This window comes from Balaenoptera acutorostrata, chromosome 19, assembly GCF_949987535.1.
Source record: "Balaenoptera acutorostrata chromosome 19, mBalAcu1.1, whole genome shotgun sequence".
Lineage (NCBI taxonomy): Eukaryota > Metazoa > Chordata > Mammalia > Artiodactyla > Balaenopteridae > Balaenoptera > Balaenoptera acutorostrata.
Window position 1 is genome coordinate 2,357,735 of NC_080082.1, and position 144,179 is coordinate 2,501,913.

General features: G+C 47.3%; 1 protein-coding gene across 1 annotated transcript; it reads left to right on the plus strand.

The window, feature by feature from the left end:
* Positions 1 to 2,822: 2,822 nt before the first annotated feature.
* On the plus strand, positions 2,823 to 111,449 carry C19H16orf95 (chromosome 19 C16orf95 homolog). Its single transcript, XM_057534455.1, has 6 exons — positions 2,823 to 2,882; positions 4,062 to 4,116; positions 4,874 to 5,012; positions 89,085 to 89,164; positions 110,091 to 110,178; positions 111,388 to 111,449. Exons 3-6 carry the CDS (start codon positions 4,874 to 4,876, stop codon positions 111,447 to 111,449), a joined length of 369 nt encoding a protein of 122 aa, XP_057390438.1. The 5' UTR covers positions 2,823 to 2,882; positions 4,062 to 4,116.
* The last annotated feature ends 32,730 nt before the right edge of the window (positions 111,450 to 144,179 follow it).

Genomic DNA, 144,179 nt, shown 5'->3' on the forward strand with positions numbered 1-144,179 from the left:
TAGTCACACGTTTAGGCTTTGTTAATACTGCCCAACAGTTTGCCTGTATGGTTGTATCCATTTTGTGAGTAATGTATGAGGGTTCCAGCTGCCACATCCTTGGTACTGTCAGTCCTTTTAACTATTTTTGGTGGGGATGGGGACGGTGATGAGTCACTCTTGACATGAGATGGCAAGTCCCAGGGGTGAGGGCCATTGTTTCTAGGGGGGCACAAACCTGTCTTCTATGCTACCACGATGTTCCAGTGGGCTCAGGAGGAGAATGGAGAGTGCAAGGAAGCCAAGGGCCCTCCAAGGCTGGCAGAGACAAGACAGCCATAAATAAAATGCTAGGCTAATGGTGAGATTCCTGGATAATTTTGTCATTAGCTATTAAGAGACCAGTGGTGACATTATTTATAGACACACATGCGGTGGGAGGGTGGTGGTGTCTGAAATAATTAGCAGCTAATATGGTGGGGTGCTGCCCGGAGAGCCTGCGTGGGGGTACTGGCTGGAAGCTCAGACCTGTTTACACGTCATGAACTTATCAGTTTAATAAAGGAGCCAAGAATCCTGAGCAGTGCCTGGGAACTCCTGTTTGTCCATGGCTAGAACGCAGCACGCGGAGATGTGCCCCCCCCCCAAAAAAGCAAAACAAACACTAAGAAGTCTGTTTCCAAAAAATACTTTTTTTGTGTGTGTGTGTGCCCCACGGTGTGGCTTGCAGGATCTCAGTTCCCCGATCAGGGATTGAAGCCGGGCCAAGGCATTGAAAGCTCGGAATCCTAACCACTAGGTCAGCAGGGAACTCCCATGCTTCCAAGAAATACAAATCTGATCTTGTGATAAAGATCACAGAGAGGCAGAAAACATTTAATTTTACGAAAATGTGAAGACAATCATCGTGTCTTCATTTCGGAAACTGCCCAGAGCGCACACGTTGCGAGGCGGAGGAAGGAGAGACCAACGGGCAGAGAAACGGGCAGAGCGTTCAAAACGACACGGCATCTCTGGATGTCAGTTGTTTTGAATTCCACGGCCTTCGAACCCCCAGGTTGCTTAAGAAACACACATTCTCTAAAGTCACAATTTGAGCCCGATTCAGCCAGTGACATGAGGGGCGCCCGGTTAAATCTGAACGTCAGAAAAACAACGACTTCAACTACAAGTACGTACCGGGTCCTGCGTGGGACACACTCCTACCGAGATGCTCCCCGGTACGCGGAATCGGCCCTGGGCCGGCACCGCGCCCCTGCGGCCTCGGGGGGCGGGTTCCACCTCTTTCTCTCCTTCCAGAGGACAGAGACCCCGGCTGGTGCGCCCCGCGGCCCCGCAGGCCCGTCCATCGGAAATGGTGAGTGGGCATTCCCGGGAGTGGGTGGGTGGGTCTTCCGGGGCCGACGCCCATCCAGGCCAGGCAGGGGCCACAACCGAAACGCGGCCACCCGCGCCCGGCCCAAACTCCGCTCCGTCCCCGGGCCCCGCCGGGCCCCAACCCGCTTCACCCCGCTCCACCCCGCTCCACCCCGCTCCACCCCGCTCCACCCCGCTGACCCCGAGGCTCCTGGCGCCAGGGCCCAATCAGCTGCCAGGTAAGTGCCTAGAAGGCAGCGTCTGACTGGCTGAACGAGGGCCAGTCAGCGGCGTGCGCAGAGGGCCGTCGCCGGAAGAGCCTGGCCTCTGGGGCGGGGAGGCGGAAGAGGAGGGGCCTTGGGGGTCGGAGGAGGCCCCCGGGAGGGGCTGGGCGCAATGAGGAGGACGGTTTGTGGGAGGAGTGACACGCGTGGGCCTGTCCCCGCTTTCGTCACCGCGGTCGTCATGAGCTTCGTCACCCCCCTCACCACGACTTAGAGTCGCGGCGGGCACTTCCGGGAGCCCTCGGGTGTCCATTCGGTCTGTCAGCGCGCACTCATCCCGAGCGCGTCATGACAGGCAAGTGCCCCCTCAGTCCTAAACTTTGGGCCACCACGCCACACCTGGGGGCCCGGCACCCGAGTCGCCTGAGGGAACCCGGACCCCGAGTCACCTGGGGAAGCCGGACCCCGAGTCACCTGAGGGAACCCGGACCCCGAGTCACCTGGGGAAGCCGGACCCCGAATCACCTGAGGGAACCCGGACCCCGAGTCACCTGAGGGAACCCGGACCCGGAGTCACCTGAGGGAACCCGGACCCCGAGTCACTTGAGGGAACCCGGACCCCGAGTCCCCTGGGGAAGCCGGACCCCGAGTCACTTGAGGGAACCCGGACCCCGAGTCCACTGGGGAAGCCGGACCCCGAGTCCCCTGGGGAAGCCGGACCCCGAGTCACTTGAGGGAACCCGGACCCCGAGTCCACTGGGGAAGCCGGACCCCGAGTCAGCTGAGGGAAGCCGGACCCCGAGTCACCTGGGGAAGCCGGACCCCGAGTCACCTGAGGGAACCCGGACCCCGAGTCACCTGAGGGAAGCCGGACCCCGAGTCAGCTGAGGGAACCCGGACCCCGAGTCCCCTGGGGAAGCCGGACCCCGAGTCACTTGAGGGAACCCGGACCCCGAGTCCACTGGGGAAGCCGGACCCCGAGTCACCTGGGGAAGCCGGACCCCGAGTCACCTGAGGGAACCCGGACCCCGAGTCACCTGAGGGAACCCGGACCCCGAGTCCACTGGGGAAGCCGGACCCCGAGTCACCTGGGGAAGCCGGACCCCGAGTCACCTGAGGGAACCCGGACCCCGAGTCAGCTGAGGGAACCCGGACCCCGAGTCAGCTGAGGGAACCCGGACCCCGAGTCACCTGAGGGAACCCGGACCCCGAGTCACTTGAGGGAACCCGGACCCCGAGTTCCCTGGGGAAGCCGGACCCCGAGTCACCTGAGGGAAGCCCCAGAACCCCCAAATCACCCTGTCCCATAGAAGCTTGTACCAGGTAGGCAGGACAGATACCATACCTACATCATGTAAGCCCAAAAGGGCAATTCGTTGTTTCACCTGAGGATGTCAGGAGTAAGTCGTCAGGAATGGATGTACCCAGATGCTCAAGGATGGTGGTCAAGGACTGTTTGTCTCCACCTTCGGCTTTGCTTTCTTCCCCTCCTGGAGGCAAAATGACCACCAAGATCTCTGGATTGCCCACCAAGATCTCTGGAGGCTTACAGCCTCAACAGAAAAGGACATTCCCTTTCCCAGTAATTTTAACACAAAGTCCCAGAATGGGTTTCATTGGGTTGACTTGGGTTATAATACCATTCTGAGCCAGCCTCTGAAACGAGCCGGCTTCACCTTCTTGGCTGGGGTTGTGGCCCCCCACAAGGAAACAGCAGTGCTGTCATGAGCGTTGGGGGCTTGGGTGCTGTGCAGCGCAGCATCCCACATCCTGTGTTGTCGAGGATCAGCCGGGGGAGTTGAGCTCAGTGACCTGAAGCTATTGCTGTAATGGGATAGCAATAATAGTGATTATTATGATGATATCACTTTTACCATTTCCATGTTACACATCGCTCTCAGGGAAGCTGGTCTTTGTGTTGGTTTTATGCCCACTGGACACTCTCCATACAGTGGCCAACATTCTAGCAACTTGTTTTGGGGAGAATGGGAAGAGTAACAGAGGCTATGCAACCCCAAATGCTTTGTCATCCCAGAGACAAAGCACTCAGGTTTTTATACTGCAAGGAATTTCATTAGATGTAGAGCTTTGATGATATTTTCCTTCAGAATTCCAAGTATGCTCAGGGTGTCTGTTAAAGCCTCATATATGTTGTGGTTGGCAGCTCCACGTCTTGGAAAATTCCCACCAGGTTGGAATGTTGCTGTCTCTCCCAAAGGGCCTAGCACGGGTTTAGCTATAGTGTGCCTGAAGCACGTAGGTTTGGGGATGCAGGATTCCACAATAGCTTGACATCTGGGAACCCCCAGACCTTAGCATGTGAGTGTGCACATACCTGCTTCTATTGTCACCCTCTGCCCCCTCTTAGGCTCAGAATGATAACCCCTTCCACTCTTGGGGTTTAATGGTATGAGCCAAGCTGGCCCAGGCCCTCACCCTAGTACTCCTGCTCCCAATTTACACGAAGCCCAGAACTTTCTAAGCCTTCCTGTTCTTTTCTAGGGAAAGAAGCACATTTCAAACTTTTGGGGAAGAAGTGTGTCCCATAGATCATTCGGTAAGGAAAGCAAATCTCAACTACTTTGCCCCAACCCTGACACGCCTCTGTGGGGCGGGGAGAGCAGAGAATGTGGGTCCAGAAGTAACATCTCACGAGAGGGTGTGTCAGAAAGGGCAGTCCGTGGTTTCAGGGACCATGCAAGCCCCCAAATCTCTATGTAGGGTCACCCACTGCCTCCCCCACCCCTCAGTTTTTCATGACAGGGATTCAGGAGGCCTGGGAGAACAAGTGTTGCCCCTTAAAGTGTCTGCTCTGGGCATCAGCTCCATCTGCCCCTGGAGAGGACGACTTTTCCTCTCCGCCTGCCTGTGGGTGTGGTGGGATCACATGGGATGGTTGTGGAAGCCTTTGCAAACATAAAGCGCTGTATGCAGATTGACATGGATTGCCACAAAAAGAGCAATCATTCTCCCCAACCCCTGCTAGAGTTGGTTGTACTTCCCCATTTTTAGGGGGGAAATCCAAGACTTGCTCATGGTAATGTGGCTGTAAGTGGTCGCACATCCCAGCATACCTGGTCTGCAGGCTCTGGTGGTCCCCCTCTAAGTGACTTTGGAGGGCCTCAGGGCAGGCCGAGATAGCCTGCCTCTTTGTGAGCTTCGGGAGCTGAGGCTCCTGTCCCTGCACCTGCCCCTGGATGCCCTGTCTTAACCTTGCTCCCTCTGAGCATGGATTTACTATTTCAGAGAGTACCTTGACTCACATCACTAATGCAGCATCACATTTGATTCTCTTTTTTCTGCCTCTGGTTCAGATGTGCCCTGCCCCCAGCTCTGTTCACCGAGAGCCCATCTGCTGTGAGTGCCAGGCCAAATTTGGGGGTCGCCTGCCGGTGCGCAGGGCTGAGGCAGTGCTGCCTTACTGGGTCCCTCTGTCCTTGACCCCAAAAGCAGGTAGGTGACTTGAATCAGGGGTTGATTTATGGAGATACGATTGGCATATGATAAACGGCACATATGTAAAATGTAGTGTTTGATAAATCTTGACATATGCACACACCCGTGAAACCACCACTACAATTGTGACAATGTACAGTCATCTCTAGGTATTCAAGGGGGATAGGTTCCAGGACCCCTGTGGATATCAAAATCCAGGGTGCTCAAGTCCCTTGTATAAAATGGAGTAGTGCGGTACATGTACGCAACCCTAAAAGGTTTCCTTGTGCCCTTTTGAAATTCCACTCAACCCCCTCTGCCCTGCGGTCCTCAGGCGACTGTGGATCTGTTTCTGTCACTATAGATTCATTTGCATTTCCTTGAATGTTATATAAATGGAAGGCAGCTATGCTCACCACTGTCCACCAATTCACACTATATAAATGGAATCATCTAGTATGTACTCTTTTTGTCTGGCTTCTTTTACTCAGCATGATCATTTTTCAGATTCATCCACGTGGTTGTGTGCATTGATAGTTCATTCCTTTTTACTGCTGAGTAGCGTATCGTTATACGGATAGACCATAGTTTATCCATTCATCCAGTGAAGGATGTGTGGATCATTTCCAGCTTTTTCTATTCTGTCCAACAAATAAAGCTGCTGTGAACATTTGTGTACAAGTCTTTGTGTGAACATGCCTTCATTTTTCTTGGGCAAGTACCTAGGAAAGGCATTGCTGCATCATATGGTAGGTATCTGTTTAACTTTTTAAGAAACTGTCAACTGTTTTCCAAAGTGGTTGTACCATTTCACAATCTCTCCAACAATGTATAAAGTTCCAGTTCCTTCACATCTTCACTGACACTTGGTTTGGTCAGTCTTTTAAATTTTGGCCATCTTAATAGGTGTGTATCTCATTGTGTGTGGTTTTTTTTTTTTTTTGGCTGCACAGCTTGCGGGGTCTCAGTTCCCCAAGCAGGGATTGAACCCATATCCTTGGCAGTGAAAACGTGGAGTCCCAACCACTGGACCACCAGGGAATTCCCTCTCATTGAGGTTTTAACTTGTATTTCCACAATGACTAATGATGTTGAGCATCTCGTCATATATTTTTGCCATCTGCATATCTTACTTGATTTGTGTCTTTTTTGCCCCTTAAAAAAAATTGGGTTGCTTTTTTTAGATTAGTGAGTTTTGAGAGTTTTTTATATATCTGAATACAAGTTCTTTACCAGATATTTAATTTGCAAGTGTTTTTTCCACGTCTTTGGCTTGTCTTTTAATTCTCTTATCACTATCTTTCAAAGGGCAGAAGTTTTAAATTTTGATGAAGTCCAGTTTATCAATTTAATCTTTTCTGGATCTTGTTTAGGCGTGCCTGTCCCCAGCACAACAATGGATCATGCTTTCTATGCATTTCTAAGAAACCTTTGCCAACCCAAGGGCAGAAAGGTTTCTTCTATGTTTTCTTCTGGAATTTTTATAGCTTACTGTTTATATTTAGGTCTGTGGTCCATTTTAAGTCAGTTTTTGTATGTGGCATGAGGTATGGACTGAAGTTTATTTTTTGCACATGGATGTCCAGTTGTTCTAATACCACATATTATAAACCTCATCCTTTCTCCACTGACTTGCCTTTACACCTTTGTCAAAAACCAATTGTCCATATACACGTGGGTCTATTTCTGTTGCGGTATTCTGTTCGCTGACCTGATTGTCAATCCTTGTACCAGTACTACAATAACTGGATTACTGTGGCTTTATAATTATAAAAAGTCTGGAAATCAGGTAGTGTTAGCTCTCCAACATTGTTTTTCTTTTTCAAAGTTGGTTATTGTAGGCTCTTGGCATTTCCACGTGAATTTTAGAATCAGTTTGTCAATTTTTTACAAAAATGTCCTACTGGGATTTTGATTGGGATTGTGTGTAGATCAATTTGAAGAAATTGTCTTCTTAGCCATATTGAGTCTTCTGATCCATGAACATGGTAATTTCTATATTTATTTAGGTTTCTTTACTATTTCTCAGCAGTATTCTGCAGTTCTCAGTGTACAGGTCTTGCACATCTTTTGTCAGTTTTATTTGTAAGTATTTCATATTTTTGATGACATTGTTCTTAAAAGTCAGTTTATGTTTGCTCATTGCTAATGTTTAGAAATACCATTTATTTTTGTATTTTGATCTTGTGTCCCACAGTATTGTTAAACTCATTCTGGTAGCTGTTTTTGTAGATTCCATCAGAATTTCTGCATGGATGATTATGTTATCTCCAGATTGAGATGGTTTTATTTCTTCCTTTCCAATCTGTGTGCTTTTATTTATTTTTCTTGTCTGATACATGGATAGAACTTCTAGTAAACTATTGAAGTGGAGTGGGGAAGACAGACATCCTTTTCTTCCCCTGATCTTAGAGGATACGTTTGAGTTTTCACCATTAAGTATGATGTTAGCTGTAAGTTTGGATGCCCTTTATCAGGCTGAGGAAGTTCCCTTCTATCGCTAGTTTGCTGAGAGCTTTTATCAGAAATGAACGTTGGATTTTGCCTGTGTCTATTGAAATCATTTTATAGTTTGTCTTTTATGGTTTATTAATGTGATGAATTATATTGATTGGTTTTCAAAAGTTAAACCAACCTTTCAAACACATTTAATTATGATGTATTAATCCTGGCATCGTAGAATCAGTTGGGAAGTATTCTTTCATTTTCAGGAAGACTTTGTGTAGAATTGGTATTATTTCTTCATTGAGTGTTTGGTAGAATTTGCTGGTGAAGCCATGTGGGCCTATAGCTTCCTTTGTGGGAAGGTTTTCAACTACAAATGTAATTTCTTTCATAGATACAGAGCTATTTAGTTTATCTGTTTCTTCATGAGTGAGCTTTAGTAGTTTATACCTTTCAAGGACTTTGTCCATTATATCAGTGTTGTTGAATTTATTGGCATAATGTTGTTCATAATATTTCCTTATTGCCCTTTTAATATCAGTAGACTCTGTAGTGATTGTAGAATGTGGAATCTCTCGTTTCTTGTTTTTTAATAGACTCTCAAAGGGGTCAGTGTATCAGGATGACTAAGTCATATTGTTCTAGGCAGAGGTGATAGCCTCAGTCCCTCCTGTTGGTCATTGTATCATTTGAAAGTTGGGCAGAGTAAGTATTATCATCTCCCTTTGGCAGATGGGCAAACTGAGGTCCAGAGAGGGACGGGGGCTTGTCCAAGATCACACAGTCAGTCCATAGCAGATCAGGGTTTAGAATCTAGGTCTCTGGCTCTGATTCCAGCACTCTCCCCACTGAATTTTGTTGCTGGGTGTCAGGGGTAAGGGTGGAAGGAATATAGAAGTCAAGGTGCCCAGCACATCTCACCAGGGTGACTGCCCAGCCTCCCAGCTGGTCTCCTTGCCTACATCCTTTCTAACTCTGACTGTCCATTTTCTGATCTGTAGCTGGTGAGCTTTTAAAACCATATATCTGGTCCTGTCACTCCCCCGTGGAGACCCATTTCCCTCAGAATATGGACCAAACTCCCTGACACAACTCTTGGGGTCCTTCTTGACCTTGCCCCTGCCTGGATATCCAGTCCCCTTTCCACTTGCTCCTCAGGCTCCTGTTCCATCAGAAGGGAAGTGTTGGGTGCAAGAAACAGAAAACTGACCCACAGTGGGTTCAACCAGGGTCTTTGGTAGAGAGAGGATTCTTCTAGGATTGGTTTTTTGGCTTTATGATGTCTGCAGGGACCCAGATTCTCTTCATCCTTCCACTCAGAGTGTTTGTGCTGTCACTTCTAGTGTTTTTAGATGGTGGCCACGGGTCTCTGTTTTACACCATGTTACACATGGCAGAAAGTGAGTCTTTCGGAGTCTTCCAAAGGCTTAGTCTACCACTCTCTTTCTTCTCAGGTATAAAACATTCTCAGAAGCCCCAGCTGACTTCCCCCCTACCCCCCAGCCAAGACTCTTTACTGGCAAAGTGGGACTGGCTGATCCCTGGGGCCTGGCCGCTTTGCCCCATGAGCAAAATTGGTTTCTTTTTAATTTATTTATATTTTATTCATTTATTTTTGGCTGTGTTGGGTCTTTGTTGCTGTGCACGGGCTTTCTCTAGTTGCGGCGAGCAGGGACTACTCTTTGTTGCGGTGCGTGGGCTTCTCATTGCGGTGGCTTCTCTTGTTGCGGAGCACGGGCTCTAGGCGCATGGGCTTCAGTAGTTGTGGCACGTGGGCTTTGGTAGTTGTGGCTCGCGGGCTCTAGAGCGCAGGCTCGGTAGTTGTGGCGCACGGGCTTAGTTGCTCCGTGGCATGTGGGATCTTCCCGGACCGGGGCTCAAACCCGTGTCCCTGCATTGGCAGGCGGATTCTCAACCACTGCGCCACCAGGGAAGCCCCGCCCCCCCGCCCCACCACCTTTTAAAAAAAAACGTAAATGGTAGCATACAGTGCTGCATTTCCCACTTAATATTGTGTCTCTGTGCTCATTCTGTATCAGGACAGACAGGTCTGCCTCATTCTTTCCAAAGGCCACCCATTCCCTCTGTTCCCACGTCCATTATTTATTGTCCCTTATTATAGGCATTCAGGCTATTTGGTCACTACAGCCAGTGCTGTACTGAGTGTTTTTTTTTTTTTTTAATTATTTATTTATTTATTTATTTATTTTGGCTGTGTTGGTACTTCATTTCTATGCGAGGGCTTTCTCTAGTTGTGGCAAGCGGGGGCCACTCTTCATCGCCGTGCGCGGGCCTCTCACTACCGCGGCCTCTCTTGTTGCGGAGCACAGGCTCCAGACGCGCAGGCTCAGCAATTGTGGCTCACGGGCCCAGCTGCTCCGCGGCATGTGGGATCTTCCCAGACCAGGACTCGAACCCGTGACCCCTGCATTGTCAGGCAGACTCTCAACCACTGCGCCACCAGGGAAGCCCTGTACTGAGTGTTCTTGAGCAAATGCACGTGTCCTCCTGGGATACAGTCCCAGGAGTGCAATTGCTGGACCAAAGACTATCCATTTTAGACTCTGACCAATGTTGTCAAGATTCTGGCAGAGCGCTCTCTCTAGCCGAGAGTGCTGAGGCTCAGAGAGGCTAAACATTGTGCCCAAGGGTTGTTCCTGGAGGCCGCCAGGCTCAGGACAGAGCCAGGCCTCCCGACTCCCACCCATGTGTCCCGCCACAGTACCACGCAGATGCCCCACTGCAGAGGTGCAGGTGGTGGGTGGTGAGGGTGCCGGCCACTCCTGGGAATATCATGGAGTGGGGACCTGCTCCCTCAGCTGGGCTGTTGGGGTGTGCTGTGGGCAGGGCATAGGAGAGGCACTCTCCAGGGCCCTGTCCCCGAGGCTGAGGTTGTCTGGGGCATGGCTCCACCCCGCTTTGGACCTTCTCTTCCCTTCCTCTGTTAGATCCAAAAGATGGTCCGGTTTTATGTCCCCAAAACCACCAAGGCGTGCCCCTGCCCATGCCACCACTTTGGGGGCCGCCTCCCGATGTCTAGGGATCAGGCCATGATGCCCTACTGGGTGCCCCAGGTCCTGAGGTCTCACAAGAAGGTAAGAGGGAGGCTCGCATGGCAGCGAGGCCTGAGAGTGAGGGGCAGGCTAAGGAGGGACCCAGAGATGAGGGGAAAGGGTGCTGGGTTCTTTCCCCACAGTGGCCTCCATTGATGTCTGGGGGCCTTCTGGAAGCCATGGCTCAGGGCAGCAGAGTGCAGGAGGCAAGTGGTACTCAGGGCAGGCCCAGGTCAGGTGTCCTGGTGGTGTTGGGAAGGGTGGGGTGCACTGCTTTCTGATGAGGGTGCCCACCGCTGCTGTCACCTTTCCGGCCATCTCTTCTGTCCCCTTCTCCTCTCCTGCCTTCTCCTCCCTCTTCCCTCTTCTTCTCCACCTCCCTCACCTCCCTCCCTCTTCCTTCCCACCCCTCTTCCCTCTCCTTGCCTCCTCTCCCCCTCAGCTCTCTCCGCCTGTCTGAGCATTCTGCACTTGTAGCCCCAGCCTGGCAGGCCTGGAGGGAGGGTGCTGGGGAAGGACCACTGCTCGAGTGTCTGTCCTTGCTCTTTGGCTCTGTCTGGTACCTCCACAGCTCTGGGTTCCAGGTCAGCAACTGTGGTGGGAGATGGTCAGCCAGGTCCAGCCCAACTCAGCTCCAGGGCCACTTCTCTCCCTTGCTTTCTGAGTGTCCTGGAGTTAGAGGCTTCCTTCTGCCTTCACCCACATTCCAGCTGCTGGTTTTCTGTCATCAAGTAGCATACTGCCCCCAGAATTAAGACCCAGAGGCTTTTTAAAAGGAGAACACACCTTGCATTCTGAGCTGGCCATGGACCCCTTCCAGGGGGTTTCCAGGCCAAATCACTGGGACCCCTTCTTGGTGGACCACTGGGGCTGACACGCTTGCCCACATCCTTATCTTTTATCTTAGGTGGTGAAAAGGCTGCAGAGTTTTAAAGGCATCCCAGGTAACTCAGTGCTCACGTGTCTCATCCCTTCCCTGTCCCCAAGGAAGGCGGGGGTCTCGTGAACATCATGATGGGGTGGGGGAGACTCCTGTCATCCCCAGATGGGTGAAACACAAAGAAGACCACAGACTGGCGCACACACCACTTCTCCCACCCCAGCCCTCACCAGGCATCACTAATCATCTCCCATGTTTTCCCAATGAACCCAGAGAAGACTCAGGCTCTACCAGTTATCAACATTGGCTCTCAGGATGAAACCAATTTGCAACCTGGGGTTAGGTGGTATCTGAAGTGTTTTTTAAGCTCTAATCTTCTATAATTCATGATATGGTATGTGTATGTATGTGTTGTATATAAATACGTATTTATGACATAGTATATATGTTTGTAGATGTATTCCTACTTTCATATATTCATGACACGTTATATGTTCATGGCACCACATTTATGGATATATTCATCATACAGTATATTCATACATTCATATGTTCATGACAGGCATAGCACATACTCGCATGTTCATATGTTCACAGTGCAGTGCGTAGTCATGACAAGGTGTGTTCACATATCCATATATCTGTGGCCTGATGTATGCCTGTACTCACGTGCTCAGTCATGGTGCACCAGGAGGTGGTGTCTCCACCCGCACCTTTACTTTCTTTGTCTCTAAAATGAGTGGAGGTGCTTTCCCTTGCAGATGGCCAACACGTCTGCTTTCTCTGCATTGCATGTGAGCAAAGGAGTGGACGTTTTGTCGGCTCAGATCACACCCTCCCCTTTTCGTGCTGGGGCCAGAGGGCATAGTGAGTCCCCTTGATGGACTCTGTGAAGGAGGGACTGGACAGGTACTGAGAGGTTGGATGTCTGACATGGGGTTCCTGTGATGTGCAGGTGATTTGAGAGGCCTGCCCAGGGGCACTCAGCTAAGGGGGAGAGCTCTTGGGAAACAAGCAGCCACTACCCCACACGCCTACCTCTTCATGCAGAAGATACCTAACTTTTTCCTGATTTTAAAAGTAGCACAGGAGGAGCACGAATTGTCACAGCCTTTGGCGGGAGGTTTGGAGGTATCTATCAAATTTTATAACGTGCACAATCTTTAATCCAACAAGCCCACATCTGGGTAATACATGTAGACACTCCACGCACGTCTGTCTGCAGCAGTGATTTCCTTGGCAAAAAACTGGAAGCAACTTAAGTGTCTCTCAGTGGGAGGATGGACATGAATGGGGGTGCATTTGAAATGTGGTACCAGCTGCCTAGGGTTCGCAACTGTTAGGGACGATGAAATGAACTCCCACACACATTGCAGTGTAGGAAAAGAAGTCATTGTAGCCCAGGCAATAGGACTCCATTAATGTCAGTTTTAAAAATGAAAGCTCTGTTTGTGCGTAGGTGAAGGTTGGTGTCATTTGTCTCAGCTGACAGTCACAGGTAATAACCCCTGTGGGTGGGGAAGGGGGCAGGTCAGGCCCAGCAAAGAGAGGCTCTTGGTGGGTGCATGATGAGCAAAACAGGTAGCAATACGTTGCCTCAAGCTTCAGGTGGAAGAGCCAGAAATCACTTCATCAAAAACAAAAAACAAAAAACAAAAATAAAACAAAAACGAAAAAACAAAAAACAAGCAGTAGAATGAGAACCACCTGAGAAACTACTCTTCTCACCCTATAATCACCGATCTATGGGCTTATTCTTATTGGTTGTTTTTGGCTTTGAACACTCTGAATCTTTAAGAAAGTCTAAAAGCTCAGTCAGTTTATTGTTGAATAATGCATCCACTGATACGTTGTTAAAAACCAGTATTAATTTTTACTCCAGCCATTGTTTTATAGTTCAGGTGATTTATGTTAATGTTTCAAGCCTCAAACCCATTCAAGCCAGAAGGTGTTCACAGGACAGGAGTGAGAGTGCGAGTCTCACTGCTGCCAGGAGGATAAGGATCCTTCTCTCCTTGAGCTGAGCTTTGTACAGAGTGACTTAAAAATATGGGATGGTTCCCTTGGCCTCAAATCCAGCTGATTTCCATTTTAAAGAGAAAATCTGTGTTTCTGATCTTGTATTTTCCTTGTAAATAGAGGGCTCATGTGCTTTTCTTCTTTATGCTTTTGTGGTAGAATTTTTTATAAGGAAAATATACTTTATATTGAGGGCATTTTATATTAGTATAATTAGAGTGTACATTTCATAGTAGTAGCATATTAATAGTGTAATAAGGAAATAAGAGATATAACATCAAGAGGGTCACATGTGACAAAAGCAGGTCTTGAAAAAGCTAAAGAGCATCAAGGAGATGGAGATGTTTGAATTCTGTTTGTGGATGTGGTGGTTGTTAACTTCTTATTATGGGAAATTTCAAATACTCCACTAAAGCCCAAGTTCCCGTCACTCATCTATAGCCCTGACCAGCTCCTGGTAGATCTGGTTTCATATGTGCTTCACCCACTCCATCCCCACCTCCAAAAGAAAAAAATGAAAAAGAAAAAGATTAATGTGGAGCATATCCCAGCTAACTACCATATCATTTCATTCATAAATATTTCAGTAGGCAGCTCTAAAAGATAAAGACTCAGAAAACACAGCCACGAGGCCCCACAATCACCCTAGAAACAAACAAACAGCAGTGCTCTCTTCACCTCAGTGGGCGTCGGGTCAGCGCCCACACCCCTGGGCTGTGACCTGCCTTGTTGGGACACCTGGTTTCCTTGCCCTGGGTTCCAGAGGGCTGTCTCATGGGTGCAGACTTGAGAGCATCCTGTCCCCACACCCCGCCGAGGCCTGACTTGCTTTCTCTGCCTAGAAGTCCCCCTGGACGTGCGCTCTGGGTACAACCGCTGGCGAATCTGTGATGGCGAAGGGCGCTGTCTCCTCAAGTGGCAGCAGCTCCAGGTCCTTCACCAGGCTGAGCCGGTGGCCCCGGGGCAGCTAGCAAGCCTCCCGGCCTCCCTCCTGCCCCTCAGCCTCAGCCTCAGCCTCCTGACCCTCCTCCAGGCCCTACTGAGTGTCATCGTGGCCATCCTGTGAGCAGGTGCTGGTGGGGCAGTGGTGGCCTTGGGCTCATCTCACTCCCAGGGTTTAGTTGAGTTGAGGATGTGGGAGAACTTGGTTGTTGCTCAGCAGAGGGTGAGAGATGAGCACGGCCATGATTACTGTTATGTTGTTACCATTGTCTGGACTCTTGCTCACACCTGACACAGGTATCTTCTTCCAGAAAATGCAAGGGAAGAGCAATCCAGATACGCCAGGGCCAGGGCCGATGGTGGGGAGGTGGGGCATCTTGGGACCACCCACCTTTCTTTCCTCACCTCGTCCCTGTTCCCAATTTCCCAAATTCCCCTGCCCCCAAAGGGCCATTGGTTCCAGTTTCTGTAAATTTCTGTTGTGTTGGGGTTGGAAGTGGATTTTAAGCCAGCTTGACCAGCCAGCCTTCTGAGGTCTGAGCGCACCGCACCCTCGGGGGACCTGCTGCCTCTCCCCCAGACCAGCCCCAACCATCAAGGCTCCATATTGAAAAGCCCTTTCTCCGGCCTCGGACCCACTGGCCTTGCCCAGGCCTGTGTTTCTCACCTGGAACCCCACTCAGTCCCCCACCACCACCCAGGAAACCTCCAGGGCGACTTCAGTTTCAAGACAGGGTGTCCCCTTACCTGGTTGTTTGCTTTAGTTTTCTTGGAAAAAGCTCTCCTCCTCCTTCTCCTCTAAACGCCGCTGCCCCAGTTTACCCATCTCCCCAACCATTACCCCCATCCACCCCCTTCTTCCTGTTTCTTTCATCACACCTATATGTAAATACGTGCAAACATACACACACAAATATGTAAATATGCAAATACATATCAACATGTAATTGTGCACAATTAGAATTTACATATATTGACTTGTTTGCTTTTTGTCTGTCTCCTCCACACAGTTGTAAGGGGAATGTTCTAGAAAATGTCCAGTATCTGAAAACAGCTTCAGATGTCTTCTGCCCATTTTTCTAGTTGTTCAGACAGGAAGGTAGCCCTGTCTTTGTCCCACCATCTTGTCTGGAAGTGGAAGTTCCTCTCCTGGCATCCTGCTTGTCCACTCTCCTAGTATTGGGCACTCCCTGTGGTCACATATGATGCTGTGATGCACATCTGCATACAAGTGCCTATATGGACCTGGGTTGCAGCTTCTCTAGGGCGAGTGCCCCCAGGAAGGGGCTGGGCGGGGGTCTGTCAGCTTTGCGTGATCTGTGAACCTTAGTGGGGAAGCACTGGAGATTTCCTTCTTCTTCTTTTTTTTTTTTTTTTTAAGTTTCATCTTTCTGTCTGTGTTTGCCATCTCGATGTCAAATTTAATTGGACTCCCTGGTTCCCACTCTGGGAAGAGCAAAGAAAGAAACTTGTCTGTAGATGGTCTGTGTTAAGTAGTTGGTCCAGGTGGGCCAAAGGAAAATTGCTAATGCTTTTATTTTATTTATTTTTTTTTTTAAAGTTTTTTTTTTTTACTTGATTTTATTTATTTATTTATTTATTTATTTATTTTTGGCTGTGTTGGGTCTTCGGTTCGTGCGAGGGCCCTCTCCAGTTGCGGCAAGCGGGGGCCACTCTTCATCGCGGTGCGGGGACCGCTCTTCATCGCAGTGCGCGGGCCTTTCTCTATCGCGGCCCCTCCCGTCGCAGGGCACAGGCTCCAGACGCGCAGGCTCAGCAATTGTGGCTCACGGGCCCAGCTGCTCCGTGGCATGTGGGATCTTCCCAGACCAGGGCTCGAACCCGTGTCCCCTGCATTAGCAGGCAGATTCTCAACCACTGCGCCACCAGGGAAGCCCCGCTAATGCTTTTATAAGAGGTGTTTGCTTCTGAGCCAGGATCTTAGGGCAGAGGTCAGGCACCAATCACCTGTTCAGGAGAAATATCTTACCTACCTGAGGTGTATGTGGGGTGCCCTGTGAGATCCCCCAAAGCACACGCCCAGCTTATCTCAGGAGAAGCTGCTGGCCCATCTGCTGGCCTGGCAGAGACTTGCTAGAACTTCAGAGGCCTCAGGAGATCAAGTGAGCTCTGAACTGCCCGACAGGGAGCCCTGAAGAGTAGTGATGAGTCAAGCACTTGCCTTCTTGGCTGGACTTGCCATACGTAGCCTTCGTTTTATTTGATTCCTTCCACAGTTCTGCAAAGCTGGGATTCTCCTCGGAGTTCCAGAATGGGAGAGTGGGCTCGGGGGGTTGAGTGCGTCGCCTCAGGTCCCACAGCTGGAAAGTGAGCCAGCCAAGGCTGCACCCTGTTTTCTGCCTGGGCTCCTCAGGGACCAAGTGTACATCCTGCTCTGTGGTGGGGTTTCCTTCACCCTCCACCCCTCGGAGGTTCCCCGAACAGGCCCTGCAAGGGCAGTGTGGTTTCAGTTTGGGGGGCAGTTCCTAGTAATTGCCTTTCTCTTTGCTTTCTAGCCAGTTTTTTTGGGTTTGAAGTTGGAATCAGCAGCTACTGTCAAGAACATCAACACAAATGTCAGTCATATTCAAGGTCTTTAACGAAAGCCATCACATCAGGAAGAGTCTGTAATAGCCACTGTTTTCTCAGATCATATAATTCACACCCAAGAGTCAATCCGAATTATTTATCATCAGGTGATTCTTAGTTGTAGTGGAGTTGTGTGAATGCGGGTGGGATTCCATTATGAATACGGTCAATAAATGTTATTTGTGAAACTCTTAAAGTGGCTACTTTTAAAATGATAACTGATTTTCCTTTGTGAAGGTGGGACTTGTTCTTCACCTCTGTGTCCCTGTGGGAGGGGGGCCATCTCTGAGTCTCTCTTCCCTTTGCAAGGACAGCAGATCCTCTGGACGAGGATCCTGAAATGGTTTTAGCACCTGTTTCATGTGGGTCTCACTTTAAATAACATAAAATTGCATGTAATTTGAATTTTTAAAAACTGAAATATCATTCACATACCATAAAATGCACCTTTTTACTGTGTATGATTTAGTGGGTTTTGCTATATTTACAAGGTTGTGCAATCATCACTGCTATCTAATTCCAGACCTTTTTCGCCCCCAAAAGAAACCCTATGCCTATTAAGCACTCACTCCCCCTTCCCTTCTCTCCCCACCCCTGGAAACCACTAACCTACTTTCTCACTTTTCCAACTCTGGACATTTCATATAAATGGAATCATATAATATGTGTCCTTTGTGTCTGGCTTCTTTTTGTTTGGCATAATGTTTTCAAGGCTCACCCACATTGTAGCATGTGTCAGTGCTTCATCATTCCTTTTTGTTTTTGGCTGCGTTGCAGCATGTGGGATCTCAGTTTCCCGACCAGGGATTGAACCAAGGCCCCCTGCAGTGGAAGCACAGAGGTTTAACCACTGGACCACCCAGGAAGTCTGCTTCATTCCTTTTTATGGCTGAATAATATTGTATTGTAGGGACATGCCACATCTTGTTTATCCATTCATCAGTTGGTGGACATTGTTTTGTTTCTACTTTTTTGGCTGTTATGAATAATGCTGCTGTGAACATTTGTTTACAAATTTTTGTGTCAACATGTTTTCATTTCTCTCGGGTATGTACCTAGGAGTGCTGAGCCATAGGTAACTCTCTTTAATGTTTTGAAGAGCTGCCTCAATTTTCCACGGTGGAAAACTGTACACCATTTTGTATTTCATATTCCCACCAGCAAGGTATGAACTTTCTGATTTCTCTGTGTCTTTGCACACTCACAATTGTTATTATACGTTGTTTTGATTTTAGCCATCCTTGTGGGTGTGAAATGGTATCTCATTGTGATTTTGATTTGCATTTCCCTAATGACTAATGACACTGAACATATTTTCATGTGCTTATTGGCCATTTGTATAGCTTCTTTGGAGAAATGTCTGTTCAAACCAATTGCATATATTTTGATTGGTTATATATTTCTTTGTGTCACTGTTGAGTTTGTGTTCTGTATATATTTTGGATAGTAGATCTTTATCAGATAGATCTTCTGCAAATATTTTCTCCTCTTCTGCTGGTTGCCTTTTCACTTGCTTGATGATATCCTTTGAAGTACAAAAGGTTTTAATTTTGGTGAAATACAATTTTCAATTATTTCTTAGGTTGCTTGTGCTTTAAGATATATGGTCATATCTAAGAAATCATTGCCTAATCCAAGGTCACAAAGATTTACTCATGTTTTCTCCCTAAAGATTTATAGTTTAGCTCTGACATTTAGGTCTTTGACGTATTTTGAGTTAATTTTTATATATGGTGTGAGGTAGGGGTTGGGGTTCATTCTTTTGCATGTGGATATCCAGTTGTCCCATGTAACATTCCTGAAGTGATAAAATTATAGAAATAGAGAACAGATTAGTGGTTACCAGGGATTCAGGAGAGGGTGAGGTGGGAGGGACGTGGGTGTGACTATACAAGAGCAACATGAAGCATCCTCAAGGTGAAAGAAATATCCTCTATCTTGACTTTATTAATGTTCTGCTGTGAAATTGTATTATAGTTTTGCAAGGCTATAATTGGGGCAAACTGGAAAGGGTAACATGGGATCTCTCTTTCATGTAAATCTACAAATATCTTAAAAGTTTAATTTAAAAAGCAGTACAGTTTGCTTTGGAAAATTTTGAGAATAGAGAAACGTGTGATATACAGATTTTAAAAGTACTAAATTATGTACTTTTATTTCTGGGACCTCATTTAATTCTTAAAATTCTCACATTTAATTCTTGGAAGCTGAGATAATTATTGTTATCCTGTTTTTGAAAAAGGGGAAACTGTTGCCCCAGAGAGGGTCTTTTATGGCTGCACAGGACCACACATGGCCACATGGGGTCACATGGGACTACAAGGGACCACACAAGACCACACAGAACCAGGATCTATCCCATAACCCTGTTTCTTTTAAATGCTGATACCTTCCTAGCCTGTATCTCAACTTTACTATTGCTGGAAGTTTTGCAGATAGCAATTCTTTCCCAAATGCATTCCATGGAACATTCACTATGTTTGGTGCTCTTAGAGGGTTCCATTGTCAAATACGTTTGGGAGTGTGTACTGTAGACGTGTGTCTGAAGAGACCTGTGCACACAGGGCATTGCCATGAGTGCTGGTTGTACGGTGACTCCTGTCTGCTATTTCTGTGACACAGGTGTATTGATGTTTCTCAGAGTGCCTCTATGATGCAACCCTACCACACAGCAGTAAAAGGGCCTCCCTTCCCCATACCTGCACCGGGCATTCCTCCTCCTTTGAATCTCTGCCAGCCTGAGAGGTAAAACATGCTGTTGCTGTGTCATTTTTTTTTTTTTTTTTAAAGGATTTTCTTATTTATTTATTTATTTATTTATTTATTTTTGGCTGTGTTGGGTCTTCGGTTCGTGCGAGGGCTTTTCTCCAGTTGCGGCAAGCGGGGGCCACTCTTCATCGCGGTGCGGGGACCGCCCTTCATCGCGGTGCGCGGGCCTTTCTCTATCGCGGCCCCTCCCGTCGCGGGGCACAGGCTCCAGACGCGCAGGCTCAGCAATTGTGGCTCACGGGCCCAGCTGCTCCGTGGCATGTGGGATCTTCCCAGACCAGGGCTCGAACCCGTGTCCCCTGCATTAGCAGGCAGATTCTCAACCACTGCGCCACCAGGGAAGCCCTGCTGTGTCATTTTAATTGGCATTGTTTAATTGAGGCATGAGCAGCTCCTCACAAGTTTGCTGGTGTTTGCCCTGCCTCTGCTGGAAGTGGTCTGTCCACAGCCTTCGTCATCCCATGTGGTTCCAGCTGAGGACAGCTGACAATGCCAGTCAACATACTAAAAACAAAACAAAACAAGACAAAAGAGTGAGGCATCTTTAACTGGAATGTCCTTGGACTTTCAGCAGTAATGGGGGCTGAGGTCATGGCCAAGGGCGTGTGTGAAGCATGGAAAGTTAGCCAGGCATAAAACTCAGCACATGCTGACTTGTGTGGGTCCTTGAGTCACTAACATTTATGAGCTGGGACGGCAGTGCCCAAACCCTCATGGGCCTCCAGTTGTCATCAGTGGACAAAATTGGGGACCGAGATGTGCCATTTCATAGACATCGCTTTCTTCTCAAGCAGGTCTGACTCTACAGAAAGTGAAAGACTATAAAATATATGTAAGCAAAGCGATGGTCAGGTGGTGACGGTGCTAGGAAGAAAGGCGAAGCAGAAAAAGGATGGGTGGTGATTGGGTTGGGGGCCTCTCTGAAGAGAAGACCCTGGGCAGAGGATTGAATGGGGCGAGTGCGGGGACAGAGTGCCAGACAGAGGGGTGGCAGGTGCGAAGGCTCTGAGGGTGGACATGCAGGGAGTGTGAAGAAGCTCAGGAGCCCAGTGTGGCTAGAGTGGAGAATGAAGTGGACTGTGGTCAGGAGTGGAGGTCTGGAGGTCAGCTCAGGTCCAGTCCCGAGGCCTTGGCATCACGGGAGGGACTTAAGGTTGATTCTGACTTGGGAAAACCCTTTGGAAGCTCCTGGACTGAGTGGCCCCAGGCTGGATTCTGACTCGCTCTCTCTGGTGGCCATGCTGAGAACTGGCTGAGGAGAGGTGGCCTTGCGACCTGGGATGGTGGGAATGAGCCTGAGATACTGGTGGATTGGCTGGGGTGGGAGAGCAGGGGGGAAGGAGTGGGAGTGGTGGGCACTGCAGAGGAGCCACGTGGAGGTGCTGGCGTGGCTGTTAGAACCGAGTCTGCGTGGAAGGGTGAGGTCTGGGCTAGAGGTGTAAATCCGAGTTACCAGCTGGCTTGTTTTGGAGCCCTGGGGCTGGATGCAATCACCTGGGGAGTGGGTGTGGGTGTGGGTGTGGGTGGGGAGGATGGAGACTGAAGCAGAAGGGGGGCTGGCTGCAGTGGGTCCTGCCACCTACATGTTCCAGGTCATCCAGGGCACCAGCAAATGGGACATTCTCTACCACTGGGATTTTTGGATGGCAGAAAGTTGAGAATACACACCATGCAGAAAGACTGTGATCTGGTCACTAAAATGATACTTAAGTATTCCTACATGATTGAACATGTGCTATAGCAATAAAAATGGGTTCTGGTGTCATTACCACCACCCCCCACCTAGCCACCACCTCCTCCCTCTTCTCCTCTCCCATTTCCTCATTTCCTCTCCTTCCTTCTCCTGTCCCCCTCTTACCCACCTTTCTCCTCCCCCCTCCCCCCAGTCTTGTCTCCGGATCATCTTTCTGCCATCAGTGATCATGTACTAGAGGCTCTCTACAGCCTAGGAGGGCCAGCTCCGGGATCCCACAGTCTGTGTTCTTCTGGTGCAGAACCTTGGAGGACCTCCTCCCCGCCACTCCCACCACTGAGGAGTTGTCAGGGTGCTCTGTGGCTCCATAGTCTAAACATACTAAATTCAAACCCCGCCTTTATCTCTCACTAATAGTGTGGCCCTGGGCAAGTTTCCTAGGAGTCTGTACCTCAGTTTCCCAGGGGTAAGATGGGTTTACAAATATCTACATCATACGATTTGGGGAAGGATTAGGTAATGTGGTAAGTATATAAAGTGTCTGTGATATGATAAATATTCAACCTGCTGACCTCTCTTCTGCTTCCTAGTCATTTCAAACATGGACTCTGAGCTGAGTGGTCTGGTTTGAATCCTGTTTCTACAGCTTACTCTGTGTTTGGTCTCTGCCTTGGTTTCCTCATCTATAAAATGGAGATAACAATAGTTCCTACCTCATAAGGTTGCTGTGGCCATTAAATGAATTAATAATTATAAAGCAGTTTCAACAGTTCCTGACAGATAAGTGCCAAGGAATTATTTGTTAAATAAAAACAACTGTCACGATAAACATGCTCAACAAATGAGGAATAGAAGGAAACTATCTCAACGTAGTAAAATCCATATATAAAAAGCCCACAGCTAACACCATACTCAGTGGTGAAAGATTAAAAGCTTTTTCTCTAAGATCAGGAGCAAGGCAAGGATGCCCGCTTTCACCACTTTATTCAACATTGTACTGGAAGTGGTAGCCAGAGCAACTAGGCAAGAAAGAGAAATAAAAGCCATTCAAATTGGAAAGGAAGAATTAAAATGATCTCTCTTCACAGATGATATGATCTTATATGTAGGAAATCCTAAAGATTTCACAAAATTGTTAGAATTAATAAATGATTTCAGCAAAGTAGCAGGATGCAAAGTCAGTACACAAAAATCACTTGCATTTCTGTACCCTAACTATGAGCAATCCCCAAAGGAAAGTAATAAAACAATTCCATTTACAGTACCATCAAAAAATAAAATATTTAGGAATAAAGCTAACCAAGGAGGTGAAAGACATGTATACTGAAAACTAAAGCCATTGGTGAAAGAAGTTAAAGAAGACACAAGTAATTGGAAAGATATCCCATGTTCATGGATTGGAAGGCTTCATATTCTTTAGATGTCGGTACTACCCAAAGTGATCTACAGATTCAACATAACCCCTATCAAAATGCCAATGATGTCTTTTGCAGAAATGGAAAAACACATCCTAAATTTCATATGGAATCTCAAGGGTCCTCAAATAGTTTCAGCTGGTGAAGTTGATAGTGTTCTTGATACAGATGGTGGTGATATCACATTACGCATGTATTTAATACCACTGAAGTATACACTTAAAGGTGGTAAAGGTGGTAAATTTTGTTTGTGCATTTTACCACAATAAAAAAATAAATGAAAACAAAACCTGAATCATTGGTATTTATCATTGGTGTAGATCATTTGCTTTTTGTGCTCACAGCTGTTCTTAACTCTTGAGTGCTGTGGTTTGTGTCTCATGCAGCCTTGGGGACCTGTGGGCTGGGATCCAAGACAGAGCATGTTGGTGGAATCAGCTAATCTCCAGGGCAGGGGGATCCTGTTGACTTGCTCTATATGTTTTACAAGGTGCCTACTATGTGCTGGGGGATGTGCCAGCCACTCGTGTGGTTCCAGCGCCTAGTGTGAGGCCTCTTAATTGGCTTCAAATGTAGCTTGCGGTGTTCCTGAGCCGCTTAACGACCTTGGGTAATGAGGTGTCTCAGGCTCAATATTTGTTTAATGCTTTATTCATGGGCTCAAAACAGTAGTAACATTAACTTCAGGGGAACTTTAATGATGTATGTGTTTGGGTGAAGTCCCCAGCTCCTGACCCTTAAGGTGCTAGATCTGTTTGGGGCCACGTAAAATGTTTTGCCTCACTTACAAGAAAGAGAAAAGAGGTGCTGTTTTTCCTCGGGAAAAGATGAAGTATTTCACGGCCAAACCTTGTTCTCCTGTGGAACATTTTCAAAGACTGCAGAAAGCAAACACATGGAAATTTCCAGTACTTCTAAGGGAAGGAGTTGGACTTGTCACAACCAGTACAGTGGGCCTATTCCTCCATTTGCTAATCCGTTCATCAATCCACCCATCCACCCATCTACCCACCTATCACAGGCTGAGGCCTGCTCTATTCCACCAGTCCTGGGGTCAGTGTGTGCGTCCAGCCAGCCAGTGGGTGAGGCCAGTGATTTCACCTTTCTGAGTTCCCTTTTCTTCACTTGCCAAGTGAGGCTGTGTTGGTGACAGGTTTAGCCTAATGCCTGGCCTAGAGCAAGCAAGCCTTCAATACATGTAGCCAAGTTACAGCCATGATCAATAATAATAATAATATACTCTGAAATAGACAATTTTCACCCCATTTTACATAGGAGGAAACTGAGGTAGAGTGCTCTGGTTCTGTTCCCTCTCAGAGCACAAATGTGAAATGTGCAGGAGCCTCACCAGGCTGGACCCCTGGAACTGCTCCTTGCTACTTGCGTGGCTGTGACTTCTAGATCCCTGGGTGTCCCTGAGGGCCTGGGTTCCAAGGGCTCGCCTGAGAGGAAGCCAAAGGTTGTAATTTCCTACCTCTGGACACAGTGAAAAGATTAAAAACAAAAAGATTATCACTTCATTTATTTTCCTATTAAAATAGCTGCTTTCCTTCCCACTCTCCTCAAAGCACTCCAAACAAAGTTTGCTTGGGGTTTTCAAGCTTCTCTCTGGTTTCTGTACTCCCAGGTGAGAGAGAAGCTGATTACGACCTGGTCGGTCGGGCACAGGTGGCCACTGTTTATGCAATCCCAAATTCTTCCTTCTTAAATAAAATTTAAGACCATCTGAAAACGAGCTGCAGGGGTGACCTCTTGGCTTTGATTCTTGGTTGAGTTTCTGAAATGCATATGAGGCCGAGCCTGCTAATGTGCTGAAATAATTACCCTCCGCTCGAGGGAGGTGTTAATTCCTGAGGTATACGCCTGCCAGTTGTGTTGCAGCTAGTGAGAAGCAGTGTTAACCTCTCCCATTTACTGTCAAGTCGCAGCCTTCTCATCCTTTTCAGGATTGCTGTCGGTCCTAATTGATGGCAGCCACTTGACCATGCCCCGGAGGATGACGTAGGCACCCCCATCTGTGCTCCCAGACGGTGTCCTTGGGAACAAGCCTCAGGTCGTGACAGCCAGCCTCCATGATGCCCAGTGGTTCCACCTCCTGGAATTCACATCCTTGTGAATCCCCCCCGCCGCCCTTCTTCCTCCGTCTCTCTGTCTCTTTGTCTCTCTGTCTTTCTGTCTGTCTCTCTCCCTGCCCTCTCCCCTTCTCTCTTGGATCCTTTCCTTTGTGGAAGCTGGCGGCCATGTCCTGAGCACCCCTATGGAGAGGCCACATGGTAAGGAACCTCAACCTCAAAAGCCACTTGAGTGAACCTGGCTGAAGATCCTTCTGCTCCTGTAGAGCCTTCATGACTGCAGCCTTGGCCATCTACTTGGCTGATTCTTCCTGCAGGAAAGTATCTTGGATCTCGTAAGAGTTGGAGATGTTCACTCAGTTAATACCCACCTATCAGGAGGGAAGATGATCATGAATGTGCTCAGGAATGTACGATGTGAGAAGATGCTTCTATGAAATGAGCTAGACAGCCTTCTTTGCTGCAATTACTAATGATTACATTAGAACGTTTTGCTTTTCTGTGATGGGAAAGGGGAAGGGAAGTGAACTGATGTTTTTTGAGTGCCAACAATGGTGATAGCTACTATTCACTGTTTCCCACCTCTACCTGCTCCACAGACTTTTTACATGCATGGTCTTAATTCATCCTTCCTTTAACAGGTGAGGTAATGAAGGCGCTCAGAGAGGTATAGTGATTTGCCCAAGGTCACACACCTAGTCACTGAGTGAGTGTGGGTTCAACCCAGAGATGTCTCCTTCCAAAGGGGTGAGTAGTGAATGGAATAGATGTGAAGGGACAGAGCCTCAGAGCTTGAAGGCACTGAGGTTCTATAGACTGTGATCATGTTATCAAAAAAAGAAAAATTGAGACCTACAGAGTGACAAAATTTTTTTTCTCAGATGTATGAATTTATGAGAAAAAAAATCTTAAAAGATAGTCAAATAAATTGTTTGTTTTGAAGAGTATTCCATGAAGGGAAACCAAAAATTATACAGGAAAGTTTATACCTATCAATGTTAGTATCATATCTGAATATTGGAAATTGGGAAGATCCTAGAAAATTGGGCACTTACGGTTGTCATGCTTACATGACATGGTTATTCCAGGTTAGCTCTGGGGATTGAAGCTTTGGTCACCTTGTCTTCCAGGTGAAGCAGCTAGCGGGGTTTCAGGTCCTGGCTATTCCTGTGTCAGTCAGACTAATTTTTAAGTAAAGTTTTTTTTTTTTTTTTTTTAAGACACTTTTTTTTTTTTTTTAAATAGCTACTTTATTTATTTATTTATGGCTGTGTTGGGTCTTCGGTTCGTGCGAGGGCTTTCTCTAGTTGCGGCAAGTGGGGGCCACTCTTCATCGCGGTGCGGGGACCGCTCTTCATCGCGGTGCGCGGGCCTTTCACTATCGCGGCCCCTCCCGTTGCGGGGCACAGGCTCCAGACGCGCAGGCTCAGTAGTTGTGGCTCACGGGCCCAGCTGCTCCGTGGCATGTGGGATCTTCCCAGACCAGGGCTCGAACCCGTGTCCCCTGCATTAGCAGGCAGATTCTCAACCACTGCGCCACCAGGGAAGCCCTAAGTAAAGTTTTAATTTTGTAATAACTTTAGATTTGCCAAAACTAAGGAACATTGCTCTTAAGTAAACTGTAGATGGTATTCAAATTTCACCAACTTTCCCATTAATGTCCTGGGACTCAATTCAGGATACCTTACTGCATTTCTCACACTTTTTGAGTGAACCTGAATTTGCTTTTAAAACCTTGGACCCTGAGCTAAAGTTCTGCTGGCTAGTCAGGAATCCATTCAGCCTGTCCCTTAACAGATGGCAGCCCAATTACTTCTTGCAATTTAAGCCCATTGCCTGTAGTGGCATGGAGGTCTCAGTGTGTAGATATAGTTCATCTCCTGGGCCAATTCTGATCTGTTGGTGGGTCTGAGTGGTGTGTCAAGAATGAGGATGAGACTGCATCTGAGCTCTGTGATCAACTAGCAATGTCTTTTGCAGGCATGGGAGTAGAGAGGGGTGATGCATGCTGAGTATCTGCCTTCAGTCCCAGAATGTTTCACATTTGAGCATTCTACCCCCATGTCTAGGAGGGGAACCTGTATTTGAATGTTGGATTATGGAATGGGGTGTTGCTACCATCTAGGCACACTTAGCTATAGGGTGGTGATGGTGGTGATGGTGATGATGATGATGTAAACATAGCTAGGTACCATTTATTGAATGCTTCATATGTCTCAGGCAGTATATTAACTGTGCCACATGAATATTGCACTTATTCCTTAGAACAGCTCTGAGGTAGGTCACAATTGTCATTCCCATTTTACAGGTGACAAAACTAAGATAAGTTAAGGGAATTTTTCTTGCTCCTGCAGCTGTAAGTTTCCTTTTTTTTAAAAAAAATTGATTATTTATTTTTGGCTGCGTTGGGTCTTCGTTGCTGTGCACGGGCTTTCTCTAGTTGCAGCAAGCGGGGGCTACTCTTTGTTGCAGTGCGCGGGCTTCTCATTGCAGTGGCTTCTCTTGTTGTGGAGCACGGGCTCTAGGCACACGGGCTTCAGTAGTTGTGGCATGCAGGCTCAGTAGTTGTGGCTCACAGGCTCTAGAGCACAGGCTCAGTAGTTGTGGTGCATGGGCTTAGTTGCTCCGCAGCATGTGGGATCTTCCCGGACCAGGGCTTGAACTCTCCCCTGCATTGGCAGGCAGATTCTTAACCACTGTGCCACCAGGGAAGTGTCTGTAAGTTTCCTTTTAGAGGAGTCATTGTTTTTCAGCAAGGCAGGGGTTTGCCAAGTGCTCTCCACTCAGAGGTTCACTGTCTCATGCCACACGTCACACCCTTCTCCTAATGTGTTGGTCTTCACCAGATCAAGTAATCCGTATTGGGTTCTGGCAACCACAGCATTCTGTGAGATTTATTCAAAGACGTTTGGGGCTAGAGCAGGATTGAGTGCAATTTCACAGAGGTGACAAATAGGGAGGGCCAAGAGCTACATGCCAGGAGAATTTCTGCAGGATTCAGGAGTTCAGAAACTATTTCCTTAAATGGGTAATGTATATCCGTGCCAGTGATGCAAATTAAAATTTGGAGTTTCAAAGGAAAAATTTCCATCCCCCTAAAGGAATTCTTTCATTGATTGCAAGAATAGATTTTTTTTCTATTGGTAGGTAAAGTCCTCAGTCATCTGAGCCCTACGACCTGTGAAACCCCATCTGCCACAGGCTTTTCCGCCCCCCCCCCCCAAGCCAGGCTGGTCCCCTAGTTTTTATTTCCAGCTTCCTTTACTTTGTTCCTCTCACTCTCTCTGCCAGGAGAGCCCTCCCTACCTGCGCTTCTCCCTTTCAGAGTCCCTTTCTTGTGGATGCTGCTCCTCTTCCCTGTGCCCCTCTCCCTGCTGTGTCCCAGCTGGAAGCCTCTGGAGGGCAGTATTGTATGTGATGTCCTCAGTGCTTGGCCCAGGGCTTGGGGAAGAGGTGGTGCAGGAAGGTTCGTACGCGAATCAGTGTCTCTTATAAAGTGACCACATCTGTAGCCAAGAGGAATCTTCATTCTTCCAGCTACGTCTTCAGAATTGCAGGAGCTCCTTAGGCAATATTTGTGGCCAGAGCAATGATTAAAGCATCCCATGTTTATCATACTCTTGCTGCACCGTGGGCTGAACACATGCCGTCTTATCTCACCCTCACTGAAGTCCTCTGGTTGGGGGGGGAGAGTTTCCCCCTTTTATCGAGGAGGTTAAGGAAACTGAAGTTATTTGCCCAAGGCCCCACAGCTGCCAGGAATTGTTGCTGATACTTAAACCCAGCAGCCGCCCAGAGCCAGGCTCCCAACCTGGAAGGATCGTTAGGGTTGAGGAAGATGGTGGGGCCAGGATGCAGGGTTTGGGGCAGCCTCCTCCCCACCACCTCACTCTGTCTTCTACTGCCCGCCTGGGGTCATCAACCCAGGCTGTTCTGTGTGCTCATCTCCTGGTTACCTTCTCCCTCTTGCTGGAGAGTTGCAGCCACATGTTCCTTAAAATGCTATCATGAAGACAAAATAAAAATTAGCTACCTAAAGCTTTGCAGAATCTTCAAAATGTATTAACACTGTTCCACCCAATACAAATCACTTTAAATGTTATAAAGAAATAAACAAAATTTTGGTAAATTGTTAAATTTGGTAAATTCTGAAAGTTAAGTTGCTCATTGAGCAAACCGATTCTTTGGGGGAAGAGGCGTGCGGCGGTCTGAGCCCGGTCAGGGCTGCTGCTAACCCATGCAGTGGGCGATTGGGCTTGATTCTGTCGGGGATTTCCAAGGAAGTATGTAGAATGAGCCTAGAGATTGTCCACTGAGCCCGAAGGGGTGAGTGGTTACCCACTGGCTCTGATCTCTCGTTGGTGGAGGGCAGTCCCACAGGGTGGTACGTCTTTGGCTCTTCCATGACAGGACGGGCTTCTGGAGGCAGTAGGCAGAGAAGCTGGGCAGAAAGCAAGGCATGCACAGTGCAGTGAAGCGTGCTGCTGCTGGACTGCATCTGTGCACAGCTGGCTGCTGCAGAAAAATGGTGCAGAATGGTGGGCTGGGAAGATAGCCTACGGGGCATGAAACATCCAATATGCCAGCCTCAAAGATATGCTGGCTCCACCCAGACATGCCCTGGGCTTTCACATCACCTCCTTTCCTCAAACAGTTCCCCCTTCTAAGTTGAGTCACGTTTCTCCCATGCAAAATGGAAAATGGGTAATTCCTTTGACCAACATCCCATTTAGAGATCATTCTGTAGGCTTTATTTGCTGCTCTTAGCCTAGGATTTGGACACAAAACCTAATGGAAATTGTTATTCCATTAGGGATTTATTAGATTGACCGCAGTATTATCTAATATTAGATTCATAGTAATATTTACATGTCAAGGGCAGATTGGAGAATGTTTTGGCTGGTTTGCTGTAGAGTTTGTGTGTGGTTTATACATTCATCTTCAAACCAGCCAGACTTCTTAGGGTCTTCCCAAGGTCAGACACAGAAGTGCCGATGCCCATCACAAGGTAAATGTGCGTTACAGATGTCGGGGGGATTACAGAATTCCTTTTCTCAGCATGAGCTGTTTGTGGTTCTCTCTGTCCCTTTCTCTAGGTAAGTTTATTTTTCCTGACTGCCATTACTGACTAAACTCTGTCTGCCTCACTTACAAGCTCCTGGGAGGTGGGGAGACTGAGTTTCTGGAGGTGGAATTGATTATAGATTATATTACAGACCAGGACTTGAAGACACAGAGCTGGTTGGCAGTTAACCCACTTCCTTGTGAGCCCCAAATAGGAAGTCTACATTCAGCTTTTTGGGGGTCTCTGCTTTGGCAGAAATCCTGACTCTGTCGTGTAATGAATGGGATGTATGCTACTGAACATTCACTCATTCATTCAACACTTACTACATGTCAGGGCTGGGCTCCATGCTGCACACATGTGATCTCATTAAGTTCTCTTCATAACCCTGTGAGGTGGGCAGTGTCCTCATTTTACAGATGTGGTTGGTTTGGTCAAAGAGATGTGAGTAAAAATTTCCTGCAACCCCAACCGTGGTGTTATTTTTCTCATACATTTTATTCTACAGATGTTATGAACTCTACAATACATTGTTATTATATCATTAAACAGTTAATGATATTTTATTGGCTGTCCTAGGGTTTAGAGTATACGTCTTTAATTTTTCACAGTCTACTTTCAAATAATATATCACTTCATGTCTAGTGTGAGAACTTTGTAACAGTTTACTCCCAATTTCTCCCATCTTTTGTGCTATTCTTATCACCTATTACTTTTACATAGGCTATAAGTCCACAATCCTTTACTTCTATTTTTGCTTTAAACAATCTTAAAAAGTTACTTAAAAGGTCTTTTATATTTACCTTCATTTATACAGTTTCCAGAGCTCTTCATTTCTCTCTGTAGATCTATGTTTCTGTCTTGTTTCATATTCCTTCCACCTGAAAAACTGAACTTTAATATCTTGTAGCACAAGTCTGCTGATAATTCATTATCTCAGATTTTGTTTTTCTGAAAAAATTTTAAATTTTGCTTTCAATTATGAAAGGTATTTTTTCCTGGGGGTAGAATTCTGTGTTGACAGTTTTTTTTTTTTCTCAGCACTTTTATGATGCCACTTCACTGTTCTCTGTGTTGTATAGTTTCTGATGAGAAGTTTGCTGTCTTTCTTACATTTCCTTAATTCCTTAATTTCTCTGGCCTGCCTTTAAGATTTTCTCTTTGTCTTTCAGTATTTTGAATACCATGTGTCTATTTTTATTTATTTATTTTTAATAATCCTGCTTGGAGTCCTGTGATCTTTTTGGATTTGTGACGATATATTTTATTACTTTTGTAAAATTCTCAGCCATTACTTCTTCAGATATATCTTCTACACCATCATGTCTCTCTTTCTCCCTCTGGGATTTCAGTTACATGTATATTAGATTACTTACCTTGTCCCAAGTGTATTTAAAGCCCCTCATTGTCATCACCCTCTTCCTCCCTCTCGTTTTCTTTCTCCTTTTCTCCCCCTTCTCTTCCTGCTCCTTTTTCTCCTTCCTCTTTGTTTTACAGTTTGGATAATTTCTATTGACCTAGCTTCAGGGATTCTTTCCTCAGCTGTATTGCATCTACTGATGGTCTCAGTGAGGGCATTCTCTGTCTCTGTTACCATGTGTATTCTCTCATGAGACTCACCTCTGTTTCCACTCTCCCAGGCATGACTCTCTTGAAATGAGATTGCTTGCATATTTCTTCTTTTCTGTGTGTAAGGTAGGAGGATAAATCTGGTGCTTATTACTCTTATCATTGCCAGAACCATCCTTTTACTTCAAATATGTCCATGTCTTTATATTTAAAGTTTATTTCTTGTAGACAGCATGTCACTAGTTTCCTGCTTACTTGGATCAGCAGATAGAGTGTGGTTTTTCTGAATCTAGGCCAACACTGAGAATAATATCAGGTATAGTCTGTGTCCATGTAGTCACAGAGATGAGGACTTGATGTCCTCGTGTCTAGGGGGTGATATATGGGTAGTACCCTCACTGTAGACTTTGGGATCATACACACCTGGCTTCACATCCCAGTTGGCCAGATTCCTTAGCCTCTCTGAGCCCTGGTTTCCTCATGTATAAAGAGGAATAACAGATGATTGTACTAAGGACTAAGTGCAATGACTCTGTCTCTCTCTCTGTCCCCTTTACCACAAGGCCTGGTACGCAGTAGATGCTTATTAAATGCTTTTGAATGAATGAGTGCTTTCTTGAGTTCTGCTGGCTCATTAAAATAAATAAATAAATAGCTGCAAACCCTTCATTCCATTCCTTAAGATCCTATATCTGGAAAATGATTCTTGCCCTGACCACCAATTTCACTGCCTCCCCTCATTCAATACAATGTTTGCTTTCTCCAAGAAGATTTTCCAAATTAATTGGAATACATTGATTTATGCAGTTGCCATCCCACAAAATGCCATTTGTACTTTGATTTTTCTCTCAATATAAACATTCAATTTAAGAGACCTATTAGGAGCTTGATTTAGGAGTCAGGAACACAAACATTTCTTGCCAGCTTGGTTGCCATATGACCTTGGACAAACCCTTTAACCTTTTCTGAGCCTTAGTTTCCTTGTATGTTAAAGAGGGATAAGTGGCTGAAGATAAGTGTGAGAACCAGACATAGAATTGGTCTCAGATATTAAGTATCCTCCATTTTCTCTCTTACCTTTTACTCCCCCATCACCTGTTCCCTCCTGTGACTTCACTAGATGTAGGCAGGGGCTCCAGCCGACTTTAAAGGGTACCCAGTGAGGACAGGTAGGGGGATGTGAAGGATTCTTTTTCTGGTCCTCACTTGGTACTAGCTGTTGCTTTTGGTCTCCTCCTTCATGCCCAGCTAAACCTTTAAGTCAGTTGTTCTGTTTGCCCTGAATCCTGAAAAGAGTAGAATATTAGCTTTGGAATACACAAGAATTGCAAAATTTTGCCTCTCCATAAGACAGTCTCTTTTTAGAGACGAGCTCTTGGGGTGGGGAAAGGACTTTGCCAGTGGTCCATGGGCCCCTCCTCTGCCCCATCTCCAAGTTCTAGATCAAGTGGACAAACCCCATCTACCTGGCACTGCCTTCAGAGGGAGGCAGCCCTTCCCAAGGCCCTGGGCAGTGCGGGGAAGGGAGTGGCAGAGGAGAGGAGGACTTCTTGTCCGTTTCTTGATACAGTGAACAGGTCTTCTGTTACCTTGTGACTCAAAGTGTGGTCCATGGACCAGAGCAGTGGCATCTCTGGTGCTTCTTAGAAACACAGAAACAACCTCACCCCGACCCATGGAATCAGAATCTGCAACTTAACAGACCCAGGTGATTCACATGCACGTTAACGTTTGAGAGGCACTGTCTACATGATCAATGAGGAAAAGTCGGGGCAGCAGAAGCATCAGGTGTGTGCAGTAAGCAGCATTTGGTGCAGACGATGGGGCTGTCAGATGGAAAGGGCGGGAGGTTCATGGGAGCCTGTGGAGAGGCGGCTTGAGCTGGGGATGCCTCCATACCCAGCAGGGCTTCAGTCCAGAAGAGGGACACCTCCTATTGCTCCCCTAGGTATGGGGTTGTCTCTTCACTTTTTGATAGTGTATTTTGAAACTTTAAAATTTTGATCAAGTCCAGTTTATCTAATTTTTTTCTTTTATTGCTTGTGCTTTTGGTGTCACATCTAAGAACCCATTGGAAATTCCAATGTCATGAAGATTTAGCCCTATGTTTTCTTTTAAGAGCTTAAAGTTTAGCTCTTACATTGAGCTTCTTGATCCATTTGAGTTAATTTTTGTGTGTGGTGTGAGGTAGGGGTCCAGCTTCATTCTTTTGCATGTGAACAGGCTTTGATTTCCTTGTTCAAAGGATCTCTCTAACTACTGTGTGGAGAAAAGCTGGGGGCAAGAAAGAATCAGGGAGACTAATTTCCCACTGGTACGTGGTAATCTGTCTCTGAGAAAAGGTATACTGCAGTGCCAACCAATAAAGTTAGAGGAAATGGTTAGAAACTCACCACTGGACAGCCATCATAGCCATAATTGATTCAGGCAAGAATCATTACTGGATGCTAATGTAAGGTTTTCTTGAGTAACAGTATCTATGTGGTCTCAAAGAACCTCCCCATGAGAAACTTATCACAAAGGGCAAAGAATGAACTTCATAGTGAAGAAGCCTGGCAGACACCATCTTAATTAATCCGTGGCCCGGGGGTTGGGAACCCCTGCCTTATGCAGCCTTTCTTTCTGAACTACTCATACAAACAGCCACTTCTCTAGGGTGTGTCCTGGGTGCCAGGTATTCTTAAATCTTCACATCAGCCCTACTCTTATTTCCATTTTACAGATGAGGAAACTGAGGTTCAGAAAGAGGAAATCAGAGCCAAGTTTGAAAGTGGGTCTGTTCAGCTCTGCTTGAGCAGTTTGCCCCCCACGGCCCCCTGCATCTCATTCTCTTGTTCGCTTGTTTATCATCTGTCTTCCCAGGCTCAGCTCCTTGAAGGGCACTTGTTCTCTTCTGCTCACTGATGTATCCTGAGGAACTGGCTCAATGCCTGCCCCATGACAGGAACTCAGTAAATATCTCCTGAATGAAGGACCATCGTGGGGCTTAGCACACTTAATACTTGGGCATTGGGCTTGAACTTCAGCTCATATCTGCTACTGAGAAGCTGTGTGATCTTGGATAAATTAATTAACTTCTCTGGAACACACTTTCTGAATCTATGAAATACAGATTCTGCTCCTGCCTCACAGGGGTTGTGGTGAAGATCTAATGCACCAAAGTGCTTATTGCAGTACTTGGCATTGTGTAGATGCTCAGTCCATATTTACTGAACGAACGAATGAATGAAAGTTTCAAGTGGCCTCTGTCTCTGGGGGACCCGTCTCCTCCTATAACAGTGTTTATTGGGAGCAATATGGAGGGCCTTACCTGGAGACTTTAACGTACTGTAACAAACCACGTGGGACTGTTATCTATGTATTTATTTGTGTGTTTCCAGGGTCTCCTTCTACCGTGTGTGTGCTGGACTGGCGGGGACCCTGTCTGCCTTGTTCAGGCTGTACCCCTTGTTCAGGCTGTACCCCCAGCATGCCCACAGCTGTGGCTCAGGGCAGGCAGGCCTGCTTGCTGATTGACTCAGCTCGTTTTGCTTCCTGACATATTTACTGGGGCTCCCCCTCCCTGTTCCAGGTCCTGTACTGGGCACTAAGCACTTGCCTTCCTGCCCTTGATTTGTTCCCTGGGGCCCCCAACCTGGCTCATGGTCGGGGCTCGCTCGGCCCGGTTGCCTTCCCCCAAAGCCTGCCTTTGGCTGCTCTCCCAGTCCCGGGAAGCCCTGTGTCCTCTGGCTTATGTGCCCGTTTGGTACTTGACCTTTGAAATAGGCTGCTGGGCAGTCCTGGAAGCTCCTGTGTTATCGCAGCTCCTGCAGCAGATAAGCGAATGCACGGAGGCCAATCCAACCTCCTTCCCACACCTCGTGTCCATGTTTATTTCCTCTCCTGATTGGGACTGAAGAGGCTAAACTGCTCAGGAGATCACAAGGACGGCCAGCTCGCTGGACACCTCTCGGCTGGACGCCTGCTGTCCTGTACCCGCTGGCCAGCAGGTGGCGCTGTCCCACATTTTATAGGTTGGGAGGTGAAGGAGAGCAGAGAAATCCCCGTTTTTGTCCCCCAAGTGAGACTTTAAGATCAAGGGAAAATCATGGGCATTTGGACTAGTTTTCTGGAAGAAAAAAAAATTCCGAAAATAAAATGATGAGTTAAGGCTTCCATTCAGGTTCTGTGTCTGAGTTTTGAGTTCTGCTCACAGGAGGACCCATCTTAAGTCAGAAGAGATTTTTTTTAGCTCTGCCTAGAAATGCTGCAGGAAGGGCTGGTGGGGCTGAGAACCCAATTTTGTTTTTCTAAGTGCTGGAGAAGGCGGGCTCTGGGCTGTGGCCCTTTCTCTGTGTCCCTGGGCAAGTTGCAAGAGAGAAGTGGAGATGAAAGTCCCGATGTCCGTGGGTGGTTGTGGTTGTGAGTTGGTGACTATAAAGTGCTTGCCCTGTGCCCACTGTGTAGAAAGCAGCACTGTGGCTGGTCTGGTGGGTCTTGGTGCTGAAGTTAAGATGGTGGGCGCCTCTGACACGCTGCCTTGACCGAGGGGCTTTGTTGGGGAATGCAGCCCTCCGTGTTGTTGCAGGAGGTGGAGCCGGCACTTCAGAGCACCGTCTGTGCACAGGGAGCCGGGGGGACACAGATGAGAACCCCCAACCCCGCCTCTCGGGCCTCAGAGGGGAAAGTGTGTGATAGTCTTTCTGAAGATTCTGACCAAGGTGCTCGGGGGACAGGGACGGAGAGGGACCTGGTCTGCCCGGGCGAGTTGGTGTAGGGCATCACAGAGGAGGTGACAGTGGGATTTCTTCGGGAGAGGACATATGGGAAGGGTGTTTTGAGCAGAGGGCACAGTCCAGGCAAAGGCATGGTGATGGAAAAGCTTCAGGCGTGGCGGAGGGCGGGCTAGGGGTGCAAGGTGGACCCACGTGGGTGTGGACTTCACTCCCACAGGCCCATGGGTTCTGGGTGGGGCCTTCGGAGGTGACTTTTAAATCACCGTCTGCTTTCCTGAAACGTGGTGAGACGTGCACCGTGGAGCTGCCCAATGGCTTTCCTCAGAGCCCAAATTTCAGCCTTAAGCTGTATAAAAGGGAGAGTGACGGATTCACGGTTCTCCTGTCTCCTGCTCCTTACCTGACGGCTCCCTTCCTTCTCAAGGCCGGGCGCCTCCTCGACACGCTCGCTGTCCAGCTGCTCACTTGGGCAGAGGCCTTGCCGTGCCTGCCTTCGCATTTTATCTCCAGGACGCAGAGCTCACAGAGCTGGGTCCTGATGCCTCACTTCCAGCCTCCCGGGCTCCCACCCATCAAGGTTACGTTTGAGTGTCCAAGGGTTTTATCTGGAGGACCATTCAACTGAAGTTTCAAAGACTGTTGGCTGAACTCAATAAACAAATTCAGGGACTCTAGTTCCTCTGCCATTTCTCCCCAGAGCGTGAGCGCCTGCAGTGCCCGCCATCCTCAGGGGCTCTTTCACTGGAACCAGCACACGGTCCAGCCTGGAGCCCCTCCTGGTTGATCCTTTGTGCTGCATTTGGCTTTCTGTGGAGGGGGCCGCTTGGGCTGAGGCCACATTGGATCTGCTGTGGCAGGGACGGTGCCAGGGGAGTTGGGCTCAAGACCGGGGATGTCACAGCTGCCTGTCTGTGTCCAGAAGGGGATAGGGGGATCCCACTGGTGGAAGCACCCTTGTATTTCAGTGTTTTGAGGTGAAGAACAGGCCAGATGCCTCTGCCCCAGCCACGGAACCGTGTCGCTGGAGCTGGGGGCAGGGTAGGGGCCCAGTGTTGGGCCGCAGAACAACATTTTCGTTTTCACCTTTCGCACTGAACAGCCGTTAAATGGAAAGGGGGCCTATGTCCCTCCCTCAGCAGCCACGCTGGCCGCCATCCTGGCACCTCACAGAGCAGCTTTTGTTTGGGGTCCGGAGTGTAAAATTGGAGTGGCAGGTTGTCGGTGCGCACATTTTGAATTTCCTGGCTTTTATCAGCTGCGCCACTCAAAACGACAATATTTAATCCCAAATGTTTCCTTCCCTTCCCCTCCCCCTCCTGTTTCATAAACAAGGGGGCTTCCCCCCGTTTTTGCACAGTAGACTTTGCTGCCATTTCTTCAATCACAGTGAAATGTATATTTGTGATTCTTCTCTCATGTATTTGCAATTACACATACCAGGGGGCTTTAGGAGAACCTGACTTCCTGGGACCTGGTTTAATGTAACCTTCTTGCTGAGTCCTCCAACCCCACCAGCCATCTCATGAGGGAGAGTCGAACACATTTTACTTCCAGGGGTCAGATGGTGTAGCAACAACTCCATGCCATTTTATCCTCCTGGGTGTGGCTGGGGTCACGTCGCCCATTGGTTTTTCCGTTATAGGGATTTTTCATGGTAGTCATTTTATTAAATAATTCTCCTAGGTGGGAGAATTAGCCCCCTGAAATTTAAAACTTGAAGTTTCTTTTTGTTGCTTAGTAACTTTGAGAAGCAATTGCTGAGCAAGACAGCTCTTGTGAGACAACCAAAAGATTCTGGCAACATCCTGTCTGGATTTTCTACGTGGGTACATACCTACGTGTGTGTAAAGTCACTGTTTGCATCTTGCATGGTGCGCTAGAGTATCCCAAATCATGTTTCATGTAGAGAAGCAGCATGCTGTCCTAAGATGAAGCGTTTTGGAGTGAGAAGGAGCAGGTGTGACACCTGCTTGTGTCTCAACTATGGCTTCTTGGCGTGTGCAGGCATGGGCGGGTCTGAGGTCTCGGTGGGGTCTGACACCTGAGCAGGATCTGCCGCCTGGCTGAGACCCCCATGGGCCATGGGTTGGTCAGTTTTGTGTGTAGACGTGGTCAGGCTGTAGGACCCAATTATTTGATCAAATGCTAATCTACGGGTTGCCGAGAAGGCTTTTGGTAGCTGTGACCAATCAGTAGGCTGTGTGAATCAGTAGGAGAATCTGGGTGGGCCTCATCCAATCCCGTGAAAGGCTTATTAGCAAAAGCCGAGTTTTCTCTGCGATGAAGAATTCTGCCTCAGGACGGCAGCATCAGATCCCGCCCGACTTTTCAGCCTGCAGCTGCCCTTACGGATTCTGGGCTTGCCCTGCCCCACAGCCACAAGAGCCACTTCCTTAAGATGAGTCTCATCATATACACACATCTCCTGTTGGTTCTCTTTCTCAGGGGGGCCCTGACTGATAACTGGCTGAGCTACGTAAGAGAACAGCAGTCCCAGGCTGCCGGCCGAGGGTCTATGAAATCAGAAACGAGCTTCTCTGTGCCTCTCTAGGACCTTCTAGGAATCTCGAGTTGTTTTCCAACGAGCGTGTGTGTCGTGGCAGGGGTGCGCAGTGATGTGAACACGCAGGACACGCATCACTGTATGTGTGCTCTGCCGGCAGGTGTGCCCACTTCACTGGGAATCAACCACCACAGCTGAATTCATGGCCACGGGCAGAGGGTTCTGGGAGAGGGTGCTGCAGGTGGTGAACTTCTGGGGTGGACCACGGAACTTATGGGCAAGGGGTGAATAAATATTGATGACGTATACCAGGAGGTATAGTAGAGGCATGTGGCATCATGTCATGCAAAGAAACGCAGAAGTCATTCAGGTGGATTGTGCCATCCTGTTGCCCACCCCAGCTCATCCACCAGCTGGCAGTGGAGCAAGCAGGTTAGCCCTTCTGGGCTACAGGTGTAAAAGGGTGTCAACTTAGAAAAAAAAAAAAAAAAAAAAAAAAGGGTGTCAACTTAGTCCCTGCCTTTAGGGTTCTGAGGCACAGATGTGTTGATGGCAGGTGAGGCCTTCAGAAAAGTTTCCCCACTTTGGGACACTAGGTAAGGACAGATACTTTCATTATTAAGATAAGCTCCTGCTCTGTGGCCATTTGGCATTGAGCCCAAGCCCCAGTGCTGCCGCACACAAGCTCTGCGGCTTTAGGTAAGTTCCTTAACCTCTCTGAGCCTGGTGTGTAGAGGAAGGGAGGAGCTGAGCTGTCTCAGGCTTGCTGTTGTGATTAACTTAAAGGTATAAAGCTCTCTGTGGTATGCTGCCCAGCCTCAAACACCAGGAAGCCCTGGAACATCAGCCTGCCCACTGTGCTGGCTGCATGATTTATGTCCTGTCAGGACTGGATCAGGTGAGGGGAGTGAGGCCCAGCGTGCAAAGTTTAAGGTGGTGCCCACCCAACCCTGCATGTATACCTCCCTGAGAGTGACCACCGCCTTGAATTATGCACCCTGGGCACCTTGCTCCCCTCGCCCGAATCCTAGCTCTCATTTTGTCATACAAATGCCATGCCAGCTTTGCCAGGTAAGGGGATGGGCCCATGTCGCAGAGCAGGACAGAGGCCTTGCCCCAGCCCCCCTGGGCTATGTGAGCTCTTGGAAGGCAGTGGCTGCCCCTTGTTCGTCTCATGTGCTGGCATACAGCACCTGGCACACAGTAGGTGCCACATAAATGCTTACAATGGTTTGAAGGAAGGAGAAGACGGAGGATTCAAACTCTGACAGGGTTTCCCATGATCAAGGCCGTCCACTCCAGCTGCGGTGAGCAAGCGGTTCATTGTGAGGATAGGACTGAGAGTCATTTTTATCGTCCTCCCATGGAGCGCTTAGTCAGAAGGAAGGAAGCCATCTCCCACTGAGGGTGAGTGCTGCTTCAGGACCGCCCTAAAGCCAGATTTGGACAAAAGGTCCCATGTTGTATGAGTCCATTTATATGGAATGTCCAGAGTAGATAAGCCTATGGAGACAGAAAGCCAGGGGTTTCCAGGGCCTGGGAGGAAAGGGGATGGGGAGTGACTGCTGATGGGTACAGGGTTTCCTTTTGGGGTGATGAAAGCACCTTGGAACTAGACAGAGGTGGTAGCTGTAGAGTCCTGTGAATGTACTAAATGCTGCTCAGTTGTACGCTTTAAAAATTGTCATAGTGGTAAATTTTATGTCATGTGTATTTTAACACACACACACACACACACAAGCTGATTTTGGCAGGACTCTTTGGGTGTATATGACAGACAAGATTCAGGTGAAAGGTCAGTTACTGCTCATGGGATGGAGTGGAGGTTGGTTGGCGTGTGGCTGGACACCAGGTCTGCACTGTCTCTTGGAGTAAAGGTTGCTCAGTCACGCCACAGCTCTCCATGGGCTCTCCGTCTGTGTCTTCTTCAGGCTCATGTAGAGTAACTCCCCTTTCCTCCCCGCCAAGGCCTCTTGGGTGCATATGGAAGCCTGGACCAGAGCCCCGACATGCGTGTTTGGGGAGGGAGGAGGCAGACAGGGAGCGGCACACCTGGGAAAGCTGTCATGATGGCAAATTTGGGAAGGGGTCGTTGGGGTGCTTCTGAGATTAAGGCCGAACAAGGCGATGGAGTAGGTCCCACGGGACAGCCTCCACCACCCAGTGGGTTCCCCGGAGAACTGGGCAATTAACGGGTATCTCGGTGCCACGTAGACTTGCAGTTCGGACCACCTGAGTCAACGTGACACCACAAGTGCGGGCATGAGTGTCGGGATGCATGTTCTGTGGGTTTGCAAGTTTGTAAGCCATGACTAAATAATGGGTCTTGGTGGCTGGTTCTGTAGTTGATGGAACATCTGTTCAGCTTTTGACTAAAAGCCAGTGGGAGATCTCTTTGTCTGATCCCCAAAGATAGTTTCACCTACTGTTCAGGAAAGAGACTGTGATAGCTCTAAAACAAATAAACAAAACCCAGCTTCAAACATGATTGGTGTCCTGGGGGCGTTTCCTTTCCTAACCTTAATTTTGGGATTAATTTGTTTTAGAAGTTCCTTGGCTGCTTATGTGTGTACACGTGTGTGCATGCGTGTATGTAAGAAAAGAAACACTAAGAAGAAAACGTGTCATGTTCCTCTGAAACCTCCTCCGGCTGGGTTCCCTCTCTGTACCTTGAGGATAGCCTGGCCTGGGGCCTCTCTCATGTCCACGGTCTTCTTTGAATCTGGCTTTGAAAGAATAAAAGGAAATCGGGCCACCCCGAGCCTTGCTCCCATAGTAGCTCCATGCCAGGACTGTCCTCACCTGTGTATTTTGAGTGTTTTATTATTAACACAAAGTGATCTTGGTTAATAAAAATACAGAGGCAAAAGCTGGGTGCTCTCTGGTTTCCAGCTTTGGTCCTTTATCATGCTCATTAAGGTAAAATAGCTCGCTACTTTGACCCCCACCCCCACCCCCACCCCCGTTCCTGCTCCTGGAGGTTGGGGTCAGTGCTGTGCAACTCTCTCCCCTGAGCTTATGGATTTGAATTTCAAATTATGGGGCTCCAAAGACTCGTTCTGTAATGGTTCCTGAATTCTTGTCATTCAGTAGGAGGTATTAGTTATAAATGAGTTTCGTTTTTGTTTTTCTTTATTACTTTATAGAGTATCCAAGCTATGCAAGAGTATATTTTCAGGGTTAAATATTCAAATGATTCTGAAGTTCAGGGCAAAAGGTGCTGCCCCTTCCCTCCCCAGGGAATCACCCTCCATTTAACAGAGTATCTAGGTTTCAGAGCCTCCTTCCAGGTTCCTTCCCAGGCACTTATATATGTGTATAGATAGTAACAGTTTTGTCATTTAATGCCACATTCAATGGTAGCCAATATTCAATGTATAGAATAATTCTATACGTATTTATTGGTTCAGCTAATATTTCTGAGCACCTGCAATGTGCCAGGTATGATGCTGGGAGCTTCAGATTCAATAGTGAGCCATCACACAGCTCACAGGCTGCAGGCATGTTGTGCTGGGACTTAGTTTCCCTTCCATTTAACAGAGTATCTAGGCGTTCTCTCCATGGTCATCCTTATATGTCTGTCCTGTACTCTTCAATGTTGAGAGAGAACACTGAATTTTGATGGACAGCAAATTGAGTTCCAAATGATTTTCCATTATAAAAAAGGAAGCAGTGAAGATCTCGTTGAGCACCTGGGTGTTTTATAAGATTTAAAGATTGTAGGACGTCCCTGGCAATCCAGTGGTTGAGACTTCGCTTTCCGATGCAGGGAGTGTGAGTTCGATCCCTGGTCGGGGAGCTAAGATCCCAAATGCCTCCCGGCCAAAAAACCAAAATGTAAAACAGAAGCAATATTGTAACAAATTCAATAAAGACTTTAAAAATGGTCCACATCAAAAAAATTAAAAAAAAAAAGATTCTTAGGGCAGCAAGACAGACACAACACACCAAGCCTCTTCTAGAGGAGACTCCTTCCCGTTTGCATACCATAGTATTGCAAATTACAGTTTTCAAAACAGAGTCTTCAAGTACCAGTTCTCACTGAGTCTTCACTACCAGCCTGGGAAGCAGATACTGATAGTTCTACAGTTATACAGATGAGGAAACTGAGGCTCAGAGAAGTCACAAAACTGGCCCAGGGTTCCAGAAGCGGCAGAGCCTTGAGTTCAGACTTTGTGATGCTTACCCAAGAACTTTCCATTTCAACTCCATCTGGAGTCTGGCTGCTATGCTCAGGGTTTGATCTCTGCCCATGTGAGTGTCTCTAGGAGTTGTCACAAATCTGAAGAGGAAGCACATAGCCATCTCCAACCTCTGACAGAAAGCCAGGCCTTTTCTCTTCCATATGATGGTCCATTTCATACCTGGAACAAGGAGATTTTCCTATTCCAGGGGTGCTAAGCCATGACTCCCTTGGAACATTATAATATCAGAGTATGAACAATTCCCAAACGTCGCTTGTCAACGTCTCCCACAGCCCTGACACCTGGAGAATGGAAGACCATTCCAGAGGAAGACAGAGATGCCCTTTGAATCATTTTTTCAGGTACATGTCACTCTGCTTGAATTATTTTTCTTGAAGGAGAACACTTTTCAATAGTCCAAAGCAGGGACCAGTCATTTGTGAGAGCTCTTTGACGTGTTGCTGTTTTAAAAATTAAGTATGTGGAGTTTGCAGAATGGACACGGCCTTTCAGTTTTTTAATTTAAGGTTTAAAAAGTGCTTTCACGCTATAATCCTTGGGGGACAGGAAAGGCTGTTTGTTCTGTCCCAGGCCTCCAGGAAATCTGGCCCAGACCACCTACGGGAAATTAGCTTGAGACCTCAGCCTAGCTGGGAGGTGACAGCAGCGCTTCTCGGCACTGTGGCTATAGTTCTCACTACATAATCTAATCTTTCAAGGATATTTTCATCTGGAGAGGCAGTGAGCTGAATAACTAAACAGACACAATGCTGCTAATCCCTCTTCCTGAGGCTGAAGGGTTTAACTCCTTGCCTTCTGTTTTAAGGCAGTGAGCTCAAAGTGGGCTGTTGGGATCAACATCAGAATTTCATAAAAAGCATTTGGTTTTGTATTCTGTGCTGACTGTATGCAGTGCCCCTGGTTCTACTATGTGTCTGGCACTGCTCTAAGGGCTTCAAATAGAGTAACTTGGTTACTCCTACCGTAGGAAGTGGGTACTGTTATTACGCACAGAGATGTTAAGTAATTTGCTCAAGGTCACATAGTAAGGAGGGGGTGTGGGTTGGGATTCAAACCCAGACCAGCTGCTTCGGAATCCATGCTCTTGACGCCTGTGCTCCTTGTTAAAGAGGAAGGCTCTGAACGACTCTGAAATGTCTGCCTAGTCAATTTTCATTCATTCAGTCATTTGTTCATTCATTCATACACTTCTTCATTTGCATTCAGCACCTGTGCTGTGTGAATGCCAAGGTGATTTAGATAGAGGCACTAATAGGCCCCCCATGAGTTGGCAGCCAGACATGGAAATGAATAAACCTAGAAGTAATTATGATGCAGAGAGTAGAGGGCAGCAATAGCTGTGCAGGGACCAGAGTGGCCAACGGAGTGAGGGAAACATTGAACTCAGAAGCAGGAGAAAGTCAGGAAGGCTTCTCCAGTGGGTCAGGAGGAGGAGGGTGGGGCATTTGGCATGAAGAGGTGATGATGCAATGCCTTTTGGGAAACTCCTGGGGCATGTGGGCAGCGTGGAGGGCTGTGAGAGGGAGCAGAGTAGAGGCAGAGAGGAGCCTGGACTTGGTTAGCTTGGCCTAGGCAGGGTTTTAATGAGAATCTTATGAAAAAGCAGGCAGGTGAATAATTCCATTAGACCTGGTCATTCAGCAGCTTAGCAACCAGCATTTCCAGGTGGCATATGGGGTGCGAGGGCACGGTCCTTGCTGAAACCAACAGGATGTAGGACTTTATTTCTGCAAAACCAGAGTCTCTCACCTGGTCATCAGAATATCCACAGAATACCACTGACAATGGCCTCTCAACGGCTCAGGAACTGTTGCCATGTGGCTCAGCCAGCTTCAGCCCCCTTCCCCCAGAAGACCCAGGAGCTCTAAGCAAAGTCCAGCCCCCCAGGACACAGGTCAGGGGCAGGTTCTTGACCCTCATCCATCACAGCGTGACTACCGTCTGGTGCAGGATGTGAGTGGGTTCCAGCTGGTTCCATCCCAGTGGCGGCAGACAAACCATCCTTGCATTTTTGCTCTGCAGCCCCAGCCCTAGGGCAGCACACAGACCCCAGCAGAATGCCCCTCTCTCCAAGCCCAGCTTGGCAGAGCCGATGCTGAAAGTGATGCTCAGTCAGCCGGCTTCAGAGTGGCTTTGCAGTGGGGAATGTTGCAAAGATATTTGGAGCTGGAAATTGCCCTTCGCTCTTTTGAAAGGTGCAAAATGATTCAGTAATTACTTCAAACGTGGGGGCCTCCTTCCTCGCCTCACCTGAACTCCCTGTCAGCTTCTGCCTGTCAGACTTGTGTTGGTTTGAGCTGGGTGTTCCTTTCCCCATCTTCCCCCCACCTCCCCGTTTCCTCTGCCCTTTGCAGCCCTCCTCTGCCCGCCTCCCCGCCCCCCCCCCCAATCTGGAGCTTGGAGTGAGTTCTAAGGGCGCCTCATTAACGACTTAGATTTCTTGTGACTGCTTCTTTCTTCGTTTGTTTGTTTTCAAGCTTTCTCTTAAATAACCTCATAGAGAGGGGCCCCGTTTATTTTTCTTGCTTAGTGTATCCCTGCCAATCAGTTCTTCACCAAACAAAGGTCGCCAGGACTAAAGAGAAGTGGGGAGCTTTTCACTGAGGGAGAGGATTCCAGCAGACACACCTGCCCCCGGGAAAGTGGCCCACTTGGAAGGGCTGTTTGCCAGGTGATGCACATTAAAACAGCTCACCTTTATGTGCCAGAATGACGGCCATTTCATAGATTAGGAACCTGGCACAGTTAGTTGCTCAGGGTCACACAGTACATTATGCAAATGAACTTCACATTCATGGTCTGTCTAAACCAGCGCCATCCAGTGGAAATATAAATAAACTCATGTATAATTCTAAATTTTCTGATAGGCCCATTATAAAGAGTGAAAGTGAAATTAATTTTAATAATATACCTTATTTAACTCAATATATCAAAAATATTATCAACATTATAAATATCAGTGAGTGTTTGGGCAGAATGTTTGTGTCCCCCCAAATCCAGTGCAGTGATACTTGGAGGTGGTGGCTCTGGGAGGGTTAGGGTTAGATGAGGTCGTGAAGGTGGGCCCCCCAAGATGGAATCAGTGTCCTTAGAAGAAGAGGAAGAGGCCAGAGCTCTCTCCTCAACGTGAGGGTACAGCGGGCAGTCGACAAACGCCCCTGTACAGGGCTCCCTGATTTAGAAGCGATGTTGGATGTTTACCTGCACATCGCTGTCTCTGCAGAGAAGCATGAGCTGAGCCTCTTGGTTTTGAGGAAAGGAAGCTGAAGTAGTGTGATGGGTTCAAGCCTGTCTATGACCATTTCCATATGTTTTCGTAATCCAGGTGGTGAAGTTAATTTCAGATCCTTCCCTCGTCAAAGACAAAAGGAAAAGTGGATCTGTAAGCCCTTAGTCTTCTGCTTTTACTTGGTTAGAGTGACACTTTTTTTCTTCTCTAGAACGTTATTATGTATTTTAATAGCAAAAAAAATATTACATTGGAACAATGGGGAAATAATGAAAGCATATTGTAAAAATACTAAGTGGTCCTCAGAGGCAGATTTGCACACATGTGGATTAGTAGTTTGAATAGAATGTATAATGTAGCTATATTGTTTTCCATGCTAATGAAATACATCAGTCACTGAAAAACTTTTTTCAAAAATAGCTTAGTCCTTTATGTGAGCTCATTTTACCTCAGTTTATAAATTTGGAATGCAAGGAAGTGGGGAAATGTAGAAGAGGAAAAAAGAGTTAAAACACACTGCTTACTCTGATGATGGAATGCTGTTGAGTGTAACATCACCTTTGGAACGGGAGAATTCTACTTGCACATTTAGTTTTCTTTCTGTTCATTTATTAATTTGTTCAACAAATATTTGAGTCAGATCCTGAGCTGGGAGCTGGGGAAACCGCAGAGAAGAAGACCAATGAGGTCCCTGCTCACATGGGGCTCCGAGTTCAGTGGGGGAGACAAGTAAATACTGCAGAACCACAATGTGGTTGGGATTGCAAGGGGAGTGCAGGTGTATGGGGGTTTGTACAGAGGGCCCTAAGCTGGAAGGGGGTGGCGTCTGGCCAACGGAGGTGGTCCCTGGGAATTGATGCTTGCTCTGAGACCTGAAGGGGGAGGACTTGGCCAGGTGAAGAGCAGACAGGGGCCAGGGTGCTGCACGCAGAGGGAACAGCATGTGCAAAGGCCCTGAGACTAGAAGGAGCCTGGGGATTTTGACCCCAGTCTGTGCCACAGGTGTAAACTGGCAGAGGAGACCTTCTGTGGGAGACCCTGGCTGTGAAAGGCGCTCTGTCCCCACCCAACTGCCCAGCAGCAGGCACAGTGCCCACCATTGCCCACATTGTTAGGAGCCAAGTGAGAGTTTCCATCCCAGAAAGCAGACCTGACTGGTGTCTGCTGGGGAATCCCAAGGGTGGCATGGAGCAAGGAACACCATGCACTTGGGGCAGAGCTCATCTTCCGTTCGGCAGCGCCCCCAGCTCTTCCTTTGTGTTGCACTTTGTAGCCCCTGCTACATAGATTTAGCTTAGTGATGACAGCACATTCTGTTTCTTTTCTACCCAGTATCTACCCTTCCTTTTCCTTTTACCAGAACTCTGACCTAGTCCAGGGCACCCAGCCCCAGCCCCATCTATGTCAGGGGTCAGCAAACTACAACCCAAGGGCACCGCCTCTCTGTGTAAATAAAGTTTTATTGGCACACAGACACATCACTCATTGACGGCTTCTCCGTGAGTACTGTTGCGTTGCAATGACAGTCGAGTAGTTGTGACAGAGACTGTGTGGCTCACAAAGCTCAAGATACCTACTACCTGGTCCTTTACAGAAACAGTTTGCCAACCCAGGTCTAAGTCAATGGCTCACCTCCCAGCTTCCATTACAGCTGGTTCGGGGACTAGGCTGTGGAGTGTCAGGCAAGGCATGCAGCTTCTCTGAATCTCAGTTCCTGATCTGTACACACGTTATGTACATTATTTCACTTCAACTTCATAGCAGCCCATGAGGTAGGTTCTATGGTTATCTTGAAACTGAGGAAAAGGAGGAACAGAGAGGTCCAGTAGCCCACCCAAGATCACACAGCTTGAAAATGGTGGAGTCAAGACTGGAATCCTTAACCTTAGAATCCTGGAGTTGAGGGCTGGTGGGAGTGGGCAGGAGGAGGGAGCTGTTTGGATTCCTATGAATTGCTGATCCTAGTTAACATTCTCATGTGGAGAGTGAGGTCACCCACACTTGTGTTCCTGTTCTCCCTCACGTGTAGCATGGAGAGGGGTGAAGCATGTGGGCTTGGAGTCCAATTGCCTGGGTTGAAATCCTAGTTCTGCTTACTGAGCCTCAGCTCCCCCCATCTGTCTAATGGTAAAATGAGGTTAGTAACTCCTAGGGCTCTTGGTGGAGTTATGTGGGTAGTACTAATAATGGTCGTAACTTGGTACACAGTAAGTGCTCAGTAAAACTAGCCATTATCATTTGCTCAAAAACAACCTTTGCCAAAGAGAAAAAATACAAGGTTCAACTCAATCATTTGGTGAATCAATTATTAAAGAAGAATTGGGAGGAGGAAGTGAAAACCATCGCATGGGATCCCTTGACACGTGAGTCCCGGTTTTATTTTGTTCACTCTTGATGCGAGAGGTGCTTTTGTTATTCTTTCAGATGAGGAAAATGAGGCTCGGAGAGGAACATTCTCTAGCTCACAGCCCCTAGCGGGCAAGTGGCAGGTGGGTACTCTCTGTGAAGCCCAGAGGGGTTTGCAGCCCACACTGTGGCTAGACCCAGTCTCACTAGCTAACAACCAACGTTGCAGAATCCACAGTGATTTTTAACTTTCTCTGCTAAGAAGTGGCAAGCCAGGCCCGAGTGACTTGCCCAGACCACAGGGGGAGTTTAAACTGGGCCCAAATTAGAGCTCAGAGCAACCAGGTTTACGGTCTGAGGCTGGAGTTACTAGCTCAGACCTCAGTTTTTTGGCCTATGAATTTCTACTGAGTCAGTTAAAAACCAAATGAATCTATTTAAGTGAAAATGCTTAGAGGCAGGGAATTTAATTATTCAATGACTTGTTTCTTTCCTTTTTTTACTATTGAAATTAATTAAAAAATAATTTCGAAAATGTATGGCTGACACTCTGTCAGGAACATGTCATGTGTAAAATTATTCCTCTCTGCATCGTGTATTCCTAAATCCCGGCTGGTCATCTATTTTCATAAGACCATTTGGAGCCCACCTTTAGGGATTTTTTCCCCAAACAAATTAAGATTTATAACTTTTCCTTGGGAAAGAAAATCCTGATGGTTATATATACACACGCACAAACACACGTGCACACACACGCATATATGTGTGTAGGTATAAATATATACATGTGGATATATATGCGTATTATCTTAGCACAGTTTTTAGGCTAGCTAGTAGTGAGTGATCAGAAATAGCTAAATGTCAAATGCAGTAATACTGGTTTAAATATTGACTTTTTTTTTTTTTTAATTTTATTTATTTATTTATTTATTTATGGCTGTGTTGGGTCTTCGTTTCTGTGTGAGGGCTTTCTCTAGTTGCGGCAAGTGGGGGCCACTCCTCATCGCGGTGCACGGGCCTCTCACTATCGTGGCCTCTCCCGTTGCGGAGCACAGGCTCCAGACGCGCAGGCTCAGCAATTGTGGCTCACAGGCTTAGTTGCTCCGCGGCATGTGGGATCCTCCCAGACCAGGGCTCGAACCTGTGTCCCTGCATTGGCAGGCAGACTCTCAACCACTGCGCCACCAGGGAAGCCCTAAATATTGACTTTTAAATCATAGCCTCTGACTGACATCAGAACTGATTTGAACTTTTGGGTCATTTCTTTGTTTAAAACTTCTTCCCACCTACTGTATAAGGTGTATGTACTCATTAAAGAGATGCACCTCCATCTCTTCAGCTGCTAAATACAACGCCTGTTAAATGTGATGTGTTTCTTTCCAGTGTGTATTTTTTTTATGTACTCCTAGTTAGTACACGTGGTACAGTTTTGTATTCTAGTACAACCCTTGTTAAATGTGATGTGTTTCTTTCCAGTGGGTGTGTATATATATATATATATTTTTTTAAATAAATTTATTTATTTATTTTTGGCTGCATCGGGTCTTCGTTGCTGTGCGTGGGCTTTCTCTAGTTGCAGCGAGCGGGGGCTACTCTTCGTTGCGGTGCACAGGCTTCTCATTGCGGTGGCTTCTCCTGTTGTGCAGCATGGGCTCTAGGGGCGCGGGCTTCAGTAGTTGTGGCATGCGGGCTCACTAGTTGTGGCTTGTGGTGTCTAGAGTGCAGGCTCAGTAGTTGTGGCACACGGGCTTAGTTGCTCCACGGCATGTGGGATCTTCCCGGACCAGGGCTCGAACCCATGTCCCCTGCATTGGCAGGCGGATTCTTAACCACTGTGCCACCAGGGAAGTCCTCCAGTGTATGTATATTTTTATGTGCTCCTAATTGGTACATGTGAGTACAGTTTTGTATTCTCCTTTTTTTCACTTCAAATTATATTGTAGGCATTTCCCCAGGCATTACGCAGTCTTTAAATTATTTTTGGTGGCTGCGTAGTATTTCATTCATTGGGTACTGAGGCTAATTAACTACACTCCTGTATTTAAACCTTGAGGCTGTTTCTCACTTTTCAATGTCACCAATAAAACCCAGCCATGAACAGCACTGTGTAAAAGTTCTGCTCCTGAGCACCCGGTCGGAGCAGGCTTCCCCTTCAGTGTCTGCCACACTGTCCTGGTTATCTCCTTTGTCATACACTCATTAACAGTAGCTCCTCTTGCCTACTTGTCTGCACTCCCTCTAGAATCAAAGTGTCGGGGAGTGGGTCCTCTTGGCTGGGCCCACTGGGGTGTCCCCACCCCCATGGTGGCCTCGGTCACAGCTGGTCGCCTGCCTCACATGGGACATCAGCTGGCGGCCACGGCCTGGGCAGGAGCCCGCCTCCCGGGCGTGTGGCAACTCTGCTCAATTTTCTGTAAATCCCAGACTGCTCTAAAAACTAAAGTCTGTTAATTAAAAAAAAATCTTTCCTGGTCTGTTCAGGAAAATTGCCCCTTAAACAAAGGGGGCATTAACAAAAGAAAAACTTATCTAGGATATTTGGGACAGATGGGCCCAGGAGAAACGGGGTGAATGTGTAGAACCCTCACCCCCTGAGATATCTTGGGATGCACGCTGTTTGCAGCTCCAGGGCAAGGAAGGGGAGCAAGAGGGCTGCGGGGTGGCTATGTCTGCCTCTAACTCAACTCTTCAAGGCTCCGCCCTCTTCCCCCGCACCGCAGTTTGAAGAGTCCTGCCTCTACACAGCTCGCCGGCCTTGTCTCTGGCTTGTTTTCCCGTGTAGATGAAATGCCTTGCACCAAAGGAAAATTATACAGTGTAAACATTTATTCAGAAAAATGGTTTGCAGCGTTACCTTCCCGGAGTGCTTGGCTGAGAATCAAAGCCTGGTATGAACGCCTGCTGGCATGGACAGGAAATGGAACCCTCTGCTCCATATATTTCCAGCTTTTATGAGGCAGCTTTAGTGGAGACGTGTCAGCTTCTTGCCCAAAGCACAGGCTGGACAGAGCCCTGCCCCCACGCCGGACGGATGCCCGGGTGCGGAGACGGGTCGAGAGTGTTGGCACCAGGGGCTTGGCGACCAAATGATGCTATTGGTGACTTTCAACTCAGTTCGAGGGGGCGAGTGAGAAGAAAAGGGGGTACAGCGACCTCAGAATCCTGTGGGTCTGAAAGGGATGGTCTCACTCGTGTCCTGGACACCAAGACCACGAACTCTGAAGATGTCCCCATTTGGAGACACAGGCACACGTTGCCCCTGACTTTGGCACTTCTTTTTTTCTGCTTGATTTTCTCCAAGCACAATTGCAGATTGAATTGTTTCCTTTGAAAAAATATGTTCAAGTTCTAACCCCTGGTACCTTTGACAGTGACCTTATTTGGAAATAGGGTCTTTGCACGTGATCCAGTTTAAGATGCGGTCATTAGGGTGGGCCCTGATCCAGTGACTGGTGTCCTTATAAGAAGAGGGAGACACAGAGATACAGGGAGAGGCCATGTGACTACGGGGTAGGCAGAGATTGGAGGGATGTATCTACAAGCCAATGAATGCCAAGGACCTCCGGCAACACCAGAAGCTGAGAGAGGGGCATAGGACAGATTTTTCCCACAAGTGTCAGAGGGTGTGGCCCTGCCAACACCTTGGTTTTGGACTCTGGCCTTCAGAACTGTGAGAGAATAGATTTCTGCATTTTAAGTGCCCCAGTTTGTGCAATTTTGTTACAGCAGCCACGTGACACTCATACATACTGGATAATTTATTGCTGATGTTTAGGGCCTGCCTTCTCACCCCATCTCTGGGCAAACAGAGATCAAGGGGGAGCGCCTCGTTTTTCACCCACAAAGGCAGTGATGCTCACCTGGCGCTCTGGTACCAGCCAGGCTGGGAGCTCCCTGTGGGCAGGAGGGACCCTTCCCCACTCACAGAGTGTCTCCTGCTGGACAGAGCCTCAACCTTGAAAACAGATGTCCAGGGTTTCAGCCAGGGTGAGCTTTCCTCCTCCCATGTGCTCTGGAAAACGGGGGACACCCCAGAACCGGGGGGAAAGCGGGACAAGCCTGGGCCCTGGAGGCTGGACCCTCATGCCTGGGCTGGATATGGTCAGCTACATGGAGCAAAGTCCTGGTCCTCTTCTGCCAGGGACTGTGACCTCCAGTCCTCGCCTGCCAGGCTTGGGGGCCTCTCCCAGAAACTCCTGCCAAGTGCAGGGTTTAGGGGAAACCAGGGAGCAGCCCATGCTTCTTCTCTCTCTCCCACGGCCTGAGGTGGATGGGAAGAAGGCAGAGTATGGCTGGGCTTGAGGGGCCAAGTGCAGGATCAGATCCCTTTGGGGCTGAGGGAAGTGATAGAGTCTCGTTGAGTTGGCACTGGGACCCAGGAGACCTAATATTTTTTGCATAATCCACTTGTCTGACTTTTATTTATTGAGCACCTACTGTGGCCAGGCATTATCATTAGTACTGAGTGAATGAACCCAGATCCCCGCCCTCCTGGGGCTGATGTTCTGGTGGTTAATAACGACTCGACTGAGATGGTGCTTAGGTGTACACTCACTCATTTGTCCTCACGCAAAGTTTGGTGAACGCCAGAAAAGGGGGTGGGAGAAGCACTGGCAGTGTTTGCGGTGGGGGGTGGGGCCTCCTGGTGAACAGGTGAGGAGGGGCGTGGGCAGTCAGACCAGCAGAGCCGCAGGGAAGGAGACCTGCCCTGCCCCACCCCCACAGGGGAGCTGGCTGTAACTGGATCACGCATCGTTTTGTTCCGGACTCTGTTTGCCTTATGTGTTTATGGCTTCTGAAGTTATGATTTCATGATCAGGGGGTCATGGCTGAGGCCTGGGAAGGGGTTCTCATTCTCTGCTGGACCCTCTGCTCTAAGCAGTGGAGTTCCCACTGTTTCAGCTCGCTCCGGACTTGTGTCCTCAGGCACGGGACTTGTGTCCTCTTTACTGTCTTGCCTGTTTCTCCAGATGTCTGTGTTCAAATCCCCCTTTCACCATGTTGTGGGCAGGAGGGCAATTGACTTAACTTTTCTGCTCATCAGCTTACCCCGAAATGGGGGGGTGTCGCTGCCTAGTGCCGGGCCTCCAGAGGGTGCTCAGCAGAAGCTCACTGTCTTTCATCCAGGAGGCCTCGGATGTCCAGCCCAGAAGGATGGAAGGCTCCCTGGGGGTGTTGTACCCCCGAATCAAAGGGTACCGTTCTCATTCTGTGTTCCTCGTGGGAATTCCGGGGGGCTTGAAATTCCTCTTAGCACAGTGTAGTGTGAGGACTGAAAGAAGAACTAAGGGAAGTTGAATGGAGAAGACGAGAGCGTCTCAAGGTGAAGGTGGCCCCTGGCTGCGTGATGCACAGGTGCACGAGTGAGGATTAGGTGTCCTGACCTAAGACTCCGTGGACGAGCCATTGTCCTCCTGTCTGTGCAGCTGATTGTATCAATAGGCGGAGGGCAATTAGCTGTGCCTGTTCCCTGCACCAAGCCAACGGGGCTGTTTTAATCTCCCACAGCTCTGACTAAAGAGGAGGCTTCGTTGCCTTATTTCTGAAAAACGAATAAGAAAGCAGTGGTTGGAGTTGCTTTTCCTCTTGTGATTTTCAAATAAAATCAGAGACTAATCCCTCATCTAATACCAATTTATTAAGGGCTGATTTAGAACGTAGTCAACTCCATTTATGAACAACGGTTAATATTTCTTTATAGAAAGCTATACTATTTTCAGAAGCATTTCAGACAGACATCCTAAGAAGACTTAGCAGGCTCAAGATGTTTACCTTGGACTCAAATCTTGTTTTTAATTAACCGAGTCTTCAACAGTCCATCAGAGAATGCAGTTATCTGCCAAACTTCACACCTAAGGGGAAAAAATATTCCCAATAAAATTTTCCTTAAAAAAAATCCACTCGCTTTTACCACTAAGACATCCTCAACATATTTAAATCAATCCCTCTCCATGAACACACAGAAAACTAATGTTCTAGATCCCAAGCCTGTCTCTGTGTGTCCCAGATTTCGGGAAAGCCATTTAATTCAACATTAAGTTTTCAGCAGACACTAAAGCAGGGATTCTGCGAAGATGGAGGGGCTGAATGTGTGGGCGCAGTGAGTCTAAGTTTTCCAGGCTGCAAACACACATTCCTGCGATACCACACATTGTGCGAGGAAAGTTTAAATGATCGTATTGTCTCAATTCACCTTACAGGAGCAGCTGCTTATGGAAAGTAAAGCTTTCCTTCTCTCTGTTCAAAAAGAGACTGGTTTCATAGAGAGGCTGTGGGTTTCTCTCACGCTTCAACATCCAGCAATTTGGAGTTTATTTCGAGGTACTGGGTTGGACAGAGTGTATTTTCTCAGATGTAAGTTCCTTGGGAATAAGGATGTGGAGGTCCATAGAGTTTGAACCTTTCTGTTCTGTTTACTGCTGCCCTCCCCTCCATGGCACTGGGTACCTAAGAGGCTCTTGTTAAATATTTATTGAATAGGGCTTCCCTGGTGGCGCAGTGGTTAAGAATCCGCCTGCCAATGCAGGGGACACGGGTTCGAGCCCTGGTCCAGGAGGATCCCACATGCCGCAGAGCAACTAAGCCTGTGCGCCACAACTACTGAGCCTGCGCTCTAGAGCCTGCAAGTCACAACTACTGAGCTCACAAGCCTACAAACCGTTCTCCGCAACAAGAGAAGCCACCGCAATGAGAAGCCCGCGCACCGCAACGAAGAGTAGCCCCCGCCCACCGCAACTAGAGAAAACCCACGTGCAGCAACGAAGACCCAACGCAGCCAAAAATAAATAAATAAATAATATTTATTGAATAAAAAAGTGCTCCTTGAATAGGTGTAACAGCTTGTTTTACAAATAATTTCCTAAATTTTACCTACAAAGATTTTTGGAATTTTAGATCATCTGTCCTACCCCAGCAAAGGTACTTGGACACACACACACACACACACACACACACACACACACACACCTTGTTGATTGTCGTAGATTGGTGAGTAGAAACTTAGCCTTTTTTCTTCTGATTTAGCTTTTAGCTTGTCCTGAAAACAACAACAACAACAACAGCAACAAAACCTCATGTCAGTGAATGAAATTCTTAAGTCTGTCTCATGTGGTTTAGTGGAACCAGGCTGGTTTGTGAAGGAGGATGTGATATTGTAGAAAACCCCCAGATCTTGACTTCACCACTTCCAAGCTGTGCGGCCGTGGAAAAGTTACTTACCTTCTCTGGGCCTAATTCTCCTTATCTGTTAATTGTGGAATTGAATTGATACTCTTAGCAGCCCTGCCAGTTCTGACAACCTGGGCAACTAGAGGAAGAATGAATCCTCAGGTTTAAGATTCAGAATTACAGATGTGATTCACTGCTTCTGCATGGCAGTTAATAGAGTAGGACAAGAGCCCTACAGTGAAAACTCTGTGTTTCTGAAAGGTTGACCAGTAACATATTGGTTTTCTTTTGCTGGCTTTTTGGGGAAAATTCTTTTTATATTTACCTTTGTGTTTCTCTTGCACACTTCTTTCTGTCACAGAGTAATTTTATTACTTATTTTGGTTTGAGATATGAGAGAGCAAGTATTTATTTATTTTAGTATTTATTCTTAACCCATTTCAGAAGAAATTTAGAATGACTTAAACTAAAATACAAAGTATAAAAATCATTAATCCAGAATAAAAGGCAAGATTGAGGAGAATAAAGGTGCAGAGATAGACAGAAATTATATTACAAAATCTAGACCGAGGGAATTAAGCATACAACTTAGCTCTGAGCTTCCTAGCAACCAAGGAAAAAAAGCAAAACTAAGAGAGTGTTGTTAATGTTAAAGGTTAGGGAGGCAGAAATTCAGAAGGGGCTGACGGTCCTCAGTTGTCTCCTTAAAGTTCCTGGAAAGTTTTTTTTTTTTTTTTTTTTTAATAATAAAGAGTTAATTGTATAATCAATTTTTATATGATTGAGTACAGCTCTCTTTTTTTTTTAAATTTATTTTATTTATTTATGGCTGTGTTGGGTCTTCGTTTCTGTGTGAGGGCTTTCTCTAGTTGTGGCAAGCGGGGGCCACTCTTCATCGCGGTGCGCGGGCCTCTCACTATCGCGGCCTCTCTTGTTGCGGAGCACAGGCTCCAGACGCGCAGGCTCAGTAATTGTGGCTCATGGGCCCAGTTGCTCCGCGGCACGTGGGATCCTCCCAGACCAGGGCTTGAACCTGTGTCCCCTGCATTGGCAGGCAGATTCTCAACCACTGCGCCACCAGGGAAGCCCCCTGGAACGTTCTTGATCCTGGTCTGAAAGGAAGATTTTGTGAGAGTGTGGAATCTCTTGCTCAAGTTCAAATCCAAGAAGCTGAAAGTTACTGACCTTCAGTTTCAGGTGCTCAAAAAATGTTAAAGTTTGCTGGCAAAAGTATAGATGATATTTTTTCCCAGGAATTAAGAACTGATGAAAATAAGCAAATCTTACTGAAAGAGGATGTGTGATATGGAAAAAAACCAAAACAAACCCCAAAACCACTGGGTGGAGGTAAAGAGACCTGGATTTGAATTGCAGCTCTGCCAATAATCTCTGTGTCTTAGGGAAGGTCCCACAGCCTCTCTGGGCCTCAGTTTCCTCATCAGTAAAATAAGAGGGTTAAACCAGGCTCCTTTGAGATCTCATGTGTGAGAGTTCTGCTCCTGTGACTATAATGGTATGGGGGGATTATTCTTTTGTCGTCCACAGTCAGACCTGCTTAAGTCACAAAGCTTGCATCTCAGAAATCACTTTGAGACTGCCATGTTGGACTCCCTAGAAAGTAAAATGGCCCCCTTCTAATATAACCTCTTGAAAGAAAAGGTCTCATCTCGTCATGTGGAATTTTCCAACTGAAGCACATTTCTGTGATACAAGGCGTACACATTTGGCTGCAGGTGAAATACGTCGGCACAGAGAAGGGTGTCAGGCTTTCTCGGGCTCAAACAGGGCTATCACGAGGCTGAAAAACTGCAAAGAGGTTTTTCCAAGAAGTCGTCCCTGGGCAAAAACGTCGCCACTTTCATTGGGGAAAAAAATGGTTTCAAATATTGCCTTTTGTTTTTATGGAAAATGGTGAAAAGTTTCAGGGAAAACCACAAAATCCTTTGCTTTTATTGAAACCACAAAAATTGATTAATTTTTTTTAAAGAACAGTTTTTGCTGAGGGCTGAACTTTCTTCTTTGAAAGGCTCTACTTTTCTTCTTTTTTTGAAATATCTCCTGAGAGCCCCATGAAAGGTCTTTCTGTTAGCTTGGCTGAGCCGAGCCCAGGCATCCTGGAGCTCTACACAGAAGCATATTTTCTGTGCCCAAACACTGCCTTCTGGGGATGTCTTCATGCTCCGATCTCCAGATACTGGCTTACCTCTTCCCAAATCTCCAGGGAGGCATGGTGCCCATGAAGCTGGTTAGTGCAGCCCCGGCCTCAATAAAATCATTGAACCTGACTTTGCTTCCAGGCTCATCTCTCTTTATCGCTGCCGCTTCCTGCACAAATGGAAAACTGTGTGCATCGGATGCTGCCTTTGCCACTGGGGGTCTCGAAAGTTGATTTCATGAGCTAATCGGTCCCCCACCTGGTGGCTGGCGTGGGCTGTCCCTGGGCAGGAGAAGCTGTCTGTCCCAGCTGAAATCTGTCTTGTAGTCTGCCCACAGCGGACACCCTGCCAGCTGGGCCAGGGTGCTGCTCCTTTACCCGTGTTTCTTGACAAAGGCAGCTGGGGGATTCTCCTGTGCCACGAAGAGGCAGTTGGCTTCTGGCCGCCAGAACAGGTTCGGTCTTAATGCAAGTTGGAAGGTGCAGGGAACAAGGGCCTTCAGGGCATCTTTGAGGGACCCCCCAACTCAGCTCAGAGTTCAGGCCTGGTGTGCTGAAGGCCTGCTGTCGGCCGAGAGGCTCGGTCTGTGCTGGCCTCCACCTTCCCTGTCTCTCCTGGCTGGGGTGCCTTCTCCACAGAAGGGCCCCTCCATTCCTGGAGCTGGACTGCTGGGTACATATTCCACTTGCCACCTCCTGGCAGGTTTCTTAGCCCTTCTGGGCCTTGGCTTCTCCCTTTGTCGAATGGGAACGGTGATAACACCAACCACGTAGATTAGTTGTGAGGCTTAAACAGAACAGTGCTGGGCACACAGTAAGTGCTACTAATTATTATTTACATATTCTAGAAATAAATCCTGGTGAATCCAAGACTTACTTCATTTTACAAATGAAAAGACTGCAATGTGACAAAACTCAAGACAAATTTAAAGAAACGATTATTAGCAATCTCCCACTATCCTAATGCAACGACTGTATCCAGCTTGTGTGTTTTACTTTACTATTCCTGCACCTACTCACCATCAACATCATGAAGTTCAGCTACCACTGAGTAAGGGTCCAGTGTAAGCCAAGTACCATGTGAAGTGCTCTCCAGTCACGGGCCCCCAGTGGACCCAGCTCTGGGGGACGTTAACCCCCTTTACAGACAAGGGACCTGAGGGTCTGAAAGGTGAGCCCACCCAAGGTCAACAAGCAGAAGCTGAAAGAATTTGAGCCCTGACTTCAAAATCTCTGGGGTCGACCAAAATGCTATACTCCTCTGATCCCCATGTGAGTTTTAGACCAAGAGAGTCACATTATTTAAAAGAAAGAAACGGGAGGTTTCAGTCTGAAGCATTGTTCTGGTCTGTGGTCATAGTAGGTGAAACCAGTGGAAGGTTCAGTCCCTTGTCCATCTAGGAAAATCTCTTCCAACCTCACAGAGGTACTGAGGGAATGGAGCAGAAAGCCCACTCTAGTTGGGTGGATGTCCCTTCCCTGCCCTGCAAAGCAAGTGACACAGTGTGTGACAGTCCGGGCAATCAGTGTCCCAGAGCCCAAACCCCAAGTCCTGCTGAAGTCCAGGAAAAGGACTCCGGGTGCTTCCCTTCTGTTCCTCGTTGAGGTCACCTTCACTCCGGGAAGACCTAGCCCTTAGAGGCTGGATCTTCTCCCCAAAGCTCACCCCTTCTTGGTGCTATCTGGGTTATTATTATTCAAAATACAGCCTGCCTGCCCATTTGTCCCCGGGTAGGAAGAGTGGGTTAACAGGCGAACACTGCTTTCCTGATCACTGACCTGTAATTTCATTGGCTTTTAAATTCAATGTAAATATTGTCTGATCATGGGCTCGAGTGCAGTTTGGAACAAGTCTCTTTTTTGCTCTCTTATCGGATTATCTAAGAAGACATCTCATTGTTCAGATTCAAGAATAACAAGTTTCTCCACATCCAGTCCCCTCAGCTCTTCATTTTTCATCATTCTTTCTGTCCTGTTCAGCATCACATAATTACAGAAATATGTCTGTAAGCTGTTTGCACATCTGATAATCAGATTTTCTCTTGTTCCCAACTCTTTCTCCATCTGCTCCCCACCCCCACCCCATTCTGCCACATCTGGAACAGTCCCCTGCCACTCCATGCCCAACTGACTGCTGAACTATTTCCAAATCACATCCCTTTTCCAGTCCTGGCCGCCTGATATGCTCAGTCATAATATACTCAGGCCCTAAATTCTGGTCGTCTCTCATTCCTCTCTACTCGGATGATAACTGTGGGGCAGAGCCACTATCTCATTTCTTCCATTCTGACCTGGTCATGTTAAAATATATTTTTCAAAAGGTAAAATCATGTCTCTTGTGCAAATATAAAATGAACACAGATTAGAGATTTTATTTAGGTCACTAATAAGTTGGTATGATGTTACAGCCGGTTCAAAGGAGAGTGTGAAGAACAAACATGTCTGTAGGCAATCAGGCAAATGGAAGTGTATTTCCTAGTAGGCGCACACCTAGTTTATATCTCTGGGGTGGAATATGTGTGTTTGGAATCATCTTTTCTATGGGGTGAATGAATTGTATCTCTACAGGACAATTTATTTGCACTTCTGGGGCAAGAGTCATTTGCATTACTCTGTGTTCTATGATACACACTTGTCTTGTAGTGTGTACAATACACACTTGAAGACCAGGGCAACTCCAGAGGCTTTGTCAGACAATTCCCAGCATTCAAATGAAGTATCCATTACTATTTCAATTCAGTCAGTCAATTTCATTGATTCCAGTGATATCCTTTGTCTGTTTCAAAGTGTTTCACGATTTTTCTTAACAGCCACTTTTAATTAATTAATTAATTAATTTTTTATAGGTAACTTTTTTTTTTCCAAACTGAGCTCATACTCTTTTTTTAAAAAAATTTATTTATTTATTTATTTTTGGCTGCGTTGGGTCTTTGTTGCTGCACGCGGGCTTTCTCTAGTTGCTGCGAGCAGGGGCTACTCTTTGTTGCAGTGTGCAGGCTTCTCACTGCGGTGGCTTCTCTTGTTGCGGAGCACGTGCTGTAGGGCATGCAGGCTTCAGTAGTTGGGGCATGCAGGCTCAGTAGTTGTGGCATGCGGGCTCTAGAGCGCAGGCTCAGTAGTTGTGGTGCACGGGCTTAGTTGCTCTGCGGCATGTGGGATCTTCCTGGACGAGGGCTCGAACCCATGTCGCCTGCATTGGCAGGAGGATTCTTAACCACTGAGCCACCAGGGAGGCCCACTTTTTATTTAAATCTATTGTGAATATTCACATGGAAGGACTGTAATTTCCAAGCCTCACTTTAAGAGAAACTCAGGAGAACACAGTCAGGCAAGGAGCAAAGGCACCACTAGTTCAAGGTAAATCTTCTAAAAATGACACTTTAGTCCAGGGAATTCTTGGCTCAAAGACCTTCCGTGGCTCCTTATCACTAATGTGATAGTTTCCAGATACTCCCATGTGGCATTTAAGCTTTTCCACAACCTGGCCATGATATATGTTTAAATCTTCAAAAACATTTGTTAAAATAATAGATGGCAATGGCAAAAAATTCAGAGATTACAAAACCATATCACATAAAGACTAAGAGCTTCCTCTACCTCCTAAATCTTTAGCATGGACACAAGAAAAAAAGAATAACTGGTTGACAATCATTGGTTGCTGACTGAGGGTGAACTTGAAGTTTATTTGAAAATTGCTTTAGCGTTTATCAGAAATGCCAGTTTCTTCCCAGAAGGAGGTTGTTAATGACATCATGGAAGAAGGTTCTGTCCGAGACCAGGTTTGGGGTGATTTTTCATTATCATCTCTCTAGAAATTTTCTTGATATAGAAAATCATATTTACTTTTACATCTATAGCCGTATAGTTTTAAACATAAATGGTATCATTCTACCCATACCACTTTTTCAATACTATTTTTTTTTTTTACAATTACCCGTGTGTCCCAGATGCTGTTGGGAATAGGTTATGTTTAATATATCTGAGATCTCTTTCTGTATCAGTGCAGACATATCTACTCACTCTGGCCCATGATACAGACTGTCCCATCATCTAGATGCACAGTGATTTATTTAACCACTACAGATTCATCCAGTTTACTTTCCTCCTACATGATTTCTCTCATTGGAGCCAGAATAATTCAGTCTCTTTCCTTAAAAATATCTTACCCATTCCTGCTAACATGTCTTTCCGTCTGATGTAACATTCAAAATAGATGCACCATCCAAGTAGCAAAGAAGGACCAGTGTGGGTGGGGCTGGCCCCCTGGGGCCTGGTGAGGACTGTCCTGCCTCTGCCTGCTGTGCCAGTCCCACCCACGTACCCAGGCCATCCTGTAGGTCTAGTTCATCTTTGGTCTTCCCCCGGAAGCCATCCTTGATGACAGTTATTAAAGTCTACTTTTCAAAAAATTGAAACTATATCAAATATCTATTGACCAACTCATCAGAGAGAGAAGCAGTAGGAAGGCACGTGCTGTGTAGATGCTTGTGTACGCTGTGTGCTCCTGGGACACTGGGTTCTCACCTCCCCCTTTCTCTCCCTCCTTCTCTCCCTCCCTCTCCCACGCTTCTATCCATAAATAATCCTATGCTCTAAGCCATGCAATGGATGCTGAGAATTCAGCAGTGGGCAGAACGGAAACAGTCTCTGCGTGTTGCAGGTTCCAAGTCCCATCAGAGAATTAAGCACATGTGTAAGTGTAACCTTCCAGATGGAGATCCATGCTCTAAGGGAAGAGCACAGGGTGCTGTGAGGGAGAGGAGCAGGGTGTTCTTTGTCCATGAGCTTCAGTAGGAGGTTTAGAGGGTAGGTGTGGATGCCTGGCCACGTGGCAGAAAGGAGCCAGTGAGGGCAGGATGGGTGGGGCTTGGTCCTGCAGGCCCTGCCTCAGTCTCAAGTATGAATTTGACTGGATGTTCGATGGGAACATAATTAACAAAACACAACCTAGCTTATCTGGTCTGTATTCATGGAGCCCCTTGTAGGAGGCAGTAGTCTGTAGTGTGAAAAGTGGGGACCCTGGAGCCCCATCATGGCTTCAAAACTGGCTTCACCACCTGCTGGTGACCACGGACGAGAAGCTCCACTTCTCTGTGCCTTTGCTTTCTCATCAACAGAATGGGCGAGATAACAGTACCTGCTGCATCGGGATGTGCGGCCAACCCAGTTAACCTTGCCCAGTGCTGTGGCGGCTCCTGGCCTGTGGTGCACACTGTCTGAGCTGTTCTCACACCACCCGCTATCACACAGCTTTCCTTGGACAGGCTCAAAGATTCAGGCTTGAAGTTGCGTCTTAACAGGCAAAGAGAAAGCGGGGAGTCACGGGTGTCTTTTGATGGTTTGCCTAGCACCCCTCCTTCGCCCCGATTCTGTGGTTGAGGCCTACCAGCTGCGGCAGCCTGCTGTCCCATAGTCTGTGTACTGAGTCTGTGTTTCCCTGTGGCGTGGGGACGGGATGTTAGTCATCCGGTGGGGATGTGGCTAAATATAAGGTAAATATTTTTCTCCATGTTGGTGAGTTTCCCAGGGCTGAGGGTGGGAAAGCCAGAGGTGGCGCTGAGAGTCAGGAAGACCTTTGGGCGCTCTAGGGTAGAGTTCTGGGTAGATGATGGAAGCTAAGAGCCGAGACTGAGAATGGAGACCTGGGGAGTTAAACTCACAGGAACTGGACTCAGGTGGGCTACTCATAGCCTCACCTGAAACCGAGCTGCGCTCCGAGTTCCCATCCACACCTGACTTGCTTCTCGGTCCAAAGCCTTCCAGTGGCTGCTGTTGCTGCTATGGGGAATCAGATTCTCCCCGTGCCTTGGCAGCACCGCAGGCGCCCCTCCCGCCTCCCTAACTGCACCCATGCCCTGCCTGCTCCCCAGGTCCCCCTCCTCACTCAGCCAGTCAGCCTCGCCCTTCCCACCTGCGGGCCTTGCCTGCACTTTCCTCTGCGTGGGGGCTCTTTCTCCGTCACTTGCCTGGTTACCTTCTAAAGAATTTAGATTTTAACTCATGTGTCACTTTAGATCCCAGGCCAACTCCCCACCCTCCCCCGCCATGACAAGTTATTTTCACCGTGACCCTCTCCTCTCTATTGGTGTGCTTATTAAATTCCTATCTGCATGCCCCACCCCTCCCCATCAAGATAGTGACATCTTGAGGGCAGAGATAAGGTCTCTTTTGCTCATCATGGCACCCCCCTTGCCCCCCAGCACCAGGCCTGCATACAGTAGGTGCTCAATGTGTTATTTGTTGACTGACTGGATATGAGAATGGCTTCACAGGAGAAAAAAGAGCACTTTATGTGAGCCCCCTGGCCACGATGACTTGGGCAGGGGGTGGACATTTGAATGCAGGCTGGCCAGTCCAGTTCTTTCATGTAGAAGTTTGGGATTTGGAAACTGCTCTCAGAGGTGGCTTGAAGTGTGGGTGTACTGCTGGGAGCTGTGGGACGTTCATATCCCACCACGCACACAGAGAACCAGAGAAAGTGGGTCTGAAGTCAGGGAGAGTTGGAAAATGCCCACACAAGAACATGGGACACATATATGAGTAACCTGGTGACGGGGGCCCCAATTTCTGAAGGCCTTCTGTTCCTGTTCCAGCCCTCTGAGACCTGAGTCTCATGAACCACCCATATCACCTTACAACAAATCCCTCTCTTGAGTTGGCTTGGGCCAACTCAAGTCAGTTTCAGTCCCCTGCAACTCCCAGGTGCTTTACCAAGATAATCAGGGAGCAGGCAAAAAGGGAGGCCAGAAACCCAGATAGCCTCGCACGTGGGATATGGGACGAGCCTCCTTCGGTCTTAGGGTGAAGTGCCCCTCCTCACGCACTGCACGGGGTCCAGAAGTGAAAGGGGCTGCTTTCTCTCTGACACATGCCCTGGGCTCCAGAAAGGGATTTGCAGAATCCACAAAGAGACAGAGCCGCCCCAGTGGGCAGGGTCTTGACACACATTCCACCCAGGAATGGTAGGGACTCCGTGGAGCTGGACAGGCCTCCTTCCTGGTCCCTCCAGACCGGCCCCAGGAGCTTTTATTGGCACAGACTTCTCTTTGGACTGTGTGACTGCTCCAAGCTTCGCTCGGATGGCACTGGCTCCCCCTCAACATTTACACCTTATAGACCACCACCGTGACCGACTGGGGCTGCTTCTGTGAGGCGATGCACGGCCCCTGGTAACAGAGAGTAAATAACTCAGCAACGTTTCCTTGCGCTTTTCCAGCTTTCATTCAGTCTCAGAAGAAATAAAACAACGAACTTAATGGCGTTCTTTAATCTTCTGCACCAGTGGCTTTCTTTATAAGGTGTTATACAGAGTCCGTGTAAATCCAAACTCTGCAGTGGGGTCAGTGTTTCTCAACAGGTGCTGGGTGGGTTTGGGGTAAGATGTGCCCACCCCCCACCCCAGCCTCCTGAACAAATACAGAAGGAGGAACTTTCTTTGCAACACAGCTCTCATTCACAAGCCAGATAGCTGCTCGTGGCCTGCTGCTAGGACCCTTTCTTCCCCCACATCGTGTTCCCACCCCAGCTCAATGGAAATAAGGTACAAATGGGGATTTATTGAAAGGATGAAATCCAGGCCATGGGAAGGGCAGGTGTGGACCTGGGTCTCTGTGTCAGCTCAGCCAGGGGAGTGAGAGAAATGTCTGTCTCTCCCATATCCATTTCTTTCAGCATGTCACTCTCCACTCACTCTCCAAAGCAGATTCCTCCATGTGAGGGCAGAAAGACAGCATCTGAGCTGTTGTCTCCTGGCTCATAAGGCCCCAGGGGAGAGGGGCTGCTCCTGCTACTTCTCCCAGTTGCTGAGAAAAATCTCAGGAAGCACTCTGACTGGCTCATAGGTTCTCCCCTGGGCCAATCAGCTGTGGCCACAGAGACGGAGCCATGGCAGAGTATGGCCACCCGCACTAGAAGAAGGGGTTGGGGAGAGATAGTGTGTGTATCAGGAGGAGGGGTCATACGGAAGGTAGGAGGGATGCCCTAGTGACAAGACTAGACTCCACTGCATGCCCCTGACATGGCCCTGCTATTACCTGGATCCCAGGCCCTCGAGGGAGGCTGGAGCCCGCAGCACCTCTGGTGGCCCTCACAGGGGCTCAGGGATCCTAGTGCCCCCTGGCAATGAGGGCATGGACAAAGAGACCAAGGGTAAAGACCTTGTCCCCACCCTCATCTCAGCCTTCCTGGACCCCATTACTGCCTGACCCTCCCCACAGTCCAGAGGATTATCCAAGCTTGGGCTCTTGGGATTCTTATTTGTGAAAGGGCCTGGGGGTCTTCAAGGCCCCTTATTGGCCTGATGTTCCTGTCACCAGGTCCTGACATATAAATCACTCTTGCTGCCCACTGCACCCCATGTGTGGTCTCTCTGATGTTTATACTGTCAGCCCACTTGCCTCTCTCTGCAGTGCCAAAATCTCAGAATATCGGAACACTGAAACGTTTTTCTGAAGTTTGCCCCAAACTGATTGGGTGGTAAAACTTGACCTGAACTGATGTGAGTCTATTTGGGTCTTTGTTTATCCCAATTAGTGGAGGCATGTTCATATGTTTTGCTGCCAGGGTGTCAACATGCTTGATCCCAGAGGCTGCCCCAGACCCTGCTGGAGTGTGAAGACCATACGGGATGAATGCCTCATTGCCTTTTTAAATCCCCAAAACTCTGAACTCTGAACCACACCTGGCCCCAGAGGTTTCAGATAAGGGATTGTGGATTGGCTAAAGTCCTGCATCCTTGTCAGAGTTCTAGAAACCTTACACGGGGTAAAAATTGACCAGTTCTCCCAGGGCACTGGTGACACTAAATGCAGTAAGACAGACAAAGCCTGGAACTAGGTGCTTGGAGCAAAGTCATCCTTCCATGAGCATTGGCTCTTAGCATTACATGCTTTAGGATATCAAATCTTTACAGCACCCTATGAGGCTAGAGTTTCATCACCACCCCATTTTACAGATACTAAAACTGAGGCTGGGAGAGGTGAAGTAACTTGCCTAAGGTCGAAAAGGTAGGAAGTAGCACCACCATGATTGGTTGATTCCATAACAAAACAGTTGTCACCACTGTGCTACCTGCCATGCAATGCCCCAGGATCTGCTAATCCATTGTGGGCTCACTGGGCTCCGTCCCTACCTGCTTCAGGTCAGGAATATAAGCTAGCTTCTGATGTACCAGCATGGTTTCAGCAGCTTTTACATATTCCCTAATCCAGTTCTCGCTACCACCCTAGAAAGTGGGTGACCTTGTTATCCCCATATAACAGCAGGGAGACTGAGGCACAGAGAGGGTAGGAACTCGCCCTGGGTCACACAACCAGAAAGTGAGGAAGCCTTGAATAGGGTACATTGAGTTAATTGTACTAGTCTTTCTATTTTTGCATATGTTTTAATTATTCCGTAACAGAAAGTAAAGAAAGAATATATTTACTTACCTAAAGGAATACCATGTTTGGAAACCGTTCAATCAATATAAAAACTGAGTAAAACACAAAAGTTCCTCATTCTTCCAACTTGTTCCCCATCCAGGTAACAACTGGTTGAGAGTTTGATGTATATCCTTCTAGACTTTCCAACGTCTATATAAACAATCACATATATTTGTACTATTTTACACAAATGGGATTATGCTATGCATACAGGTCTGCAACCTGCTTTTTTCACTCAACAATATATCATGGCCAATTTTTCGTGTTATACTCCATTTCTTTCTTTTTAATCACACAGTATTCCTTTGTATGGATGTACCATAATTTATTTAACCATTCCCTTTGGGTAAACTTTTAGGTTGATTTGAGTCTTTTGCCATTACAAGTCGTGCTCCACTGAATGTCCTTGTGCGTGTATCTTGGAGAATTTGTGTCAGGATTTATGTCGAGTGAATTCCTAGAAGGAGAATTGCTGGACTGGGACGTGTGCTGCCAGAATGCCCTCCACAAAGATGCTTCTCTGCCAGCAGGAATGACGTGACCTGTGTCCCTGCTTTGCCTTAAAAACATTATTGATTTTTTCCCTGATCCTGTAGGCAACACATGCATTTTGAAGGAATTTGGAAAATGCAGAAAAATGAAAGAAGAAAGTAAACATCACCATGTTTCCACACTCCATTCCTATTGCTGTTTATTTAGATTGTTTCCGAGTTTTTGCTGTTGGAAGTCATGTGCAGTGACTGTCACTGTGTATAAATCTTGACCCACATTTTGTTCATATCCTTAAGAGAGATTTGGACAGCAGGAGTCATAGAGTAAAACCTTTTGGCTGATTTTAGGTTTCTTGCACTACACTGCCAAAACAAATATGAGAATGTGTGTATGGATTTTGACTCCCACAAGCAATGTGATGGAGGTCCTGTCTCAATACGTCTTGTCCAGTGTGGGGTATCCCCACTGGAGAGCTGTCCTTTTCTTTACTGCTCATTTGCAGGAAAAAGTTAGATTGTGCTCTTCCGCTTTTTCTCCTTTTGTCCTGTAATGCTCAGTTAGGGTTGTGGGTTAATTACTAACGTGGTTAACAACAGAGATCCTGACGTCAGGCTACCTGGGCTCACATCCCAGCTACGCCTTATGGGGCACATTTTTGGAGCCCCGGTTTCTCCTTTGCCAAATGGGGATATCAGTGTATCTATTATGAAATGAGGTAATCCTGGGAAGTGCTGGGGATAGGGTCTGAATGTGGAGTGTGTGATGACAGTGATGCCGTCTGCAAGAACATGAGGTTGGAATTTGGAGCGTAGGATTTGGCTGAGAAGATGAGCCTTAAAAAGAGAAATTAGATGAGAGACAGGAACTCAGGGAGGCGTTATATGAAAGGCGCCAATGAGGATATGGTAGGTGAAGATGAGGGAGTGTTCCCTGAGGACTTCCTGGCAGAGGTGGCAGTTGAACTGAGCCTTGAAGGATGAGCACAGGGAAGCAGGAAAATGGGGCCAGGCGGGAACATGAAGGATGGGGGGGCGGTGGGCATGGTGTGCTTCTCTTCCCCTCTTCAGTCTGTTGTGGCGCACACTGGGCATCCATCACCCTAATGAGGGCCTCGGGGAGAGCAGGGTGGGGGCGGGAACCACCACACAACAGGAATAAAAACACTTGACTCTGGTGGTATGAATTCAGTCTCACTGGGCAGTTTTGTTTTGAATAATTAACTAACATAGCTGGGGAGATTTCATAACAAAGAGAAAAATACGAAAAAGTACTTTCCAGCAGGGAAAAAAAATGAGAAAATTTTTTCCAGTTCCATTAGCACCAGCAGGAATAAAGCTCATAAATGTTATACAACATCTCCGTTCCTTGGAGGAAGTTGAGGAGTGAGTGTGTAAAACATGAAGAGCGGGCAGTGAGAAAACCGCATGACGGCTCTTCCACTCAGGCTGGCTTGGGGTCCAGGATCAACAATGCCATCCTGAGAAGTCTCCCAGCAGCTAAATATACCCACAGAGCTCATCATGTGGCCGGGTGGCTTTCCCAGGACGGTGCTTGGGCAGGGGGCAGGGTGGGGGCTCCGAAAGGGAGCGAGGCTACACCCAGGAGAACGGTGGGCTTGCTGGTTCTAATAGCACTGGGGATGCTCACCCAGGGCCAAGACCCCTAGTGGGCAGAATGGGAAGGTTGACAAGGTCATGAGCAGAAATCACGGGGCACACAGCTGTTTTCTGGAGACATTAAATGATTCGGTGAAGGGTGGGGGTCTGAGAGTGAGGGCCTGAGAGGAGCTTTCAGGTTCTTCTGTAAATTATGATGGTTTAGGGTGTCAGAGGACCAGCGGAGCTGGTCTCCAGGATTTAGTGTCGTTTTGGACAAATGTGTTAATCTGTCGAGTCTGTAAAATGGGTATAATAATGCCCACCTAACAGCAATAATAAATACAGAAGGGGACTTATATTAGGTGCTGTTCTGGTTGTCTAGTGCTGCGTAACCAACTGTCCTCACGCATAGGGGCTCAAGACAACAGCCTTCGGGTGAGCCTCATGATTCCACAGCCTCTCTCCACATGGTGTCTCATTCTCCAGGTCTCTTCGCACAGCTGTTCTCTCCAACAAGGTGGCCTGGATTTCCTAAGAGGAGACGTAGGCCTCCAAGGGCCAGGTCTTCCTGATACCTGGGCTCGAATGACCCAGACGTCACTTCTGCTGGCCAGTCACAGGCCCTCCCGAGTCCTGGGAAGGAGGACCTGTGCATATGAGGTGGGCAGAATTGTTGGGGGCTGTTTGGAGATCCCCTTGCACAGGTGCTTCTGAGCAGGGCTAACACTCAGGGACAAGGCTTTGGGAGCACAGCTGTGGTTAAATGCTGCAATTTTGCCATACTTACTCATAAATAACTGCTGCCCCTGCCATGCCCCTAGGGCCGCCCCCTCCAAACCTCCTCATGACCCAGCAACTGAAGAGTAGCATTTGGCAGAGTGGGGGGCTTCTGAGGCCCGTTCCAGTGCTTTCCATAGCCGGTGCCTATGGCTTAGTGGTGGGCAAACATTTTGAATATCACTCTACTCTCTCTAGTAATGCTCAGTAAATGGGCACTTCTTTCATTACTGCGAATGTTGTTTTGTTCTTATTTTAAGAAGGGGACCCAGAGATTGTGCCTTTGAAAATAAGAAGTGCTAGCATTCTTCAGAAAGTCAGCAGGATTCATCTTCCCTTTTGGAAAAAGCCCTACTGGTCAAATAAGAAAATCAGCGCTTCCTACTGGCTTTTCTACTTGGTCAAGGAAATTAGGGCCTCATGCTGCAAACTGAGAGAAGGCAGGATGGCATCAACACAGAAGGGACGTCTGTACTGGCGGCGTCCCTCGGTTTCCGCCTCCCCGATGGTGTGCTCCTGGGCGAGCTGCGTGGTCTACACCTGGGCCTCGTCCCAGCCTTCCAGCCCGTTTCCTGAGCTTGCTGACAGAGCCGTCTGCACAGCGCTCAGGCTCACATTCCAGGCAATCTTGACTGCGAGGCCGTATCTCCCGGCCCAATTTCAACAAACACAGACAGACCACCACAATCCGGCTCTCGATGTGGGGCTGGCACTGCAGCCCTTGGCGATGGGGAGGGCGAATCGCTCGTGGCCAGGGCCGCAGATGTGGGCCTTCTGAGCAGCGCCAGCTCCACCAGCAGGACGCGGCGGCCTGGGGAGCAGCGGCCAGCCAGGGGCTGCAGGCCTTGGGGCCGAGAGCAGAGCTGAGCCGTCTGGGGGCAGTGTGGCCTCTGCAAGTGCAGAGCGGGGTCCCTCCTCCCTGGCAGGGGTGAAGTCGCTCTGTCGGGGGAGCTCATCGGAATGTCGAATGTCGCAGTGCTCTCTGTGATTCCCATGGCCGTGGCCCAAAAGCAACCTCCAGGCAGATGGGAAAATCTGCCTTTTTGTATGAACATGAAAAATTCTTTGAAGACTGCTCATCTCTGTGTCCTGTTTGGAAAAGTAGGAGGCCTGAGAAAATGGAAACCACCCGTTCCATTAGGGTATCAAGTCTGGAGTAGAGAAAGATGGAATTTGCGCCTTCCTTGGAAAGTTCACAAGAATTAAACCTGTTTAGAGAGCGTTTCCTGTGAAGAATGGCTAATGCCTGGAATATATTACCAAAGGTCTCACTTTTTGAATATTTTTATAAAGAAAATAACCTCATAGTTTGGGGAGCGTGATCGTGTGTTGTTTTTTATGGGGAGTGTACATCGTTTGTTTAACCCGGGTCCCCCCCCCCCCCGACCTCAAACATGACAGACATTGCTGACTGATCCCAGAGTTCCATCCCACCGACTTTACATTTGGCCTCAGAATCCTTCTTAGCACAGTTCTCCATTTCCAATCAGTAGACTTGAGTGGAGACCCTTTTGCCATTTCTGGACTCCATGATCCCACATTCGTTGTCATTTGTGAAGGAACACGTTAAACATCACAGTGTCCTCTAGTGACAAGCTGGAGCACACACCTGAAGAGTGCTACACCATTTACACAGCCTCATACCATACCACACCATGTGTCCCCATTTTACCACAAGAAAACTGATGAATAAGTCAGCCAGGGCCTGTCAGACAGTGAGTGGGTCTGGGATGGGGACCTGGGGTCCTCACCTCGCTGGTCCATGATCTTGTCACTTGAGGACACTCTCTCTAGATCATAATCCAGTTGTCTTGTAATTGTGCCAAAGGCAATGAATTTTGGTTTCAATTGTATTTTATTGGCTGTAATTTATTGTAAAATAAATTAATTGGCTTTAAGGCATTGAATTAGTTTATTGTAAAATAATGGTATTTTACTGGTTTTAATTCATTGGCTTTAATGATGGTTAAACCGTTGGTTGGAACCTCAGGTCCATGATGGAAGGATGTTTGTTGAGAGCTCCTGTCTCCCTTGTTTTCAGCTCCTCAGCACTGGCTGGCATCCTACTTCAGAGTAAAATATCAGAACTAGTGTTCTTAGGCAGGCCGTCCTCTCCCGGGCTCCACTATTAGGGCCAACCTATTCAGAAACTTGGCGCGAGGATGGTTAGGATGCAGCTGAAAACCACAGAGGCTTTTGTTGTACACTAACTTTCTTTTGTGGGATTTAAAAAATTACAGAAATATTGGCAAGCTGTCTCAGTAGCTCCAGGAATCAGAGGGAATTTAGGAAAAAAGTTTATTTGTGTAATGCTTGTTCCTAGGGGTTCCCTAGATGTGGGCACATCTCCAACCCAAGGATACGCATGGGTGAAGTGATAAATTGCATGCGTTTGAGTTTATGTAAACCAAATGAAAGTGCAGTTTTGTAGCTGTCTCTAAAATGTCCCACAGTGAAGTGGTGAGAGGGCAGCTGCTGTCACTGTACCCTCCAGCCTCATCCTTCTCTTCCGGCGGAGAGAACGTGGAGGAGTAGGAAGATCTTTGGAGATGGACTCAGGCAGATCCAGGTTCAAATCCCACTCCTGCCAGGGAGCAACTGGGTGGCCTTGGGAACACTGACCTCTCTGAGCCTCAGTTTTCAAATCTGTGCAGTGGAACAATGATTTGGGTTAAATGAGATGACAGCTATAAAAACGCCCAGCATAGTGTGGATTAGATCTCAATAACGCTGTTATTTAAAAAAGGGTGATGGGGTCCTACTGGAAAGGGAAATATTACGTGGAAAAGCATGTTCCCCTTCACACATGATAACCCTCCATGTGGTGCTTTGAGTTGAGAAGGTATTAAAAATCTCAGAGCACCTTGAGTTCTAGCCTCTGTTTCCACAAGAAACCAAATGCCATGAACAGCGATCACCTATTCTGTTTCCCCTTATTTCTTTCAAAGGAAAGTAGAAGTGATTCTTGTCCAAGGAGGGCCGCTATCTTCATTTGCTGTGTGTGCTTCGGGGCTGTGATTGACTGCTGTCAGCTTTATCTATAACGTTTACAAAATGGGTTTATTTTGGGTGAATTACCACTTTGTTAAGAACAACAGCTATGAAGCCCAAATACATCAGGTTGGAATTGTCAAGTCTGGTCCTCAGCTCCCCAGGCAGAGCCTCAGTTTTCTTATCTGTAAAACGGGCATAAAATGCCTCCCTCAGAGTGTTGCCTTGAGGGTTAGTGCACGCTCATGGTACTTAGGGGGGTGAAGAGTCAAAGCCGATGTTAGGTCACGTTGCTCACGAGCAACCCAGCATTTCCACGAAGGGGAAAAAGGCAAGTAACATTGTGGTGAAGTTTTAACAGAACATGTAAGGAAACTTGGCTGAGTACCTCCTTGAAGAGCAAGTTCTTTTAAGACTTGATTGTCTGAGGATTCTCCCTGGAGGAGAAATTTTCAGTCTCTCTAATGCTGTCCGTGGGCTGCAACTGAGGATGAGAAAGTGGAAGCTGTTTTGAATGGACTAATGAGAGCAATAACTAACATCTGCCGAGCAGTTTCTAGAAACACTTTAATTGTATTACCTTGCTGAATCCTAACAATGACTACATGAGGTGTGACTCTAGGGACCACTCTTCTAGTGTCTCTGCTTTACTGCACTCTGGTTTTGCAGAGACACTGTCCAAACTGCATTTGTTTTGACTTGGCTGAGGGTGGAGGGTAGGACTGCTATGTATGGTTGCTCAGGTTGTGCACTGTACAACCCTAAGGACCCCATTTGCATCACAGATATCATAGATATGGGGGCTTATTATGACACTTTTCATAATAAAATCTGGTAATAAAGTGATTTGCTCCAACAAAAAGTATATTATGACTATTTTCTGACAGATTGAGGAAGGGGTACCTTTTTCTAATTCACACCAGAGTTTTGTATGGGCTAGTAGTGGCACAGTTATTGGATGGCATCACTGCCTGCTTCTTCTGGAGGGAGGGAATCATATTCTAACAGGTGAAACCAGGATTCTTATATTATCTCTATTTCGGGCAGCAAAGTACCAACGATGACGTATGACCTTGTTAGCAGGCATCCACAAGAGGCAGGGAGTGTGGTGGTTAAGAGCGGGGATCAGAGCCATTAGGCCTGCCACCTAGTAGCTGTGTGTCTTTGGACAACTTGCTTAACCTCTATGTGCCTCAGTTTCCAGTTCTGTAAAGTAGTGACAATGACATTACCTGTCTCACAGGGCTGTGGTGAGTCTTAAATGAATTTATATATTTAAGCATGTAGAAAAGCCCCTAGCCTGCAGTAAGTGTTAGCTGGTTTTATTAAAGTGGCAGAAGGCCTTCCTCATAGAAGGTTGGTCTCGAGAATATGAGCTGACCCCCGTTTTCTCTCAGCTGCATTTTCATGGAGGGGGTGGGTTTACAATTGGGACAACCTTCAGGAAGGAGACCAAGATATTTTAGCTTGTGCCCCTTGTTCAAAGGGATGATTCAGTGCAATTCAGGCCCTGCCATCACTGCCTAACAACATTGACCGCACATTTTTACCACCTAGATCTTGCTGTAATTTTGTAGATGGAATTTTGTAAAGGGTTTTATATATTTTATCATGATCACTAAGTTTGCAGTATTTAAAAATAGATGTGCAAAAGATACACAGCGCAGGCTATAAAACACCCTCAAATGGCATTAAAATGGGAATGAATCCATTCGTTTGGGTTTCAGCTGAGTTTATCTTGTGTTTCATTTTTTTAACATCCAAAGAGCTGTAGAAATAGGTTATTGAGCAGGAACTTGGCCAGGCCAGGGCTCTATACCATGTGGGCACTTGTGAGCGCTGGCAAAGCCTTCGGAATTTGATCCTGATTGAAATGTAGTCATTTTCCCACCTGCAAAAACAGTTTTCTCCAGCTAACCTGGGGGTGCAGAGAGGGTTTATTCACTCCCACCCTCCCCAGCGTCAATCTTTCACTTTCCATTAGGCTCAATGCCCTCATATCAATGCTTATATGATGGAACCCTTGGAGAATATTCAGTATGTTTGTTTGTGTTTCTAAACTTAAAAAAATGTTTGCCCTCGTGTTTCCTATCAGTCTGATGAATGAGTCATGTGAAATTGAACTCAACCTCTCTGGGGTCTTGCAGAACCCCCAGGACCTAGTAGATCTTTAACAAACTCTGTGAAATGTGTGGATGAATATATTTTGGCCCCTGCATGAAGAGGATGGACTTCAAGGTGGCAGGTCATAGACATTTGGTGGAGAGCTCAGAATGACAGGCATGAGCCAGGACCTAAAGAGGCAGGACGGAATACATGGACATGGGCCAGCCCTGGCCTCAAACCCATGACTTCCCAGCTGTGGGACAGGGGCCAGGTCTCATAACCTCTCTGAACCTTAGGTTTCTCATCTACAAAATGGGAACAATGTTTTTATGTATGCCTCTGAGGGTTTTCATAAGAGTGAAACGAGCAGATGCAGATGGAATGTGTAGGATTAAATGCGTATGGTCAGTGCTCATTATGTGTTAGTTGTTGATGATAATGATGATGGTGATGACGATAATGTAGTGATGATGATGATAGTGGTGATGGTAATGATTTGATGATGGTGGTGGTGATAGTGATGATGGTGATGGTGGTGATGATTTTGATGATGGTGATCATGATGATGTATCTTTGTATTTTTATCTCTCATTTAAAAAATTATTCTCAAAATTCATAAAGCTATTCTCCTATATTGTCTTCCAAATGTTTTAATATTTTGCTTTTCATCTTTAGCATTTAGTGCATCTGGAGTTTATTTTTGTCTATGAGGTGAGATAGGGATTTAATTTTTGTTATAGGAATTCCTATATTGCCACATCTCCAAGAAGTTCTTTAGTTCTTTTTCATTGGTCAGAATGAGCTTAAGAGTTTTAGATCTCTTTCCATCCTCTGGGAGATGAACTTGGCAGCAAGGTGGTTTAGGATTTTACTGTTTCTTTTTAAGCTAAGGGAATCTTTTCACAGATATGTCATTATTCAAGTCCGCCACTAGATTATTCATCCATCCACCCATTTATCCATCCTTCCATCCATCCATCCCAAACTGCTTGTGAGTCGGTATGTTCCTTCAGTCTGAATATTCATGTCCTTGTTTGATTTTGGAAAAACTTTAGGTGTTATTTCATCTAAAAGTGCTTTTCTCTCATTCTCTATTTTCTTCTTAAGGAATATTATGAAATATTTGTTGGAGCTTTTCATTCTGTCTTCCATGTCTCTTAACTCCTCTTAATATTTTCCACCTCTTAATTTCTGTATGTTGCATTCTATGTGATCTTTTAGCTCTATCTTCTAATTAACTGATTTTCTTTTTCACTGGGTCTAATCTATTGTACCAGGCCAATAGAACAGGGATGGTCACATGTAGGACAGTGATATGATGTATAAATGGAAAACTTCAGTGCAAACAAGAGCTTGGAGCCAGACATGACTAGGAAAAAGAAGGAAGCCATGCCTACTTCCCAGAGTCCTGGAGAGATAGGTTGGACATTGGTCCCTGCCACACATGTCATGGGAGCTGAGCCAGTGTCATTTGAGCTGGCATCTTGTTACCCTGGTATTTTCCAGAATTGTATGATGTTTGACTTAATGTTAATATCCTGATGTTTGTTTTCATTTATGGCCCTTTGGGATTTTCATGGGAAATTTAAAAAAAAGGTGGTTTAGAACCTTTCTGTGTTTGAGCAGTGGGTTGTCCTTGGAGAGCATGTTGACAAAAGCACCTGCCTTGGATTTCAAATTGGAACATCAACTTCAGAGATGTTTTGGGACGGAGGATTCCTGTTCAATACCCATTAAACTTGTGCCCCAGTACAAAGGGATAGGACTTCCCTTGGGCTATGCTGTGTGACTTGTCTGAGTAACTCTCCTTCTCTGAGCCTCAGTTTCCTCATCTGTAGAGGGGGGAGACTAATTGAGCTTTGCCTGCCTTCCAGGAGTATACTGGGTGTCACATGACCTATAGATATAAATGTGCTTTGCAAACCGTAAAGTGTTTTGGATGCTTGTGAATCATGGGTAGGTGAGCTCTGGGGGAAACGTCTCTCCATCAGATGCTTGTGTTTGGTGCTGGCTTTTAATCCCAAATGACCAAGGGAGGGGAGCCTTGAATGGCAATGCCATTCGAAACTCCTTTAAGAGGTCTATGCACTAAATTACAGGTTAGTTCTTATTATGCAACGGCTGTGATGAGCCCTATTTCTTTCTGGGCCCATCACTCACCACATAGACGGGACTGTGTGATCGTGTGCAGATCTTGAACTGAGTGACATTACGTTGGGGGTGTGTGAGAAAGACGCCTTACAGACTCTAATTCTTCATTTCCATGATGAATAATCGTAATGATAATAGCTTCCATTTGCTGAGTGCCACTGATGTACTCGTCACTTTATGTATATTAACCGCAAAGTAGGTGCTATTATTCCTGTTTTACAGATGAGGGTCTTGTGGCTTGGAAGTGTCAATGAGAAGGGACTTTCTCTAGGTTGTAAAGTTTGGAAGTGGCAGAACTGGGAGTGGGATCCATGCTCTCTGACCCCAAAGTCCATGTTCCCTTTAGGACACCATGCTGGTTTAGATCTGGCTTTTGTTTTTAGCCAGCCAACCAATCAACTAATCAACCAATTGATGAACAACCACCACCCAACCAATAACAACCACCTTAATAAACAGTCCGTCAACTAACCATCCATCCCTCCATATAACCAACCAACCAACCTGTTGTTAACAACCATTTACCCAACCAATAACAACCAACCAGTAATTAATCAATTAACCATCCATCCATCCAACCAACCAACCAACCAGTGAACAACCACCCACTCAACCAATGACAACCAACCAGTAATGAGTCAACCAGCCACCAACCAACCAACAGCGTGTGTTGCTGTCAGTCCTCTGGTCATCAGTGAACTTTGGGGTGGAGAGAACATATTGCCCCATCCTTAGGGAACTGCCAGTCTGTGGGAGATTGAGGACCACTGTCCTGCTCATCACACCACCACCAATTGTTGGTTCAGCATCTGCCTCCTCAGCTGGCTTAGAACTTCTGTAGGGTGTGGGTGGTGCCTTGGTTGTACTTGCATCCCTAGAGCCCAGAACAGGAGCAGCACGTCGCTGGCTGGGATGGAGCTGGTGGGGGCTCAGTAAATATCACACACACACACCGTGGGACAATTCAGAACACTGTGGAATGAATGAAGGAGCCCGGTTAGAAGTGGCTCAGGGGGTCAGATCCGTCCCAGAGGGCTGTGTAAAGGAAAGGTCAGACGAGCCTCTGGTCTGGAGAGTTACCTCTCGGGCGTAAGCAGAACAAACACTTCCATGGAAGCTGCCTTGAGCTGAGCACTCACTGGGCTCCATTCTGGACGGGGAGCATGACGTGGCGGGAAGAGCCTTGGATTGGGGTCAGGGGTCTGAGCCCAGCTGAGCCACTAACACCTTGGGTGGCCTTGGACCGCTGGCCTCAGTCCCCCCTCCACCCCCGCTCCCTCATTTTATGTACGAGGCCACCGAGGCCTCAAGACCTGAGTTCGCCCCTCTCCAAGGCCCCTTCTAGCTGTGGCATTTCCAGTCTTTTCTGGCTCCTCATTAACAGAATATTTTCATTTTCCAATCTGCATTCCAGCTTCCTCCCGTGAGCCTCGACCCCTCTAGCAGGGGAGCGGGCACCGTGTGAAATTCTCTGAATTGCACATGGGGGAACCTTGCCCCATCTCCAACTGAAGGGGCCAGAGGCTAATTGGCAGGCCTGGCCGCATCCTGTATCAGCCCCATGGACGTACACGCGGGCCTGGGAGCCGGGCGCTGCCGGGAAATGCGCGCTCCTTTTCTCTATCTGTTACAGGCCCCGCGGTTCACCGTCTGCTCGGAAATTGGGTAAGTGTTTTCTTACCCAAACTTGAGTAACCGCCGTTGAAATGTATGGTTGGAAAGTCTTGGCTCTCAGAACAGACCACACAGTGACTCGCCCAGTGAAACTCAATGCCCTGGGCTTATTTGGTTTTACCTACGACACCGCTACAGGAAGAAATGGGTTTGGAGGGGATGAATATCTTTCCATCCATTTCTGAAAGGTTTTATTAATTGGAGGAAGGCGGAGGGGTGTTGGTGTAGCTCTGCTTTTAGCCTGGACCTGGCCTCTGGTGCAGGGGCAGGAAGAAGGCCCGAGAGACATGGAAGGAGCATCCCTGGGGCCTCTTGGCCTTGGAGGCTGGTGGCGGCTGCCTGATGCATGTGTCCAGTGGGAGCTGGAATCAGCGAGGGTTCCAGCCGGGCCCACCGTGTCTTGTGCCACATTCTGGCAGGCTTCTCGTCAGCCAGCGCGGGCCCCATTTTTAATCAGCCTCTTTTTCCCGCACAAGCCAAGAAAAAGCTGTAAAGTCAAAAGAACGCTGGCATCTGTTCCCGGCCTCAGAACAGAGCAGATATTGTCCTGGCCTTCCAGTCCTCTGCGGCCCTCATTCTTGTCGACCACACAAATGGTTCCAATCAGTTTCCAGAGGCTCTCTGTGGTGTTTTAGGATGTTTGCTTGCTGCGTTCTAGGGTCAGTGACCCTCCAACCTGGAAAGTCACCTTCCCACCCACCCTTCCTGCTGACACAAAACGGAAGATCAGGTGTGAGTTGGATGTGTGTGTGTGTGTGTGTGTGTGTGTGCGCACCCAAGGAGACACCCAGGAGAGGCTGTGGACCCTCTGGATTATTCGTGGAATGTCCATGTGTATGCTTCTCTCCTTGGAATGCAGGAAACACAGGGCCTGCAAGACCCATCTCAGCTCTCAGGTGACCCTTACTTGTTGATGGGGCCACGCCCACCTTTCCTCCTTGTCCCCGGGGGCTCAACCTTTCCTGTCTGAACCCTTTTTGGGGCTGACAATGGCTGTGTCACTCACCCTCTGCAGAGGACACAGGGCCTCACAGCTGTCGGGGAAGTGGGACGTTTTCCTCCTTTATCAGAGAGCGTCAAATCTAGAAGCTTTTTATGCCAGGCTTCCAGGGAGCAGATTAGCAAGGTAGAAGGGATGAGCGTCTCCTCGCTGCCAAACAAAGTTGGATTTGTTGATAGAGCGGCAACCTGGACTTGGAAATCAAGTCCTGCGACAGAGGACTGGCCTCCCTGCCCCCGCACGGCAGAAAGAGCCGTCTGTGCAAGAACACAGTCCTTCTCAGTGCCCCTTTCCAGATATGAGACTTAAAGTCTGATCTGTTTCTTTCCAGCGATGGAAATGAATCTGGAGGACCCCTCGTGGTGGGACAGGCATAGTTGCGACTTGCTGAAGGCCGACTGGCTGCCAGGCACTGTGTTAAAGATCCCGTGTTAATGTCTTTTCCTAGTGTTGAAGGCACTTCCTTTTCTGTTGGGGAAAGGAACTGTAAACCCTGATTTCCCACAGTGTATTCAGCCAGGAGAGGGTAACTGGAGGGTCACAGAGGCTCTGGTTCCCTTCCCCTTCCTCCCTCATCCCATCTCCATCGTCAGCCCGGCTGCTCTGTCTCAGAGAACTGAGGCTCTCCGATGTATTTGGAGGTGTCAAGCAAATGCGCCCATGACCCCCAACACTGAGACTGTGTGAGGGGAGAAAGGTCAGAATTCTTCTTCTTCTTCTTCTTTTTTTTTTTTTTATCTTTGGCTGCGTTGGGTCTTCGTTGCTGCGCGGGCATTCTCTAGTTGCGGCGAGCGGGGGCCAGTCTTCGATGCGGTGTGTGGGCGTCTCACTGCAGTGGCTTCTCTTGTTGCAGAGCATGGGCTCTAGGTGTGTGGGCTTCAGCAGTTGTGGCATGCGGCCTCAGTAGTTGTGGTGCACAAGCTTAGTTGCCTGTGGAATCCTCCTGGACCAGGGCTCGAACCTGTGTCCCCTGCATTGGCAGGCGGTCTCTTAACAACTGTGCCACCAGGGAAGCCCCAGAATTCTTCACTGCATCTGTCACAGGTGGGCCTCTGGAACTAGATACTGAGACAGGTTGGGTATAAGACTTTTTTGGGGACTTAATACTTTTGAAAGGAAGGCAGAGGAAGCAGGACTGGGTAGAGGAAGAAGCTGAACTTCGATGTGGCCTGGTAGAGCCTGGGCCAGTCTGATGGGGCACTTGGAGTGAGGACTGTGGTCAGAGTGTCTGTCGGCTTCAATGCCCAGCCCTTATACCCATGCCTCCGGGAGGCTGGCTTGGCTGGGCAGCTCTCTGCAGCTGGGACAGACCTGAACGGACTGACAGCTAGCTGACCACACTCCCTACCACTGGGGACCGGAACACAGTTTTATTCTAGACCAGCACTTCCTAATTGTGCCCTAGGACCCTGGGAGTTCTGTGAAGGTGAGAAAGAAGGGCCTGTGAGTGGTTTCAAAATTCAAAACATGTGTCTTTATAACTGAAATGAAACCACAGCCAAAAGTTGTCTTTGCCTTCGTCAGACTTGATGAGCAGATGCCGGCAGCGTTGGGCTGCACAACTGCAGACGTGTTGTGGGTGGGGCTTGGGGCCAGTCACTCACTCACCACTTACCCACTCTCCCTTGACCAGACTCTAGTCAGTCGCCTCTGAGCACTTTTTCAATGAGGCCTCATCCTTGGGCATGTCCTCAAGAGCCCAATTTTAGCAAGAAGCCTGATAAGTCGGTTTAGCCAGAATCGCCCACCTTTGATTTCTGACCACCCGAGCTCCTCATCCTCACCCTCCCTGGTGATGTCTGACCCCCTGGGCTGCCTTCAGCAAGAATCCTGTTGGGTCTGGTTAGCCAGAGTCTCCCTCATCCATCCCTGATGCTTCCTACTATTAATGTTCCATCTGTTGACACTGGCTATAAATTCTCACTTTTCATTGTTGAATTCAGAGTTGAACCCAATCTCTCTTTCTTTCCTCCTGCAAAATCTCATTGCAGTGGACCCTACACTTATTGCAACAGTCTTGAATAAAGGCTGCCTCACCATTTTAACAAGGGTCATGAGTGGTTTTTCTCTTTAACATCATCATCACCACCTTTCTCACTATCACTGTCATCATCCTCATCCTCATGGGAGGATGGATTAGACACCTTCTCTGTACCGAGGTAGAACTATGTCCCGGAGGGCTGAAGTCACAGCTCACTTTGACAAAGACCTATCTGAGAGCACTGTCAACAGCTGGTTATTCCCTGTTCCCTGAAAGGCCTCGAGTAGCAGGGCAGATAACAGAAATGATTGGCATTTGGGGATGTAAGGAAGTATGGCGTGGTGAGCTACGATGAACTGCCTGAAGATAATAAAGTCCAAAGTTTTACCAAGCAAAGTGATGGCCAGCAAAACCCACGTGAGGGGTGAATCCAGCCCAAAGGTCTCTAGTTTGCACCCACTGGCCTGGAGGGTTGTTTTCTTCAGATTCAGTGAGTTTCCCAAGCCTGGCCGAAGAGACACAGATAGCCATTTGTCGGGGATGGGAGGCCACGGGCTGTAGTGGGAAGGTGGTGGTTTCGGAGTCAGAAGGTTTGGTTGTGAGTCCCAGACCGCAGCGCTGGCCACGTCGGTCAGTCAGTGTCTCTGAGAAGCGGCAGCCGAGTTTGTCCGCGCCTCGCCTCACTCAGCTGCCGACAGCAGAGGAGGGCGCTTGGCTCTGTGCCCAGCACTCAGGGGAGGTTCACTGTGACCCTACCTGGCTTAGGGGGTTAGTGGCTAAGACAGTGGAGGTCTCTGCACTCCTCCTCCTCCTCCTTGTACACCACATGCACTCACACACTCATTCACTCTCCCCCACACACACCACTTTCAATCCTGCAGCTCCTGTCGCCTGCCTAATCCCAGAAACACCCCGTAGACCATCTTTACATGCATTCCTGGGAGATCATTTCCTTCTTCTCCAGAAGATGCGTCATGATATCAGTTAAGAAGAATGAACTCAACCCAGCGGCTCTCTGGGGCTAAACTCTGACCCAGGGTCTGCTGCCTCTGGGCTTTCTGAGTAAGCAGGCCCACCCCAGCATACCTTGCCTCAGGCCACCCAGTCTTTCCCTCCCCTGCAGGAAGCCTGTGGGTGGGCTCCCTCCCATCGGGCTGCCAGAATGGGGAGGCTCCTCCCCAAGATTTTAACCCTTTCTTGTAATGGAAGGGCCAGGGAGGCAGTGTCTTCTCTCGTCCACAGCTGCGGTGGACCCCAGCCTCTCCCCTGGAGGTGGGTAAGAGGCCAGCTTCCCCAGATCTGCAGGAAATGGTCCACTTGCTTGGTGCATGCAAGCCCTCAGTAGATGCCAGCTGAATAGATGCTTCCCCGAAGGAGCAGGCTGTCCACGCCGGGACCTCCCAGTGCCCTGGGCATGCAGTGGCTATCTGCTGATTTTGCCCACTCTGCACCCATCTCCCCTTTGTTCCCCTTCAAGGAATCACCTTCCCTCCACCCCTGGTGCACTTGACTGCAGGAGCATAGGACCCGGGCTCAGCAGTGAGAACACCCTTTCCACCCTTTCTGACCACAGTGACTGATTCGGAGATGTCGTATGACCCAAATGTATCTAGTGAGGGCCCTCCAGGAGTCTTCTGCTGGAACACTGCAAAGGAGACGCTCCCTTTGTCCTGGGATTGTCAAGCTGTGGTGATTTGGACGTGAGGCTGCCTGAAGCTCCTTGCCATCCCTGTGGGAGAACCTACCCAAAATGAAACCCGGAGCAGAGGAAAACAGCAGAGGGGAGGAGGGAAACCAGGACCTGGGGGCACTGTGTGAGCCTCCTGGTCCATGTTAACTGCAGCACAGACTCTCTAGTTAGGAGAAGCAAGTAATCCCCTGATTGGCATGAGCCAGCTTGAGATGGGCCTCAAGTCTTAATTAATACAGGTCACAGGTTGAGGGGTGCTTAAAAATCTACTTAAAATTGCTTACAAGTCATTTAAAACCAGAAGTTCATAATGATAGCAACAACAGTCACAATAGATGGCATTCACTGCAGGCTTTATTGTATGCCAGAAATTATACAAAGGATTTTAAATATTTTTCCTGAGTAAATCACTAAAACTGTTCTGTGCTGTGCACACTATTCCTATCTCTATCATCACCATCACCACCGACATTATCATCATCATCATCGTCATCACTATCATCCTCATAATCAGCATCTTCATCACCATCCCCACGCCCATCATCACCATCATCATCTCCAAGATCAAGCTTTGCATACTCCCAGAAAGAAGCATGCATTCTATTTAAACCCTCTGCTCCTTTGCTCTGACAGCCTTTTTAGCCTGATGACCTCTTTTCATGTGGGAGGTGGTAGAGGGAGTGGGTCCAGACTGGGTCTCTAGGATTAGGCTGCCTGGGTTCGCCTGTTAGGTATCAGCCGTGTCTCCTGGACAGGTGGTTTAGCTTCCCCAGGTCTTGATGAGCTTGTCTGTGCGATGGGAATGATAACAGGATTCTACTCCGAGTGTAGATGTTGACTTTCACATTTTTGAATCTGTTGTGCACAGCTGTGCCTTTCCCTATTTCTCTATAATCAAACTTCTCTCTTGAGATCCCGTTTCCACTGAGTGCTGGAAGATCCAATGTGCCGGTTCCAAGGAACTCAGTCACACCGAGTTTAAGACTCTCATGTTGGAGAGTCAGTTTCCTCTGCATCCCTTCTCTTCTCTTTCCCAAGGGGATCTAAGTTCATGCCAGGGCTTATGTGTCCTTTTAGCATAAGGGGTGGGCACCTGGTCCGTGTGTCATTCTCTGTCCTTGTTGGCTTTTCCTAAATGTAACTGCTGAGGGATTTTGAAAATTGAGGTGACGTTCACATTACACAAAATTAACCATCTTAAAGTGTTAAATTCAGTGGAATTTTGTACATTCAACGTTGTACAGTCATCACCTCTATCTAGTTCTGAAACGCTTTTGTCACCCCAAAAGGAGACCCAGTACCTTTAAAGAGTCACCCCCGTTTCCTCCTCTCCTCAGGCTCTGGAGATCACTAGTCTGCTTTCTATGTCTGTGGATTTACCTCTTCTGGACAGTTCATATAATGGAATCATGCTGCTGTTTGTGATGGGCTTCTGTCAGCATAATGTTTTCGAGGCTAATCCACATCGTAGCATGTGTCAGTACTTCATTCCTTTTTATGACTGATTACTATTCTATTGTGTGGATAAATCACATTTTATGTATCCATTCTTCTAATGGACATTTGGGCTGTTGCCACCTTCTAGCTACTGTGAATAATGCTGCCATGAATATTTGTGTACAATTTTTTGTTTCAATTCTTTTTGGGTATATACCTAGGAGTGAATTACTGGTTATGTGGTATTTCTATGTTTAACTTTCTGAGGGACTGCCAAACTGTTTTCCACAGTGACTGAGTCATTTTACATCCCCACCAGTAATGTATAAAGGTTCCTATTTCTCCACATCTGCTGAGGTTCTTTTCCATGTTCTGTTCTGTAACCATTTAAAATCCACATATCTGTGCTCAGCTGATTTCCTTAAGCCTTACTGGGTGCATGGGCTCCTCGGGCTGCTAAGTACAGTTGTATAGGTTGTACACTGCACAATCCAAGGCACCACTCACGTAATAGTCATTGTAGATTTGTATATTCATTGTGTCACTTTTGCAGAAAGTGGCAGCAAAGTATCTTGGGGAAGGGATATCTTTTTCAAATTTGCACAGGGGTGCCATCTGGGGCTACCATCTTAAAGTGTTAAATTCAGTGGAATTTTGTACATTCAACGTTGTACAGTCATCACCTCTATCTAGTTCTGAAACGCTTTTGTCACCCCAAAAGGAGACCCAGTACCTTTAAAGAGTCACTCCCTGTTTCCTCCTAGACCCTCTAGATCTCCAGCCCCAGTGCCCTTTCCCCCCCTCCTACAGCAGCTGGCCTGGAGCCTGTACCTCTAGCCACCACTCCATCTTGCTGTCCTGGTACCCCCATGCCAATGACTGTCATAGCACATACCCCCACTCCCTCCCCCTTTTCCCCTAGCACTTGGTTCATAGCTCTGATTAAAATTTCAGGAAAGGATTTTCATCCCCACGGGTTTTGCTTAGAGAAGAAATGCTTTTAAAACCTCGTTAGCCTCTCTCTAATTCCCCTCAGTCAGCAAGGGAGACCACGCATCCCTGGGGAACTAGCACATTCTCGGAGGTGATCTAATTTGACTGTCTCAGCAACCTTGCAAGCAGGAAAGGATTTCTGTACCCACTTTGCAGACTAGAAAATGAGGCTCAAAAAGTGAAATGGCTTGCTCAAAGCCTCCCAGCGAGGAATACTGATCACAAATAATGTTTATTGAGTGCCTACCATGGGCTAATGCTGTTGTAAGGATTGGTGTTCACGTATCTATTTATGTAGTGAGCATTATCCCCATTTCACTGATGAGGAAATTTGAGGCACTGTGAGGGTGGGTGATGCCCCTGGGGTCTGACTGCTACAAAGTGCAGACCCTTCTCTCCTAACTTAAGTGTCAGCTGATGGATCACTCTTGGGAGGGTGGGGTGTTGAGACACCATGGAGAAGTTCAGTTTTATTTTAGGTGCTAAGCTTAGCATCCAAATGTAATTTAAATTCCAGTGTGGAGCCCTCGGCTGGGTTCCTGCTTTGAAAGAACGTTGAAAGTCGATTCCTGAATGTTTGGTGAACATAACTGACACAGAGGGAAAGATGCATCTGGTCTGGCTAATAAACTGGGACTCTAACTGGTTCTGAATTTTGTGGCAATATTATGTATTTTTATTTCCTAGCAAAATTGTACTCTGGCAAGCTGGCGAAATGCAGCATTCCAAATCTTATGATTTGAGGCTTTTTACACCGGACTCCTGCTCTTGGTTTCCTAGGGAACATGTGAGTGGGTGTCTCAGAGGTCTACTTAGTGAGACCCACCAACTCTGAGGTGCAGAGTACTTGCTTGCCCAGGCTCCCCTGACCCTGAAGCGACCCTGGAAATTGGAGAATCATCACTCATCCAACCAAAATGCAGTGTGCGTGTGCTGTGTATTGGGTCCTGGTGTATAGAGTGGAGGTGAGATGACCAGGATTCTGCTTTCCTGGTGCTTGCATTCTCGTCTGGAAGAGAACGACGGCCTAGAGAGGACAGAGACGATCCAAGTAGTGACAAATGCCTGGTGGAATTCAACAGGACACTGTGATGCAAAGTGACTGGGGTAGGAGTTTACTTTGGATGGGAAAGTGCCTCTGAGGAGGTGGCATTTTGCGAGAAAACTCCTGGGACAGGAAGGAAACAGCTGTGAGAGCCTGAGAAGAGCATCCACAGAAAGAGGGAACAGAATGTGTGAAGCACTATGACGTGGGAAAGAGCTTGTCCTGTTATCCCCATTTTACAGATGAGGACACTGAGACTCAGAGAGGTGAGGCAGTGAGGTCCAGGCTTGGACTTAGGTTTTCTGTTTCCAAATCCAGGGCATTCTATTTGACCTCAGGCTGCCTTGCTGTTGGTCTGAACCGCAAGTTCTGTGGTCCAGATGCAGCCCTGCTGAAGGCTTTAACCTTCATGGGGTTCAGTCTGAGGGTTACAGACCACTCCTCAAAGGGCACTGAGGAAGGGGGAGGGGTTATTTGGTCAGAACTGGCATCCTTACTCATAGACAGGGGACTAAAACTACTGAGGGTGTTTGTACATTAAGGTTTTTCATCTCATTGTGTGAAATTGTGTTGTCCCCTGGGCCCTGGGGACACTCTTGCAATCAGGGTGAAGACAGCAGTTTTTTCCAACTCAACATCCCTTTCTTTTCCCGGCCACTCAAGTGGAGGCACCGCCCAAGGGTTGTTTAGACAAACACGGGGATGGAACTTCTGGCTCTGACAGTGATGGGGAGGGGCCAGGAATACAGGTGTCCTGCAGTGCATGTGGTCAGTCTGTACATCGAGACCCATCTCACCACCGTGGCGGGCTGAGGACAAGTGATGTGTGGGGATTTAACCCAAAGTCTGCCTTTGAAGCACGTTTGCTGCAGACTTGGAGTCTCGGAGCTGCCTTGGGATTAACAGTGCCCTGGCTGAGAACTCACAATCGCAGGAGGGAGCGAAGCCCTGAGACCTCTGGTCAGGCTCAAATTTCCTGTTTCTGGTAGAACTTCCCCCTCACCGGGTTTGCTTGGGTTTCTCCTCCATGCCGTTAAGATTCCTTGGGCTGTATAATTATTACCTCATTCTAGGTTCAGGACTAAATGGGCTGAGTGGGAGAATCATGGTTATGCGATTTCCAACAAATGTGAATTTTCTCCATTTCGCACGGGGAGGATCTGTCCCCCTTCCCTGCACACCAACCCATGCAGAGCCAGGGTCCTACTGCTCTGATTGGAGTCACGTGGTTTGGGAGACGTTTTTCTTCATTAGCACAGGGTCTAGGGTGGGGGGCCACAGAGCTCTAACACCCATCACTCCTTCCTACCTTTTTATTTTTTAAGTTAACATACGCTAAAATTGACTTTCTCTTTGTTGTATGGTCCTATGAGTATTAACGCATGTATAGATTTGTGTCATCATCATCGCAATCAAGATACAGGGCAGCTGCACCACTCCAAAAATCTCCCTCATGTACCCCTGCGCAGTCACACCCTCCCCTCATCACCAGCCCCTGGAAACTCCTGGTCAGTCCCCATCACGATAGTTTTGTCCTCTCCAGAGTGTCGTATCAGTGGAATCATAGAGAATGGAACCTTAGAGCCTGGCTTATTTCACTCAGCACAATGCCTTTGAGATCCAGCCAAGCCGTTGCATGTATCAACGGCTCCTCTTTTTTCTTTCTGAGTGGTATTCCATGGTTTGGATGGACCGTGATTTGTTTATCGTTCGCCAGTTGAAGGACTTTTGGATTGTTTCCAGATTTTGGCGATTATGAACGAAGCTGCTGTTAACATTTGTGTACAGGTTTTTGTGTAAACATGTCTTTATTTCTCTTGGGTAAATACCAGGAGTGAGACTTCTGGGTCATATGGTAGGTGAATGTTTAAGTTTTTAAGTAACTGCCAAACTGTTTTCCAGAGTGGATCCATCACTGTACATTTCCACCAGCAAAGGATGAGAGTTCCCACTTTTGTGCATCTTCACCAGCACTCGGCATTGTGAGTATTTTTAGTTTTAACTGTTTTAGTGAGTGTGTAGTGGTATCTCATCATGATCTTGATTTGCATTTCCCTGATGGCTAATGATGTTAGACTTCTTGTCATGTGTTTATTTGTTATCCGTGTACCCTCTTTGGCTAAGTATCAGTTACAGCCTTTTGTTCATTTTTAGTTGGGTTGTTTGTTTTCTGCCTGTTGAGTTAAAAAAAAAATCTTTGAGTGTAATTGACATACAAGGAACTGCATACATTTAAATCATAGACTCTGATGTTTTGACATACATATCCAACTATGAAACCTTTACCAAAATCAAAATAATGAAAATGTCATTGGTACTCCCTCTCCCCCAAAGTTTCCTAGTGTCCTTTGTGATTCCTCTCACCCTTCCCTTACCTCATTCTCAGGCAACTCCTGATCCACTTTCTGTCACATGGCAATATGAATTTCCTAGATTTATATTAAGTGTTTGCTTTTTGACTGGCTTACTTCACTCAGCATGATTATTTCAAGATTGGTGCATGTTGTAGCATGCATCAGTAATTCTTTCTTTTTATCATTGATTAATATTCCAATGTATGAATTTATCATAGTTTTTCCTTTCATCTACTGATGAATATTTATGTTGTTTCCAGCTGGGGGCTATTACAAATAAAGCTGCTGTTAACATTTGTGTATATGTCTTTGTGTGGACATGTGTTTTCCTTTCTCTCAGGAAAATACCTAGGAGTGGTATTGTTGGATCATATTGTAGATGAATGTTTACATTTTTGAGAAACTGCCAGATTATTTTCCAGAGTGGTTGCATCATTTTACATTCCCACCAGCAGTGTAGAAGAGTTCCAGTTTCTCCATGTTCTTGCCAATACTTGGTGTGGTTAGACTTTTTATTTTAGCCATCCTGTGAATAGGGAGAGTTTTCTTTCCTTCTTTCTGATTTGTATGCCGTTTTTTAAAAAATTTAATTAATTAACTACTTAATTTGGTTGCACCGGGTCTTAGTTGTGGCAGGAGGGCTCCTTAGTTGTGGCATGCGAGCTCTTAGTTGCAGCATACATGTGGGATCTAGTTCCCTGACCAGGGATCGAACCTGGGCCCCCTGCATTGGGAGCGTGGAGTCTTAACCATGGTGCCACCAGGGAAGTCCCTGTATGCCTTTTTTAAAATTGAAGTAAAGTGAAGTAAAGTTGATTTATGTTGTGTTAGTTTCAGGTGTACAGAAAAGTGATTCAGTTTTATATATATATACATATATATATATATATATATATATATATATATATATATATATATATATTCTTTTTCAGATTATTTTCCCTTATAGGTTATTACAAAATATTGCGTATGGTTCCCTATGCTATACGGTAGGTGCTTGTTGGTTATCTGTTTTATATATAGTAGTATGTTAATCCCAAATTCCTAATTTATTACCCCTCTTTTCCCCTTTGGTAACCGTAAGTTTGTTTTCTATGTCTTTGGGTCTATTTCTGTTTTGTAAATAAGTTCACTTGTATCGTTTTGTTAGATTCCACATATAAGTGATACCACATGGTATTTGTCTTTCTCTGTCTGACTTACTTCACTTAGTATGATAATCTCTAGGGCCCTCCATGTTGCTGCAAATGACATTATTTCATTCTTTTTTATGACTGAGTAATATTCCATTGTATATATATAAAACATATTCTTTATCCATTCATCTGTCTATGGAAATTTAGGTTGCTTCCATGTCTTGGCTATTGCAGATAGCGCTGCAATGAATACTGGGGTGCATGTATCTTTTTGAATTATAGTTTTCTCTGGATATATGCCCAGGAGTGGGATTGCTGGATCATACAGTAACTCTATTTTTAGTTTTTTAAGGAACCTCCATGCTGTTCTCAATAGTGGCTGTACCAATTTACATTCCCACCAACAGTGTAGGAGGGTTCCTTTTTCTCCACCCGATTTGTGTATCTTTTATTGCTTTGTCTTGTCTTATTGCACTGGCTGAGACTTCCAGGATGATGTTCAACATGAGTGTTGAGAATAGATATTCTTGCCTAATTCCCAATCTTAGGAGAAAAGTGTTCAGTCTTTCATCATCATAAGTATGATACTGACTGTAGGAATTTTTTTCTTTTTTGGTAGATTCCCTTTATTAGATTGAGGCAGTTCTCTTGTATTTCTAGTTTTTAGAGAGTTTTAAAAAAGTCATTGGTGGATATTGAATTTTGTCAAATGATTTGTCTGTATCAATTCACATGATCGTATGGATTTTCTTCAGACTGTTAATATGGTAGATTACACTGATTAATTTTTGAATAGTGAAGTAGCCTTGCATTCCTGGGGTAAACTATACTAGGTTGTGGTGTATTATTCCTTCTATATATTGATAGATTCAATTTTCTAGTATTTTGTTAAGGATTTTTGTGCTTATGTTCATGAAACATATTGGTCTGTATATGTTCATGAAAGATATTGGTCTGTAACTTTTTAAATTTTTTAGCTTGTACTATCTTTGGTTTTGGTATCAGGGTTTTGGTTTTGGTATCAGGTACCAGCCTCATAAAATTAATTGGTAAGCATTTCCTCCTTTCCTCTTTCTGGAAGAAATTGTGTAGAATGGTGTTATTTCTTCTTTAAATGTTTGGTAGAATTCATCAGTTTAACTACGTGGACCTGGAGACTTCTTTTTTAAAAGATCTTAAACTATGAATTCAATTTTTAAAAATGGTTATCAAACTATTCATATTATCTATTTCATCTTGGGTGAATTTTGTTAGTTTCTAGTTTTTGTGGAATTTTCCCATTTAATCTAAATTGTCAAATGTATTGGCATAGAGTTGTTTATAGTATTCCTGTATTGCACTGTTGATGTTTGAGGGTCTGTAATGATATGCTTTCTTGTGTTCCTGGTATTAATAACTTGTGTCTTCTTTTTTTATTTGTCTTTCTTGCTAGAGTTTTATCAATTTTGTTATTTTGAAAAACCAGTGTTTCATTTCACTGATTTTTCCCTATTATTTTTCTCTTTTCAATTTCATTTATTTCTATTGTTTATTATATATTTTTTCTGCTTACTTTGGTTTATTTTGCTCTTCTAGTTTCTAATGATGGAAACTTAGATCATTGGGTTAAGCCCTTTCTTCTTTCTTAAAATAAGCATTTAATGATAAAAATTTCTCTCTCAGCACTGCTTTAGCTGGATTCTGCAAGTTTTGTTACATTGTAGTTTCATTCTCATGCAATTAAAAATATTTTATAATTTTCCTTGAGAACTCTTTGACTTATCAATTATTTAGATATGTTTTAGTTTTCAAGTTTTTGGATATTTTCCTGTTATCATTCTGTAATCAATTTCTAGTTTAATTTCATTATTATCAGAAAACATACTTTGTATGGTTTCAGTTCTTGTAAATTTGTTAAGGTTTGTTTTATGACCCAGGAAGTGGTTGTTGATCTTTGTGTTCTGTGTGCACTTGAAAAAAAACGTGCATTTTGCTATTGGTGGTGTTTTATAAATTAGATCCAATTGCTTGATGGTGTTGTCAGTTCATCTATATCCTTGCTGATTTTGTCTATTTGTTTCCTTGAACAAAGAGATGAGTGTTGAACTCTCTAACTATAATTGTGGATTTGTTTCTCCTTTTAGTTCTGTTGGGTTTTGCTTCATTGTTTTCCTATAAGTAATGTGTTGTTTTTCTCTGGCTGCATTCAAGATTTTTTTCTTTGTCTTCTGCTTTGATTATTTTGATGATAATGTATCTAGGCATGGGTTTCTTTGAGTGTCTCCTTTTGGGGATTCACTGAGCTTCTTGAATCTGTAGGTTTCGCTTTTTGATAAATTTGAGAAGTTTTCAGCTATTATTTTCTTAGATATTTTTCTGCACTGCATTTTTTCTTTCTCCTTTCCTTCTGGGATTCCTAGGACATGAATGTTAGACCTTCTGGTTCTGGTCCATGAGTTCCTGTTCATTTGTTTTTTCTGTTCTTAGAATTCTTTTGCTTTCCTTTTTTTTGTTGTTGTTCAAATTGGATAATTTCTAGTAATCTGTCCTCATATTCAATGATTCGTTCCTCTGCTATCTCGATATTGTTATTGAGCCCATCCAGCTTTAACATTTTGGTTATTGTACTTTTGAGTTCTAAAATTTCAATTTGCTTCTTCTTTATATTCTCTTTCTTTGCTGAGACTTCCTATCCTTCCATTCAGTTTAAGAGTGTTTGCCCTTACTTCCTGTAGCATTTTTATAATAGCTAGTTCTAAGTCTTTCTGATCGTTCTAACATCTGCGTCATACAGGTATGGGGGTCTGGTCCTTGTCTTTGATGGTAAAAGTTGAGATTTTCCTGTTTTTTCGTATGCTAAGTCACTTTCATTTGTATTCCAGACATTTTGAATATTATATTATGAGGCTCTAGGTCTTGTTTAAATGCCACAGAGGACTTTGCTAGTTTTGTTTGATTGGGCAATTGACCTGTTCAGGCAGCAAGTTCCCACCAGCCTCCTGCCAGCTGTGGTCTTGACGGCAGGTCAGTTTCCAAAAGCTCTGCCATGCTGGTCAGAGCTGCCCTGTGTGTGCACCACCCAGTGGCCAGTCTTGGATCTGGATGATGGTTTGTTCTGTGTTCAGTTCTCAAAGTCTTAGGTATGCTGTTCAGGGTCAGGCACGTGCACGTGCACGCAGCTTAAGGGTGAGCCCAGGAGCTCATGCATGGCTTTAAAGGGTCCCTTTCCTTGCCTCCTCCCACTCTGTGGGCTCCTTAGTGATTTCTGGTTCCCTGGACTCGCTGTGGGTCCTCCATTCAGAGAGCTGGGACTTCAGTTACTCTGCTCTGCTGCACACAGTTGATAGCTGTGCCCGCATCCAGACTGGGAGACAGAGACGGGACCACAGCTTTTCTGATCAGTAAGGAAGGCTCTGCTTCCTCTCAAGTAGGGGCCATGGGTCACTGCTGTGGCTGCTGTCATTCCCTATGCCCCGGGAATGTCTGAGAACTGAGTGCAAGAGGACAGAAGAAAATAAAAATGGAAACAAGATTTCCCTGCTGTGTCCCTTCCCCCTTCTGGAGGGCTTGTGTTCTCCCCAGACCTGTCTCTCGGTCTCTCTGTCTCTCCCTGAGCCTGGTACCTGTGTCCAGGTTTGAGGCCATTGTGAGCCCATACAGGGGATATTGGAGGAAAAAATGGGAGACTTTCTGCTAGTTTGGTGATATTTTGAAATTTTCTCTAATCTGCCTGCTCTTCACTATCCACGGGCCTTGCATGGCTGCCCTGCACGTTCTGTCCAAATGTTATAGCTGGACAATATACTGAATAGCGTCATCACCACAAGGACCCCTCCTGTTGACCTTTTATAGCCATGCCGACCTCCTTCCTGCCCCATCCTCCACCCCTTCTCTACCCCCTGGCAACCACTAACCTTTCTCGGTTTCTAAAATTCTGTCATTTCAAAAATGTCATATGTACGTAATCATTCAGTATATAACCTTGGGACTGGCTCTTTTTCACCCAGAAAAATTCCCTGGTGGTCCATCCAGGTGTTGTTCATTCCTTTCTCTTGCTGAGTGGTATTCCATGGTGAGGGTGTACCACAGTTTGTCCATCTACCTGTTTGAGGATGCCTGGGCTGGTTCTACCTTTTGGCTGTTGCAAATAAAGCTGCTGCGAACATGAGTGGAAAGACTTGTACTTGGACCTATTCGAATTTCTCTGGGATAAATGTCCAGAAGTGCACAGACCTAAGTGGCAAATATTATCATTCTTTCTACATTAGAGGTGAGGGAGTTGAGGTTAGGGGAGATGACCTGACCAAGAGCACTCAGTGAATAGGTGACAGGTCAGACTGGTGTCCGGGGCTGTCCGATTGGGCAGCTGGACCCTTAGTGGCCACTTATCATCTACCCCATGCCTGTCTTAGCCCAGACCCGGCCTGAGGGAAGGCAGGCGATGCAGAGCCTCCGCCATGGATGGCTGTAGCTCCCATCAGGACCTTCCTCTCCATCTCGGCTCTGGTCATCATCCTGCGTGCTTCTCTCATTCAATTTGCAACTCAAAAGTCCCCTTCTCTGAGAAGCCCCCCTGATTATTCCAGCTCAAGGACCACCAGGCATGCGGAAGGTGGGGGGGCCCATTTCAATTATGTCCACAGTGCTGATCGACCCGTCCTGCTTATTTGTGGACCTGCCTTTGTCTCCCTTCCCCCATGAAATGGTGGGTTCTTTGAGGGCTGGGTCTCCATTTGCTGTTGTGTCCCTGGGGCTTAGTGCAGTGCCTGGCACACAGTAGGTGCTTAATAATGAGGCAGACCTCATTTTGCTGTGCTTCGCTTTATTGTACTTTGCAGATAATGCATTTTTACAAATTGAAGATTTGTAGCAACTCTGCATCATGCAAGTCTGTGGGCACCATTTTTCCAACAGCATTTGTTCACTTCGTGTCTCTGTGTCACATTTTGGTAAATCTTGCAATATTTCAAACTTTCTCACTGTTATCATATTTTGTTACAGTGATCTGTGATGAATGACCTTTGATGTTACCATTGCAAAAAAATTATGTCTTGCTGAAGGCTCAGAGGATGGGTAGCATTTTTTAGCAATAAAGTATTTTTTAATTAAGGTTTCCACATTTTTTAAGACGTAATGCTATTGCACACTTAATAGACTACAGTATAGTGTATACATATCTTTTATATGAATGGGAAACCAAAGCATTTGTGTGACTCGCTTTATTGTGATATGCTCTTTACTGTGATTGCCTGGACCCGAACCTGCAGCATCTCTGAGGTGAGCCTGTACTGACCGACAAAGTGGTTTAGAGAGATGAGTTCTGATGTTGTGAAGGCTGGATGGGCTGCTCTGGGGCTCTGAGAGGGTTATTGCTGAGAATGATCCCGAGAATGAACTTTTAGTAATATGGATCCACGGATGAGGCTCAGGGCTCCCAGGAACCACTCTGTGTGCACAGAGGTGTGTGCGTTTTTTTCTGGTTGGACTATCCTTTGCTGAAATCGGATGCTCTGTGGTGTTTGTGAGTCCCCCACGGTCAATACACCTGCATTTTAACCCTATCTCATCACTTTCGAGCCCCCCTTCTTATTGTCCCCTTTGGTCATTTTCACCTCAAAGTTTTGAGAAGTAATTTTCTGCAGAAATTGCACTAATTGAAGGCCCTTTGGCTTCTAAAGGGTCCATTCTCTGTAGTAGTTGAGCTTGTGTGATTGGGCTTCATCCTCAGTCAGTGCATCATCCTCAGTCACATCTGTTGCTAATGGTCTTGGAGGGATAACAAACCAGGGGATCTCTCATTTGGGTCTGAAAGGGGTCCACAGCACAGGGATGCTGTCAAGCTCTGAGGGGGCTTTAATCCGAGAGGTGGGGAGGAAGCCTCCCTTTACAAGACCAATTTAATCAACAAAAACGAACAGAATGGGGCGTGTCAGTTTGTTGGGAAGTTACAGGAGTTAGTGCTGGCCTGAGAGTTTGGGCGGCCTCTTGTTTGCTAGTTGGACAAACGCTTTGCGGTCAGAGTAGGCCACGCTCTGCTGCAGTGAGAAACAGCCCTGAACAGCCAGTGACTGAGGATGACAAGTGTCGATTTCTTGCTGGTACAGAGTTGACTGTGGGTGGAGGTGGCTCACAGGACAGCTGCCCTCTGTGAATTTGCTTAACGTCCAGGCTGCCTGGATCTAGAGGCACCTCCAGATCAGTACGTGTGTCCATGATGCCAAGGCTGGGTGAGGGAGGGCAGAAGAGTGCTAGGGCGGAACGCCTCTGCCCAGGACGGGCAGTGCCACTTTCACTCCCGTTTTCTTGGCCGACACAGGTCCTGTGGCCACACTTGACCTCAAGGCAGTTCTGGCTATTGTTGGTGGTAGCGATGCCCACCTGCGAAGCTCTGCTGAATGCCAGGGTAGCTCACAGGCCTGGGTTCGGATCCAGGCTCTGCCACGCTGTTGATTTTGTGCCATGTGAGCTGTTGACCTGCATGCTTCCTTTCCTCACTGGAGGGCTCCGGTGGGACGGAATGAGTTAATCCAAGCACGGCACTCAGAACAGTGCACCGCCCCCCCCCCCGCCCCGCCACTGCATGTGCTCAGGAAATGTGAGCCGTAAGAATTCGTACTGAGACAGCAAAGGTAAAACAAGGGGAATTTGTTGGGTCCTGGGAGGGGCAGGTGGGAGATGCCAGCTGCTTCAGGACTGTCTCCCACTCCCATTTCTGCTTCTGGGGTTTATTCTCCCAGGACAATGTGTGACTGCAGCCTTGTTACCACAGAACAATCTTGTGCGGACGCCATGGAGAAACCCCAGGGGATACATGACCGCTTCATCACATGCCCGTCCCTCATCCATCACGATGGCTGGTGGGCAGAGTCCTGTAATTGGCAACACCATCACCTGTCCGGGAGGGGCCACTCCCTGAGGAAGGGTGGTGGGTTGGAAGAAAGGGGAGAAGAGGCGCTTGGCCGCTAAGGGCACCCCGGACTTGGTGGATTTTGCTTAGCTCATGGGCCTGCCTCCTACTGGTGGCTCTCGTGGACCCTCCATCTTGTCGGAAGGGCCCCGAGGAAGGGTGGTGCTCTCCCTGGTCACCTCATCCCACCTCTGCCTTGAAGATGTAGACTCAGACCCCAGCCTGCCCTTGCAAGCTGTAAAGGGGATGGTTAGAGCCCGGCCCAGACATCCATGACCATGTGGGGCCCAGGCGTGGTGCTGTAGCCCCTCATCCCAGACCCGCCCAGCTGGGCTTCGGGTCAGGGCCGGGGCTGATGGAGCTTCTCTTGGAATCCGTGCTGTCAGGCCCACACCCGGTACCTGCTGAGCCCAGGAGGGGAGGGTGAGGTGTGCAGTCCCTCCCACCCAACCACCCGCAGCCGTCCGGCCCGTGGTTAGGTCAGACCTCAGTGCTGGGAGGGGAGCAGGGGTGCTGAGAGAGGTCCCGGCAGCCTCCGAGCCCCCTGCCGCCAAGCTGCATTCCAGGACATGGGAGATGTTCTTTTTAGCAGAAGCGGCAAGAGGTCAGGACCTGGGGCTGTCCCCGAAAGAACAAGGCCTGGGGGACCCCTGGCTCCCAGAGAGGGTGTTGGGAAGGGGGCCTATTGGGAATACTTGTTGGGTATTGAATCCAATCAAAGCCGCTTCTGGATCTGGCAGTACCAGCTGTGGGATCTCAAGCAAGCTATGCTGTCACGCTGAAACTCCATTTTCTTATCTGTGAAGTGGGACCACAGCACCAGCCTCGGAAAGTTGCTGTGAAGCACAAAATGGAAAAGGGTTTGAGCTGAAGAAGGCTGTGAGGAGCCCTTCAAATGCATGAGACTGGCTCCCGCTGCCCTAGTTTATTTCCTTAGGGCTGTGGGAAGTCCACTCAGTTGGTCTTCTGGGCTCTCTGATCATTGGGGCTCTATTAGTACTTACAATAAGTTCTAATAGACACCTGACACCCTGAAAAAAATTCACTCTCATTTTTGCCAGAACCAGTGGGGTATGAAACCCCCCAGCCCCGAGCATGTAGTTGGTGGAAGATGGTCCTGGTTATTTTTCCCAGTTCTATATATTTAGGCATTAGCACCTTCATCCCCAGCTGTCCCTTCCCCAGAGGTGCCTGTGAGCACTGGCATAAATCATCCTTCAGCCCAGCTGTGACCTTCCTGGGATCACAGCTTGGGGAAATGGCAGAAACTATAAGGTCACAGAGGTTCCCGTGACGATGACTCTGGCTGTTTGTCCCCATAGTTTGTCCTTTCCTTTTGTGGTCTCCTCAATGCCAGGCTGCACTGTGGGTATGCAGGTGTGATAATCCAATCCAGTGGTTCCACCAGCAGTGTCTACGGGGTGCTCATATCCTACGTGTCGAGTCAGGCACAGTGAGGCTTGTGGAAGGAATATAGAACCTGCCAACCAGGAGCTTCCCCTCCATTTGTGGAACAAGCCACATCCACAAGTGGCAGAATCCATCACGTGCCATGAGAAGCAGCAGGAAAGTAGGGGGACAAGCCCAGGAATTGGAGTCTGGTGGACCTGGGTCCAAATCCTGGTTTTGCACTTACTCGCTGTGTAACCTTGGGCGAGTTCCTTAACCTCTCTGAGTCTATTTTCTCATCTATAAAATGGAGATAGGAATACTCATCTCAATGCAAATTAAAACCACCATGAGGTGTATGCATTTTTCACCTATCAGATTGGCCAGGATCTAGAGACTGGAGCTCATCATATTGGTGGTTAGGTGCAGAAACGGGCGTATTCATACATTGATGCTGAGAGGAGGAATTGAGACCACCTCTAAAGAAAACACTTGGAAACACAAATTGAAATGTAAAATGCACATATCCTTTGATTCAGGCATTCCAGAAATTTATATCAAGATTATACCCACACGGGGCTTCCCTGGTGGCGCAGTGGTTGAGAATCTGCCTGCTAATGCAGGGGACACGGGTTCGAGCCCTGGTCTGGGAAGATCCCACATGCCACGGAGCAGCTGGGCCCGTGAGCCACAACTACTGAGCCTGCGCGTCTGGAGCCTGTGCCCCGCAACGGGAGGGGCCGCGATAGTGAAAGGCCCGCGCACCGCGATGAAGAGCGGTCCCCGCGCCGCGATGAAGAGTGGCCCCCACTTGCCGCAACTAGAGAAAGCCCTCGCACGAACCGAAGACCCAACACAGCCAAAAATAAATAAATAAATAAAAGTAACAACAGATAATATGTAAACAAATGGGCAGGGCTGTGTTCCAAAAAAACTTTAAAAAAAAAAAAAAAAAAAAAAAAAAAAAAAAGATTATACCCACACGGAATGATGACAAAGATATCAATTTCAGCATTGTTGTAATACAAAATGGAAACATCATGAATATCTATCAATAGAAAGTGTATTAGTGTACAGTTTAGTCCTACAAAGACTGTTATGTGGCTTTGAAGTGGAATGGAGCAGAAGTGTACATACTGATGTAAAATGATTCCTCGTTGTGGACCCTCTGGAGGGTTGTGCCGTGTCCTACAGCAACTTGGTGACATGAGCTAGTTTTCAGTGTATTAATTTTTATGGTCATTTTTCATTTATGGCAAGTGATACAGGTCTTCTATTACAGATAATAATACAAAGCTTCCTTTAAAAAGTAATGGGTGAGCTGGGGCGAAGTGAGAGAGTGGCATGGACTTATATATACTACCAAATATAAAATAGCTAGCTAGTGGGAAGCAGCCACATAGCACAGGGAGATCAGCTCAGTGCTTTGTGACCACCTAGAGGGGTGGGATAGGGGGGTGGGAGGGAGACACAAGAGGGAGGAGATATAGGGATATATGTATATGTATAGCTGATTCACTTTGTTATAAAGCAGAAACTAACACACAATTGTAAAGCACTTATACCCCAATAAAGATGTTAAGAAAATAAAAATAAACATAAAAAATAATGGGTGAAAGAAGCCAGTCACAAAGGGCCACATAGCATAGGATTCCATTTATAGGTTGTGTCCAGGACAGGCAAATCCACAGAGGTGGAAAGCAGATTTGTGGTTGTCCGGACTGGGGCAGGGCAGTGGGGAGCACTGCTGATGGGGATGGGTTTCCTCTTGGGGAGGGAAAAAGCTTGGGAACTAGATAGAGGTGATGGTTGTGTAACATCATGAATGTACTTAATTCATCTGAACTCTACGCTTTCACATGGTTAAAGTGGTGAATTTTATGTCATGTGTATTTTACGACAATAAAAACAACAGCAACAACAAAGTAGGGGGTGGGTTTAAAGATGTTTGTAAGGAGCAGTGCAGCTGGCCCTTGGTAGGTGAGAACGCTGAGGCTGGGGGGGGACTCTCAGGCCATCTCTGGCGGGCGCGCTGGCTTTGAGATGCGCTCGCCCCACTGTGCCTGGCTGTGCCAGCCCTGTCCTGTGGTTTCTGACCGGACCCCCTTTGATCTCCTTTCACGGTTTCTTGTTGATGTTCCGACATGGCAGCCCTGAGCGGGGAGCCCTCTCTATGAAGTCCAGTCTTGAAAGTTGGCCCTGCCTCAAGCAAACGAAGGTCAAAGAAAACAAGATTTATTTCCAGGGAGAAGCCAAAACTATGTTTGCTGTAACATCAGGCATCAAATGATGATGTGGTCCCCCCCACCGTGGAAAAATACTTCCATCTAGTTTCGTCTATTAATAACGGCGGTCAGCCCGTAAAAATTAATGTGTCAACTGCCTCAGAGCTGAGCTATCTCAGGGGCCTTTGATCCGCTCCTCGTGGCTGCTGGCCCTCAAAAATGTTTTCACTCCATATTTTACCTTGATGGGTTTGCAGGAAGGTAATTAAATTATTAAAACTTTAATTGCCTTCCTGTATATAATTATCGCCTGTTAAAGGACACTTTTTATTCACAGGCTGAAAAGCCCCTATTTTTTTTTTTTTCTTTTCCTCTCCAGAAATGACCTTGCTATGCATGCTCTGAAGCATTAATATGTTGCGGGATTTTTTCTTTTCTGTCTTTAATATTGGTCAGTTTGAAATGGTGCTTTTTGATTTTGAGGATTCTTTCCCCTCCTGATCCCTGGATGGAAGGACCAGTTGTCGACTGAGAAGGTCACGGCAGACAGGCCATCTTCCAGGGACTCCCCAAGCAAAGGGACTCTTTTCAATCGCCGTACTCAATTCCTTCATTTTACAGACAAGAAAGAAGCTCAGAGAGGGGGCCTGACTTGCCTTGGGTCACATAGGAGTTAGGCAACAGGGATTACAGCCCAGGTCTGCTCTTGAGAGTCAAAGACACATTTTGCCAATTAATATTGACCTGGGCATAAAGATTTTTGTTCATTTTGCTTGTTCTCAATATCCAGCTAAGTGCTATTCTCTCTCTTCTAATGAGCTCTTAATATCGTCCTGCTAGGACGGTATTACAATCTTTTGCTAGGCGGAGTAAGCAAAAAGGATCACAGCGTCGACAGGGTCTTTGGAATCTTTCAGGAAACTCCCACCCTTCCTGGATGGCACCAGGAACCCAAGTTCACGTGGCACAATGGTTTTCAACCTTGTCACACCTAACACCTCCTTTTTATAACAACGATTTCACAATACCTCCTTTCTTATCCTGATGGAATTCACGTGATATAGCCTACTTACGAACACAATTTCAAAAACAGTGCCGTTATTCTTACATAAAGGAGCAATATAGGGAAGTTATTTATTTAAAATATGTTTCAATGTGCGAGTGCTCAGGCTTGCCTGTACTAGCAGTCTTGACCACGTAGTGAAATGTTTCTCTACCCTTACCATAAATGAATCTGGGTTTTAAAGGAGATATTTCTCCATGGCATGTTGTCAAGCGCTTCTTTTCATATTTGAGATTTTGAAATAAAGACTAAGTATCTTTGCTTGTAGACGCAAACTCGCCAGGAGGGCGGCAGCCTCAGAAGGAGCGCTCTTGAGAGCTGTGTGGATGGCTCGGACACCATGAATGCTTGCCAGCGTTCACTGTGTTTGCTGAACAATTTTTCATGAGTTTTCGAACCAAGCAAATTGTAGTCTTCCTTTGATTTACATGGTAGTTGGAAAATTCAGGGTATGTTAAAATTATTTTAAAATGCTTTATATCTGTATATAGAAAAGAGTCATGTTCCAGGCTCCGATAATTATAAAATGAACCTTCATCTCTGTCAGCGTCAAAAGTCATGCAGGATGTGGGTAATTTGTGGTTGAGCGAAGCTCTCTTGTCCATTGCAGGATGCCAGCCGTCCCTTACTGCGCCCCTCCTCCTATAAATGCCAGTATCACCCCGTCAGTGTTTCAACCAAATATGCCCCTAGTTTCCACACACCCTCTAGGCAGCAGCATCACCCTCATGGAGAGCGTCCAGTTCAGTATTACTCAGTGCCAGAAATTTGGGTAGCAGAAATTAAGATGAGAACATTTTATTTTATCTTGCCAAAATAAAGGTCAGGAATTGGGCAGGGCTCAGCTTGTCACTTGGTGATATTCAGCTAGTGGATGGGCTGTTCTGGGGCCCAAGGTGGCTGTGCTCACATGGCAGGCACCTTGGCGGGGGTGGCTGGAAGGCCGGCTCAGTTAGAACTGGCACCTCCAGATGGCCTTTCCTGAATGGCAGTGTCTGTGCAGTCACATCAGCTCAGGGCTTCTGGAGTGAGTGCTCCTAGAGAAAACATAGAAGCAGAAGGCGTCTTAGGGTCTAGCCTTGGGCATCCTAACCTGTCACCCTGCCGCATCCCATTGGCCAACCAAGTCCCTAGGGCTGGCCTAGATTCTGGAGGAGGGGAATTAGACTGCCTCATAGTGGGGGGAGGAGCAAAAACTGTCCGTCTTCAATCGGCCACAGCCCTGTTTTTAGGATTTCATCTATAGCATGTGGTTGACGTTTCTCAGTATGGCCATTTAGAGTCTGGGTCACCACAGATGAAGGAGACTGGCTAGTCCTTTATATCAGAGTTGAAAGCCACCCACATGCCTACTTTTCAAACACAGCCCTACTGCCTGCGTTCACGCTGCTGTGTTGCAGGCTGGTGGCATTGGCCTTTGTCCCACAGGCTCATTGAGTCTGGTACCCAGTGAAAGCAAATCTTGTTGCAGAGTGGCAGCTGCACGGGGGACCCAGCCAGGTAGAGATAGAATGAATACCCAGCTCACATCACTCTGCAGAAGCCTGCCACACTTTGGGTCATCTCTTGGGAATCAGATGTGTGTGAGGGAGGGTGACGGCCACCCAGGCACTGGAATGGGGGAGGCTCTGGCAGGGGCTGGAGATGTGTGGGGTGCAGTAGGAGATGTTTTATTTTTTAAACAGCTTTATTGAGATAAAATTCATCTACCATACCATTTACCTGTCTAAAGTGTATAATTTAGTGGTTTTTTAATAGATTCATAGTGTTGTACAACCATCACCACTATCTAATTCCAGAAAAAAAAAATACATACACACACAAACACTTTTTTAAAAAGCAAGCAGGGCATTAAGGAAGTTATATTTCATAAAAATTATTTTGAGAACCAGGTCATAAGATGTCTCAGTGTCCTCTGTCTGTCTGTCTGTCTCTCTCTCACACACACACACACGCTCACATACAGTCACACACACACATACCTGTGCACACACACACCCTACCCCATGTCCAGATTGTGCATGCGTGGGATATAATTATGCAGTTAATGATCCGGGCCAGACTTGAAAGCCTCAGAGAAGCTCTGAGAGGGGCATTGCTGGCAGTGGGGTCACGGGCCTGGTGGTTTTGTGTGGGGCCTCTGCATAACCTCAGCTCATGGCCTGGGTGACGACAGTGAAGGCCACCCACGTCACTGCTGGAGTCTGTCCCTCTCGGCCCTGATGTCGCCCTCTGTCCCAGCGAGCCGCGTGATGTGTGCTGCGCTGCAGGCGCCCTCGGAGGGGTCCCCGCCTCACAGAGGGCTCCTTTTCACTGGGAATATGGTTTGTATCGCAGGCCCAGAGCTTGGGCTCATGCTGGGCACATGTGGGGTGGAAAAACATTTCACAATGGGAAATGGGCCGGACTCGGCCAGGAGGGAGGAAGTGCCCTCTGCAGGCCCATTTGGTCTCGGGGTACGATTTCAAAGGTCCCTGTTTTGAAATTATGAGACCACCAGAAAAGCATGCTGGGGCCAAAAATGACTGTAAAAGGTAATAATTGTTAATAACTTGGCATCCGCCCCGTCATTCAAGCAGCTTGGTTTTGGCAAACATAAAGGACAACATTGTAAGCAAATAGGAAGGCAGCGGCCTGGCCCATAAAGCTGTTAACCACACCATAACTAAATATTAAATGTGAGTTTTTAATTCATTTTATAGCAGAAATAAGGATCTTTGCACCAACGGGGAGTAGAGGATTCGAGGCTCATAAAAGATATAGAGACAGAGTGCTTTGAGCATTCTGCTGTTTTCATAATCAGGGCAGCAACCTTGACCTGGGTGACCCTGGGAGGGTCACCCGCAGTGTTCACTGGGTGCTTTGGGACATTTTTAAGGAGGAGCCAGGTGGTCAGAAGTTGGGGTGCCCGCACCTCCTGGGCTGGGTACTATTGCAGGCTGGCTGGCAGAGCTGTCCTCACTGACCAGCCATCAGCTCCTGCGTGGCCTCCAGTCAGCTGCCTGTCTTAGGTGGGCCCACCAGGTGCCAATCAAAGCCGGGCTCTCTCTTTACATGGGTTTTTGCCCTTGACCTTCAAGCTTCCCTAGCAGACCCCACAGGGTTTACTAGGGCAGGTTTCAGGGAGTCATGAAAAGAGAGATTTTTCACTTGAGATGATGGCAACATGCATGGGTTGGTTTTCTCTGGGGGCCTGGAAGGGCTACCCGCCGACTCACACAGTCCTTGACTGTACCCTCTCTGGCCCAACCAGCAGAGGTAAGGATTGTCAGACATGATGAACTTCCATTTTAAACAAACAATAACTCACTTCTTTTTCTCCGGTAGAAACTATATTTTAGTAGAAAATCCAGGCGGTTCTGGACATCATCTCTAAGAAAATAAAAGTTATGTGTGACCCCAACACTTAAGACTAAATTCTTTAATACTCTGCTCGCTTTCATTCTTGTTGCGACAGATGCCCCTACTCTGCAGTGACGACAGCTGCCACAACGGCCTACTCTCTGCGCGCCAGGGCTTGTGCTACTTGTCTGGTGTCACGGCTCCTTATACTGGGAATGGCCATGTGGGGTATGGTTGACGGGAGTCCAGTAAAACCAGGCAGCTTGCTCAAGGTCGCACAGGTGGCACATGAGCTTGGGGTTTGAGCCCAGGTCGCCTGATCCTGAAATTCATCCAGCTGTGGCATCTGCTGGTTCCTTAACTCCATGGCTTGTTTGGGCAGGCCTAGCATTTAGTTATGTAAGTGCTGTATTTGCTTGTGTATTTGTCACTGTGGCTTCATAGGACAAACGAATGGATGGACAGACGGGTGAATGTAAGCAAGGGTTCATGGGGGGCATCTCTACACCCAACTCAGGAGAGAAAAATCGCACCTACCTCATAGGGTTGTGAGGACTGACTGTGGAGCACGTGGAGCGTCTATCACTTTAATTACTATTTACTCATTAATTAATGATGTGAATTATTAAGGTTTAGTAATGATTATTATTTATGTTACTAGCGATTATAATGATTAACATTGTTATTTAGTAGTAATATTATTATCCAAGCCACATGACTCTCCAGCCCTCATTGTATAGTGTTTTCTTCCCGGCATTGGCTCAAAGTAAGTTTTTTGGTACAGAAAGATACATCAAGTTTTATGTTTCGAGTAGGTAATTAAAAAAAAAAAGCACTTGTCCAACTCTAGCTGTGGTGTCCCTGCAAGACCCTTCGCTCACCCACTCTAGACACCCGCTTCCTGCATCCAAGTGAAAGCACCCCCCACATCCCCAGGCCCTCCATGCCTCCCGCCCCCCAGTTCCCCCCACCTCCTCCCACGCCCCCCACTAGTTTTGTTCTTCAGCCTTTCCCAGGCCTCAGGCTTTCGTAACTCATCTCCCAGGGATTTGGTGAAAATAGAAACCAGTGTTTTCTAAAGATGACTTTCTGAAATCTGTGACCCTCTGTCCGGAGCCCGGAATTTGCCTTCTCATTTCTGTGCAAAATATTCATGAGGAAGGTTCCAGGGGGAAACAGAATTCTCCATGTGGGAGTGGGCAGAGGGTAAGGACTCTGTGCTGGCTGTGCCCTCTGGCTGCCAGGGTCAGGGACCAGATGCTCGCCAGCAGGGACCACCTCATCCCTTGGCTGGCTCAGGGTCCTGGGGGCCGGCTCCCACCTCCCTCCCAGTAGCCTCTCTGCTTCTTCCACAGGATGACATGCTTTTCCATGCGGGGGCTTTGGGTGACACTTTGAAGCACCTGTCAGTTACCCTGTCAGCTTCCTTGGCCTTCCCCAGACGATCCCGACATTCCAGCTCCACAGTGGGCCTCGGCTCCGTGACTGTGTCTTCACTGCATTGTGACCACGTGGGCCCAGCCACCAGCGTTTGTGATGTGGGCTGTGTCCAGTCCATCTACCCATCAGTCAGCAGAGCAGCTGAGTGAGGGGTATGACACCAGCACAGTAACTCCCTGGTCAGAATCTTTCCATAGCTTCTTCTTGTCCTTCAAGAAAGTCCAAATCCCATGAGTCTCCCTGAGATCACCCGTTATTCCCACCTTGCCCGCCAGCCTCTTCAGTACACCCCTTCCCACCTGGGGCCCTCCATGCCCCATCCCCTATGCCTGGGACGCTGGACGTCCTCATGCTTGGGCTTCAAGGTCGCCTTTCCTGACCGCCTGTCTGGGCAGATCCTCCCCTTTCTCGGTGCTTCCCTCTGCTTTACCTCCTGCTCAGTTCCTTGTTAGCACCCATCATGCTTTGCATCATGACTTTTTAAAATTAATTGTTATTGATTTATTTTCATTTATACAAATATTTATCACAGTTATAAGCAAAGCAAATAATACGATACAATATAATAATGTAATAATAAATACACAGCCATGTAGTCAATGTAAATCATTATCTTCAGTTTTAGGAAGACAAAATTTCACATTTCTATGACAAAGAGAAGATGGATCACATGTTATCTTTTTGAAATATAATTATTTATCAGGAAGCCTGTTTTGAAAGAGTGGCATGGAAGTTCTTGATTGGTTTGCATCATGATTTTTAATTTATCTAATATCTGGCTCCCCCATCAGACTGTGAGCCCGGCAAAGGCAAGGACTCCTGTCTCTCACCCACTGGTGCATCTGGAACACCTAGCACGTGACTCAGAAATATTCGTTGAATGAGTGAATGAATCAACATTTGTGGGGGCTGCCCTTCTGTGTTGGACTGATATTTGGATTGGATTTTTACTGCCCAGAATATCCTCATGGATTCTCAAGAAAAAAAGCTCTTGCATGTTTTGGGGGTCCTCTCAACCACACATCTTGGTGCTTACCTCTCACCTGTAGCGAGTTTACCTGGATCTGCCACAGGACTCTGCTGGGCAGACCCCGTGGACATCAGGCAGTACAGCTGGGAAGGGTATACAACATAGCGATGCTCGCAGCTCAGTACCCGAGAGAGCCTCTTCCTCCACACAAACTGACCAGTGGCCTGGGGACTGTGTGCATGCCCACCATGAGGTTTTGGCTTATGCTGTGCCTCCTTCCTAGAAAGCCCCCTGGACGTCTCAAATTTTGCTATCTCTGTGCACCCCACCCGACAAGGCTCAGCCAAAGCCCTCCACTCCAGAGCACTGCCTGGATTCTCAACTCCTAGAGCTGCCCCCTGCCCCCCACCACTTCCTGAGTGCCTCTTGCCCATGTCTGCGGTGGGCAAGTTCCCACTCCCTTCCTGTGGTTGAGGGGCCAGTGGAAAAGCATCTTTTTCCAAAGAGAACACCAGCCTTTGGACCAGACTTCATTTCTGCCAGCAATTTCACTCCTAGGTATAGAACCGAGAGAAATGAAACACATGTCCACACAAAAAACTACACAGATGTTCTTAGCAGCATTATTCATAGTAGCTAAAAAACAGAGGGAACTCAGACATGCATGGACTGATAAATGGATAAACAAACTGTCATTTATCCATACAATGGAATATTATTCAGCTCCGAAAAGGAATGAAGTTCTGAGTCACAACATGGATGTCCCTCCAAAACATCATGCAGAGTGGAGGAAGCCAGACATAAAAGGTTACACAGTGTATGAATTTCATTTATATGAAATGTCCAGAGTAGGCAAATCCACAGAGATGCAAAGTAGCTTGGGGGCTACCAAGGGCTGGAGGGAGGGGAGAATAGGGAGTGGCTGCCTGATGGGGACAGGTTTCTCTTTGGGGTGATGAAAATATCCTGTAATCAGATAGTGGTGATGGTCGCACATTTTTGTGACTATCCTGAAAATCACTGAATTGCATACTTTAAACAATTTTTATGGTGAGTTTTATCTCAATTAAAAAAAAGAATCCATTAAAAAAATTTCAGCCTGATTCCCGCCCCACCCCCCACCCATCTTCCTCTGGTCTTTGCTGGGCACTGTTTGGACTGTAAGCCTTTTGTTTTTGCTAGTGAAATATGCCCGAAGTGTTTTCTCAAGACTTGACAAAGAGGTTAAAACATAATACTTTAAGTCTGAGGTCCCCCTGGGAAAGCAATGCAAACATAACGAAGGGGGATGGAGCTTTTACGGAGGCAGGAGCTGGTGGAGGGCTGCCTCTGGCTGCAGGGGCCCTGTCCACAGTCTCCCCACCCGGTGGAGGGCAGGGGACAACCTGGGGATGCCCCAGTTTCTCGCTGGTTTCTCCAGGAGGACTAAGTAAAGGAGCCTGCAGGCTGTTTTCGTGGTGGGGAGCAGAGTGTGGGTGGGGGGAGTCCAATCAAGAGTTACCAGTGCCTTTGACCTCTGCAGAAGCAGGTCCATGACTCCCGGGGCTTCCTTCAGAAGCAGCTGAGAATGTAACTAGTGAGATGAGATGCCAGTCTGGTTCAGATCTCTCTGCTCCATTCCATAGGAGCTTGGGCCTCAGTTTCCTCTGCTTTCAAGAGGGGATGTTGATGCTGCTGCTGCTGCCCCAGGGGACTGCGTCCAGCCCTTCCAGTGGGGCCGTTTGGCCCTGGCACCTGGGACGATACCACTCTCAGAGAATCAGAAAGCAGTGGCAGGGGCAGCGATGGTTGTCTGTCTCTTGGAACAAAGGACGCCATTTGGTCCCTGTCATTTTTTCATCTTCTGGTCACTCAGCCATAACACTGGAAGGGCTTAGAACTGGGGTCAGGAGACTGGGGTCCACTTCTGGGGTGTTCTGCAGGAGTGTGGTGGCATCTGCGGATGCTCAGCCTTACACAGTGACACCCCTCAAATGGATATTATATTAAAATAATACATTTGAGGGGGCAGATACTCCCCTGGTTCAAAAATCAAGCGGAAAGGAGTTGCTGAGCAGCTTCACTCCTGTCCTGTCCCTCAGCTGACCCCTCTCTTCTCCCCAGGATGGCGTGTGTTCATTTCTCCTCCGTTCCCCTGCTGCTCCTGCGGACAACCAAAAAACAGCAACTTTTCAAAAACAACTTTATCGAGGTATGTTCTCCACATCACAGAGTTCAACCATTTCAGGTGTACAATTCAATGTTTTTCAGTAAGTTTACATTGTCTGAAATCAGCTTTAGAACACTTTCACCCCACAATAAACTCCCTCATGCCCATTTACACTTAACCTCCCAGCCCCTGGCAACCAGTAATCCACTTTCTACCCATTTTCCCATTCTGGACATTTCATATAAATGGAATCATATAATATGTGGTCTTTTTTGTCTGGATGTTTTACTTACAATGTTTTGGAGGATCATCCCTGTTGTAGCTCGTATCAGTGCCTCATTCCTTTATGAGACTGAATAATAGTCCATTGTAGGGCTGGACCGCATTTTGTTTATCCATTTATCTGTTGATGGACGCTTGCATTGTTTCATGCAACAGATTTTTATTTCCTTATCTTTCTCATACAAAAGGTAGCATTATTTTTGTATTTATATATGAGCATGTAAGTGACTGCACACACGTGTGTGTATCTGTGCGCATATATATCCACGCGTGTATTGATATATGTGTGCATGTATATATGTGTGCATGTATACAGGTGTGTATCTATAGTCTTGCACCTTGCTTGCTTCACTTAACAATACACACGAGATACTACTTTAAATCATTGGTCAATGTTCCCCAGCTGTGGGCTCGGCCCCCGGTGAGCTGTCCTCCGTTCGGATTCCTGGGCTGGGCACGCAGTATCTCATTGGTCGTGGGTACAACGCCTGGGTAGTCTTGTCTACCCCAAGCAGATGGTGAGCCCTGGAGGGCAGAACTCAGGACTCTGCCTGGCACATGGAAGAGCTTAGGGGGCTTGTCTATTATGGATTGAAGGAAAAATGACCCCTGCCCCCCCAGTGTGTCCCTGAGAGCTTTCCCTGGTGCTGGCTCTTGGCTTCCTTGGCAAGTGAAGGGGGTGGGAGTCTTGCTTCCAACAGCAGCCCCCAACCCTGCTTCCAGCCTCCCAGCCTGGCTGTGCTGCAGACTCGGGTGATTCCCTGAGAATGGACTTGGGGTGGGCAGACGTCCTTGGAGCCGACTTTGCAATGCTGTGGGTTTCCACTGTCTGAGGTCAGGGTCAGTCCTGGGAGGAGCTAGAAACTTTATGGGGAATGGAGCAGAGGCAGCCCCTTGTCCGGCGGTCTTAGGCCTGGTCATAGCCATAGTGGTGATGAGGACAGTGACAGTAGCTCTGTCTGTGAGCAGACTTTGTGCCAGGCGTCCTCCTAAGCGCCGTGCAGGAACTGACCCTTGTCACCTGCCCCTGACCCGTGAGGAAGGTGTTGTGTGAACCCATTTTACAGGGAGGGAAATGGGATCTCAGCAGAGCCCAGAGCCCTCCCTCCTATCTGCCTGCTGCACAGCCTCCAGGGGGCTCCTGTCCCTGGGCCACTGCTCTCTGAGTTTTAACAAGAATAAGGATGACGGCAAACACAAGGCTGCCGTGTGTCCAGTGTGGTGTAGAGGGCTTCGCTGCAGATCCATGGTGTTGATGTTCCCATTTCACAGATGGGACAAGTGAGGCTGGGCTGGGAGGAGTGGCCAAGGCAGGATTTGCACTGGGCACAGGCCAGAGGTCCATACTGCCCCCCCCCTCCTCCCTGCCCCTGGTGAACACTGGGGGGCGGGCAGTGGGATGGAGGGCAACGGTGCTGCAGCTCAGACTCCTGGAAAGCTCCTGCTTCCTGCAGGGGGCTCTGGTCAGCAAGGGGAGGTCCCTGCCCTTGCCCTCTGGCCTGCGGCCTGGCCCAGGGCCCAACACTCCAGTCTGTTTTCCAGGCAGGAAATATGAATCAAAATAACATGACATACTCAACTGTAATTAGTGCTGTGTCGAGAGGCTGAGCAGCCTTAATGAGGAGCAGGCCTCTGCAGCCAAACCTGCTGCCTGCCCTCCCCCAACTCCTCAGGTCCCCCATCCTCAGGTCAATGGGGGAGGGAGAGAGTGAGGACCAGAGGGAGGAAGAGGGGAGGGGAGGGAGGAGAGGGGAGGGGTTCTTGCGCGTTATTTGGTTTTGTTTTGTTTCTGACCCAACTTGAATTCTCTGGATACCTTGCTGGCTCTGAACTTTGCTAGGATCTTGTACTCTTTGGAGTCCGTGTGGAGGTTTTCTATGAAAGTCTGGCTATAGAAGAAGGGGGCTGACCCCTGTGGTCCCTTCCAGCTCAAGAGGCCTGCTAAGACCCTGCCGTCTCTCCTCCCTGCCCTCTGGGCTCTGTCTCTGTGTTTCCCCAAGTCTGTGGCCGGTGTGCTGTGTCATCTTGGTCCCCTGGGCCTCTCTCTGCCCCTTTCTTCCATCTCGCTCTTTCCCGCTCTGTCTCTATCTTTCGCTCTCTTTCCACGCCTCTCTCTTCTTACTCTCCATTTCTTTGTTTTTCATGCCTTCTCCCGCCCCCTTGGTTTCCCCTCGAATGAAAGGATTCCTGGGAAAGAAGGAAGCATAAGGCCCTGGGTGTCCCCTGCGGACCCCACCCCTTCCTGTGACCTCCCTGCTTGCTGGAGCCCCTCCTGCCCGCCTTCCTCCCCTCCCCAGTCCCGCAGCCCACCCCTCTCGTCCAGAGACCCCCCAGAAGCTCCCCTCCTGAAAGTGCCCTCACCCTCCCGCCACCATCCCTCGCTGGCTGACCTCTCCCTCCCTGGTGGTCTTCCCTTTGGTCAGCTGGGTGAAAGGTTGTGGCTGTTGGAGGAGGGCCTGGGGTCTATGAGGGCATCTAACTGGGTGTTCCCGTGTGAGGGCCTCGGGTCCCTAGGGACCCTGGGCTGCCCAGCCATGGAGGGTGGAGTCTGTGAGCAATTCCCCCCTTCATTTGTTTTCCATACTTCTTTTCACACAAGTCATTCATGTTCCTTGTGGGAAAGCACAGGCATGCCAAACGTAGAGTGAAACCCCATCATCCCACCTCGTAGAGGAGACCACTGTTAGCATCAGATACAGACCAGCAGGAGATTCATCTGACTAATTTCATCCCTGCTTTTCTCACTTGGCAACAGAGTTTTATGACTAAGAGCATGGTGCTTAGTGGTCAGACCTGGGCAAGTCACTAAGCACTGCTAAGCCTCAGTTTCTTCATCTCTTAAATGGGAATAGTGGCAGTGCTGAAGCGCCACAGGGTTGACGGGAGGACTCAGGGGGCTATAACACACGACTGGTCCAGGCCCATAGAGAGTGCTCAGTGAATAGTCACTGTGGTGTGTGTGCTAGGCCTGGGGCTGGCTGTGTCCATGCACGTTAGCCCCTGGAATTGTCATAATACCCCCAATGTGGACAATACATTATCCCCTTATGGAAATAAGGAATCAGGTTCAAAGTGGTTGAGTGACTTGGCCAACTCTACCATCACGAGCTTGTTTATTCATTCGTGCTTTCACCCAGCATTTCATGAGTGATCCTGTGTACTGGGCACTATGCTGGACACCAAGGTGCTGCGGTGAGCAGGGCAGGTGTGCTCTCTACCCCCGAGCACTTTCAGTCCAGCAGGGGCAGATGTTCCACAGCATCACACAGGGAACTTAAATCACATGACACAGTGCTGTGAGCTTGTCTGACCTGGCTTGGGGGAGAGCCAGGACTTCGCCAAGCACATGGCCTTTGCAGTGAGATTTTTCTGAATAAAGAGGGGTTAAGAAGCAACAGAAGCAGCACAAGCGGCGGGAACAGCACGTGCAAAGGCCCTGGGGTGAAACAGAGCTTACCGTGCTCATGGGAATGAGACAAGCTCTTGGGATTAGAGTGAACAGTGAAACACTGTTTAGTTTTCTGTTTAGAATGTCAAGGGAGATTGGCTGAAGGGCTTGCAGGCCCCACAGTGAGGTGGTGGTCTTTCCAGGCCAGAGTGGCCCAACATTGTGGCTCATAGCAGTATCACCCTTCACTCCAGGGGGAGACCCGAGGCTCCAGTCTGCCTTGGCTGCCAGCAGCCTGGTGTCTGGCAGTGCGTCCCTTACTGTGAGTGGCCTTCAGCACATGATGCTCCCATTAGCAGCCCAGGAGGTTCTCTCCACCTGGGCAGCCAGGTGAGTGTCCAGCTGCAGAGGGGGCCACTGTCTGTCATGGACAAAGGGCCCTGGAGCTGCTTTAGGAGTTTGTGTTCCCTCCAGCACAGGGAGCATGGCATGCACCCACGCTGGTTAGGGTGGGAATCACCAGAACAGACGTTAGGTTCTGCTTGAGGTTGTGATGGGGCAAGGTGGCTGGATCAAGGATGCTTGCACACTCTGGAAGTTAGAGCTTCATACTTACTGATTTTTAAACAGCTCTATTGAGGTGTAATTGACACACCTTGAAAGTCACCCATTTTAGATGTGCAACGGAATTCAACTCAGCAATGAAAACGATTGAATTACCCCTACATGCAATGACCCAGCTACAGCTCAAAAAACATGCTGAGTAAAAGAAGCCAGATGCAAAAACGCACATATGCAATGATTCCATTTATATGAAATTTCTAGAAAAGATTACATCCTTATTTTGAAATATCTGATATGGCAAAATTCAGTTGGATTTGAAATATTCTTTTTAGTCCAAGACCGTTTTTTTTTTTGCATTTGTCCATAATAGAAAATGATCTACAGTGAGAATCTTTTTTTTTTTTTAAAGTACATGCACAGACTCTAGACAATGCTATACTTTTTTTTTTAAAATTTTTATTTATTTATTTATTTTTATTTTTGGCTGTGTTGGGTCTTCGTTTCTGTGCGAGGGCTTTCTCTAGTTGTGGCAAGCGGGGGCCACTCTTCATCGCGGTGTGCGGGCCTCTCACTATCGCCGCCTCTCTTGTTGCGGGGCACAGGCTCCAGATGCGCAGGCTCAGTAATTGTGGCTCACGGGCCCAGTTGCTCCGCGGCATGTGGGATCTTCCCAGACCAGGGCTCGAACCCGTGTCCCCTGCATTGGCAGGCGGATTCTCAACCACTGCGCCACCAGGGAAGCCCAACAGTGAGAATCTTTAAGACAGTTTCAATTATTTTGCATTTTTAAATAGTTGTGAAAATTGGTTAAAAGTTTTTTTAAAAATCACCTTCTTGTGCAAACAAAATGTCTCCTTGACAGTGATTATTAAGAGCTTGAAGGTCATCACTAAAATGTCCTTACCAGTGGTAGATGCTGCACATGCCTTGTCCCATATCCTCTTGGCTCCTCAGTTCACCTGCAGCTCTGGTAGATGAGTTACAGGCAGCTGGTAGCCCCCCACCACAAGCACCTGAGTTCCTCTTCTGTTCTGATTGAGAATTGTCTTTGGCTCCTGAGAGCTTGCTTCACTTTCGCTTCACTTTGCAACCTGGAAGTGAGGAGATGGGTCATTCTCCTATGCAGAGGGGTCGGGGTGGTGGTGGTAGAGTGATGAGCATTGGTAGATAAATACCCCTGACTCCCTGCCCTCCGGGGGAGGGGGGAATTCTGTATAGAAGATCATGTCATCTGCAAATAGAGATCATTTTACTTCTTTCTTTCCAGCTGAGATGCCTTTTATTTCTTTTTCTTGTCTAATTGCTCTGGCTAGGACTTGCAGTACAATGTTGAACAGCAGTGGTGAAAATGGGCATCTTTGTTTGTCCTCAGTTATAGAGGGAAGGTTTTCAGTCTTTCACCATTGAGCATGATATTAGCTGTGGGTTTTTCATAAATATCCTTTATCTTGTTGAGGAAGTTCCCTTCTGCTCCTAGTTCTCTGAGTGTTTTTTTTTTTTTTTTTTAATCATGAAAGGGTGTTGGATTTTGTCAAATGCCTTTTCTCTGTCAGTTGAGATGATCACGTAGTCCCCCTTCCAATGGTCTAGGTATGTAGGGTATTACGTTGATTGAGTTTCATATGTTGAACCATCCTTGCATTCCTGGGATAAACCTCACTTGGTAATGGTTGTATAATCTTTCTAATAAGCTGTTAGACTCTACTTGCTAGTATTCTGTTGAGGACTTTTGCATCAATATTTATAGGGATATTGGTCTGCAGTTTTCTTGCGGTGGCAGTGGGGCAATTCTGAACATGTTCCATGTGGTTTCTCAGAGGTCCCCAGTGGGACTGAGTTCCATGTGCCCACAGTGCTCCCCCCATCTTCAATGCACCCCTTATTGGTTTGTCTTCTGTCTCTGCTTCACTCTCTTATTTTCTCAGTTGTGCTTCCTGGGGTTGCCTCCCTCATAAACTACTTCCTCTCAAGTCCTCATATCAGGTCTGCTTTGGGAGGAACAAAAACTAGGAGAAGGTGGGCTGATGTGTAGCCATTTCAAGCGTAAGCCAAATTCTATAAAATTATGTTCATGAAAGCAGGATCAAGAGGTTATTTAAAAAAAAACAAAATTGCCTTTATTTGGAAGTTTAATACTCTTTCAATATCTAAACATTTTCCCCAACTTTGAATTTTATTTTTTTCATAGCATACTTAAAACATACAAAGAAAAATTTGATGCTTTTCCACCAGATTCCAAATAGATGCCTCCAACCTCTTCTAGATCATCCCTGTGGGCTGCACAAATGTTACCATATTCTGTGTGCATGATGGGAAAGAGGTGGGTGGAAAGCCCTACTTTGGGCAGGGGAGGGCCAGGGGGTGGGAGGAGCTGCCTGGTGTCTGTGCGGAGGGATCGCAGGGGACCCTGCCCTTGTTTTCTGTTTGAAGCTGGGAGACAAGAGGAGCCTAAGCTTATCCCCCCAGGGCAGTCCTCAATGCACCCACAAAGGAGTGAACGACAGCCCCTCTCTGTTCATCCATCTGGTAACCCAGGAATTCTCACCTTGCCTCTTAACGAGACACTGCTCGTCACAGATAAGAGAGCTGATGATTGGGCCTGGTTGAGGGAGAGACCCTGTCTCTTCCTTTCAGGTTAGCCCTCCAGAAGACGAGTGAGTGGGAATGCTGCCACCATCCCAGTTATCCAGAGCTGCCTCTGACTTACATGTAAGTGGGCACGGAAGCACACATGGGGCCTGTCCTCGGCCTTGATATGCGCTCCTTGCAGTGCGTAGTGATTAAGAGCCTGGGTGTGGGAGCCAGGCAGGCCTGGGTTTGAATCCTGCCGCTTAACCTGCTGTGTTTCCTTGGGCAGTCATTTAGCGACCCTGAGACTCGGTTTCCCCTTCTGTAAATTGGGTTTAGTTAGTTACTGGGGGGGGTTTGGGTGAGAAGGCATGTTGGCTCTCTGCCTAGTACCAGGAGGCACGTGGCTCATGGACTGACTTATTAATCCAGCCACATTGTTGGACACCTAGTCTAGGTGCTGAGGGTGCATCGTGAACAGAGCAGGCATCCCAGCACGAGCGGCCGAGAGTGAACGGCACGTCACTTACCTCAGGTGGTGTCTGTGCGGTGGGGGACATTCAAGGAGGGCCAGGGAGGGGGTGGGGTGGGGTGGGGTGGAAGGGGACCAGGGAGGGCCTCTGTGATACGATGGCTTACGACCCAGATGTGAGAGACCGAGCCAGGCTGATATCTTGGAGAAGAGCATCCCAGATAGAGGAAAAGTGACGGAAAGGCCTGGAGGCCAGTGGGGCTGGGCAGGACCAGCCCCCGAGGCTGTGGTGTGATGCACGCTGGTCAGCAGGAGACTTGGAGAGCCTGGTCAGCCTCTCTTTGGCTCTCGGACTTGTCCTAAGTGAGATGGACTTTGGAGGGTGCTGGGCAGGGCGTGCCGGGGCTCCCGTACGTGTGCAAGGACCCCTCTGGAGCAGTTGTCCCATTTCATTCTCAGACTTGTGTGGCTCGTGGCCTGGAAGGTTAGCAGATGTCACTATGAAGACTTTTACTCACGACACTCCCACAGGCCAGGGACTCCACCCTTTGTTGAGAAACCATGCGTTGGATGGACTGTGGCAAACCAGAGTTTATGCCTGGGGTGGGGGCCCTCCCTTCTTGGGATGGAGGGTGTCCCTTCCAGAGGGAAGTTCTAGCTGGTCCTGTGGGGGTAAACGGCCCATCTGTCTAATTTGGCCCTCCCTCGGGCAGTCTAATTGCCCATTTAACCTTTGTGGGAGCTTAATTAAGGATGTTTAGTCTGGGCATGCTGCACTTGACCCATTAGGTCAAGCTCATGGCCTTCTCTCCAGCCCGTCAGTGGCCCAGACAGACAGGCTTTCCGAGGCGTCCCCCGAGAGGAAGGGGAAATGGAAGGTTTCACCCCAGCTCCCAGCCTGTGCTGGGTGTGGGCTGACCAGAGAGCACTTGCGGGTGGGTGAGGAGGACAGCTGCCCCCAGGTATGGGCACAGTGCCCGGGGTGTGGCAGAGCTGAAAGCAGGATTGGATGGTTTATGCAGATGAGGTCTGGCCATAGCGTGTGTGTGTGCATGTGTGTGTGTCCACGCCTCCTTCCTTGTTAGAATAGGAGCGGATCAGAACTACGGGTTTAATCACCACTCTTTTGGCAAATTGAGGTAAGGAAAATGGCACACCCGTGGGATTCCAGAGACCGTCTCATACAGGGGTTAGCAAGCATTTTCTGTAAAGGGCCAGGTAGTAAATATCTGAGCTTTTGCTGGCCTTGGTTGCAGCCCCTCTGACTCTGCTGCTGTAGTGTGAAAGCAGCCAGAGGTAATATGCAAATGAGCAGGTGTGGCTGTGTTCTAATAAAACTTTATTTAAGTGGATCAAATTTGGCTGGAGGGCTATAGTTTCTTGATCCCATATCTAGTAGAACTTTCTAGATGAGAAATTCAGATAACCTTCCTTCCACCACTCATAATATCTCATAAGCTGCAACCCGTCTGAAGCTCCCTTCTCCAGTAAACTTCAGGTCTTTTTCAAGGTCAAGTGTCATATTTACTGTAATATTTATGTATTAACAATTTAACATGTGTGAAACTGAGGTACCTACCATTTTATTGGCTTCCTATCATTTGTTTTTTAATGTATCACTGGTGAAGTTTTTGAGTGCTGTGCTCCTAAATCTGTTTCTTCTCATAAGCCCTATGGTTTTTATTGTGTACTTTTGCATGTTGTAGTGATTTTAAGGAATATGTATGTCATGTCATTGAAGAACTGACTGTATTTAATAAACACTGGCCTCCTGAGCGCTAGTCCAGTATTTTCCCATCTGTATTAGTTAGGATTGGCTAGGCTTTGCTGCAGTAACAAATAAACCCTGAAATCTCAGCAGCTTTATACCATAAAGGTTCGCTTCTCTCTCACATAAAGTCCAGTTCAGGTTGGTGACTCTCTTGGGTGGCTGCCTCCATGCTGTGACTCGGGGATCCAGGCTGCTTTATGTGGCTCTGCTGTCTCATTATGTGGCCTCCGTCACCACTGACAAAGTGGACAAGAGAGCTGGAGGAACCTGGAGGACATTTCTTAGAGCACTTCTGCCCATATCCCATTGGTCAGAAATCAGTCACCTGGCCCCACCTAGCTGCAAGGGAAGCTGGGAAATGTAGTATTCTTGTGTGGCCAGGAAGGGGAACACAATTTGAAGAACACATTGCAGGTCTTGGTCACATCATCTCACCCGATTCACTCACCTTTCAATAATTCACTTGCACTTTATGCCAGGCACTGTTCTAGTCTCTGGAGATAGAGTAGAGAAGAGCAAAAACAAATTAAAACAAAACTACAGAAACAAACCCTGTTTTCATAAAGGTTACATTCTAGGGGATAGATAGATATAACAAGTAAATAAGTTAATGTAATGTATGTCTGCTAGTGACATGCTGTGGAGCAAAAAGGACGCATGGAAGTGGGAGAGAGAGCCTTGGAGGTGGGGGTGCTGGTACAACTTTAATAGGATGGTGAGTTTGGAACCCCCTCGGAGAAGGTGGCATTTGAGAGAAGTCTTGGAAGAGGTTTGACAGGGAGCCATGTGGAAACCTGGGGTAAGAGAATCTCAGCTGGGGCAAACAGTCAGTGCAAAGGCCCTGAGGTAGGAGCATACTTTGAATGTTCAATGAACAGCAAGGAGGTCAGCGTGGCTGAGAGTGGCTGGGGGTGTGGGAGGGAGGGGAGGGGGTAGTAGGAGATGAGATCAGAGAGCTGTCAGAGGGCAGACTTCTGAGAAGCTGTAGACTGTTTAGACCACCGAGAGTCAGGCGCTTGCTGCATTTGAACCCAGGACACCCTGTTCTACCTCCTGGCTCCACAGAGAGCTCTGGCATCAGGTTCTTTGATAGATGAGGAAAGCGGGGCTCAGAGAGGTTAAGGATTCCCGTTTCCCAGAATCATTATAAAACTAAAATGAGAAAGTGGTTGTTGTGTGTGTTGAGAATAGCAGTTTTAGTTTATGGTAATGTGTAGTGAATATTGTGTCCAGAGGGTGGACCCTGGGAATCATGGGGTCAGCGAGTCACCCCTTGAATCCTTGCTCCAGATGGAAGTTCCATGGTTCAGACTCTGTCTGAAGATAGCATCTCATGCCCTCATTCAGTGGTCCTTGATGAGGCTGTAGACCAGGTGAAAACACTCTTGTGATATTTTTTCCTCTGTGGAAAGGGGGCAGGCAGGGAAGTAGCAAATAATTAAATTGATGTCGACATTTATTGCTGTGAAGGCAGTAAAAGCATCGCATAGCTTCCTCATAAAAAGTCATAAGGCCTATTTACTGTCCCACATTATTTTTCTGGTAATCCAAACCAGCAACTTTTTCTGAAGCTCTTGTGTGTTCAGCTGAGAGCTTCAGGACATGAAGACCTGGCTTGGGGGGGCGGGTGGGGAATGCATTAAACGCCCCCTCTCCTGATGAGGGTGGAGGGAAACTTGTTTGTTCGGGTTTGTGTGTTTTATTGATTCAGAGCAAATGTCTTTTGGCCATTAACCAAAGGTCAAAAGCTGCAATCTTAGCATTCCATGGGCAAAAGGCAGGGATTCTACGCTTGGGCCATAGAACCCAGCAACTCTGGACCAACCATGTCCCTTCAGTTGTCTGTCCCTTCAGTTGTCTGTAATGCTATCTCACATTTCAAGGCCACTTATCAACTTTCTCAAGATGTGTTTGCATAGAACATGAATTAGGGGTGCTTCTTGAGAGAACAAGTTAATCACATGCATCAAAATTTAAAATTCTTGTGCCTCTCAATCTAGCAATTTCACATCTAGGAATCCAACCTGCAGCTGAACTCATGCATCTGCCCAAAGGCCCATGAATATTGAAATTAGTATTCAGTTGACCCTTGAACAACACGGGTTTGAACTGCGCGGGTCCACTTATATGCGGAGTTTATTTCAGTAGTAAATACGACAGTGCTGCACGATCTGTGTTTGGTTGAATCCCAGGAAATGGAACTGCAGATGTGGAGGAACAGCATATACTGAGGACTGACTGTAAGTTATATGCGGCTTTTGGACTGTCAGAGGGTTGGTGTCCCTAACCCCCACGTTGTTCAAGGGTCAACTGTACTTCTTTTGAAATATTCAAACAAATATACGAAGTCAATATTGAATATCGAAATGCTGAAAACCACTGAAATGTCTGTTGGTGTAGATGATTATAAACAAATAATGGTACCTGCCTATAAGCAGGACTAGATAGCCACTAAACTGTCAAGGGTGTCTGTGTGCAACTGTGGCACCGTCTCCGAGGTGCAAGGTTAAAAAGTAAGATGCAGAAGAGTGTGTGTGCCCATTCATCTGGATTTAGAAAAAGAATATTTATGCTGGTATATGCATAGAAAAATTCTGGAATGATGCACAAGTAACTGTTAAAAGTGGTTCTGGTGACGAGAAACTGAAGGTCTTAAAAAAATAATATCCATGCATTACTTTTTTCAATTAAAAACATAACAAAAATGCGTTCATATCCTGTGAAGGTGACTATCAGGTAGAATATTGGAGTTGAACCCAAGCCTTCTAAATCTGCCCCACTCACTAGCTGTGTGATTTTGGGCAAGTGACATTTCTTGGGCTCTCAGTCTCACTGATTTTAGGGTGTTATTATCTACTTATTGGGGCAGGTGTGAGGTTTAAATAAGGTGATATTTTCTGAAACCATTAGGTGAGATATGACACTACCCCACGTTAGGCAATCCTATTATTATTTCATCTTTATAATGTATCAGTTTCATTTCTTTTTGTTGTTATTCTTTTTGTTGTGGTTGTGAGGAATACAAATGGGCTTGACAAACCTAAGGAAAAAAAAAAGAAAAAATTTAATTGGAGGGATATGATGGGAGCATGGAGGAAAAGCTTAACAGTTAGGTTTGGAAAAGACTGGAACTAGAGCATCAGCTGCAACCCGTTTCTCTCCCTCATTTACTCTGCTCAGGAGCCAAAGCCCCAGGACAGAGACTCTGATTGGCTGATGTTGGGTCTTGTGCCCACACCCCAGGCTTGGGGAGGGTGGGGCAAATGACTGGCAGTAGGATTAACTAATGAGGGAGGAGGGAAAGAGAAAAGTGGTAACCAAAAGGAGAGATGGACTCTGGGTGTGCATAAAACCAAGATGAAGTAAAGTAGTGGCTCTTCAAAATTTATAGTATTGAATTAGTCTCGGCAGGCTAAGTGCTGTAACAAATAACCAACATTTCAATGGCTTCATAAATGGAAGTTTATTTCTCACTCACACTCTACCCTCCAGCGTTCTTCCTTCTTGGTGGGGTGGCACTCCTGGTGTCTGCTCAACACGGCCACTCAGGGACTCAGGCTCCACATCTTTCACTGCGTCCTCTGGATCTGGCCAGCAGACAAAGGAAGGAGTACACTTACGGGCCCGAGTCAGTCATGTGGGCACACCTAACCACAGCTGGGAAATAGTTGGTGTGTTCGGGAGGAAAAGGTAAAAATCTGGTGACCAGCTTGCCGGGGTCTGCATAGGTAACACAACATAGGACGAGTAACGTTGTTATTCCAGGTGAGGGTCTGTGGGTCTAGTGCTTTGGCCTTAGGAGAGTCATTGCTCCTCTCTGGACTTCATTTTCTTCATCTGAAAAATGTTGGAGAAGGTGCAAGGTTTTTAAACTAACTTTCTTCAGCTGAAATCCATTGCAGAGCCCAATATCAAAACAAAACAGACAGCTGCAGATGTGGGGCACAGATGGGGGGCCCAGAGCCCTGTGTGCTCATCCCCACCTCTTGCCCCTGTGGCCCAACCCTGGACCTTCTGGGGCTCACGTGTGCAGGCTATTGTTGGCCTAGAGAACCTCCAGTTAGGACGTGATGTAGCCAATCTCTGGACTCTTTAGGGAACTTTCAAACCTTTGCTGTGTTCTCACTTTGGAAAAATTGAAGACATTTGAAACCAAGGCCACTTGGCCTCCCTCCATGGCCAGCCCTGGATATGCCTGCTCCCTGCTCAGAACCACCTGCTTGGCTCTCCAAACCTTACTCTACCACAATTTATTTTTTTACTGAGGGGAAATGTTTAGCATAATAAATCATGTGGTTCCAGCATTCCCTGAACCATTTCCATGAAAAGGGGATCCTGAGCTGGTCTCTGGATCAGTGCTCACCGTCGGCAGAAGCACCCGGCTCCCATGGTGGGAAGGGGAGAAGGTCTTCCCTGGGCCTTTTCAAAGTCAGAGTAACCGAAAGGGCACGTCTGCTTTGATTAAAAGGGAAAGGATCAAGCACCAAACGGTGATATCTCTTTACAGGGTGAGGAGACAGTTCCGAACCACGTTACGGATTTTTTTTACAACAGTGATTTTGAAAGGGAATTCATATAATCCTGGCAATTTAGACATTAAAGTTTGAAAGCTCTAATGGACCTAAATTAAATATATACATATTTTGCAACAATTTCAAAAATAATAATTCTAAACCAGAAACTCCTCTAGTCTCAATTCTTGAATTGGTTTGCTTCCTTCCCGAAGCCAAGTAGGTTGAAAGAATCAGAGCAGAGAAGGACAGAGAACTCCCCTCCTCCACCCCAACTTGCTCTAGGAGCCTTTGACCTTTCATTTGAGTTGGATTCAAAACAAAGGTTTTGCTGCATTTAAAAGTGCATAAAGGGGCTTCCCTGGTGGCGCAGTGGTGAAGAATCCTCCTGCCAAGGCAGGCGACACGGATTTTAACCCTGGTCTGGGAAGATCCCACATGCCGTGGAGCAACTAAGCCTGTACGCCACAACTACTGAGCCTGCGCTCTAGAGCCCAGCCCATGAGCCACAACTACTGAGCCCGCGAGCCACAACTACTGAAGCCCGTGCGCCTAGAGCCTGTACTCTGCAACAAGAGAAGCCACCACAATGAGAAGCCCGTGCACCGCAATGAAGAGTAGCCCCTGCTCACCGCCACTAGAGAAAGCCCGGGCAGAGCAACAAAGACCCAACGCAGCCTAAATAAATAAATAAATAAATAAATAAATTTATTAAAAAAAAATAAGTGCATAAAGTTACCAACATCCTCTTGAAATCTACAAACCTGCCAGTGCTTTATCCTTCTAGAGATGGCACAAATTGTAAGCGTTTCAAGGGATCTAGGAAGTGGCTCTTTTGGGATTACTGTCTTAAAAATGGGCCAAGAATCTCCCAAATCCTGGTATTCTCAAGTTCTCTTAGAAATACATGCCTACATTGACAGCGAAGTCTGCCCCACTGGGGACTATTTTACACCCATGTGAGACTGGACATTGCACTTTGTCAACAGACCTGTCACTAGGTCTCAAGGGAGGGAAGGGGGTGCCAATGAAACAAGCTAAGGATGCAGTCTTCTCCCAGGTTCTCCTGGACCCTTACTTCTAGTGATGTGTCTCCAGAGAGTTCCTTGCATAATCTACATTTTCTGGGCTGGTAGATAAAGAAGCTCCAGTGCGTGTTGAACTTGGGTAGAGGCTTCAATAAGGCATTCAGACGGGTCCTGGATGGGGAGTAAGGCAGACCTGCATGAAAGTCTCAGCTCTGCCTCTTATTTTCTCTGTGAGCTTGGACACAGCAAAAATAGGGACAATAATAATCTCATAGGTAACTCGTATTGTGGCATAATTGAGGTAAAATGCTTCACACTGTGCTTGCAAGGTGGAGGTGTTTGATCCACGTACGCTTCTATGATCTGTGGATTAGACGGAAGAGTTCTTGCATCCCTAAGAAAAGAATAGATTTCATTCAGACGCATTCAAAACTGTTGAAGAGCTAGAGGAAGAAGGTCAGGGAACATTGTCACTTGTGCTTGGGTTTGCCACTAAAGTTTGGTGAACCAGGAACCTCAGGAACTGCAGGAGACTGCTACTGACAATCACAGCATTTGCCGGGGATCGTAGGAAGTCGCTGCAAACCTTAGAGCTGCCAAATTCCACATGTCTGCCCACTGGTGCCAGGGAAACAATGTTGTCTGGCTTTCTCCCACTTCTCAAATCTTGTGTGGCTGGCTCATTGTTGGAGTCTAGTCTAGAACAATCGTGATGGCAAAGGATGCTGGCAAATGAAGTTCCCAGTCTTCCAGCCCCTGCAGTATGAGGAGGGATAGGTGCTGAGTGACCACTGTTTCCGGTACTGAGTGATGGGCTTGACCACTGGCATTTGAAAATAAATAACCGCACAAATGGGACCAAGGTAAAGACTCAAAATGGCTGGGAATGTACTTCAGAGGCTAGGACATCCTCTGAAAAGGGCTGCTGGCAGTCAGAAATTGTCACTACAGCCAAAGATGTTGGAAATCTGGCTTTGAGACCAATTATGTGACCTGGAAAGTGTGGAAACTGGGATTGTCTGGCTGAGAGAGAACCTTTGTCATTCGGTGCTCGAATTACCAGGCTGACTCCCCCAGTCTGGAAAGCACCCCCCCACAGGGCCTCTTCCTCCTCTGAGTTCCTATTACCCAGCTGCAAGCCCTTTTCTAATGGTTTGCTCTGTAAAGTATCTTCTTCCTAAATAGAGTTTTTAGCTTCTTGAGGGCAGGGAGTGTGTCCTCAAATCCTTAGAACCCACAAAGAATGTTTCCTAAAAATAACATAAAAATATATGCTCATCAGAAAAAAACTGGAAAATAACAGAAAAGCACAAAGAAGAAAATACAAATCTCCCGTAATTCCACCTCCCAGAGTTATGTACTGCTAATACTTTGGTGGTTCAATTTTTTTCCAATACTCAAACATATAAAAATGTGTAATTATATTAACATATTAATAATTTACTGAGCACCTGATGCCCGCCAGGCACTGACTTTGCTCTTCACTGTTTATAATGATCATAAATATACTGACCCACTGCTGATGGGGGGATGTGTCACTAGCTCTTCCTTGTGATCAGCTTAAACATGTCCCCTCCCACTTGGAGGGACTGAAGGGACAGGAGGCACCCCTCCTCACCTTCTGTGCCCTAAGTCCTATTGGGACAGCACACCCTCCCCTGCCCCAAAGGAGGTTCTGTGCAATTAGCCCATACAGAAACTGGCTGGGCCAGAACTGTGTTCTCCGATGAGCTTTATAAATAATAAAAGTGATACATTCATCTCCATTTGCCTGGTCTCTGTGACATTCTCTCTATGGTCCATGATTGGGGTTGTGTATTGACACCTAGACACCATGCTAAGTGTTCACACACCTTGTCTAATAATTACAATGACAGAGCATTTGATATAATTATGGCCATTATTTTAGGGTGAAAAAACTAAGGCACAGAGAGGTTAGGCACCTGCCCTAGGTCACACAGCTGATAAGTAGTGAAGCTGGGTTTGCCCTAGTTCTGTTTTTCTTTCTTTCTCCCTTCCTCCCTTCCTTTCTTTAGAAAAAAAAAACAGCTTTATTGAGATATAATTCATATACCATATACTCATTTAAAGTGTACAATTCAGTGGTTTTTAGTATATTCACAGTTAAATGCAACCACCACTACAGTCAATTTTAGAATACTTTCATCACCCCCAAAAAGAAACTTTGAACCCTTTAGCTGTCACCCCCTATTTTCCCTTCCTCCCTTCCCCCACCTCCAGCCTTAAGCAAGACTAATCAACTTTCTGTCTCTGTGGGTTTGCCTATTCTGGACATTTCATATAAATGGAATCATACAATAAGTGGTCCTTTGCTCTGGCTTTTGTCGCTCCACATGCTGTTTCCAAGGTCCATTCACGCTGTAGCATGATCAGTACTTCATTCCTTTTTATGGATGAATAATATTTTATTGTGTAGATAATCTACGTTTTCTTTATCCGTTTGTCAGTTGATGAACATCTGGGCTGTTTCCACTTCTTGACTAGGGTCAACAGCTCTGTCTTTCTGGGAAAACACTTCCCCACCCTCCCTCCTAGTGGATCAGTGGCTTTAACTGAGAGCAACATGGATGGCAAAGAACTGAACTGCTCCTGCCTCCTCAGACAGGCCCCACGACAGTCACTTACCCAACCTGCAATTTAGGCTCAGCCCAGAGAGGGGCGTGGCTCAGGCCCCCCAGGGCCAGACCACCAGGGCAGCCTCAGCTCAATTAAAGTTGTTATTCCCTCAAAGAGGGGGAGTAACCTAGTGGGTTCAGAAGCAATAAAAACAGATGTTACAGCCCTCTTCTCCTCCAGGAAGTCTGTCTCTGAGGTCCAGCATTATTGCCCTGCTGGACAAATCCCAAGTGGCATTGCTTTGTGACATGGGCCAGGAGACAGGAGCTCCGGTTTCCTTTGAATTCTGAGTGCCTGAGCAGCAGAAGTTGCGGGGCGCATTGGGAAGAGGGAGAAAACCATTCCTCCAACCCCGAGGAGATATTAGTGCCTGTCTGTCAGGGAGAAGCAATCCCAGAGCATGGGGCCTGGCGGGGTGGTCTTACCCAGCCCCCTGGGCCTTGAGGTGCCTTTGGCATTGGCAGGCGGCATCCCAGAGGGGTGCTGGCCCTCGCACAGGATCTGTGTGTTCCTGGAGTCTGTGCTGAGCGGGAATTAGAGTGACCCATGTCGCCACCGTGACCCATGTCGCCAGCGGGGCTTGCTGTGCTCAGCAGCGGGGGTGGCCAAGCAGGCTGTTTCTGGAATCATCACCCTGCTCATTACAGGCTTCAAGTGGGCTCCCAAGGGTCAGGCTGGGTTTGCTTGCCCATCTTGGGAGTCAAGGAAAATGTGGCCCTTTTAGCTGCTTCAGCAAAAGAGAAGCTCTGAGATGGTGTCGATATGCTGCCAGGGACAGTAGCAAATATAGAAATGGCAAACCCAAGGTCAAGAAAGGAGAGGGAGGTGATTAAGAAAGTAGAATTGAGATGGGCATCCAGGACTCCTGTCTGCTGCTCTGTGGGATGGCAATTTATAAACACAGAGCAACCAGTTTAGCTGATGAATAATAACTGCACCGCTGGGCACCAGGTATGATGATCCTACAAAGTTGGTGGTTTTATCTTCTTTTTACACAGGGAGAGCTGAGACTCAGAGAGGTTAAGTAAACTGCCTGAGGTCACACAGCTGGCTGGTAGCAGAGGTGAGCTGTGAGCTCAGCTTGCTGACCCTACAACCCAGCATCTGACTACCTCACTCTTGTCAGGGCCCATTGGAAGCTGATTCCTCTTCCTGGTCAAGTTCTCATGCACTTAAAGGTCCAGAGGAGGTATAGGCTGGGAAGGGCCTGCACATTCCTCTGCTCCAAAAATTCTTTTTTCAAAAATTGTGGTAAAATATATATAACGTTTACCACTATAACCATTTTAAAATGTACATTTCAGTGGCACTAAGTACATTCACAGCATTGTGCAACCATCACCACCACACATCTTCATAGTTCTTTTCATCTTGTAACACTGAAACTGTCTCCATTAGACAATAACCCCCCATCCCCCTCGATCCAGCCTTGGCACCCACCGTTCTACTTTCTGTCTCTATGAATCTGACTCCTCTGGGGCCCTCAGAGAAGCCACTGAGTTTTTGGTCATTTGTTACAGCAGCCATAGGAAATGAACACACTCTTAAATTTGCACCATACCTTTCAGGCCTTCCTGAACCCTTCCTGATCTCTACAAGGGGACTCCAGGGCGGGAGCCTTCACATGGTGTGAGGCTCTGCCGTTGCCAGCGTGACCGCACATGGTCTTCCTTCTCCTTCACAACAGCCCTGGGGCTTGGCGGGTTGAGGGCCATGTGATGGAGGCAAACACGGCACACCGTGGGTCTGTGCATCCTCACGTCGTCTTCAGCCAGTGCTGGTGATTTACATTTTCCAAATATACCACCATTTCATCTGCACTTTCCAACTTGTGTTAAAAAGTTGTATGTAGGAGTCTCTTATGACTTTTAAAATCTCCCCTCTGGGGATATGTTTTACCTTTTTTGGTTCTCAAAACTTTTTATTTGTACTTTCCCTTCTCTTTTCATTGATTATACTTGCTAAGAGCTCTTGTCCGTTTTATCAGTCTTTTTGAAGAGCCTGCTTCTGGTTTTATTATTTTGTTTCCTGAGCATTCCTATATGCCAAACATCCCCAAAGAGTCTTATTCCCCTAATGTAGAAATCCAGAGAAATATTTTCTTCCCAGTCTCAAGATGTCTCATTACTGAAGCTGTAGAAATAAAAAGAGTTTCAATGCCTCTTTTAATTGAGTTTAAGTTCTATTCCTGGTGAACTACGACTCAATGGTGAAAAAAATTTTCTCCTTCTTCAGCCACTTTCTCTCACAAAACTTGGCTGAGTCTCTGGAATTGGATTTTGTAGATATTTGTCTTTTTTGCCTGTATTTCAAGCATGAGACATAGAGATCAAATACCCAGCTTTAGTGCTTAAGTTTGTCTGTCAGTTGTGTATCCTGTTCAGTGAGGTTGACAAGCCATTTCTGAGGAAGCTGAGAACGTGGTGACAACACTCTAAGCACCAGGACTTGGCACTCAGGACCCTGAACTGTCATGAACGCAGTCTCGCTCTCCTTTCTGAGATGGAAATTGAGGACCCAGGGCTCATAGATACAACTGTTCTCTAAGATGCTTTGTTAATTTTCCCAACTGAAGAAGGGCCCTGTTGGGTAATTCCATTGGCTTCTCTCCCGGCGGCGTGGCCAGAGAGGCGCGGTCATGATGTTGTGAGCGTGAGCAGGAGCTGAGGCGGCGGCTGCCAAGGGGAGGTGGGCTCTGAGTCCAGAAGGTGCGGGAGCATTGGCCTGGCGTCCAAAGTTTCCACTGGCTGCACTGTCCCAGCCTTGGCATCTTTCCCCATCTGTGTACCCGAGGCAAAGTGGAGGGTTTGAGGCAAATGCCCAAGTAACTCAAGAACGATTCCCAGAGAGCAGCCTCTCTCTGCCTCTCCCAAGGAGAAGAGCTTTGTGCCCCAGTGATGTGACTGTTTCAGGTGCAGGTAGAATTTGGGCTTGAAATGCCTGACCACCTGCTCATGAAGACCCCACTGACTGAAAAGGCAAACTGAGGCAGGCATTCAGAGGCTTCCTCTTGACTGTGGTTGCCCCGGGTGTTTGGGAACTGGGATCTGGGAGGGACAGTTCAGCAGGTCTGGCAGTGAGGGCCCCACATGTGTGATAGCCCCTGGAATTGTTGGCAGGCCCTTCCTCTAATCCCAGCGGGCACTGGCCTTCAGATGTCCCTGTGGTTGGCCTCTGTGCTGGGTTCCCACTGGGTGCGACCGTCTGAGACACCAGTGAGGGAGAGCAGACCTCGCCAGTGGGGTCTGGAAGACGCCCTCGTCCTCCCACACCTCTATCCTGGAGGCTGGCTTGGTGAGAGCAGCTCTCTGCCCCTGGAGCCGCAGGAAGCAGGGCTGCATTGAGGATGGTTTGGATCTACAGATAACCTGGGCTTCGACTCTTTCCTTTTGCCGTCTTCTCAGCCCCTCTGGTGCAGCCAAGGCCTTGGAGACGTCTTATCTCTGCCCTTGCCTGCCACCAGGCTCCCTGGTGAAAATCAAGAGGCCAAAGGTCTCGGATCTTTGAGACTTAGTTCCTGCCTTCAGAAAATGAGGGCTCTTCTGGGAGAGGCAAAGAGAGTGGCCCTGGGGACGTGTGGTTTTGGCAAGGCCTGAGTTCCAGTTTGCCCCAAGTGTTTCCTTTGAAAGACAAAGTGAGCAAGAACAGTGTCTCCTATAATTAAATATAAGCTGTCATCTCCCTGCTATGGCCTGAGAGGGACACAATATCTCTCTCCATCGTACAACAGCCAAACCACACCTGACCAGATTCAGGCTTTTCTGTGGGCCAAAAGTTTGAGCCTCTTAATGACAGAATGGACTCCAGCCTGGGAAGTTTTCATTTTAACGCCCTCGAAAATGATATTTATGGGCTCCTTTCTCCAGAACAGCGAGCTGAAGCATGTGGTGAAGGGAGAGTATGGTAGGCTCTCCAAAGATGCCCAAATCCCCTGAACCTATTTATGTGATCTTATTTGGCAAAAGGGACTTTGCATATGTGATTAAGGGTCTTGAGATGTGGAGATGATCCTGGATTATCTGAGTGGACCCTGAATGTAATCACAAATGTCTTAAAAATTTCTATTCTTTTTACTCTCTTTCTTAATATCTTTATTGGAGTATAATTGCTTGACAATGTTGTGTTAGTTTCTGTTGTACAACAAAGTGAAACAGCTATATGTATGCATATATCCCCATATCTCCTACCTCTTGAGCCTCCCTCCCACCCTCCCTATCCCACCCCTCTAGGTCATCACAAAGCATTGAGCTGATCTCCCTGTGCTATGCAGCAGCTTCCCCAAAATTTCTTTTTTATTTTTATACAATTTAAAAAGTTACTTTCCATTTCCAGTTATTATAAAATATTGGCTCTATTCCCCATGTTGTACAATACATCCTTGAGCCTATCTTACACCCAGTAGTTTATATCTCCCACTCCCCCACACTTATATTGCCCCCCCCATTGGTAACCACTTGGGTTATCTCTTATCTGTGAGTCTGCTTCTTTTGTGTTATATTCACTAGTTTGTTGTACTTTTTAGATTCCACATGTAAGTGATATCATACAGTATCACAGAATACAGTACAGAAAAATAAATACCTTTCTCTGTCTGACTTATCTCACTTAGCATAATGTCCTTCAAGTCCATCCATGTTGCTGCAAATGGCAAAATTTCGTTCTTTTTTTATGGCTGAATCATATTCCATTTTGTATGTGTGTGTGTGTGTGTGTGTGTGTGTGTGTGTGTATAAAAAACATCTTTACCCATTCAGTTGATGGACACTTAGGTTGATGCCAGAGTAGCAATACTTTGACAAAATAGACTTTAAAATAAAGACTGTTACAAGAGACAAAGAAGGACACTACATAATGATCAAGGGATCAATCTGAGAAGAAGATATAACAATTGTAAATATACATGCACCCAACATAGGAGCGCCTCAATATATATGGCAAATATTAACAGACATAAAAGGAGAAATCAACAGTAATACAGTAATACTAGGGGACTTTAACACCCCACTTATATCAATGGACAGATCATCCAGACAGAATATCAATAAGGAAACACAGACCTTAAATGACACATTAGATCAAAGGGACCTAATTGATATATATAGAGCATTCCATCCGAAAGCAGCAGAATACAGGGTGCCTTTTCAAGTGCATATGGAACATTCTCTGTCATAGATCACCTGCTAGGCCACAAAACAAGCTTTGGTAAATTTAAGAAAATTAAAATCATATTAAGCATCTTTTCTGACTCTGGACTGTGCACCTGGGTGCCTAAGCCCCTCACCCTAGATGGCCCAGTTAGCTCTCCCTCCAAGTCCATTTCAGCACCCCAGACCTGCAGGCAAGTGCTGTGATTGTCCCCTGCCTGAACGTGCTTCTGCAAAGACCCTTTGGTGCCTTTTTTCTTTAAACATCCCTGGGGCCTGCACTGCTGAGAATTTGCAGCACGGTGGTGTGGTCCAGGCAAGAGGGGTGGAGGTAAGCTAGGCCTGGGACAGGCCATCAGTTGGTGAAGGGGAAGGAGAGAGGACTGTTGAGGAAGTACTGCAGGTAGCAATGCCTACAAGGCTGAGAACAGAAGGGGAGCCAGAAGAGCTGGTGTGAAGGGTGCAGTGATGGGGTGGAGTAGGCCCTTTGGCATGTGAGGTGTGGGGCATCCAGGAGGAAGTGGGGTGCTGGATGAGATGCTTACAAGGGTGCCCAGGCCTCATGATACAGCTGAATGTGGGGACCATGGCTCTCATGGGAGTAATACTTAGCACAGCGTCTATGGGGGAAATTTGGTCATATTTATTGGAATTACAGATGCACATGCCCTGTTCCTAGCAATTGCACTTTTAGGACTTTTATCCTAGGACTAGATTTGTACATGTGCAAAATGACACATGCACAGAGTTACCGAAGCAGCAGCATCAGTAACCTTAAAAGATTGAAACAAGCTAAATGTCAATTAAAAGGACTGGTTGAAAAAGGAGAGAGGAGATGCCAGTCCACATGTCCTACCAACCTCCCAGAATCCTCCTCGCTGGAATCCATCTTGGCTGAGCAGTTGTGCGCCCACCAGAAAGGAGCCTGAGTCAGAATGATTGGCCAGAGACAACCCGGAAACTAATCCCATCACCATAAAACCCGAGAATGCAAGCCACATGGCAGAGCGGTTCTCCTGGGTTCCCTTACCCTCCTGCTCTCCACCCGGGCACCCCTTTCCAATAAAGTCTCTTGCTTTGTCAGAAAAAAAAAAAAAAAAGACTGGTTGAATTATGATACATCTGCATCATAAAGAAAGAGGACATCCTTCCTGTACTGATGTGGAATGACTCAACGGTTGAGATGGAGATGGAGATGAGATGGAGAAGGGAGATGAGATGGAGAGGGAGATGAGATGGAGAGGGAGATGGGATGGAGACAGAGATGAGATGGAGAGGGAGATGAGATGGAGAGGGAGATGGGATGGAGACGGAGATGGAGATGAGATGGAGATGAGATGGAGATGGGGATGAAATGGAGATGATGATGGAGATGGAGATGGGGATGATGATGGAGACGGAGATGAGATGGAGTTGATGATGGAGATGGAGCTAGAGATGGAGATGGAGATGATGATGGAGATGGAGATGATGATGGAGATGGTGATGATGATGGAGATGGAGCTGGAGCTGGAGATGATGATGGAGATGATGAGATGGAGCTGGAGATGAGATGGAGATGGAGATGATGATTATTATGGAGATGGAGATGATGATTATGATGGAGATGGAGATGAGGTAGAGATGGAGATGGAGATGTGATGGAATTGAGATAGAGTTGTTGATGATGATGGAGATGGAGATGAGATGGAGCTGGTGATGATTATGGTAGCAGCAACAGTAACAAACACCAAATACCTACTATGTGCCGGGGGTGGTGTTACATACTTTACTTGTGGCAACTTATTTACCTAAGATATGTTGTCAAGTGAACAAATCAAGATGTAGAATTAGTGAATAATCTGCTGCAATTTGGTGGAAAAGAACTTTCCAGAAAAATGTCTCCAGAAGAGGGGCAAATGGGGTGATTGAGGAATGATGGGGAGGGAATTTTCACTGGATACTTGATTGTTCCCTTTGCATTTTGTGTCTCATAAAACCTTTACCTATTAAAAAAATCTAATTAAAGTGAAAAAAATCAAGTAAAGACCCTTGAATGAACTATTGCTTTGGAGGGGAACCATAAGAAAAGCAATTCTCCTCAACAAGTTGTGATCCCTATCAGCCACTTTCCCTTTCAAGTCAAACTGTTTTCCCTTAAGTGGGATTAGGTTTAAAAAATAGAAAAAGAAAGAAAGAAAGAAAAACAGAACTCCCCTTCTTCATCTCTCTCTTATGGCGCAGGCTCCATCAGCACTCTATTTGCCTAAGGACTTTTTAATGGGCTGCAACATGACACCCAGCAGCTAAAGACTTTGCCTTAGAATTTTGGGTGCTGCTACTTTAGAAATTTCACAGAGGGAATTCTTACTGGTACATTATTCATTAACTGTTGCAGAAGGTGCCTCATTGTAGCTAAGACTTGGGGCTGTGGAGTCAGACCTAGGCTTGAATGCTTGTTCTAATAGACTCACTAGCCGTGTGACTTTAGGCAAGTGAATCAACATTTCTGATCCTCAGTTTCTTTATCAGTAATATGGGAAGAATAATAATACCAGCTGCCTAGGACTGCAGTGGGTACATGGGTGCTGATGTTGATGATGATAATGATGATGATGATGACTGCCCCAGGCAGACTCATTGAGATGCTCATTCCCAGACCCCTGCAGGTACCATTTCTCTCTGGTATCTGAATCGAATGCCTCTTGGATCTCACAGTGGGACAGGGATGCAGTGTGGGAAGCAACACTCTCGCCTTGATGTTCTCTTCTGAAACTCTGGTCTCCTGCTGCGCTTACACCAGTCTTGTCCAGGACGATCCTCCTTCCCTAGCCATCAGCTCACTCAGCCACCCTATTTGAATCTCTCTCCATTCTTCACAGTTATGCTTCTGTACACGTTCTAAACATTTGCCTAGTGGAACCCAAATTCTCTTGTCCTTCCTCCCTGCTCACTCCTGGGATGATTACACAAGGGAGCTAATTAGCACCACATTTTTAATAGCAGCCCCCTCTTTGGAACACGTGCAGCTTTATTTGATTTTCTTGTTGCCACTGAAGCATGGAATCCTTTCAGGGCTGGCTGTGTTCATTTCACTGATGGACACCAGGAATAAATCCTTAGCTTGCTTTACATCCATAACCCCACTGTTTGCATCTGGGGGAAGAGAATTCCAAGGGGTCCTGCCATTATCACTTTGTGTAGAAAGGAAAAAAAAAAATCCTTCAGACTTGAAAGAGCAAATTGAGATAACAGTGGGTGACTTTTTTGTGTGTTTAGAATATTATGCTTGCCTACATATTATTTCTGTGGGCCCAGGAGCCTAATGCATGCTTGTGGAACTGAATTTAAATTTCTTCCAGAGGCTCCATGTCTCCTGCACTGAAGGGGAAAGTATAGCCCTTCCTCTCCCCTACCCCCATCCCTACTATAGAAGCCAGATGTATTAGTAATCTATTGCCATGTAACAGATTATCCCCAAACTTAGCCACTTAATACAACAGTGAACATTTACTATCTCACATGGTTTCTGAGGGTCAGGGCTTCAGGAGCAGCTTAGCTGGGGGTCTGGTTCACGGTCTCCCATGAGGCTGTAGTCAAGATGGTGGTGGGGCTGCTGTTTCACCTGAAGACTTGACTGGGACTGGAGGATCCACTTCTGAGATGGCTCCTTACTGAGCTTTAGGTAAGAGGCCTCAGCTCCTCACCACATGGGCCCCTCCATGGTGGGCATTTTGGATACTATGGGCATTTTGGATACTATGTTGCAGCAAATCTGGATTCTGAATTGTATTTTAGAGAGTTGTTTTGTTTTTGCTTTTGCTTTTTTTTTTTTTTTTAAAGTAACTTTCTTGCACATGAACTGTGAAATCCATCTCCCCTGCAGTGCACCAATGGCTCTGCTCAGACTCACTTGATTCTTGTTTTCATTTTTCAGCCTGACCTCCTAGTGGTCCCCTAGTGTCTGCACAGCTCAGGGTTCAGCCAGTGAATTTGGCCAAGGTTGTGCACAGAACCTTGTGCCCAAAGGCTTCCATTGTATGTGGGTGGATCTCTGTGGTTGGGGAGCGTGGTCACAGCTCAGTCAATCCTCAAGCCTCCTTTGCTTTTGCTGTCTAGTGGGCTTCTTGGTTTCATTTCCCAGACAGGCAGGGATGAGGGGAGATATTATCCTGACCTTCTGTGCTGCTCTCTTTTCCCGGATCCGCATTCAACTTTTGCCTGCCTCGACGCTCTTCCCCATGAGATCACAGCCTCCAGCCGTGGGAGCTGGGGGTTCCCCTGCATGTTTCCAGCTCACTGCTGTTAGCTGACCCCAGCCCCAGGTTGAGTGTGCCCCCCCGGCAGCTCAGCTGCTGGTTTCCAAAGCTAGCCCCATGCTGGTAAAGCCACATTTCTTGCTGACCAAGGGGGATGGGGGTGTGGGAGGGGTGGGTGGCAGCAGCTTCAGGTGAGAAGGCTACAGATTCCCAGTGATTGTACCCCAAGCCGAAGCTGTTCTTCAAGAATAGGCTCTTCCTAGTTTGTTGTCTGCCTTTGCTCAATTTCCAGAGCCCTGACATTGTTGCTTTTTTTTTTTTTTTAAATTATTTCTTTATTTATTTTTGGCTGTGTTGGGTCTTCGTTTCTGTGCGAGGGCTTTCTCTAGTTGTGGCAAGCGGGGGCCACTCTTCATCGCGGTGCGCGGGCCTCTCTTGTTGCAGAGCACAGGCTCCAGACGCGCAGGCTCAGTAGTTGTGGCTCACGGGCCCAGTTGCTCCGCGGCATGTGGGATCCTCCCAGACCAGGGCTCAAACCCGTGTCCCCTGCACCGGCAGGCAGATTCTCAACCACTGCGCCACCAGGGAAGCCCGACATTGTTGCTTTTAACAATGTTGTCCAGTTTTACACTTGCTTTTTCCAGATAGAATTTGCCAGCCTCTTCACTCTGCCATAGGTCCTTGGTCCACTCATGTAGCAACACTGGGCTACATGTCTTCTAAGGCCGCAGACCTTTCCCACTCTCATGGCTTTGGGGTTCATTCCTTAGCAAGAGGTAGGAATTAGGACACAACTCCCAGTGGGCAGCTTAGTCTCCACATGTTGGCTCTTCGTGGTGTGTCTGAGACTCTGTCCTGAAGAGCACGTGACAGGGCAGGGGCTGAGCCCTCCTGGGGCGGAAAGGCGAGTTGAAGGCCCAGGAAGGGATCGGGGGCTCTCTGGTGGTCAGCTTCAGGGGTGCACGTGAGTGTTCTGGGGCTGCTGAAACAAGTGACTACAAACTGGGGGCTTAAACAGAAATGGCTTGGGGGTCAGATTCTGACCATTCTGTCTCCATACTGGGAAGGGTGCCGTCATTGCCGCTGAGAATACTGGTAGCTTCCTACTCTTGCCTCTGTTTGCTTGCCCTGGTTTTGGACTTGTGGGACTCCTGACTTCCTTGAAACATCTTCTGGTCATTTCCAAAACTATTGCTGTAGCTCCGCTAGCTGGATGGTTGCAGGTGTGAACCAGCACTAGAGGCTCACTGCGCTTTGGTAGCTCTCCCGTTGGGCCTGGGTGCCTCTGCCCCAGTGTCGTCGTGCATGTCCTCGGTGCTCAATAACATTTTCTTGAATGGTTGAAAGTCTGGAAGGTCAGAAACTATATGCTCTAAGGACAAGTGTGGCCCCAGCTATGACCATTAGAGGGTCACCAGAACAAGAGTCCAAGCAGATGGATGCAAATTCATAGACCATGCAAAGTCCTGATACAAAGATCAGTTGCCGGAGTATGAGATCAGGGTGAACAGGCTTGACTGTGGAAAAACCTGCCAACTCCAAATGAATGAATAGCAAGATGCTGGAACATCACAAAAGCCCTCGATCATACCGGTGACGGTGGAGGTCAGCCTGTCTAATGCAGAATTCCCTGAAGTACATGGATGATTGGTCCCCAAGATGCCTGTTAACATACAACTTCTGGGGCCAAATCAGCAGAGAAGACGTGGCATCCCCTGGTTCACATTCACAATGCTCATTGCAAAGTCACTGAGAAGGCCTGTGGAATACACAGAAGACATGTTTAAATTGGTTTAACCCAGTGTTTGCCAAACTTCTTTGACCGTGGAGCCTTTTAGTGGCGTGACGACTGCGACTGTCCTGTAGAATGGGCTTCCATGGAACTCACTTTGGAGAGCACTCATTCGTAGGGAAGACACTTCGAGGAGAGGTTTGGAGATCAGGTTGAAATGGTGGTTTGGGGCCAGGGTGTCCAGAGCCCGAATGGCAGAGGGCTGGGGTCCCCGAATGCAGGGCAGGGGAGGGCTGTAGGTTAAGAATGTGAGCCACGCTATCCATATGTCAGCTTACAAGTGGGGCCTACTTGGGTGTGAATCTGGCCACGTGAGAGTCAAGGGCACTCTGAGGGGGTCCGTGCCTCGTCCAGGCCTCATCGCCAGCCAGTGACACCACAGAGCACTTGTCACTCTTGGCTACAGCCAGGTCCCATGTGTTTGCAATTGCCCGGGTCACAGCTGCTGGCAAGACGATCGTGTGATCAGGGGGTGCCAGAAGGTGGGGCAGGGTGAGGCCCAAAGGAAGGGGGTGTCCATGGGCCAGGCCAGAGAGGGGCTGACTGCTCACACCCTCTGCCCTCGCTGCAGGGTCCCTGTAAACACCCTTGGCCTGGCCCTTTGCCATCAGGATGAGTACATGTGCGGACACCTCCACCCAGCCTTGCACGCTGGGCCCGCGGCAGGATATGGAACGCCCGTGTTTTGGGAAGCGGCAGGGGCCTGTGACTTCCCTGGGATCTCGGCAAGGGGCATGTCAGAGCCTGCGTGATGGAGCGCGGCCTGTGGGCCCCAATCCCTGCTCATCCAGAGCCCAAGTAAACACAGCTCGGATGATCACAGAGCATACCAGCTGGAAAGAAGCCTAGAGATTCTTCTGGTGCAAAATTCCTCACGTGGACAGTGGGGAAACTGAGGCTTGGAGTGGGGAAGGGATTGGCTGCAGCTGAGGTAGGCCTGGGACCCTGGGTCTGGACCTTGATTCCAGGGCAGCTTTGCCCGCACTGGGGCATCTCAGAAGCCTGCTGCCTGCAAATGGTATGCTGGGTAAGGCCATCTTTCCCCTTTGAGGTGGTTTATGTTGGTGGGGGGAGGAAGGACAATAGGTTTGTTACTTACAATCCCCTCAACTTATAAAACAAAAGGAGAACAGTGACAGTGATTCTTTCTTTCTTGAGTTCTTAAAACACAAAACATTTTTTCCTAGATACCTTATTACCTTGTGTGTGTATTACCTTCATTATTATTGCCTATCCAATTAATTTTTTTTAAGGTTAGCTTTTACAAATGTTTTATGGAAAATTTCAGATGTATACAAAAGTAGAACAAAGCCCCATGTGCCCATCACCCATCGTTAACAGTTATGAACTCACCAATCTTATTTTCTCTGCTTCCACCCACTCTCCCCAAGCCAGGATTATTTTGAAGCAAATTCCTGATACTGTATCTTTTCATCTGTAACTATTTCAGTTTGTATCTGAAAAATAGGATCTCACTCATTTTTTTTTTATTAAAAATTGTATATTGAGAGAACTGTAGATTTACTCACATTGCAGGAAATAACACAAAGAAATGATCCTTACTATGCAAGTCATTTCTCTTAAACACAGTCATAATATTATCACACCAAAATATTTAACAATAATTACTTAATATCATCCAATATCCAAACAATTTTTACATTTCCCAAATGGCTTATATTTTTTTCTTTTTAAAGTTTGATTGATTTGCTTTAATTAACTAGTTATTCAAGTCAGTCAATCATGTGTGTCCAAGTGGAGTCTCCAAAAACCAGTGAATTAAAAAATTTTAGCTGCTTTGAGATATAATTCACATACCATATGATTCACCCATTTAAAGTGTACAACTTAATGATTTTTTGGTAGCTTTTAATTTAAAATGTAATGTGCGTCCATTGTGGAAAATGTAAACAGCACTTTTGTGCAGAATTTAATATGAAAGCTCTCTGTTTGCAGTCATTTCTACCCAGTGAATGCCTACTTTTACTATATAAGTTTAATAATAAAAAAATAATATTTATGTAGAAGACAGATGAACAAACACAGGGAAAAAATTACTCTAAATTCTGTATCTAGACATAACCACCAAAACTATTTCAAAATCCTCCCCCCCACATTTGAGGGTGTTCTTTTTTTTTCCAACATGAAATTTAGACTATCTTACACTTCATGTACTAGCTTGAAGGTGCTGAAGGCTTGTCTCGAGTGCCTTCTTTTTGCTAACTCTCTGGGTGAGGTCCAAGTGGCAGCCAGGAGTGACTGTCATGATTGTCACCGGGGTTCCTAATGCGTAACCAAGCTGTCCGTGGAGAGAATTCAGGGGATCAGCAAACCTGGAGGAAAAAATATTACATTTTTATTTTGTCTAACCAAAATGTAGCATTTCCTTTCGTTATGGTCAAAGGCAACAAGCCAGTAGCACTAACAGAATCTGTGACTTTGTCACCAATGAAATCATAGATATTTCCTGTCATAGTACAGTCACAGCTACTATTTTGAAATATAATTTGAGTTCAGTGCTACTTTGAGTTAAAGAAGCTGTTAGACTCTCTGTGAGATCTGTGTTTCTAAAAAAGCACATGTTTTGACTATACATTTACAATTAAAAATTGTTTGATAACAGTATTTCAATATAATTGTTTCCTTGGTAATCCTGCAAATTTTATGTGTTCATAAACATTCCAAGAAGAGGCTCTTTAGTTTCATAAGACTTTCAAGGGGGTCCAAGTTCCTCCAAAGGTTAAGAACCTCTGGATTGGAGAGAAATGTTTTTTCCTAAGTCACTGATGATTTACATTTAATTTTTAACTTTTTAAAAATTTAGGGCCCCTTTACAGAGCTCCATTGCCTCTGGCTTCCCAGCCGAGCCCTTTCTCATTTTTCAGGGCTAAGTGCAAACCTGGCGCCAGGGTCTGGGGGAGAGAGGCAGCAGGAAGCAAAGGTTTGGGAATGCCTGTGCCGCTGAGGGAGCTGGGCAGGGCCGTTTTCCGTGGCCGCCTGCCCTTTTCTTAGATGAACACACAGCTGGTTTCACAGCGCTGGGCCTGCCCTCCCAGAGGGATCATTTCAGGAGACGATCCATCTGCATGTCCACATGTCCTGTTGCCCTGGAGCATGGGCTAGATGAGGAGTACAAGCAGCCACTCACAGACGGACAGGACAAGGGAAAGCCAGGCTCCCCCACATTCAGGGGGAGATTCGACCACTTCTGTGCAGCTGGTCGGGGTGAGCAGGAAGCCTTGGGGGCTCTGCAAGTTTACAGGGCGGTGGGGGTCAGAGAGGCATGGAGGAACAGACACAGCACTGTTGCACACACCCGCTGTGTGCTGGGAGGGACAGGGCGCCTTCCTGGGTGATCTCCATGACACCCTCACATAGGGCACGTGCTCATTGGTGCTGGTGGAAATTCTGACCCAGGCCTTCTGCCACTGGCCCAAGCTCACGGCTTTTTTATTACAGCATAACTGTTGATGTGCAGTAAATCAGCAGGTTTGCTTACCAGTGCCCAGCCCAGGGGTCGAGGGAACTATGGAAAGCCATGAAGGATAATTTCAGAAGATGACAGCCATTGGCCCTCTAAGCAGGAATCAGACCCATGCTATTGACCACAGCCAGGCCCACGTGGTGAGGGTTTCCCATGTGCCAGGGCTGTGCTAAGTGTTCACACCTATTAATCTCATTCTATCACCAAAGCCGTCTGTGGAGGCAGCCACTGTGGGCACCAGGTGGACTCCGGGGCCCACCTCCCGTGCACAGGCCTGGTCTGCCACCTATTTGCTCTGGAACCGGGCAGCAACTTAGTCTCTCTGTGCCTCAGTTTCCTCATCCATAAAATGGGGACACTGATACTCCCGCTGTGCAGGGCTGCTGCAAGAATCAAATGAGATTCTTAGAGAAAGCATTGCCACACTGTATGAGTGTCCTATGGCTGCTGTAACAACGTACCATCAACTTCGTGTCTGAGAACAACACATATCAATTCTCTTACTATTCTGGAAGTCTGAAGTCTGACGTGGGTCTCACTGGGCTAAAGTCAAGGTGTCGCAAGGCTGGTTCCCTCTGGGGGCTCCAGAGGAGAATCTGTTTCCTGGCCTTTTCCAGCTTCTAGAGTCGCCTGCATCCCTTGGTTCGTGGCCCCCTCCTCCAGCCTCAAAGTCAACAATGTTGCATCTCTCTGATCCTGCATCTGTCATCACAAGGCTTTCTCTGACTCTTTCTTCTGCCTTATCTCCCACATTTAAGGACCCTGTGGTTAAACTGGGCCCACCTGTAGAATCCAGGATGATTTCCCCATTTGAAGGTCTGCTGATTAGCACACTTACTTCCATCTGCAACTTTAATTCCCCTTTGCCTTGTGAGGTAATAGATTTCACAGGTTCCAGGGATTAGTAGTGGATGTCTTGGGGGGGGGCCATCAAACCCCCAAACCTGTGATGTCCTTGGGGTCCGGCTGCTACATGTGACAGCAGTTATGCCTAAAATATTTCCCATTTTAGTGGTGACCACTGGATGTTCCCCTTGAAGGCAGAGAACTTCAGGAAGTCAAAATCATTCATTCATTTGCCAAATATTGAGCCTCAGGGCACGGTGCCAGGCTCTAGGGCCGCATCAGTGAGCAAAACAGACATGGTACCTGCCTCATGGAGTACAGTTAGTGTGGAGACAGGTGACTGGAGAGGAAACAAATAAAAACTTCACAACCAATTCTGATGACTGCTCTAGACGATACAGACAGGGAGCCATGCTAGAAATTAAGGGAAGGGGACTAACTGGTCTGGGAAGGCCTCTATATGCAGGTGACATCTGAGCTGTCCCGTGAAGGATGACAAGAATCCAGACATGAAGGGGAGAAAGAGGGATGGACATTTGCAGGCAGAGGGCAAAGCTTCTAGAAGGGCCCACAGGTGAGAAGGGACTTGGTGTGAGGAGAGGCCAGCACAGCTGGAGCACAGTGAGTGAGGGGCACAGGTCATGGAGCGCTTGGCCTCGTAGGCCATGGGGGCGAGTTTGCATTTCATTCTAAGTTTTAAGAAGGGCTGTGTCATAATCCAAGACAGAGCGCTGTGGAGAGGGATGCTGTGCTCTGTGTGGTCATGAATCTGTGGAAGGGAAGGGAGGACCCCTGAGCCTCTGGGGTTCTTAGCTCACACCAGCACTAAGCTCTATGGAGAATTAGAAGCCTGCAGCTAGGTACAGTTTTCTCCCTGGTGTTACTATAGGTAAACCCTCCTAGTTACCCATACTCTAGTTCTGTAATTCACAGTGCCTGAGGTTGCCACTGCCCTGCCCTCATGACCTCGGCACCCACCTTCCCCGTGCATGCTGATGACCTTCTGCAGGTACCCCAAACTTCCCCTGACAGCTCCTCTCAGCCCACACCTGGGCAGACCAGAGATGCTGGGGGTCCTCAGTCAGTGATGGACGGAGGTGGAGGAAGAATACCCCAGACTCCTCACCTGTCAGAGGGGGGCTATGCCAAGGCAAGTCCTACACCATCTCCTCAAGGTCTCCAGCAGGACTGAGCTGGTAAAAAATAAGATTGTTAAGAATTTCAAGATGGCGACATCAGAACATTGAACCAAGCCCGGGGCCCTTCTGAGCACAGGGTCCCGGGCCACTGCCCAGGATGCGCTGAGTTCCCCGCCATC

Bases quoted from the DNA above. Each gene is read 5' to 3' on its own strand.
- C19H16orf95 (XM_057534455.1), top strand. From the start codon at position 4,874: ATGTGCCCTGCCCCCAGCTCTGTTCACCGAGAGCCCATCTGCTGTGAG. The intron at 5,013-89,084 runs GTAGGTGACTTG...ACTGTTTTCCAG, and splicing joins GTCCTTGACCCCAAAAGCAG to AGTGGATCCATCACTGTACA. The intron at 110,179-111,387 runs GTATGTTCTCCA...GTCTGTGAGCAG, and splicing joins TCAAAAACAACTTTATCGAG to ACTTTGTGCCAGGCGTCCTC.